Source organism: Phalacrocorax carbo, chromosome 14 (genome assembly GCF_963921805.1).
Source record: "Phalacrocorax carbo chromosome 14, bPhaCar2.1, whole genome shotgun sequence".
Taxonomy (NCBI): domain Eukaryota; kingdom Metazoa; phylum Chordata; class Aves; order Suliformes; family Phalacrocoracidae; genus Phalacrocorax; species Phalacrocorax carbo.
Window position 1 is genome coordinate 16,006,389 of NC_087526.1, and position 141,340 is coordinate 16,147,728.

The 141,340-nt window shown below is 46.7% G+C and overlaps 3 protein-coding genes across 5 annotated transcripts; all 3 read left to right on the forward strand.

Annotated features, from left to right (window-relative positions):
• The first annotated feature begins 4,516 nt into the window (after positions 1 to 4,516).
• Positions 4,517 to 66,888, forward strand: ITCH (itchy E3 ubiquitin protein ligase). 2 transcript variants are annotated; one of them, XM_064465019.1, is made up of 24 exons: positions 4,517 to 4,615; positions 29,953 to 30,043; positions 32,619 to 32,757; positions 35,882 to 36,006; positions 37,204 to 37,341; positions 39,522 to 39,564; positions 41,470 to 41,639; positions 42,806 to 43,040; positions 43,793 to 43,888; positions 45,199 to 45,373; positions 46,351 to 46,417; positions 48,010 to 48,094; positions 49,430 to 49,558; positions 50,245 to 50,317; positions 51,221 to 51,292; positions 53,368 to 53,456; positions 54,105 to 54,264; positions 54,547 to 54,680; positions 58,464 to 58,604; positions 60,378 to 60,498; positions 61,856 to 61,960; positions 62,188 to 62,284; positions 62,673 to 62,745; positions 63,415 to 66,888. In XM_064465019.1, exons 2-24 carry the CDS (start codon positions 29,974 to 29,976, stop codon positions 63,512 to 63,514), a joined length of 2,637 nt encoding a protein of 878 aa, XP_064321089.1. In that variant the 5' UTR covers positions 4,517 to 4,615; positions 29,953 to 29,973; the 3' UTR covers positions 63,515 to 66,888. The 2 variants fall into 2 exon arrangements, with proteins under 2 accessions (XP_064321089.1, XP_064321090.1); XM_064465020.1 differs by lacking the exons at positions 60,378 to 60,498; positions 61,856 to 61,960; positions 62,188 to 62,284; positions 62,673 to 62,745; positions 63,415 to 66,888 and adding an exon at positions 59,808 to 60,133.
• A 1,950-nt stretch (positions 66,889 to 68,838) lies between these two features.
• On the forward strand, positions 68,839 to 74,773 carry DYNLRB1 (dynein light chain roadblock-type 1). Its single transcript, XM_064465021.1, has 4 exons — positions 68,839 to 68,933; positions 71,531 to 71,606; positions 73,040 to 73,207; positions 74,277 to 74,773. The coding sequence occupies exons 1-4, from the start codon at positions 68,931 to 68,933 to the stop codon at positions 74,318 to 74,320; spliced, it is 291 nt and encodes a 96-aa protein (XP_064321091.1). The 5' UTR covers positions 68,839 to 68,930; the 3' UTR covers positions 74,321 to 74,773.
• Positions 74,774 to 80,778: 6,005 nt separating this feature from the next.
• Positions 80,779 to 98,597, forward strand: MAP1LC3A (microtubule associated protein 1 light chain 3 alpha). 2 transcript variants are annotated; one of them, XM_064465023.1, is made up of 4 exons: positions 80,779 to 80,924; positions 90,400 to 90,455; positions 96,723 to 96,829; positions 97,347 to 98,597. In XM_064465023.1, exons 1-4 carry the CDS (start codon positions 80,885 to 80,887, stop codon positions 97,507 to 97,509), a joined length of 366 nt encoding a protein of 121 aa, XP_064321093.1. In that variant the 5' UTR covers positions 80,779 to 80,884; the 3' UTR covers positions 97,510 to 98,597. The 2 variants fall into 2 exon arrangements, with proteins under 2 accessions (XP_064321093.1, XP_064321092.1); XM_064465022.1 differs by lacking the exon at positions 97,347 to 98,597 and adding an exon at positions 97,084 to 97,340.
• The last annotated feature ends 42,743 nt before the right edge of the window (positions 98,598 to 141,340 follow it).

The window sequence follows — 141,340 nt, forward strand, 5'->3', positions numbered from 1 at the left end:
TGAAATAATGAATTCAGGCTCTGATAACAAGGCAGCACAACAAAAGTTCTCCTTTTAGGGATGACAATTTCAAGATAAGAGGTCTGATTTTGAAGTATAAAGCACTTGCTGCAATAATTGCCTAGTTAACAAAAAGCTCCAAAAGACTTATTTCTAAGAAGACTTACTTTACTGTTTTTTATAAAGTGCTTTGAAATCCAGTAATGAAAAATTATATTAAAACAAAATAGTCCTGCATTTATAAATCACCAATTTTACAAAGCCTTAAGTCAGAACTGTTAAAGATTTAAAACAGCTTAGCAGCTAATGGATGCTGATGACATCTGATGACTATTCAACAGTCATTGTGTGATATTTGCTTGGGGCTGTGTCTAGCCCAAAGTGGGTAAGCATTCACACTATCGGAATTGCTTCCATGGAGAGATGGTCACTGTGGTCTCTTCAGTACCAGGGCCAGCTTTACGTTGTCGACCTATATAGCGTTAGCAGACTGAGATCCTAAATGAAGGTGGACAAAAACCTCAGGAATTTCAACAAAGATAAATGCGGGTGGACAAAGATAGTTCTGTGTCTGGGAGGGAGTAACCCCAATTCAGCAGGACATGGGGTCGACTGCCTAGAAAGCCATTTGGTAGAAGAGGTGCTGGGGTCCTGGTAAACAAGTCGAGCAGCAGTCCACGGAGTGCCCCTGTGACAAAGAAGGGCAACTGCATCCAGGGCTCTGTCATCAAAAGCGCAGCCAGCAGGGTGAGATAAGGGAACCTTGCCCTTCGCACTGCAGTGGTAAGGACCCATCTGCCAGTGCTGGGTCCAGTCTGAGCTTCCTGGTGTAAGACAGGCACTGATGTACCAGTGTCCAGGGGAGGCCACCAAAATAATCAGGGATGGAGCACAGGACACACGAGGAGGTGCTGAGAGAGCTGGTTCTCTTCAGCCTGGAGAAAAGAAGGCAAAGGGGGATCTTACTGATGTCTACAACTGCATGATAGGAGGGTGTAAAGGAGATGGAGACATACTCTCTGCAGAGGTGCACAGGGACAGGATGAGGGACAAGAAACAAAAGTTCCTACAAACGAAATTCCAATTAGATATAAGGAAAAAAAAAAACTCCCTGTGCAGGTCATCAAACACTTGACCAGGGCATGAAGAGGATGTGGGATTTCCATCCTTGAAGATATTTATCTCTCAACTGGACAAGGCCCTGTGCAACGTTTTCTAAGTTGGCCCTGGTTCAAACAGGGGGTGGGCCTCCCGAGGTTCCCTTCCTACCTAAATTATTTTGTATTTATGGGATTCTGTCTGTATTTTTGTGTGCTTCACTAAAATAAAAAAAAAGAAGAAAAGATCATTAAACACTCATCAAGGAGCTAAGAAACTCAGTTCTGCTTCCAACTCTGACAGCAACTTCCTATGCAACCTTCAGTAAATTATGTAATCTTGGAAAGCATAGATTTATCATATGCGAGGTCAATGGGGATCTGTTGGTTGAGAGTGGAAGAAGGGAGAGAAGGAAGGCAGGCTCTCTTTCAGGAGAGGGGATCCCATACTCTAGGGGTAGCAGAATAATAAGGGTGTTCAGTGCTTCTGTTATGCAGTCCAGTCCCAGCCCTGTAGCTGAGGGAGCCTGGGGCTTTGAGGCATCAAAAAGCAATCCCCATTTACAGACTCCTGCTCAAAAATCTAATAGAATCACAGTATTTGAATGATCCTGCAGAATTTTTTTATTACCACATGAAAGATTCAAACATGGAAGTGATTTACACAACTCTGCCACACAGACCCTTATCCTCAGTGGTTTGCCAGTCAACGCCCAGCACCAACAGCACTAACTTTGTATGCTAGTTCTGGCTGTTACAACACAGTTAAGACTGCATTAGTGATTTGAATATTGTTACTTACAATAGCCCAACTGAGAATAAATGTGATACATACTTTGCAACATGACCTTTGCAACAGTGACCTTGAAATCTGGATTGGACTGAGAATGGAAAAATATTATGAATGTTATTAAATATTATCTCTCAGAAACTAACTCCCAGAAGCACTGCTTGACCATATCAAACTTAGGAAATCTGAAGAGCTATAAGGCATACACAATTTTCCCAGAAAGCCTTTGTACAAGATCATCCTGCACAGCTGTAGCAAACTTTCCTGATCTGTTTGGCTTCTTACTAGTTGATAGAAAGCTATGAGAAGGAATACCAAGAGAAGTCTATCCTGCCTGAGTATCTTGCAGTTCTAGGAAGTATAGGGGAGAAGAAAATAATCAAGGAGTGTCCTGCTTTCCCCAAATAAGCAAACAAAAGACAGGTAAAATCTTGGATACGTAGCTCTTCTGCCACTCGGTTATATTCATCTGTGCTTGCCATGTTGTTCTGGTGTTAATTCAGAGCAGATAGTGCCAGTGGAACCTGAGGCATCAGAAGTGGAAAAATAAAGAGATTAAGGTTGCTGGGGTTGAACAACAATCACTTTCCCGAAATGCCAGTTACAAGAGGGAAAAAATGATAAGACAGAAGACACCTTATGTGGTGTCCTTGAAAAGAGACACTGAATGTTATTAATTGACATCTGCTTTAGCAACCTTTACCTTGGAAACCTAAAAACCGGTAAGACAAAAACAGAGAGTGCAAATGGCCACACTGCCCTAGGGATATATGCACGTCTGTTGAATCAATAGGAGTCACATGTATGTGTACTTGGGGTAGCATTCAGCTTCTTCCTACAAACACTAAACTTCTAGTAAAGTTAAAAGTAATTCAGACAGCTCAGGTAAAAGGTCATAGTACACCTAGCTGCAATGTTCCTACAGTTTTGGGAATCAAAGCACAGGCAGAAACAAGCCCAGTGTTCTGAACCAGCTGGGAGACACAGCAAATATGCTGTAAAGGAAACCCAGCTATGCAGATGTGGAACTCCAGCTGAAGTCAGCATGAGCTTTACTGTCCTGCCAGGACAGGAATCTGTACCGCAACAATGGATGAGAGGTGACTGCTTATGTAGGTAATGCATGACAGAGAAATTTCTGTTAATTAAGGCTTGCAGAACTCATTTTTATTTTTGTTAATTTGAATGGACCATTTAAATATGGAACTGTAAATATATGTATATGTCGTCAAATATTTGTAAAGGAATGTAAAGACTTGAAGGTGCATAGAAAAGCTTTAGAGGATAAAAAAACCCCCCAAACCTCCAGAACCTATTTCAGCTGTTCAGTTTGTTTTGTTCTTATACTGAGCTGTAACCTTGGCTTCAAACTTGCTTCTCAGGGATGGACACCTTTCTGACAAAGCTACACACTTCTGTCTTCTCAGTATTCACAGGCTCTGGCTGAGCAGTATATATTTTTCTGTGCTGGTATGAAAGTGATTCTGGTGCTTGAAGTTATGTGCTTGCAGTTACACCTTGGTCGATCATAACTGCAGATGGATAATTGGCATTGAAACATGTATGTTGTTCTGTTAGGGGAAAACAGTCTGAGTTGTTTTCTTGCTTAGGCTTCATCAACAGAAACGCTCACTTAATTGTAGCTGTGGGATCTTTCTTACTGGAATTTATGCGTGAAGTAGGAAAGGTGGATTTTCACATTCCTACCAGTTGTAAGAAAATGTTAAACTTTGCACTTGTAAAGTATGTAATTTTCCTGAAAAATTAGTGAGGATATTCTCCTACTCTGAAAAATAAGGAGTCTTTTCTCTGATTTCAGTGCATGGAAACTGAACTCCCTTATTCCTCACTGTCAGAGGAGGAGGTGTACTGCAATTTCTGTGCACTCACTTGTGCAATAGTGCTTTCCAGTTAAGAAAAAATACGCTTGAAAGAAGAAAGTTTTTATGTAAAGGTTAAATAGCATCTACAGCTTCAGTACCTGCAGTGGATACAGTAAAACTGCAAAACCTTAACTGTGTGTCACAGGGCCTGCACTGCTACCAGTGACGTCCCAGTTGCTTGACCGGTAGAAACTGGGATTGCCCAGTACGCCCCGTCGTGCTACGAGAGATTTCCAGTGTTACTGTGATAATCCGGTGCCGCGGACGGCCAGAGGTTCAAGGTATTGTTGTCACTTCAGCTGAGCATTAGCCTAGCCTGCAGGGTTGCTTCCATGATCAATCATTTTTACTGTAGTGTGTGTATAGGTACATATACATACATACATACACACTCTCTGCGTTAAGTGTGTATATATATATGCATAACTCTCTCCAGGGACCCGGCCCGACAGGTTGCTGTGGGAGATGAGGGGATGACCGGGCCCAGACGGCTTCCCTGCTGCTCCGGGCAGCGCCGCCAGCAAAGCCCGGCCGCGGCGGGGAACCGAGCGCTACCGCGGCGCGTCCAGGTGGGCCGAGCGCCGAGGGCCGGACCCACCAACCGCCGCACCGGACGCAAGGCGCGGCCGCAGCGGCCCGTCCCTCGCGGCGGGCCCCCCTCGGGCCGCCCCGCGCGCGCGCGGCGCCGGGCGCGGAGCACGCCGGGACTCGTAGTCCCCGGCCGCCCGTGGCCTCGGCGCGTGCGCAGATCCCGCCCGACTTTGTAAAGTCGCTGCCTCAGGTTGGGCCGGGGCCGGCTGCCATCTTGGCCGAGGGACGGAGGAGCTGCTACGCCGCCGTGCCTGGTGAGGGGAGCGGGGATCGGCGCTGCGGGCGGGGCGGCAGGGAGGAGGCGGAGGCGGCGGCGGTGGGGACGGGACGGGGCGTGAGGGGACCCTGCGGCGCGGCGGGGCACGGCGCGGCGGGGTGGCCCCGCCGCTCTCGGCTCCGGGCGGCCGTGGCGCGGCGGCGGAGGCACCGGGGCGCGGGGGACCCGGCGGGCGCAGGCCTGGCGTCTTGAGGGGCTCCTCGCCCCCGGGAGGGCCGCGCTGAGGGAGGCGCTCCCCGCCGCGCTACTTCCCCGCGCCTCGGCGGGGCAGCTCCCGGGCCGGCGCGGCAGCATCGCCCCTTCCCCGGGGCAGGGGGCGGCGGTCCTGGGAGCCCGGCGCTGCCCTGCGAGGGCTGCCGGGCCCCGCCGCCCTTTCCGCGGCGCTACCGAGCCCTTTCCCTGCTGGGGCCGGGGGGGGACACCCCTGCCCGGCCCGGCGGCTGCTTGCCCCTTTTCCCTGGCCCTCCCGCGCTTCCTCCAGCCGTCCCCAGCAGTTCTTCCCCTCCCCGGCCGGACCCTGCCATCCTTTCCAGGCTCTTCGTCTCTGAGATCAGCCTCTAAACCTTCGCCCTCTGAGGGCCTTGGGGATTCGCTCACGGCAGAGGCTTCGCTTTCCGGCAGTGGCCCCGCAGCACAGCCCTCTTTTCAGCCTTTGTGTTGAGCCCCTGTAAGGAGCGCCTCCCCTCCGCCCTGGGGTCTCCCTCCAGGTCAGACGGCTGCTGCTCGGCCAGAGTCCGCTGCCTTTGTCTTGTCAGGGTACAGCCGTGCCTTGGAGTAATGTTTCCCCGCGATAAAGCGTGACCGTAGCTGGAGGTTTATACTGAACTCTGCTCCCTCTTGTAAACACAGCAGAACGGCCACGCTGGTACCACCGCTTTATTTTGGAAACACGTACGAGTTCTAGCTGTTAACACTCGCGTTTCCAACTAGGCTGTCTTTGAGCTTGTGTGGCAGTAGTACCCAGGTAAAAGCAGAAGAGTGTGTTTGAGGATGTCTTTATCTAATTGGCTCCGATATCCAAGAATTCAGCTTGTTTTAACAGCTGCATTTTGTGATGTTAAATTGACAAAAGAACTTCAGATCTGTGTGATACAGAGAGAAAGGTGGGTGTAGTGTTTAGGGGATCTGTTGTCATTTGTGTGGCAGCCTTTACCCTTGAAGCTTCAGAACGTATCCCCAGCAAAACTTACCTTTATACCTCAGTTAGAATTGAAGAAATCAGGAACCAGGGTACTTTAAACTATCTTTTCCCAATATATTACTACTTATTTTAGTGAGTTTCTCATTGTTTTGTTTGGCCTCTGCTACCCTGCCACTCCTTTTCAAAAAGGAGAGAAATCCAGACTGATATTTATAAGATGACAATCCGCGTTCAGAGAATTACACTAGATCCAGCTACTGCTTGCTTGTGTTTACTTAGAAAAAAGGCATAGATGTTTGAATGAAACTGCAAGCTGTCTTTGGTTCCGATGATTTTAATGCTTAAAAAAATAATCTTCTTTGAAAACAACAAATCTAAATTATTTTCTCTCTTTTTACAGTGGAAGTCCAAAGCAGTTCTAATTTATTTGCAGTTACATTGCTCTTTGCTACAGCTTTTTAAATCTGAACTTGATCTAGTGTTCATTCTTAGTTGTGCTTTAGCTGAAAGTTTTATTCACTACACTGAATGCATTCACCTCCAAGTGATCATTGGAATAATATGTAGCTTTCTGATTCAAAGTGAGTTTTCTTGTGCTTAAGACAAAGAACTGATACAGTACATGTGGAAGATGATGTTGCAGTGGAAAATAACTGAGACTTCGGAGTGCTAACTTTGAAAGCTTCTTACAGATTAAACAGTTATTTTGGGGCTTAAGAGAGATTGAGAGAAGATAAATTCATATAAATAATTAGTTAAGCAGCATCACTTCATTTTCTTCCCTCAGTTTTCTCTCCCTTCTTAAAGTTCTGTTTAATACAGAAATACAAAGTTGTGTTTCTAAGAAACAAATGGTTTGGGGAAGTTAACTACAGAATAAGCTAATAGGAAGACAGGTAGTAAAGTAGCATGATGTTTCTCTTGTAGAGTTTAAATTAATAATTTTTTCTAAGAAAGCTTGCCTTAGGACTGCATGAAAAATAGATTTCATGAGAGATTTACAAAATAAATTATTTTTACAGCATATGCAATAGATAAGTCTCTTCTCAACAGTGTTATCAGTATCAGTCGATGATAGCATCTAAACAAACACTGTAAATTTAAGCTGTTTAAACAGTAGTAAATGTTTTTAACCATAGTGAAGTGCTTTTCATGTTGCAGAAAAAAACCCAATTTGATTTGTGCTTAAAAGCAACGAAAAGAGTCTGTAGGATTAGAGCAGAAGAAAACCCTCTTGCAGATGGTAATGGTGAAGCTTCTGGGAGTGCTGTCCCTGATGGTGTTTACTTTTAAGCTTTTCTGTTTGGCTAACTAGTTATGTTCATGTAATGTTCTAATTTTTGTATAGTCTGCTGTAATTGAAGGAACTACTTTGTGCCCTTACACCTAAGGAAAGCGAATACGTGTGCATAACCTAGAGGAGAGTATTTGCCTCAGTTGCTCACTGTAACTGTACTTTGCCCAACTATAGAAGCACTTTGAAGGTGTGCTCGCCTCAGAAGAGGAAGTAGACAGGCCATGATTATAGTCTAGCTTGGGAGTACTCTGGTTTTCTAGATATTTATTTTTTACTGTCTCATAAATTGAGTATTTTTAAAGGTTTTAGGCAATCCTTCATGGGCTTAGTTTGACTGTTAACCTGAGGTAACTCTGAGTCCATATTTTGGAGGGGGAAGGGTAGTTTTTCTCCCTTATCCTTCTCATCTGAAGAGTAAAGCAATAAGGACTTGAACATTTTCGTAAGTGACTGGCATTCAGGTTTTACTTATTGTAGTGCAGATATGCTGCAGTTGAAGGATCGATCTTTTTCTATATAAGAATTGCAAATTACACTTCATAGAAATGAAAGTATTGTAACAAAATGGGAAAGAGCATTTCAGAGAAACCAAAGCCCTGTTTCCTATGACCAGCTCATAAGTTATGCCTGGAATTTCTACTCTTACTATACTGGGGCATAGAACAAACCTCCTGGTAAAACACCAAGGGCAGATTTTTTTTCCCCTCCTCTGAGGAAACAAGATACCAGATCTTGTTACGCTGGTTATTCAAATAGGTTTTTTAAACTTGGCAGTATGTTCATATGCTGTTCTTTTTTTTTTTTCAAGAGTTTTATTACAGTCTTCCCATTTAGAAGCTGATAATGTCTGCCTTCCACCCACCTGCCTGAGTTATGCTAAACTGTGCTGGTAGGAGAGGCCTATTGCTTCAGTCATGAACAGAACTCTGTACATGTTTACATTTAGATCATTGATTGTGAAGTTCAGAGCTCAGGTTCAAATGGTATTGTTGTTGAGCAAGAAAAAGCCTATTTTCTTCAGGTAGATTGTTAAAGTTTTATTTTGTGGAACACAGTTTCTAATCAAGAAGCAGTGAGTTAGGTGACTTACCTTTTACCTGAAATGTGCAGATCTCGGCTTTTGGATTGGGTAGGTCATGATATGGAAGGCGGAGCTTTCAGGAAAAGAGTGTTAATATCTGCCTCTATAAAATCTTTATGCTCTGTTTTCATTGTAGGTCTAGCTTTTTGTCAAGGCTAGCCTTTAGACATACTTTTACTCTGTTAGTGTTAGCTAGATACCTGGTTATCTTTTTAAAGTATAATACTAAGGAAAAGAAAGATCAGTTAAGGTTTAAAGATCCTAGATAGTAAAAGACAGAGCAAAGACAGGTCTGTAATCTGGTTCTGATTTATTCATTAGTTCATCAAATGGATAGCCAGTTGCAGTGAATTATCCATCAAGAACATAAAATTTGTGACTGGGAGCATGTTTATTTACTTAAAACAGGATTGTGGTAGAACTTCTGCCTGTGCAAGTCATTCGTAAGTGGTTACTGCCCTTTTAAGCTTTGCTTCGTCCAGTACAGTGGAACAGCTAAGGAAGACTAGATGCTGAGCAAATTGAAGAGTATGTACTGAGACACAGAAGAATGGATTGTGTTAATTTTTAACACGCTTTTGGTCAGTATCCATCCCTAGTGCCAGCTCCTATCCCCAGTGCTAGCTGTCTTTTAATTATATATTATTAATCATTGCTATTCCTTGACAGTTAGAGTGGTCAGACATCCACATTTTTATTTCTTCACTGCTGGTTTCATAAACATTTGAATGGATTAAGACCTGTTGCTCTAAATACTGCATTTGTACTTTTCTGACATCTTAGTTTTTGCTCTGCCAGTGCCATGAGCTGCTCTTCTCTTGATTTATTTGCTGAGTAGCTAGATGGAGTGAGTTCATTCTTTATAAGGATTCCTCAACTTTAAAGATTTTTTGCTTTGGCTTGTCAGAGTCTGAATTAATTGACCTTTGGATCACTGATTAATTTCTCTTCATAGGGTTTTGCTTCTACAAGTGTGTGTGCACCTTGTACGTATATGTATGTGTGTATTTCCTCCTGCTGTAAATATATCATTTCACGGACTAGGTAAAAAGTATGGCAATTAATATGCAAAATAGTTCATAAGGTGATTATGTGTTTGGCCTAACCTTTAACCAGGCTTGCTAACTTCTGTGAAAGCGATGAGCTGCTTAATTTCACTAGATTTACTTGAAGCTGAACACCCTTTCATATCTATTCAAGTTAAGACCTCCTGGGGTGATCCTGCATATGAAGAGCACTTCATTCTATAAAGGAATGGAGGAAAAAAAGAAAATACAGGAGCTTAGAAGGTAAAATGTAAGTGTGACACTGGCATGTTTTTTGTATAAGGATAGCAAGGCTGCTTCTCTTCAAAATGTATGAGATTCACCCAGTGCATGCGTTGTCATCAATGATGCAGTCTTCAAAGCAGCTTCTTATTCCAGCTGTTTGAAGGGGAATAATGTGTATAATAACAGGAGAGAGAAGGGAAATGCTAAGGGTTTAGGAAAACACCCTGACCACCTCACTCTGCATTAAAAAAGTTACTATAGCTATCCAAACTAAATAGCTGTCACCTGTGGTTTCAGGGTTTTCTTTACATTGTGTTATTTAGTAAATACTGGCCATGTGTACCATTTCCAACTCCATTCCTTTAGGTTCATCACCTAAAGATACAGAGGAAGACTCACCATCAATGGGCAGTACTTCTGCAGATATTTGGCATGCTCCATTTTGTGCTTGTTAAATTGAGTTTACCAGTAAGACATTAGAATATCTTTTTGTCTTTTGCAAATGTGACATGTGCTGTATATTAGAATGACCAATCTCCAGAGCAATGCTACATTTGTTAAACACTTGCCTGAAAAAAAATCTAGTTCAGGTCAATGAATAAGCTATCACAAAGCAACAGTGTTCTCTTTGTTGTTCTTCTTGTGCACTCATCATATTTAATACCGGTTCTGAAATCTAATTTGGGTGAGTGGATTTGCACTGTGTGGAAACCTGTTGACATTGCTGGTGGTTTATTTGGGTACTCTCAATGGTTTAAAGGTTTTAAACATAGTCCTGTGAAGTGTGGTGCGTCATTACTTTTTTCCTTTCCCTTCCTTTCCACGCCTCATCAGGCCCTCAGATCTATAAGATTTTTATGGCACTAGTGACAATATGAGTTATTAAAGCAAAAGAACATTTAGGAAGAGTCTTGCTGTTGTCTGGGATGTGAATGTCAGAACAAAATAATACTGTCCTGATGGTGATATTAGAGGCAAAAATGCTCTCAGAATAATGTGTGTTCACTTTGAAGCTGTGAACTTCCCAGTGAACTGTATGTTGGAGTGTAGAAGATACCAACAAAATGAAATTCACAGTTAAGGGTGGACGATGTAGGGGTTGAGGGGAGGGACTCTGTAGGCACTAATGATAGGAATAGAATCTATTGTGAGAGAAAACCTGTGCCACAGCTGGGATCTCTTTGCTTTTTGGGATTTCACTTCCTGTTTTTAAAATAGTAAACTCTGTATTTTGTATTTCTTCCTTCATGACTTATAATGAAATGCAGTAAGGTTCTTATGCATTGCAAACCAAATAAACAAAGTGTCTGAACAAAATTTAGAACAACAACTGTCAGGACTCCTCACATGACTTAGTCTCAGGGTTTGTATCTGCAAGAATGCTTTGCTGATCTAGAAGGTCATTACAGAGCATTCTGACCCTACGGGCCAACACTTTTAGTCCAGTATGTGACTCAATTTTTGGTTTCTCAAGTAATGCATGGATAGGTAAGCCATGAAGGGGTGTATGTATGGTATAATAAGTGTGTTCACACTTAATTACACTCTTTGTATAGAATACTTTGCCAGGGCATGCAAAGTATGCCTATTTTATATTAAAAAAAAATCTTTTGCAGTTATCAGGGGCCCTAGCCTTTTTTTTCCTGAAGATTTACTGAATTTAAATAGGTCAGTGAGTGGCAATTTAGCACTAGAATGGGCACAAAGATAGGGAAGGACTGTGTGACTGGGAGGAGTGTGAAGGGGAAGGTGGGACCACTCCTGCAACATCAAGCTGCCAGAGTAGACCTCACCATCTGCACTCCTGATAGCCGCAGCCACAGTATTGCCGTCACTCTTATTATACAGTTGCCTCTGGCTCACTGTTAAATTTTAGTTCAGGAGACAGTTCTAAGTTTCTCCACAGAACTGTGGGCTTTAAGTTCAAAAATTTTATTTATTACTATAGTTGGAAGTCTTGGGTCATGCACGATTTCAGAAGAGAATTCTACTTTATCTTCTGATAAAGGGCAAAAGGGTTTTAGGGCAGTGCCACAAAAACCAAGTTAAATGAAAGTGCTGAGAGTACTGAAATAGTGGTACAGCTCTAAGCCATCTTTCAGCTGTAGCTTCTGTTTTACTTTTCAGAGAGCCATGAACTGGAACATAGCAAGCAGCTGTGTTTTGTAGGGTTGGGATGGTTGTGTTGTCCATTCCTGGCTATGCTTTCGTGTTGCCATCTGGTCACTCGCAAAAGGTTCCTAGGTAGCAGGTGATGGACTTCTGTTGCAATTAGAAAACATGAAGATGATTCCTCTAGAACTCAAGATTTTCATTGCAGCAGTTTGCAGTTTTAAAAAAGACAGTGGCCCATAGTAGACTTTCAGATACCTCAGTGTTTACTTAAATGTCTCTTTTTTTTTTTCTCCCCAGAAATTCTCGTTTCTATTATTACTTTTTGATTTGTGTGCTTATTACTTTAGTAATACATAACTTTGGTTGGAAAGATGCAACCTTTATTTTTGGCTGACAGTGAATTTAACACACAAACGTTACTTCATTTTGTTGCAAATACTAGATTTCCAGTTCTAGTTTCTTTGATTTTGGTAATGCTTAAGAGTATTCAGAGAAGCAGCTTATTTTTTCATATGGGGCAACGTATGCATATTCATACGTTGGTAACTAGTTAACTGTAAGGATTTCAGTGCATCGGCTACTGTAGTTCTTGTTCTTACAGCTCAAAGTTAATCAAGAGGAACTGTGTCTTATACCATCTGATTTGCTAAAGCAAGAACGCAATCAAGAGTTGAAATCAAGAGATTCCAAATAATCAGCAAATTTCAGATTTGTGGTTGTCACTGATAGTACGGAGTGACTCATCATTTCTTGGAGGAGCCTTGGTAGGTTGAATTGCAGATCTGTGGTCTGTTTTGATTTGGTTTATTGCTCAGGTACCTACAGTGACAATCTGTTTAGCAAGATAATTTTTGTCAGGTGATACAATTTGCCAGTATCTTTCTACTGATGCTTCCGTGGCCGTTTTTATCTGTGTTCTTGGGAACAAAGAAATGGAGGTGTATCTGGGGCTCTCTTCATTGTTATATCCCAGAGGGAGGTACCTTTGTACACGTGTGAACCGTCATCAGTGCTATTGAACGCTCCTAAACCAAGGTGCATTGTGTGCTGTACAGTTCTGTACAGAACATACATACCAGCTTTGTTTTGAAAAGTGTATCTGCTAGATTTGAGCCTTCCAGGTAACAGTATCTGGTTTTGGTTCTGGGTTTATAGACTGCTAGTGAACAACAGCCTTTCAGAAGGCTGCTTTTAAAAGCATTCTTTAAAACAACTCTGGTAGTGGATGAAGTTGTCATTCGTACTAGTGAATACAGGTAATAGTGTAATTTAATGGTCAAGCTTTCTGTTCCTTTTTACATTCCCCCCAGTGTTAGACTTTATGTACGTTTGTTTGAACAAGGATGTGTATGAACCATTGATAATGAAATGTTGTTCTGAGAACAGAATGGGCAAATATGCTGAAGCAAGCATTGAGCTGTAAACAAGAAGAAAACCTAATGTTGGAAATCCTCTGTAGATGCTGTCCTTTGTTAATAACTGAATATATAACTGCTGCTAAAGTGACTTGTTTTAAAGCTGTGAGGTGGATGGTGAAACAGAAGGCAGTGGCCTTGTATTTTGTTTTACTGTGAGAGCTTATAATATAGAGATTGTTTCTTATTGACACTTCAAAAGTAATGCCTTTGAAATACATTTTAAAGTAGCTAAAATACAAAAACATTAGTTTTATTCTGATGCCAAATCACAAAATAACCAGTCAAATGAATTAAACCTTAAGTGGTTCTCCAGCATATCTACCAGTATCAGTCTTCTATCTTTCTTCCCATGGGCATCAAATTAAATTCTGGAGTTTCTGAAATTCGCTCATGAAAATTAATGATTTCCACCTTTTTAATTGGAAAATAACATAAAACTGTAATCTGAACTGTGATGTTTTGTGGGTATTTCTGTAATAATAAGGGGAGCTAAATGTATGATGCACTGGGAACTGTGAAATGAGTGAAAGTTAGTGGATATATTAAAACCATATGGCTGAAGTGGTAGAATAGCACATTGATGTGAATTTTTCAGCTTGGTATGCAGCTATATTATGCTTCTATAATCAGGTTACCTGTATGTATCATTGGGATTTTTGGCAGCATCATTTTTTGTTTGATTTTAGTATCATAAGTGAAACTCCATTGCTGTTCTTTCCCACTGATGTTTGGATTAATTTATGTAGATACCTAGCAGAAACTTCTGGAAACTGTTAGAGGATCAACATCCTTTAAGTGACACTCCAGCCCAGATTTGTCACACATGGGATATTTTTAATGTAAAATAATTAGTTTGATTGAAAGTACTACAGAGATTGGGACAGACGCTTTATAGATGTGTGGTAGAGAGATGGAGCAGCATACGGGTAACTGTCCAGATTTGCTCTGGAAAGTTAGCACTCTATGAGTTAAAATGAAGGAAATTCTTAAAGGTATGAACAGTGCGATACCTGCCAAAAGCAAAGTAAAATGTCTTTTTGAATAAAAGGAGTATCAACTGTGATAGTCGTCGACTTCCCCGTCTCTGACATTATGTAAATAACGAAGGGATAGCACAGGTTCCAAGGCAATGATATGTGAATGTTCACATATGAATGAGGTTTCTCTTCAGGGCAAAAGAAAACTAAAGTAGAGAAAGCCATGTGCATGTGAGGTGTACAGTAGCATTCTTTCTGTTGGGACAGGCCTTGTTGGAACTTGGCCTTGATTTTTTTCATGTTTTTCAATTTCACGTTACCTGATTGTCATTAATTGAAGGTATATACACTTCAGTATACACAGTCTTGGATATTTTGTCGAAAATTGACTCAAGCTATATTCCTTTGTTCTTTATAATAAAGAACAGCAATAAGGTCAACAGAAGTAGTTTTTTAAAGTGAGAAAAAATAGCTAGTGTAGGCTTGTGCATTGAATTTTAATATAGGACTTGGGAAAAGCTGCAAAAATTAAAGTAGATGACACTCAAGATGAAGATTACTGAAGCTGAAGAAGGTGCATGCTAGCTTGTACAGTCTGTGCCTTTCCTTTCAAACTAGTAAAACTTAAGCTGTAATCAATAACTGGGCACTGAAAGGGAATCTCAGTTTGGGGAAAAAAAATATATAATCAACTTGATAGATGTCTCTTCAGAGGAGGAACCTGCTACAAGACAGGGACCTGAAGAGAACAAGCAGGAAGAACAGGACAGGTACAACAGGAATTATTGAGCTTTAGGAAAGTCGAATTCACAGAATAACTGAGGTTAGAAAGGACTTCTGGACATCATCTGGTCCAAACCCATCTGCTGAAAGCAAGGCCAGTTAGGGTGGTCAGTAGTGTGTTCTGTTGGGTTTGGAATATCTCTGGGGGTGGCAATTTGGTAAGCTTTGCCACTATTCAACCACCTCACAATAAAATAAATTAAATCCCCTGTTCTGAAGTGGAATTTCCTGTGTTTTAATTTGTGCCCACTGCCTATTGTCCCATCACTGAGCACTGCTGGGGAGAGTTGGCTTCATCTCTAACCCTATATACCCCCTTCAGGTATTTATACATACTGATAAGATCCTCACGAGCATGTCGTTTCCCAGGCTTAACAACTCTAGCTCTCTCAGCCTCTCCCCATATGTCATGTTTCAATCACTTTATCATCTCTACGGCCCTTCGCTGGTGTCACTCTGGTACGTCTGTGTAACTCCTGATTTGGGGAGCCCAGAACTAGACATGCTGGCGCACCAGATGTAGTCTCACCTGTGTTGAGTAGAGGGCAAAGACACCCTTTGTCATCCTGGTAGTGATTCTTTTCCTAATGCAGCCCAGGATCTTGGCGACCTTTTTTTTCCTGCAAGGAAGCATTGCTAGTTTGTGTTCAAAAGGACCAGTGTCTTCTGCAAAGTTGCATTCTGTCCAGCTGCCCCCCAGCCTTTACTGGTGCATGGGATTATTGCTGCCCAGGTGCAGAACTTCGCACTTCCCTTTGTGGAGCTTTTGTTTCATCAGTGTATTTGCTGAGAGTGATCTTGGTCCCATTGTCCAGGTCATAAATTAAGAAGCTAAACAGTATTGGTCAAGTACGTACCCTGGGGTACAGCACTAATGACTGGCCTCTGACCAGAATGTGTACCGCTGATCACAACACTTTCAGCCTTTCAGTTCAGCCAGGTTTTCAGTCTACTCCCCAGCCCTCTGTCTGGCCCATACTTCATCTTGTCTATGAGGACGTTACCAGGAGACAGTGTCAAAGATAATCCATGTCCACTGCTGTCTTCTCACCTACCAAGTCATCTTATCATAGAAAGCTGTCAGGGTGGTCAAACATGATTTCCCCTTCATAAATCCATACTGACTAATACAAATCACCTTCTTGTCCATAATATATTGGGAAATGGCTCTTACGAGGATTTGTTCCCTGACCTTCCCTGGGTTTGAGATGAGACTGACCAACCTGTAGTTTTTGGATCATCCTTCTTGCTCTTTTGAAGAAAGGAGTGACATTTGCTTTTTTCGGCACCTGGGAATGTGGAGTCTGGGCTGGGCTCCAGTGCTGGGTCTTCTCTAGTGCTTAGAATGAATGGGAAAAGAAACTTCAGTTTTTCACGATGTCTGTAGGTGCTTAATACTACTTGAAGTTTTTTTCTCCTTGTAAAAAGAAACATATTTACACAGATAGCAGTATTCAGTTACTGGTCTTCCTTCCACATGAAACAAGTAGTTCTGTGGTCTAGCTCATTGCTTAGGCCTCAGAGAAACACAATCTGTCACCCTGTTTGAAGGCACATTTGAAGACAGCATTAATCGTTCAAGTTAAATAGATACATGCTTTAAATGCAGTCTTAATCTATTTGACTAAAAAGATTCATATTATTTACTTAATTTTAACTGCTGTGGTCATGTCTTTCCAGTATTTTTGCAGAAACAATTTTCTAGCCTCGATTTTGTACAGAAGAAGGGGAAAAAAGCAGATCTATCCCAGTGATGGAGAGTGGGAAACTTTGGGGTTTCCTTTTTGTATTTTTATAAAGGAAAATGTTCTGTGAATCTCCTCTGAAACTGTCAAAACAGAGTGAAAGGTAGAAGTCTGAAACAAAGTGATAAGCATACTTATGCATGAAAATATCTAGAGCCACATTCAAAGAATTAAAGAGAACAGAAATAATACAAAAGAATGAGGTTGAGTCAGTGGACGTAATGTAGCCCTGTAGAGGTTTTCTGTATGTCCAGGATGCATACCAGAGAGGAATAGGTAAAGGGAAAACAGGGAATACAGAATATAGAGCTGTTCCAAAATAAAACTCTGGAAATGTATATGATGTTGGTATTTTGTCTACAGACCTGTCTTACTTCCTAGCTCCGCTCTGTCATATTGCACTGCTTGCTGATGTGGACCTAGTACAGCAAATCAGATTAAGCAAGGTACAGTGAGAGTTCAAAAACTGCCATGGCTGGAAAAAGGCTGCTGACATTCTAAAAGAAGCCATAACAAAAGAGAGGTCGACTACTTTATTTCTGAAAGGTGTGTGCAAGGAGTTTTTAGAAAGATTGGAGTACAGGAGGTGAAAAATGGGTTTATCACAAAACAGGAATCTGTTTTGGCGAGTATTTCCCTCATTGAAGCTTAGAAGCTGTAAGAGAACGCAATAAGCTAATGCAAACTGAAAGAGAACAGACCTGGTTTTAAATACAACTTTTAGAAAGGAATTATTTTAATTTTCCTTGAATGTGTACAATATGAACAAGTATAGAAAAGGAAGAAGCACTAGAAGTCTTCAAGAAGAAAAAAGAAACCAGAAAGAAACCTAGACTGAAAGAAAGGGAAGCATTTATCTGGATTTTTATTGAGAAAAGGTACAGAGAAGCACAAATCCTAAGGTGTTAAAGGAATAGCTATTACATTCACTAAACCCAGAATTATTTTTGGAAAACAGTGAAATGGAGAATGTTTCAGAAAGAGTTAACTTAGCTCTTCTCAGTCTTTCAACTGAGAGCCATATGAAATGAATATACAAACATACACTGGAAAATTATTACGCTTCTAAGAATTAAATTATGTAACAAAAGAAATCTTGTAGTATAAAATGTCCTTTCCAGCCTAAATTATTGTGTGGTTCTGTTAAAAAAAAAAATTGGGAGGAAATTAGGAAATAATTCATAGAAGTGTTCTCATTTTAAGATACCCTTGTTTCCTCAAATGTTCTTTCAGTAACACATTTTAGTTATTTTCAGTGATTTTTAGGTAATTTTTTTTAAATACACAGCATAGGGGAGAACAAAAATATACATGGGAAGGTTCTGAGAGATAAGGTACAAATGCTGCTTGACAGTTGTTTGCACTATGTTCAGAAACATCTGAGAGTAAACCAAGCAAACTTTTCTCATCCTGTGTGAAATTTTTCACCAGGCTTTGAAATCACTAACTGTTCTGGCTATTTTGTCTCCCTGTCCTTAATTTTCTAGGCACTTCATAACAGATGAATTTTTGGTTTTTTATAGTGTATTTTTTATCTTTAAAGTTTTGTTCATGTGTTTAATGTGAAATACCTTTTAATCCTTGAATATATATTTTTTAAAAATATGGAAATGTTAATTGGTATTTTTCCTGAGTGCTTCTACTAACTTTTTGCGTTTCAGGGTAACGTAAAACTGCAAAAAGATGAGTACAAGGGAGGCGATTTGAATTATCTCATGCAAGAAATCGTCAGTTTATATATTAGAAGTAAGAATGTACAATTTTGACTTAATAGTTTTGCTCTGGGTGATCACATTAAGATTATTTCATTGCCCTAATTAAAACTTAATTGAATAGCATGAATAAGTAGCTTATGGCTTGTGGATTTGTGTGACCATCTTCTCACTACTGTGTCACATAGCTAAAGCAGTGATAAGTGGAGGCCTCCAGATAAATTCTTTCCTTCCGCTTCTCATAGCAACAGGCAGAAGAGACTTTGGGTAAAGTTCTTCACAAGTTTTCTTTTTCATGCTTTCATGGTAACACCAACATTAATATTTGACTGAGATGCTCAAGACACGGACTTTTGCTTTGTAGGAACCTCTTGTCCTCGGACGCAGCTGAAGTACAAATGTAGCCATAGGGCTAAATGAGGTATTATAGGGCAGACAACAAAAAATATTGCTGCTTTTGGTAACTGTGTTTTGTAACTATCTTGGACTTCTCTTCAATGCTTCTTTGAGCTCAAAGTTGTCCTTTGTGATAAAATTTCAGTAGTGTTGAGAAATATAATCTCCAAATTACAAAACAAATGCATGTGTTTCTAAAGTTAGGGTACAGTCTTACTTAGGTAAACCATAGCCAAGGCTGCATGCTGTAGAATATTGTGTTTATGAAACAGCTGCAATTCAGAGAAAGCCCTAATGCTTTTGGGTGCTTGATCAGCTTGCTGTTAGTGCTCAGTTTAACAGTGACTGCTTGTGGCTACCTGGCCACACTGTCTGCTTTTCCCTTGAGAAAATTCTCATCCAAGGTTACATCTGGAAAATGTTGTTTATACTTTCTAGGTGCTTTCTTTTTAGAAACCTGGAAGTTTAACAGTGTTGTTTATTAAAAGTGAAATATCAAAAGTCTTTTTGCCTGTTAGGGCTCTGTCAATACATGTCTATTGGTTACACTGCATCAGTCTTTGTAACAGTCTTTCCTTCCTGTCTGAGGAAGGATGTCCCTGAAGTTACAGCACAAATTACTTTTTTTTTTAACATGGATTTCCACAAAGCTCCATGTAGGATATGGTTTACAGTGCAAGGAGGTGGAAGAATTAAGAGGGAAAGCTGTAATTAATTTCTACAAGATGTGAGAGTTCTAATTGCCAGAACTTGATGCCTTTTTGTAAGAGATCAATAATAAGTCTAACAATCCTAATAACAGTAATTGTGTAATGTCAGAGGAACTTTGGTATTTGGAAGTGCTAAAAGGATATTTCCCTATGAAAGAAAAATATTGCTCATTCTGAGAAGCTGATTCACTGTGTAGTCAACCACCCCCAGTTCTGGAACCTCTTCAGGGCAGCAACTCTCTGATCATAATACTGTCAGCTGGTAGGTTTCAGATCATGAGTTTAATTTGTATGTTGGAAGCTGAACTTCCTTTAAACCATCTTAAAAGAAATGTGATGTAACTGAAATGTGGTGGTCACAGTAGAGCAGTGTGGTGGGTTAACTGTGGCTGGCTGCCAGATGCCTACCAAGCCCTGCTCTCACTCTCCCTTCTCAGCAGGATGGGGGAGAAAAAATAAGATTGAAGAAGCTCATTAGTTGAGATAAGGATGTGGAGATCGCTCATCAGTTACCATCACATGCAAAACAGACTTGACTTGGGGAAGACTGATTTATTGCCAATTAGAAATAGAGTGGGATACTAAGAAATAAAAACAAAACTAAAAACACCTTCCCCCCAAATCCCCCCTTTTTTTCTGAGCTCAACTTTACTCTACCATTCCCAGCTCTACCTCTTCCCTGCCCCGAGTGGCACAGGGAAATAGGGAATGGAGATCGTGGTCAGTTCATAACACTTGGTATTTGCCAGTCCTTTGTCCTCACACTTTTTTCTGTGCTCCAGCATGGGGTACCTCCCGTGGGATACAGCCCTTCACAAACTTCTCCAACGTGGGCCCTTCCCATGGACTGCAGTTCTTCAACAATTGCTCCATCGTAGGTCTCTTTCCATGGGGTGCAGTCCTTCAGGAACAAGCTGCTCCAGCGTGGGTCCTCCTTGGGCCACAGGTTCTGCCAAGAAAACGTGCTCCCATGCGGGCTCCTCTCCACCGACTGCAGCCCCTGCCAGGAGCCTGCTCCAGTGTGGGCTCTCCATGGGCTGCAGCTCTGTTCAGGGCACATCCGTCTGCTGTGGTGTGGGGTCCTCCTGGGCTGCAGGTGGATATCTGCTCTAGCATGGTCCTCCATGGGCTGCAGGGGGACAGCCTGCCTCACCATGGTCTTCTCCAGGGGCAGCAGGGAAATCTCTGCTCTGGTGCCTGGAGCACCTCCCTCTCGTTCTATGCTGACCTTGGTGTTTGCATAGTTGCTTCACATTTTCTCACCCCTTTCTCACACAGCTGCTGTGCAGTGTTTTTTACCTTTCCTTAAATATGTTACCACAGAGAGGCTACTGGCATCACTGATGGTCTCAGCTTTGGCCAGTGGCAGGTCTGTGTTGGAGCTGGTTCTGTCCAACATGGGTACAGCCCCTGGTCTCTTCTCACAGTGGCCACACCTGCAGCCCCCCACTACCAAAACCTTGCTACATAAATCCCATACAACCACCTACTACAGAGACAAGTTTGGGGCTAAATTTGATTAGTTGTCTTTAACAAGTTAAGTAAAAACGTTCTGTGCTCATACCCTTAGGGATTGGTTACTCCGTCAAGAAAAAGAAACCAATAGTGGTTTAAAAATCTTGACCTATAGGGTAAGCTTCCAAAAGGAGGGGGCCTAGGAAAATAGTTTTGCCCATAGTGTAATGGATAAAAGAGCACAAACCCTTATAAACAAACTTCTGCTTTGCCAGTATATTGTCAGCCTGTGATAATACCTGGGTACTTTCAGCCCTAAAAGCAATAGGCTGGAATATCCGGTTTCTTGAATGAAAAGCAATTTGTCTTGCTTTGCAAGTAGCAAGGTAACTGCTTACCTTCCAGTCCACAGATTGTAGCATTGTTCTGGTTGTGTACTACCACTGAAAAATTTTCCTGAAGCCTCATCACAGAATTAAGACAAAACATAGTCCTGAGTCAATGCAGTATTGTGTTGAAACTATTATTACAAAAGATTTTTTAAAAAATAGTTTAAAAGGCCAAAATTAATTTCTGAAAGCAGTGGTTTCTGAAATGCAGGAGTTAATGTCCAGCAGTTTAAAAATCTGTTTAAGTTTCTGGTAGTTATGATGATGCCAGTTTCACTGTCTTCTCTGTCTTCCTAATACGAGTTTAATTCTCCCTGCTGTGGGTTAACATGCGTGTGAGGTTTAATATATCTTGTTTTCCAATGGTGGTATTTAAGAACCAGCCATTTTAAGTATTGCTCAATTTCTACGATTACAGCATTGAAACAGTTTTAGCTTAGTGGTTTGCATATATGGATTGTTGTCCTCTTTGACATGGATTGTACCATGAGAAGGAAATGGCTGAAATAAAAATAGACTATCTTTTTGTTTTCACAAATGGTTATAATTATCTTGTGCAGCTCTCTGCAGTGCTTTTTCTTGCCAGGCTTTTTGGAATCAAGCAAAAGGCATATGATGTTCATGTACACTTTTGCCTTCCCTCCCCCCAGCATTTCTTAAAAGTTAGCAAAAGCTAACATCCTTCTAGTTAGGAAGGAAGTTCATTGGCAAGTTATCTGAGTTGGTGGCAAAGCCTGTTTTGTCCCTTTTGTCCTGCCTGCCAGTTTTAGTCTAAGAACAGTCTGGTTGGGGAGTTACTGATGTGCTACTGAGAGGGGGAAAAACTGTCAGATTTTTTTTTCTCTGAATTTTGTACTTTGCAGTACTGTTTGTTTACATGTCTCTTTTTGTCAGTTCTTTTATTCAGTTTCAAGTACTACATGTTTGTAGAAAAATGTCATATGAAATATTTCTACTGAGGTGCAGGTTATACGAGCAGGCTTCTTGGTGCATAGAAATGCTAATGAATTAATTATCTAATTTTGATGTAAGTCTTTGGTTTTGGGGGCCTGAAGACATAGTTTAATTTGAATTGAAAGCAGTGTTGTCAGAAGCATTTTTCTCTGCAGGTTGAAGTTGATGGACCAGTTTTCCTAATCTGCGCAGTTACCGTAAGGAACACTGGTAATCACTGGTACTGAGGTAAAAGCTACAGGGTGAATATAATATCACTGTGTGTCTGGCCACAATGTTTTCAGGGTTATTCTGTCTTTCCTTGGGCAATCCCTTTGTTCTCATAGTCAAGCTAAATGTTTTTCAGCTTTTCTGATGTAGAAACTTTGGATTCGGAAGAGCTTCCCACGTTCAGTTCTCTTCTGAAGTGGTAGATATTTGGGGAAAACAAGGAATTGGCGCTGTTGATTAGTGTTGCATAAGTAATTGAGTGTTTTTAGGAAAGGTGTTTAAGGCTTAGTCTGTAGTTCCTTAGTCTTTGCTCCTGTAATTCTAAATCTGTTCATGACACAGAATACAGCCATCTTTTGATCCTATTGTAGGATATCAGTATGGTGTCAGACTGATTATCATTCATGTTCTGTATGAGGTCACAGGAAATTAGTACAACAAAACTGTGTGTAACTTTATAGGAAGGGAATGTAGTATTTACTTTTAAAGTCTCAAATTAATTTTACCCACTCACACTCATTCTCTCATACATTTCATTTACTCTTTCTCTCACACTTGTGTACTGAGAAGCAGCAGGACATTTTTTACACGTTGAGGTGGTATAGCCAGTGTCTCTTATGCGCATCATAGAGTATCTGACAGCTGCTTATCATGCTTTGGGTTCCTTTTGGTGACAACAAACTGCTTTATAGACGGATATTTTGTATCCTTTGGCAGTCAAGAATTGTTTTACGCTAGTCCTTTGCTTTAGAATCCGGCTTATTTCAGCCTCCATAAATCTTTAGTGAAGGCTAATGCTAGCTGTTTTTTCCTGTATTGGAATATCCATATCTCTATAGCTACAATATGTTTTCCTGTTGGGCTAACAGGAAAAGGAATGACGTATGCGATCTGCCGTAGTGCTGTCGGCACTCTCCTCTCTTAAACCACATGCTGGCCAGTCATCTGTGCTGCAGTCGTATCACAGTGAAGGCACCCTGGTCTTGACACACTCTTCCGTTTTATTGCTGCAAGAAGTGTCCTTTGTTATCAATAAAAGCCATTCATTCAACTTTCATTTTCCTGTTTGTTCTGATTTACGCATGCATGTTTCCATTCCGTCTTTGTTCATACCAATCTTAACATCTCCATTACAATTCTGTGTAAGGTAGGTTTACTTGCAGCACAAAAACATCCAATAGAAAGATTCTGGATGGTAGTTATCTAGAATAGATTCAGATACACTCACTCATAAAATATAATTAGACCTGTTGATTTAGAGGAGATACGACTTCTGGCTCTGATATGCTCCTGTACCACTGATAGTTTGTAAGCATATATAATGAGAAAGTGGTTCCTGTGTTGAGCCAAAAGTACAATGGATTGTATACATTGTGTATGTGAATTAGGGGAAAATGTAAACCACACATTTTTAAGACAGCTTAATGGATGAAGATTCTACTTCAGTGTCAAGGATTTCTCATTAGGAATTCCATAGTAGGGAAAAGACAGAAGTCGGGCAGCTCTTCTGTGTTTTGTGTATCTTGCTTTTCCCTCATTGCAGCCTCTGAAGGTCATGTCACTTGGGTTGCTTCCTAAACTGATTTAATTGTATTTCCCACAAATACATTTTTAGCTAGTACATTGAATTGGCTCAGGTGTTGTCTCAGAGCCTGCATCTCGCTCATTCTTATCAGAACAGCTGCCTGTTATGTTAGCTTTGTAAATAGTTAGACTGAGAGTGTACACAGCAGCAGGGAGGTGTGCCTATAGCGCTAACTGCGATATGGGTGCTGGCTCTAATCTAGTGAGAACAATTATTGATAGCAGTGGAGATACGACAGCCGCTAAGTAATTCAACCTAGAGTCTGGTTTTGGACCTGGTATGCACTGACTGTATTTCGCATTTGTTCAAAAAACAGTTCAGGCATCTAGATTTTAAATTTCAATAGATGTATTATGGCAGGGACTATTTTGATTTTACTGCATTTTCACTAAACAGATGTGGTGCTGCTCACATGCAGTAATGGCCAAGGGAGCTAAGCGGCATTCTGCTGTTAAAACCCTCTTTGTTTCCATTCCTTATATAAATATCCCTTGATGCAAACCTCATAATTGCTTCCCTTTTCAACATGTATTCAATGCTCTTACTATTTGTGTCTATTCTCTTCTTCCTGGCTGATTACTCAGCAGTTTCTTTCTGTATGTCATCTTACTTGTTTGGGCAAAAGTGACTGTGTCCTTAAAACTTACTTTAGGGGGAAAAAAAAAAGATAAAAATCTAAAACAAAAACAGCTTTTCAAACCACTTTTTACTGTAAAGATGAAACTTGAACAGCTAAAGTAACTGCAAATTTGCTAAACAAGTAAGTTGCCAAACTGTCTCTGCCTAGACTGACTGGGTAATTATATCGAACATTGAGGAGAGCTTTTCCACAATATGCATGCCTTCAGTTAAAAAGAGGATTCAGTGTTTTGGGGGAAGGAGAGGAAGCATTTGTATTTAATTTCTTGCATACAAAAAAGAGCTGTATTAATGTAAACAAGTGACTTTGAACTTTCTCTGAAATATTTAGTATAATCTCTTATCTGTAACTCACCTGTTGATAAAAAAGCCCTAACTGTTGTAAAGGGGACATGTTATATTTTACATGCAATTTTTTAAACAAAACTTTGTATATTTTACACTTTTCCAAATGTCTGTAATCCTGTGTTACACAGGTTTTCAAAACCATTTTCAAAATTACTAGGTATGTTAAATAAATTTTTTCATTATGTGGTTTTTTTTTCCTGGATTGTTGAAACAGCAACTACACTTTAAACTGGTACACCTGTAAAGAGCAGTTTAGCCTGTTCTTAAAATGAATTAATAAACATAAGGCTTACAGCAACCAACAATGTGCAATTATTTCAGTATTTTTTAAATTATGAGAGCATGTGCCAACATATTTTCAAAGCTATGCATGTGTAATATATAGCCACGGGATTTCATTCTGACCTAGTTATTTTCTGTTCTTTCAAAGAAATATGAAACAAAATTACCTTCTTTGATAAGTCAGTTCTTTAACAGATTAATCCCATTGCTGAATAAAGTCACCATAAATTAAATTGGTGTGACACTAAAGATCTCTCAAGCCTTTGATAGTATTTTTCTTCTATTTATATGCCTTGCTTTTGCAGGGTAAGAAGCTCCTTCCTGCCTCTACCCTCACTTTGCTTTAACCAGGAAGCACTCAAAGCTGCCTTTCTCCCCACTCCTTCTCATGATTTGTTAAAAGAAAAATAAGTGAGGATCCTCCCTTTCTGTCTTCCTTTTTCTGAAAGTGTTTCCTCTAGAATTTCTTCTTTCTTCCACACCACTCCCACAAAAAAACTGGTGATGAAGTTTGTTGTCTTGGGTTAAAATGCTACTGAAGATGATGCAGTTTGGCCTAACAGCATCGGGTCATGCCACAGGGGAGGCTTCTGAGAAAGCGCTGTAGTTAGAGGTGGAATTCAAAGAACTGAAACCCAACAGGATGCGTGGACCGAGTTTCCTACTGTGAGGCGGATTTATTTTGAGCAGTGTTTGCTCAGACCTGCCTGAGTACAAGCAATGGCATATACAATTATGAAGCTGAGCATAATTTATCTAATAATCTACACATTATGGTAGCATGTTATAAAAACAAACCGACCTACCCAGGAGTAGGTATGCAGCCACCGGAGAAATTCAGGCAAGCAATTGAACGGTTTATTTTTATGAGAACAAGATATTAATTCTGTATTATTCTGTATTATATCTTTTTGTGGGCCAAGTAATTTGTCTTGTTCATTTCTAAGAAAATTATACTTACGTGATCATGCTCTGAGCATCTCTTATGCTGCCCCGCTGTCTCTGTCACAGCTTTCAAACCTTTCATCTAATGTTCCTAAACTTCAAAATCTGGCAGGTTTCTTTCAAGTGGGTAGCAGATTCTGAGGGGAAAAATGGCAGTATGAGCTTACTATAATTTAAAACAGAACAAAACCAGACCACAAAAAAACGCCACCCCAAAAAAAAACCCAAAACAAAAACCAACCAAACCAAACAAAAAACACCCACCAAATACCTGAATATTTATGAAGATGTGGGTAATTTTCTACTGCAGAAAAAAACCTTTGTATGCATTCTCGGTCATTTGGAATGAGAGTTTCAGCTTGTGGAAGTACATGTTGCATTACAATGAATTTATACAGTGACATATCTAGTTTATAATGATTTCTCAAATTATATTTTTGTTGATAAAATGACTATTTATAACACAGTCTGAAAGCAATCATTACACTTCTTTCCACTGGCAAGGGGTTCAGAGGTCTAGTACAGTTAAAATGCTTGTTGCTGTTCACACACGATGGCTTGTTCATGTCCAGTTGCTGACAGAACTGCTTGTCTTAGACATTTGCTTGTCGCAGAATCCTAAATATTGTTTCATTGTAATATAACTAAATAGAAATATTTTAATAATGATCAAAGAGTGTATGTTGTCTTACTTTGTGATTAAGTTTACAGGTAGCCCTAGGCTGTTTTTGAGTTGAAATAATCTGCAGTGTTAGCATTAAAAATAGCTGTTAATATGTTAGTTTCTTACCAAACAGATTTAATTTGTATGTGTATCTGTTATATAAACAAAGAGGAGTTAGATGCTAAAAATTAAGTTTAAATGTAGAAATCAGCTGGATATATGTGACTTGTGGGGTTAGTGTGTTTTGCAGTCTCCAAAGTGTCATTCATTAATCATCATGGATTCTGATTTGACGAATTTGTGTATTTTAGCCTTGTTTCTTAGGAAAATGAGGTGTATACCATTCCACCTGCCAGTCCTGTTCTTCTCTTTTCTTCTTTTCCTGTGTGTTGCACAACAAACTTTAATTTCTGATCCATTCTAGCTAAAAACTGATGGAGGTGGAGGTAACCAAGTTGGTTAAATTTCTGAGTTATGAAAAATCTGGATAGGGAAGAGACTTAAATTAGTGCCCAGCTGAGAGAAAAGCTGCAGTGTGAGTTCAGTCATTATTCCTCGCTGGATGTCTGGCTGGGAATCAGCTCTTCTGCTTGCTGAGTCTTTTTCAGCTGGCAGTTAAGGGGAGCAGAAGAGGCTCTGGGGTTAAGGTATTTGAAAACATGAAAAGAGAAATAGGGCTACTGAAGTGCAGGGCCCAGGTAAATCGCTGCTTGCTGCTTCTTCCTCTGAACTCTCCTTTTTCCTGGTTAACTAATGGAGCTTGATTTAAGTGAAGAGCCTCTCTATTTTAGCAAGCGTGCAATAAAATAAGATTCTTCAGTTTTATTGTTCAAAAATAATTAGGAACTTTATGGCAGCTCAAAGAACTAAATGTGTAGCGTAGGTTCTTTTATTAGAAGTGTTGGGAGGCCATAGATTCTTGAAATTTTACTTAAGTGTTAGTGAAAACTATGTCTTGCTATGTACACACTTGCACAGATATATGTGCTAACTCAAATGTTTGTAAGACAGTCATTTTGGATGTGATTAAACTGCTAGAATCTTTTCTGCATATACTCAATGAAAAATAATAAAATATTAAAATAGTTTTAATGAGTGTATTTTGCAGGCTTAGAAATTAAAGTTAGCTTTAACCTGTGCTTCTGAATGAATGATGCTTATTGTATGACTTCGGTTGAAAATTATCACCTTCAGTAACTGCGTTTGTATTATGTGCAGTGTTATTTCTCCAGGAGGAAATAGCAGCTCTTCTGTAAATGTAAACTCCTTCAGGCTATCCAGTATGTCTGCATTGGTCTAGATGCTATTCAGCTGCTTCCTTAAAGCTTAAAGGATACCTAGTGAGTTTGGTAGAACTAATCACAGGATCAGAATTAGAAACTGTCCTCTAAATCTTTTAAATTTAGATTACTTTTGAAATACTTATTCAAAGCTTTTTTCACTCTAGCAAATTTAGATTTGTGTGATTCACATCTGGACTCTAGTAATTAACAGTACTGAACTCCACTAATAACAATATATACTATTTAAGCAAGGCAGTACTTTTTTTTGGTGGTGTCATGTTCTCTGGTAGTTAGCACTAGCATCAACAAGCTGCAGAAGGCAATAACTTCCTATTTTACCACTTTGAAAATACCTGTGGAATTACAAATTTCACAGTAATGGTCACAGAATACAAACCTTTTGCTTCAGATTGCAGCCTCTGAAAAGAAAGTTCTGACGTTCAGATTGGTCTCCTTTTACAAATTCTGTTTTGCATGCATGCAGAGGATAAGACATGCTCTTGTTTAGACTGCTTGTGCTGTTATCAGTTGGTAAGTTCATACATGCAGCCTTTTGTACTTCAAACTACCGATAGCAGCAGCTTAAGCTAACATGTTACTTTCCTTGTTGGAAATCATGTTGTGTGCAGAAAATGACCTGAGAGCTGGCACGTGATACTTGATCTGCTTTGGGATTCAGATTCTGTGTCTGACCAGAGATGCACAGCAGTGGGCTGGGAGATTTGCGTGTGCTGATTAGCTGACCCCTTGGCCAGAGTAGCTGAGCCTCATGACAGATGGGAGCCCAAAGAGAGCTAGGTCAGTTATATAGGTGGATGAATGGTTTTGCAGTAGGTTATGACCACAGAAGACAGTGAGGAAATGGCACAAAGGAGGGGACACGGCATGAGAGGGATGCAGTAAGTAGTCTGGAAGTTATATCCAGCAGGTAATTTGGAGTCTTCAATAACCCATTCATTTTCCAGTGGGTAATCTGCTGCAGAGGACTTACTGACATATTTCTAATTAGTTGGTAAGGGATGTTGTGCTGAATATGTGTTTTAAAAATGAATAGGAGACAAGGATATCTGGATATTTCCAAAGTGATGTCTGTTTTTAATGTAATAGCACACTATTTCATTTCTGTCTGTTAATAGCGAAACTATATGATATATCTTGTCCACTTGCTCCCCTGTCCCCCCAAACCAAATACTGAATTGAATCAAGCTGAAAGAATAGTAGGAATACCTGCTTGCTTTGGTGCTGGGAGGGTCAGACTAGCACAGGTGTAAGGGTTGGGATGTGGAGGAGGGAGGGTTGGGCTGTGAAGGTTGTCTTAACCTCTTCAGAAGCGATGTATTTCCTCTTCTAGTGAAATGCTTTGTACAATTACAACCCCGTCTGTAGACTTGATCTGACTGAGTGAAAACAAAAGACATACAGAAGCAAGTTTCTCTAAATTTGAAATCCACTTTTCATTTAATAATTCCTTTGCAGCCTTTTTCCTATGCTTATGGATTGTGGTTTTCTTTTTTTTTAAAAAAACCAACCAAAAACCAAAACACGTAATACGTGACATGGAAGATAAACTTCTTAGCCAGGACTTGCGACATCAAAGTAGGCAGATATTTTCAGACGTAAGAGGTACAGCAAACTTTGTGATTAGAACATCACACTCTCAGTTAGTTGGCAAATGGAAGGGACAAAATCAAAAGACCTCTTTTGCCTAGGACATGAATATTTACAGATCATGCAATAGTAGAGACTAAGCCCTTTGTAAACCCTTTTCCATACTTCGGGGAAATGGATAGGAAATAGAAAGAGAACAAGTGTTGTTGTTTTGTTTGCAGTATAATGTATCTACATGTCAAAAACCAGATGATTTAATTTTTGAGTTTCTAAGGATTCAAATGTTTACATTGTCTCTTCATCCAGATCCAAGATCCAGCCCGTATTATGGCTGGCAGTGGGTCCAGATCAGGACCATCCAGTGGCTTTTCCATGAAATCACAGCTTCAAATCACTGGTAAGCCTTTTGAAAGGTTATATCTTTTCTGGTTAGAAATGTAAAACTGTTTTTCCCACAATTAAATGGAAGTTATTAGTATGTTGCATTTCAGGAAGTTTTGAGTTGTACAAAGCCCGAGAGAAGCTGCACAATAAAATTGATGGTGTTATGCCGTCATTACTTGGCAGAAATGTAGATATTTTAGTCAGGATTTTATTGGAAATGCATTTTGAAATTATACTTTTTTGTGTAGAAAAAAAAGAGGAATAATTCTTTTTGAATGCTGTTAAGTGTATTGTACAGAACAGCCCTCTTTGAAATGTAATAATGTAATATGAAACTGCTCTTGGTTACTAACACTTTCTCCTAACAATCTTTTTACATCTCAAGTGAAGTGAATCTGAACTGCTGTTCATTAAATTTGACTTATTGCTTCTCCCTTGTACATGTTTTTATGGCCGCTATTGTAAAGGAGCTTTAATAAAAGTGTTGGTGAGAATATTACTGTAATTGAGCACCTGTAGATTGCATAGGAATAGATTTGTATGACCTCCTTTGCTTTTTGTAGTGCCCCACCAACAGAGCAGGTGCTGAAATTTAATTACCAAGTTTTCCTCACTTTTGCTCTCTGACAAATTTTACTGAAGCGTAAAAGTTGGAGCCTGGGAATGGGAGATCTGTGGATATATGCAGGTCTGTGTTTAGAAGCATCAAGGGTAAATTTTGCACTTTGAGTACAGGTATATGCAGAATTTTCACAAAGCTGATATTGTGGGGGTGCAAAGAATTGTCAAAAAATAAATGGGAAAGCTTTAGAGTAGAAAGGAGGTTGGAACTGAATAAGTTACGCTGACGCTAGCTGTCACACTGAAATCACAAGCTTGTTTTTTCTTAGTAGGTCGTGACACTTTAAGAGAAATCTTGTCCCTGCAGGTTGATATTGGAGAGAAAAGCTGAAGAGGTTTGGAAGGAGATATAACCTCCACATAGCTGTGGCGAGCAGAGCTAAGGACTGGAGTGGTGCTTGCTGCCTAAGGCTTGTTCAGTTAAAGGCCTGTGACTCACATAAAGAAAGTGAAGTTGAAAAAACATCTCAGTGTTTAGAATTGAGGCTGTTAAGATGTTTGAATGGTTCTTCATTTCTGTAGTTCAGCCACAGTCTGTGAGCAAACTAGTTCCTGTGCAAGCAGGTGTTACCTTTTTGTAGACATTTCTGTAAACAGCACCTCCCACCTGCCTCACCTCCCTGTTCGGCTGTCTTCATTACTTTAAAATGAACTTTCCAGTTGTCTGGGTAAGAACCTTGGAAGTGGGTACAAGACCACTGATTTGTGCTGTGTCAAAGTAGGTTTTGATGCCTTTGAAATAGCTGGTGATGTTGAGGCATAAGATGCTGTAGTATAGAAGTACTGGAGACATAAGGGGAAGGGGAGCTATTTCTGAAAATTAATGTTAGCTAGTTGAAGTTATTTTCTGTAAGGTGTCTGTAATATATAAAGAGTTTCCCTTGGGAGCACTTTATACTAAGCTACTTCTCTAAATCTCTAAAGAAGCATAGACTATAAAGGGAATCTAGGTAGATTAGCCATATGGACTTGAATTAGTCATTTTTTAAGGATGTAGTGCAGCTGAGGTGGGAGACCAAGTTGTTAGAACAGAGTGGAGTTCACTGGCCAATTGGAAGTAATAATATCTTTGTCTTGAGTATTGTTTTGTGAGTTTAGTGTTGCCAAGGCATCCAAGAACACTCCTAATCGAAGAGTCAAATGTCAGGGGTAGACTCGTGCATGCACATGCTTCTTTGGCTAAATGGAGGCAACATAGCCACAGGTTGAAGAGACAGGAGCATTGCAGTCAATGATACTGAATGTTTAACAACAACAACAAAAAGAAACCCAGGACAAACAAACAAACCCCCCCCAAACCAAACACCAAAAAACCCCCAAAAACAACCCCAAACCCAACCAACCAGAAAACCAAAATGCCCCTCCCCTCCCACCCGCACCTGCCAAATTAAAGCTCTACAGTTGCAAATCCTGTCCAGGTTTTGTTGTTTCTAGAGCAATAGGTAGTTACTGCAACTCAGAATTTGCCCTTAGGTAGCTTTTCTGTAAGTTTGCTTTGATACAGAAAACTTGACACAAAGTTCTTTTTTAAATGATGTTCTTTCCACCAGAGGGGGTGGCAGCTTTCCCTGATGCCTTAATGAGAGGGACAATATTTTGAGCTTTTTAACAAGCAAGTGTAATAAACTCCACGAATTCTCTTGGCTGGTGATAGACGGGAGGAGGTTGTAGAGGATATTTTCTGCTTTCAACACCTAAGCGCTTTTGTGGATCCTATACTGATTATTATGAATTATAACTTCTGCTGTTATAGAAGTACTCTTGCACATTTTGGGAATTTGTGTGAGCTGTAGCATTGCATAAAATATTCTGGAATGCAAGAGCATTTGTCCATCTAATCCTTTTCTTTCTCTTAAGCATTATTGTCAGGCATCAGTGACCTGAATCTTGATACTGAAGTACACAACTGAAAAATATTACTTGCAGTTGAAATCTGAGTAAATTTTTTTCCCTCTCTTTTTAAACAGTTATTTCAGCAAAACTGAAAGAAAAAAATAAATGGTTTGGACCTAGCCCCTATGTGGAAGTCTCAGTAGATGGGCAGTCAAAGAAGACAGAAAAATGCAACAATACAAATAGTCCGAAGTGGAAACAGCATCTTACAGTGTAGGTTTGATGGTTTTGTTTCCCAATTTATTTAAGCTAAATTAATGCAATTGACAGTGGACTTAAGGGTTGCATTTTTATTTTAAGCAAGGCATTCAGTGTTACACGATACGAAGATATTTGTGTCATTTTTTGAGGAAATATACTATGGTCTGGAACGTATATTGACAAACTATTGCATTATGTCCTTTATATATAGTGCTTATGAAGAAATGAATTCTGTATTAATGTATGTGATGTGTCAAAGGAGATTTAATCCTGTGAGTAGTAAGGAAAGTAAGGTAATTTGGTAATAAAAGTGACAATCCTGTGCATGTTTTTGTTGTCACATTAAAGATGAGTGTTTCAGAAATACCATGGTTGAAAAGTGTAGCTGTCCTTTGTGTACCACTTTTGTGTCCAATGCCATCGCACAGGCAGTTAGCACTGTGTTGCACACGTTTAAATTAAATCATAAGTACAAAATTCCTGATTAATTTCTGCCTTCAAAGTAAAAACTAACATGGCATTCAAGATGAACACAGCTGTTGATGTTTTCTTGGCCCAGTATTTCTGTTGTGAGATGACAGAAAGTGTAAAGCACAGAAAGTTCTGCAGCTTCTATAAAATTTAGTTTTCTCTTAAAAAATGTGTCACATCCAACACTGGGATAAAGGTCAGTCTTGTACTTGCATATTTGCTTAGTTTCTAGGCTATTGTTCTTGAGGCAGTGTGAACATTCCTGCCTAATGAAAACCTTTTTTGTGCTTGTTCTTTTCTTGTAATACAGATTATTACGAAGTTTCAGTTACTACTATTTACCTTACTTTCCACTGCAAAGCAGTATTTTAAGGAGAGGAAAACTGTGTGCTTTACATGCATATCAGTGTGCAAGAGCAGAATTTTCTTTTAGCTTTTAAAGCTTGCCTTTTTTCTTTTTTTTTTTAAATTGAAATGTTTGTAGCTTGCAGTGCGCAAGTCCACAGCCATACATAGGCAATTTTTGCTCTTGTTAGTAAGTGCCGAACAGAGACACCCAACACCTGTCAGCTTCACTGAAGATTACGGTAATGCTACATGAAACTTAGTGGAGTAAGATAATTGTGTTTTAGGAAATATTTTGACACAGCTGCTTACATTCAGATGCAGAATAAAAAGGAAAAGTGTAATGGCTTCTGCAAAGGGGTATGGACCATGGGCTTCTCTTCTAGGGGGCAGTCTGTTTGGTGGAGCTGCGTATTCTGAAGGGATTGTCTAACTGTGAAAGTCTGGACTTACCAAGCATATACAAGTGAAATTATCCACTGAGAAAACAGTAATTTGTAATACCTGTTTCTCACAATTAAAATAATTTAAAAGTACATAAATGTAAGTGTTCCTTATAGAAAAAGAATATTGGTATTGAAAATTAGTTTGAAGTTGCTGTTAAAGATCTTTATTTTTTAAAAAAACAGAAATGTGTTCATACAATGTCAGCAACTGATAGCGATGTAAATTTGATTCTCTGTTGTAAGGCTTCTCAAAACTTGAGAACATGAGGGGCAGGTGAATTTTTACCTCTAAGAGTAACTTTCTAGAGTATAAAAAGCATCCAGTCTTAGCTGTAATACCAGCTGGTTTGTGATGCTTGTTTTTCTGCTGTTCTCAGAACACTTTTAAGAATAAAAAGAGAAAAATCCAAGCGTTTAGATTTTTCATATCACTGGGAGAGTTCCTTTGTTCTCCAAGATTTGCCTGATCACACACGCTATCTCAGCTGTCGTCAGCTTGCTGCAAGAAATGTTTGGTGACTTTAGCAGTTTTGAAATGAGCATGGTTTGATTCAGCTTGTTTTGGAGGTAGAGGGAGGAAGACTAAGTAACTGCTGTAGCAGAAAATGTTTGTTTGCACAGGTTTCTGCAGCAAGGGCCTCTCTCAGTACATACCTGCTGGCATAGATCCGTGAGCGGGAGGGTCTTACAGCATAGGTAATCACTGATCAAGAGCTTTCAGGTTTAGGGAGTGACTCTGCTGCTGTTTTTTCCAGAAGCAGGTATGTACCTTCTCTGCCCCAGGTTGGCTGTCTGTGTTTGGCAGAGGCTACAGTATTGCGGTTTTAGGACCTTATCAGCCCACCGAAGTTTTCAGAGAGAACTTTAGCTCTTGTTTGGACTACGTAGAGGCTTATATTGCTACTGTTTGTACTGTGCCTGCTCTCTGGAAGGTATCTTTCCAGGTTGTGGCACCTTGCTTTGAATGAAGTTCAGATTTTTGTGTCACTTAAAACAAGTGAAGATATAAGAAAAGCCTCAGGGAAGTGAAAGGATAGAAATAAATGGTTGAGTTCTTCTTTGAATTACTTGATTTGGAATTAAGAGAAACTGTTGTGATAGTTGTGTCCATAAGGAACTTTTCTGGTAGTAAACCTGGAGCCAATTCTCCTAAGGACATGACCAAATTAGCACACTGTATAAGTAATACATCCTACTCCTGGAAATGGTGAGGGAAGTTTTTGAACTGTTAAGCCATGGAGGATGTTCTTCTGTTCTCAGTTAATGCATTGTGAAGCCAGAAGTATACTAGTAAAATGTTAAATAATTTTGTATATATTTCTGATTCTTTGTCATAATATGATATAAGTATGCGCCAGCTTATTAGGGGAACGGTCATCTTCCTAAAATACTTGAAATAATGTTTAGTTTTTTCCAAGTACGTCCCTTTTTATGGGATGTCCTAAAGTTTTCCGATAACCACTTCAGAATGCAAATTTGCTGTTTTCTCTCTCTATGGGAAGAATTTTCACATCAAGGTATGCAAATGCTGAACACTCATGAAATGTGAATGTGCAAGAATCAGTCTTTTTTTCTAATCTGGGTTATGCTCAGATGCTCATTGTGAGCTGGCAGTTTTTCTGTAGATATTTTCCTTAAAATAATAATGATTAAAAGGTCCTCAGTCTATGAACAGTTTTGTAACAGTCTTGATTTACATGACACATAGATATGACTGCTTACTAGAATGTGATAATTAGAAATGGTTTGATGTTACCACCATTATTTCTCTGTTTTTAAACAATTTTAAGTGACAGTTGAAAGTAGACTGCTCGGTTCATCCACTTCCTCTGCCAACAAATGCCCTTATGCAGTGTTCAACTACTTCTTTCCAGAATTGTCACTCCTGTAAGTAAATTAAACTTTCGAGTCTGGAGCCATCAAACGTTAAAATCTGATGTCCTTCTGGGAAGTGCTGCTCTGGATATTCATGAGACTTTGAAATCGAACAGTATGAAACGTAAGTATAAGATTAACAGTGCCTTGGAATGCTGCGGAATTTGTCAGGAATTGTCTGTTAATGAGTGCTGGGTGCAACTCTGTAGTTGACCTTTAAGAGTTCCTTTTGTTGCTACAGATTGCATTTGTGAGCTTCCTCCTACTTTTTCAGTGTGATCCTTTTTTTTTTTTAATACACAGTCTGCTATGGTGTTTTTGAAAACATGGTATTTTTCACTTTGGTAGTATGGGCAGGAGTGAAAACCTCATTCAAGAAAAGAGTCTTTCCTTTTACATAGCGTAAAAATAAAAACTCTGAAGTGTTCCTGGTGCTGGAGGAGGAAGTGTGTAAAGTTATTTTTGTTCTAAATGGTGTTACAGGGATATGTTGTATTATTTAATGCATCTTAGAACTAGTAAGCCTTTAGGCAGCATGTGCATCTTATGAAGCTTGAAATTGAAATATAGAATTCTACACACCTGTTACAGAATTTATGTTGCTACAGCACATAGCTTTGTGCTGCCATACTTACCTTCTCTAAAGCGTGTGCTTCCGGACATTGAGATGTAGCATATTCATAGTGTAATAAGCTGTTCTCCTGACAGACTGTTACTGGCCTGCTGAATCTGGGTGCAAATTACCATGGGTAACTTCATTGTTCTGTATGACACCAGACAGCCTGCTGGAAGTCACTGTGTTTTGTTTCAGACTGTTTCATCAAGAATGTTTATTTACAGTTCTGTTTCACTGAAAGAGCTATTTACTGTGAAAATATCTTTGGTCTTGGGGTATGATGCAAAATCTTCACATTCTAAATGTGAATTTTGATGTCATTAGATAAATGTGAAATATTTTAATTAGATAGAATTGATATCTGCTCTGTATGAAGAATAAGGTGAATTACATGTCCTACAGCTAGGTTTTTGAGGACACGTGTATTAATTGCTTTAGAAATGTGGGCAGAAACATGAGAATCAATCTCTGCTGTAATGATAATCCTTTCTTTAGGCAGTAACAAGCTTATGCTCCAGTTTCCCCCTTTTTGTAGAAATAACTTTTTATTGACATCTGGAAATAATTAGTTTTACCAGCAAAACAAAAAACTATGGAGAGACAGAGCTGTTGTTCTGGGTTTGCTATGATCGGCTTCTTGAATAAACTGCACTTTTTTTTGTCATGTAGTAAGATAAACTCCCATTCTTTTCTCTGCTTTTTCAGTTGAGCAGGTAGTGGTGACATTGCATCTTGTTGGTGACAGAGAACCAACAGAAGTGGTAGGAGACTTGTCTGTCTGTCTAGATGGGATGCAGGTAGATCCTGAACTCCTAACCAATGGTGATGCCTCAAGTACAAGAAGTAAGTAACTTTCCATTCAAATGTGCCCTCTACATATATCTGGTATGCAAAGCTTTTTTTCCTGGAGGCTTTAAAACAATGTTTTAATAATCATAACAGAGGTTTCTATAACTTCCTGTTTGTAGAGACCAGAATTCTTATGCATTTTTATTTGAGGTGGAGTCATAGTCCACAGTGAAGATTTTCAGCCTGTAACAAAAATAAGATCAACATCTTTGTTTTCTGGACTTTGCTACCTTATACCTAGCAGTCCCAAACTTTAATGAAAGCCTCTAGCTTCCCTGAATGTTTAACAACATGATAAACAGAGAAGAATACAACATAAGTTAGTCGGATCTCATAATAATAATTATGCTCACTAGGTGACATGGGTTTGTATTAATTTTTCTTAAAAACCTCATTTAAATTAATGTTTTCATAGATTTTGTTCACTGTGGAGTGCTGCGGAGTGAGATCCAGTATTCTGTTGAGTTGGTGTCTTCAGTTTCAGATATCTAGTATGATTTTTAACCAAAAATCTTGAATACACGTAAAATGTGTAATTACACTAAAATCAAAAGTCAGGGGTTTTAATTCCATTGGTGCTGGACAGGCAACGAAGCATTTGTGACGGTATTGTGCATTGCAAGGTAGGAATAGATAAGAGGTTACTTCTCCAGAAGGCAACATTGGAGAGACTGTCTGCTGTAGCAACTATCTAGGCAGTTAACTGGCAATTTTTAGGCTTCTGTTTCTATTTTTTAAGGACTAGAGGAAGTTGCTTTGAGATTCCATCTAAGTGTCATAGGAAAATTGAATTAATACACTAGCTTTGCAACCATAAGTTCTTAAGGCTTTTAGTCCATCTTTCTTTCCATCTTGTTACAAGGATCAATCACATGATCTGGTGATCTGGGATTTTTTTTTTTTTAAATAAGAGCCAAATGCTGGGGTTGTGTAGGGCTCCTAGAGCAGGGCTGAGGATGTTGATAGAAATACCTAGTGAAAGTAACAGATTTTCCTCTTATGCAATACTTAGTTCTCATCTGTGCTTGCTTCCATTTCCTGAAATTCACCTACTGAGAAAAAGGTGCTAGCAAGTAGAAAAAGGCATGTGGGTGGTAGAATTGAGAACTACATAGAGTTTTGGGCTTGACAGCAGAGACAGACATTGACATACCAAGCCTGAAGTTTGGCCAAGGTTTCCCAGATGATCAGGGGACTGGAGCCCATGAGGAAAGAGTTAAATCTTAGTCTAACACATTTTTATTGTACAGGCTAAAGGTACTTACAGGCAAATACACTGTTTACTGAGTAGGATTTCTGTTTCTGGGATTAAAAGCACTTTGGTGCGCAGCCCACTAGCAGGACATTATCATAAGCCTTAACATGACTACATCCTTGTCTTTGGCTTAGATCTGTACATAGTTCCAGTCAGAATTGATAACTGATTTCTTCGTTAATGACATTTGCTTAATTATATGGAAATAAAGTGTTTGTGCTGTCTACATGAATGAGCAGTTCTGTACTGCACATTCAAGTATTGCAAATGCTGGCACAAAAGGCAAGTATTTCTGAGCTGGCTGAATAAGCAGTTGCAAAACTTCTGCAAATCTAGGCTGAGCTGCTATAATCCTGTTTGGAGTGCAGCCATATTTTCTACCTGCTTGAACGCCTTTATGCTAAGTAATTTACAGAGAAAGGGAGGGGTCCAGGCTAGAGAGCCCCAGAAAACAAAGTCCCTTTGGCTTGCTAGCCAACCAGAGAGGAGATTTTAGCTAAGTTGTTGGCCTTCATGCTGTGCCTGTCATCATTGAAACAGTAGAGAACATGAAAAGCCAGCTCTGCTTGAAGAATGGAGAACACTGCTTGATACTGCTACGAAACCAGAAGACAACGTTACTCAGCTGTCTGTGTTTCGGAATACTCATACAGTCAAATGATACCCTGTTCTATCTTCCATAAGGTGAAAATATTACTCAGAGTGGCAGTGGTTTAAGAAAAATGTACACACACACACATATGAGAGACAGACATACAAGCAAAATGTATAGTTTTGAAATAAGGCAGTAGATAAGCAGCACATAGTGTATCACCTCCACATTTGAATGAAATGTGAATATTAAAGACTGCTTCTTTTTTTGGAAATGATTAGAAATATTGCTTATACTTCTGTTGTCTTTTTCTGTCTGATATTTAAGGTCCTACACAGAATGATAGCTCCAAAGTAAGGAATGATACGCGGTAAGACTTTTCTCCTCTTTTTCCTTTACACTGCCTTTTAGTGTTTCCAGTTTTGAAAGAGAAATTGTATGTTTTATAAAGAAGGCAATTGAAATGTTTCTGAATATGCCCTGCAGCAGTATCTGTTAAGATCTGGTCATGTCCTAAACAAAAATACCGTACCGTTGTACATTCACATATTAAATTGTTTTCCAAATGAGCCCCATCCTCTAGCTTCAGTTTGCCTCCGTACCTGATTGATCTTTTGTTTTTTTTTTTTCCCCTTTGTCTTCCTCATACTTCTCCCAGTGATTAACCAAAGTAAAATTTTTTAAAAAAAGAAAAAAATTCCCACTGGCAAGTAAATGGCATTGGTTATTTTTACACTGTTAGGCTTTATAGCATGGAGATACCAGAATTATATTTAGCTTTGTTAAGAAGATACCAAAAGCTGTCTAGCAGTCGTAGTGTTTTAAGGTCGGTATCAGATTATGTGCCCTGCTTGGTAGGATAAACGTATGACCATACTTGATGGTGGATTAACCTGCAGTGAGCATCTTGCTGCTTTAATTAGTTCCCAGTACTACAAGTATTTTAAGACGCACAACGCTTTTGAAAGTCATCTGGAATAGCCAAGTTAAATGTCACTATTTCTTAAATAGATCATAACTCGCTTAGCTGTGTTGTCTAAAGTATTCCCATGAAAGTTTATTTTTGTTCTGTTTCTTTTTCATGCTCAGAAGAATGTTTCCATGCTTGGGTATTCAGGATGCCTGAGTGTGTAGTAGTATAATAATAATAGTAATAATAGCCGATGTGGTTTTAGTACCGACCAGTGGGGTTTTTGGTGTTCATTAAAGGTCCATTTTGAGGATCATGTAAATGATCTAGAACATGTGTAGCAGTGGTTATTGTTATGTGTATAATAATGTTTTGATACGCATTGTTATACCTTAAGCCAACTAACGGTAAAAGGTTATACTTTTGACTTAAATGTTCAAACAGCAGCAGCATGCTTTCTGGGACTGAGGAAAACCTAAGGTATAGCTCTTGCAAACTTCAGATCCTCGATGACTTGTGATTTACTTAGGCTTACCTACTGTTTTCTATTTTGTGTGCATTTAAAGGAACGTAATTTTAGAGGTACTGGTCTGAAAAAATAACCTATGGTTTTATTACTGGTGGCCTATGTACTTGACCTGTCAATCCGCTAGAATTTGAGGCAACAGTCTTTTTATTTTGCTCAATATATTTTGAAAATAAAATGCTTTAGAAGTAAAGGTGTAGATACCTGTAACTCTGCTTAAGGAGTTACAAATATATCAGAATAATACCCTGGTAGGTAGAACAGAACAGTACAGAATGGGCGAGTGCTGCTGTTTAGTTCTTGTGAGGTTGAGAAGCTTATATTCATAGCTGTTGATCAAAACTTTAATGTTTAGTCCTAAATTCTCCAGCCCTTTCCACAATTGAATTAGGGGGAAAATTGGTGTATGCATAATCAAGTTTTAAAAAAATTTGAAGCATTCTGTGTGTTCTGAGCATATGCAAGCCCTGTGGAGCAAATGCATACAGGTTGCTCTCAGGTCTTAGTCAGCTTCCTATCTCATTAGAGACAAGTGGAATTCATGGGTGGAAATAGCTGAGCAGCAAAATTGAGAGCCTGGGCCTAAAGGCAGGTGTGTCGAGTTGGGAAATGGAAGAGGAGAATTCAGTGGCAGATGTTATATACATCTATTTCACAACCTTGTAATCAGTTGAGGTTTCATATACCTCAGGAGATAAATTCTTAGTATGTTTATACAGATAATAGGTTTTTGTAATTATGATGAATGTCATAACTATTACATTCAGGTGTCTTCATAAAGTTTAATATCATCTATGCACTATTAGAACAGTTCTCCTTTCTGTCTTTTCCTGAAAAAGTACTAACTCAAATGGCCTTGAAAGCTGTGAAGATGCTGCTCCCAGTGAAAACAAGACTGTTAATGGCAGTGATTCTCCATTACTCACAAATGGAAACTGCAAACCTTCCAGACCTCCCAGGCCTTCGAGACCACCTCCACCCACTCCCCGCAGACCCACTTCAGTGGCTGGTATGTGTTCTAGGGCCAGGCATTCATTTTGAAGTTGCACCCTCTTTAAATGAACATAGCCATTGCCGATGTTGAATTTTAACTACATTCTTCGTGGTAAATTCTTGGGCAGATAACTTCTGAAGGACTAGTTTTTAGCTTGCTTTCAGTACGTGTTGTTTAGTCATTGTTCCTGTTATAAATTTCTTGCTTCCGTGTCTGCTAAGTAATAATTGCAGTGGTACTGCTACATGTAGTGGAGCTGGGACCAAAAGAAGAGTGAATTCTACTACTGCACTAAGACATCCATTGGGTTTGAATCCTACTGAAGGACTCGCAGAACTCTCTCAAATTGATAATATTGGGCTTTGAAATACTAGTTATTTGTTTCTAGAGTTCTAGTTAAATACTGTGAAATAGCAGCATTTAAAACATTCATTACTCTTGTGCACTGAAATGGATGATTTTTTTAAAGTTTTATCTCATTATTTAAAAACTACAAAACTTTAAAACAAGTAGTCCTGAGAAGTTAGTTCATGTTTTTAGAGTATCTCCTTTACCCCTATACACTGCAGCCTGTTTCAGTAGTCTTGTCATTCATTACAATTGATAAATGATGAGCCTGGATGGGAAACTGCGAAACAGTAATTAATCCGGTGTAGTCCAGTAATAAGGCCTTACTTGTGTACAACTTCCTCGAAATGGCACTCAGAAAAAACTGAAACCATTTAGAGAATGTCTATCTGTATCCCCCTCTTATGCCAATCATTTCTTTCCATGCAATGTCAAATCTGTTCTTGGAAAATTTTAAGCTTATTATGTCTTAAATTATTATTCCAAATAATAAATGGAAAATAATTAACTCATCAATGCAACAAAGTAGGGTTTTTTGTTCGTAATCATTTAACGTGTACAGAATGCAGACAAGTTGCTTTGGCACATATGATTTCTTCTATCAGAAATATCAAAATTGAGCCGTTGGTGGCAGTTCTTGGATTAATGCAATTTTACAAAGTGAGACAAAATTGCTTTTCAGTTTGAGTAACGTGTAAAAGGTAGCTGTATGCATGCGCTTTGAACTACCAGTTCTTGCATGTTTACTTTTGTGATGTACAACTTCTGAAATAGATTGATGATAAATATCAGTTAAAGACACTTTTCTTCTGTCTTTATCTCTGACATCGTAGCAAGTATAAATGGTCCGTCATCCACGTCCACAGAAAATGACGGGGCCAGTGCAGGATCGCTGGCAGGTACAGCTGCAAACACATCTTCAGAACAGAGCCCTGAAGGGGCAACAGCTGCAACAACTACTCCTGCAACTGCTACACTCACCACACCTCCAGTATCAAGACAAGTCCAGCCAGTAAATCCTCCACCTCAGGCACTTACTACAGTCAGTCAAGGTCCTCTTCCACCTGGGTATGAGTTCAAAGATATTTTGTGTGTGTGCGCTGACATTTCTGGCTTCATTTTACTTACAGTGGGTGTAATGACATTCATAACATCTGCCTTCTGCTGCATGAAAAAATCCCATCCCCCGGCGATATTAATTTGGAAGTTTTGCCTGTTAGGCCTTCAAGCAATGTTTATTCAAGAAAAAAATTAATCTTTCAGTTATTTTTGATACTGGTCTTATGTTTTCATGTCAGTGAAACAGCTTGCTGTCTTCAAATTAGAATGAAGTCAGTATCCCAAATGCTGCATATGCAGAAAATGTGATGAGTGCCACTATGAATTCTGCATATATGTGACCTTTGCAAAATATACATATGTTGAGGATTTAAATTGAATTAATGTTACTCTAAAACGGGGTTATGCTCTACAGATGATTCTGTTCAACAGGTTATTGATACACTTGATATTGAATACAAAACTTTGCTTCGTTGCTCGCTAAAATTGTATGCGTAGGCATGAATTTTAGTTTCAGTTTCCCAGAAATTGAAGGTGGTCATGTAGAATGTTTTTGTATTCTAGTTGACATAGAATTACTGTTAATATGACCATCGTACCGCTGTACATTATACAGCATTTTGGTGCATCTCATGAACGAAATGTTAGTTTCAAGCATTTTGTTTAGAAATAAACATTGCATGAAAACAAATTTTTCTTATCTTTAGATGAATGTTTGGAGTAGTTTGATCTGGGGGAAGATAAAAATGTTTTATTTTCAGGTGGGAGCAAAGAGTAGACCAACATGGCCGAGTATACTATGTAGATCATGTTGAAAAAAGAACAACGTGGGATCGGCCAGAGCCTCTTCCTCCAAGGTGAGCCAGGATAAGTCATGAAATTATCTAGGATATGCCTGGATTTTTCAGAAATTGGCTGACAATTTACTAAAGCTAGAAAGCATGTTTGTAAATAGAAGTGTGAGGCCAGTGCAAACAGTTGCTCCAGGTTGTCTCTAAGGAGTTCTGCAAAAAGGCATAGTATATAGTTTGGAAGAGTTGAACGTCAAAAATAACAATCTGAATTTCCTGTCAAAGATTAAGTGAGTTCATCTTTACTGAGAAATGGATTGAAGTTAGACAGCAGACACCCCCAACTGTAAAAGAGAACCAAAACCAGAGAAAAGTATTTTGGGACTGAGGTGACGATCAGCTTGAGCAAGAATGCTGTTGGTTACCTCTTCATCCCAAGATGACTGTTTGCAGTCCTTTGATCTTGTCTCAGGGCTCCCATCTGCTAATTTGCTGTGCTCCTATAAACCAGCTTTGGTGATTAGGCTCTTTACAGCTGTTAGTGTCAGAACAGCCAGTGGCATTAGTCTCCACATGGAAGCGGTGCTCACATTTGTTCTGTTTCTTATTTTTTAAAACATGTAAGAAAAACATAAGAATTTTTCTGTTGCACTTCATTCGTACTCAAGTGGTTCACACGCTTTACAGAATTATAAAATAAAAACATGGGATAGTAAAGCGAACTTCATATTAAAGAACAGAAACCGGCAGACAGTCTCTTAAAGTGAACCCACCTGTCATACTCCATTTATTTTGAACTCATTGAGAGGGTTGGCTAGTGTATTACTTAAACTTATTCAAAATGGTAGTGTTTTCACTCAAGTTCTGTAAATAGTACTGATATCATATGCATGGAAAATAATTTAAAAAACACAGCCTGAAACAAAATAGAAAACCAAACCAAAACCCAATGCCCACGCCTTCCTTTTCTGCCAAATTAGTGTGTGAGGAAATCTTGCATCGTAGAGCCCAAAGTGTCAGGGTTTTTGCTCTCTGTTTAGGAGAAAGCAGCAGGCTGTTGCCTTATGGGTTGGGTGGGATAAATGCAGTAATGACAGTATAGTACTGACAGTCGTTTGTGTCGCTCTTAAACTATTTCAGAAATTCCTGAAAGTACAGTAAATGGAATGAGTCTGACTTGGTATAATATGCAACAAAGTAAAAGTGATTCTCCTCAAACAATTTGAGCTCTTATTTTAGTGGGGAGTAAAAGGAGAAAAAATGTCTGCTGCTGAGCCCGTGCATTATATCCACTTCCAACACACTGCCTGTTTGTCTGAAAGTGCTTCTTGAAATTGTCTGCTATTGAGAACTGTTGCTTGTCATTTTTTTAAAAGCTGGGAGCGACGAGTTGACAACATGGGGAGAATTTATTATGTTGACCACTTCACTAGAACAACGACGTGGCAGAGACCAACGTTAGAGTCTGTCCGAAATTACGAGCAGTGGCAGCTTCAGCGCAGTCAGCTTCAAGGAGCTATGCAGCAATTTAATCAGAGATTTATATATGGGGTAAGGAATGTAATGATGACTATAGAGGTTAAGAAAGAGAGGTATCTTTCTTCAACTTTTCAACCCATTAGTCTCTCTTCTGCATATTTAAAGTATAAATGTATTTGTATTTTGGGCATGCTTGTGTGTAACTCTTCCCCATAAAGATACCACACTTCGTTTATTCTTTATGATAATATAGTATCATTCTGTGTGTAGCATGGCAGGAAGTAATAATTGGTAATGTTACTTCATGTCCTTGCAATGACTGCAGGTAGCACATACCACGTAATGTTTTTTATTTGCCAGCTGAATATAGGTGGTGTTCTTTGACCACATTAATGTACAATATTGATAAAAGCCATGGGTTCAAAACAAATCACAGTTTGGTAGTAAGCTGGTCTGTTTGTATTGTGTCTTGTATTGGTTTGGCCGAAGACCTGGGAGGTAAGCAAGCTCACGTGACCTATATTTCTGCTTTGCGTAAAATGAAATATGCACAAGGAATATTATGAAAGCAGGGAAATTGAAAGTAATTCTTCCAGAATTTTAAATCTATTGTTTACCTCTGGTGAATAGGAGACTTCAGATAACTCCAACTCCTGCTACGAGTTTATCAAGATTGGTGTAGGTTCTAATTTTGCTGTATGTGCAGAGAATAAAAATGGACCTCATAAATGGTGGTAGGGACAACTGTACTGGATGCAGGAACGACGTGGTTTGCTTTCCGATTGTTTTGGGTGCTGCTGTACTAATTTCCCTTCTGCGTAGGCAGGGGCACTAAACAAAGAATAATTATTTTCTTGGCACTGTATTTAATTAAGCATGCCAAGGTCTGTAAAACAGACCTTCTCCGCAGAGAAAAATTTTTTTGCATCTTTGCTTATATGTAACATTAACAAAAATGCATTTATTTCAATAATTCATGATGGCTATGGTAGAACATCTGGAAAGAAATGACGAGTCGTTAATGCACCATTTGTTTGTGTGACTTGCAGAACCAGGACTTTTCATCCACACAGAACAAAGAGTTTGATCCTCTTGGCCCTCTGCCACATGGATGGGGTAAGACTGACTTGAGTGTTTTGTAATGCAATGTCATTAAACATTAAAGCATACTTCTGCCAAATCATTTTGTCAGCTGTTCTAGGCTAGTTTTTTAAAATTAAAATCTGGATTTAAAAAAATCTTTTAAAACTAAATCTAATCAAATGTTTTGTTAAAACAGAGTCCTGACAAGGATGTGCAATTTCAAAGTAGATTAGGAACTATAAAACATTCTGGTTTACTCCTCCTTACTTCTTTCACTCTGTCATCCTTTTTTTACCACTTTCATTAGGCAGGATTTCCACTCACCATCCTGTTCCTGCCAAATCACACTCCGTATCGCTTTGAAATCAGACTGCCAAATTCCCTCTCCAAGCCAATTCTTGGAGAGTTTTGTTGGTCTGAAAATGTTTTTTTAACGACAAATAGCCGCTTCTTGACTTGCCCCTCTCCCTGGAATAAATCTGGTTTTGTGCTTTACAGGATTAACAATTTACAGTTGATATAAGGGAGTGGGGGTGGGGGTGTAGGTTTAACCCCAGTGGCAAGTCAGCCCCGCACAGCTGCTTGCTCACTACCCCCTGGTGGGACTGGGGAGAGAATCGCAGGAGTAAAAGTGAGAAAAACTCATGGTTGAGACAAAGACAGTTTAATAGGGAAAGCAAAAGCCGCGTGCACAAGCACAGCAAAACAAGGAATTCATTCACTCCCTCCCACCAGCAGGCAGGTGTAAAGAGCTGCAGAATGCTACAGAAGACCAGGCCGGGGCACTTATCATAAGCTTTGTTCAGTCAGGGGCATACACTATGCTATCTGAGAGAAAATATAAATGTATTTTCTGGGAAACTGCATTGATAATTTTTTATTCCCTGTTAATAATTTGAATATGAAGCCCTTGTACTTTCTTGATACTTGTGTATACATCTGTTACCCGTTTCATGTTTACTGTCTATGTTGCTTATAAGGTACGAAACAATAATTGGAGCAGCTGGAATTTCCTGTGGAGAAAACAGCTTACATTTTTGTTTTCTTCCAATTAATTTTTTCCTACAATTGAAAAATAAATAGCATAGTAAAGGATCTTAAGATGGAAATTTTGGTTTCATCAATATTTTAATCCATATAAATTTTTAACTTGCAAAAATACTCAAAGAACTTTTTAAAAGTGCAGGCACCAGGCAAGTAGATCTAGTGAAGGTAAATCTCCTGTGATGAGCTGCTCCTCTCATGCCAATGTTTATATTGTTACAGTGCTTTGGGTCAGGATTGTTGGTATAAGCAGTGCAGGTAGACATAACTGAACTTTTCAGAGTAAGAATCGAGATACAAAGAACTTACCAATGAAGACTAAGTGCAGCTTGTCACTGAGGATAGGTGATGGTGCAGTTTTGTATGGCTGTTAGCTGTCAGTAGTATTAATACAGGCTCCTGTCTGTGAATGGCCTATTAAGGAATAACATCAATGAAAGTGAAAAGATGTTGAGTCGAGGAATGTGAAGACAGTAGAGGCTGTGGCAGGGTGTGTTCATTTCATTTACTTATTTAATTTGATGTAGTCTCAGCAATACTTCGAGCAGGTACTGAAATTTTTTCCTTTCACATCTTTTCAGAAAAGAGAACTGATAGCAATGGCAGAGTGTATTTTGTCAATCACAACACGCGAATCACTCAGTGGGAAGATCCCAGGAGTCAGGGGTAAGAAATCAGTTGTAGCTTCATGTAAGTCTGGAATGAAAATGTAACACAGTGGTGAGACTAAGAGCTAGGAAATGCTGGCCACAGCTGAAACCTGGACTCCTACACAAACTTCAGAGAGCCTGTTAAAATATTAAAAGGTACTAGTCAAAATGGAAACTGTCAAAATATTACTTAATCATAGTACAATAACCAGGAAAGTCTTGGTCAATGGCAATAAGTTCATTCCCCAGAACAGCTCCTACTCTTTATAAATCAGACACGCATGTCTAAACATTTGCATCATTGGAGGAGTGGGGATTTCTTTCGTGTGGTGATGGGATAGTGCAGAGGATCTTGAACAAGAATTTGACTATTTCCTAGACAGTCAATAGCTAAGAAACAGAAGACAAACTTGGAAAAACTGCAGCACCCCTCCTCAAACCTTTTTAGAGAAAAAGAAAAAAGAGACAGGCAGAAAGAACTGGAGAGAGATTACGAAAAGTAATTGAGTACTCCTTACTTTGGGCTCTGTTCACTCTGACTCTTTGAGGCAGGGAATGTAGGCAGGAAATTGAGGGTGAAGGGTGTTCAGTCCCAGCTCCTCCTTTTCCATTTGGTGAAGCAACCTTGTCTGTCCTCTGTAGAGGAGTAAGAGGGAGTGGAGTGGAATAGTAGTGTGTGTCGAGGGGTAACAGCTGTAGCCAGAGATGACAACTTTTCCATCCCAGTCGTGCCTGCAGCAGCTGACCGTCGAGAACATTATTACTCTTAATACAACCAAATGTGCTGGCTTCACAGTTAGAAATGTGGTCCTACAATGTAGTTCTGTGGAGGGAAGTCACTCTGGGAGCACTTTGGAGTGATACTTCTCAGGTCTTCCAAATATATTGAGTTGTAAGTTGTCAAAAAATTGTGCAAGATCAGTATTTGTATTTTCTTTGTCATTCTGAAATTCTTCGGGTTTTGCTTACTGTGATTATACTTGAGGTATCAAAAGCTACTTACTAAAATTATGTTAGTTTTCAAATAAAAACCTAATAGTTAGAAGATAAAATTCTCTTAAGTGGGGGAAACATTGATAAACCTTGCTTACATTTTTCCCTTAAGTTTCTATTTGCTCTTATTCCAGGTAGTGCAACCGAATGAGCCAATTTTTATTTAAACAGTCATTTTTGTCTAATTGAGAGCTGACATGAAAATTTAAAAAGAAAAAAAGGCAAAATAAATATTGAATGGAAAGTTCCTCATTCCGTAGTTTTTCTAGATCTGCCAAAATTTTGTTGTCTCAGGTATTGTTCAATTGACTTAATGTATGAAGTTGATCAGTTACCATATACTTTCTTGTATCTGTAGTCAACTGAATGAGAAACCCTTACCAGAGGGCTGGGAAATGCGGTTCACTGTGGATGGTATTCCATATTTTGTGGATCACAACAGAAGAACCACTACATATATAGATCCCCGCACGGGCAAGTCTGCTCTGTAAGTGTTTTTAACATTATACTAAGTTTTCAAAAGTGAAGTTTAGCACACATAATTTTTGAAAGTTTTTTTCCCCTTTGTACATTTTTTTAATGCAGAAGGCTTTACATGTTTTAATACTTCTTAATATTCTGGGTTTTTTTTAAGCCACTGATAACTGTCCCTGAAGAAGACGGTGTTTTGAACACTTGGCAATGCTTTTTGCCAAGTAGGATATAAAATTTGAGGGTAATGGAGGAGCTTCATCAGTACTGTTGATGACCAGATCCCTTCCTTCCAGTTACTAGTCTGTCTTTTTGGAAGTACACTCAACCTTTTCTTTATTTGATTTTTAGGAAGCAAAATCTGGTTTAACTCCATTCTATGTTTATTCTGGTTTAACTCCATTCTAACTCCCATCTTAAATTAACTGAATGTCATCTCATTCTTATTGTTAGAATCTTTTCTACAGTTAATAATGAGATACTGTTTAAAAAGTACAGTCTATGTACTTCACAATTTACAATGGAAGATCTTTTTAGTTTAAAAACATGAAAATTATACCCCAAAATCAAAAAATATGAATGAGTCTTCCAACTAGACAGCCAACTAAACCATACAACTATATAAATAATACATCTGCAGACTTTTACTGAAATTACAAAAACACTTTTGAAATTAATTTTTTTTACTCCTTTTGGTTCCAGAGACAATGGACCTCAGATAGCTTATGTACGTGATTTCAAGGCAAAGGTCCATTATTTCAGATTCTGGTGTCAGGTATGGATTCACTTCTTGGGATTATTTGTTTGCATTTTTGGTTTTTGAATACATGCTTTAAATGAACTTTTCACTGCCTTGCAAATAAAGGCAATCAAATTACTCATGTAAACTTTAAAGCTAGGGAAGCTATGGCTTTAAAACTTTCTAGAATGAAGGCAAACGTTAATTTAGCTACATTTTTTTAAGTGGTGGGTTTCAGAATAGTGTTTTTTCTGCTGTTAATAAGGGAATATATGGAGGCACAGTATTTTTATAGTTAATCAAATTCTAGTTTCTGCACAGATACTTCTGGAAGAAAATGCAGGGCTTTTGACACAGCACATGCATGTCTAAACATTGAAAAATATAGTATGTTGCACGTTAGCGTGCTCTAACACAGTATCAAATTCCAGTGGGTCAGTCTTGGTCCTCTATGTATATCAAAAGATTAAGTAACTTTGGTGTTTAGGAAAAAGTCTCAGGTTTAAATGTTCCAGTTTTCAAAAGTCAATGAATTATCCTTTGAAAAATAGCAGAGAGACTAGCCTAATTTTTCACTTGGAATTTTAAGCAGAATAACCTAAATTTTCTAATTTTTATTAAATTCTGGGTTAGAAAGCCTTGCTGACTTAAAATATGTTCTTGATCTTCATGTTTTTCAAAGTCATGTAACAGTACAGTATTTGAACCTGTTCTGAGCAGGATGTAAAGGCATATATCCATCACTGTAGATACCAATATTGGAAGCAATTTGTTGTTGGAGTAAATTACAATTCAAATATCTTGATTACTGTGTTTTATATGGATTAGTGAAATTCAACTATACCTCTTAAAACAGTATATACCACAAATAACAGTCCAAACTCAGTATTAGAAACTTTACGTGGTTGTACACTTCACCTCTAAAAAATTTCATTTCAGCAACTGGCAATGCCACAACACATAAAGATTACAGTGAGCAGGAAAACATTATTTGAGGACTCATTTCAACAGGTATTGTATCAAAACATGTTAGTAGTGGGCATGAAAAGTTGAATAAATTTATTGTCACATGTCATTCTTGATCCTTTGACATCTTGCTAATGTTAAGTGAGACTAACAAATACTAGTTTAATAGGATGCATTCATATATTAAAAGATCATGCTAAAATGAGGAGTTTTGGCTCTAAAGACTGATTCATCTGACAAAGAAGGTGATTTTTTAAATTACTTTTTCATCTTTTCTCAGTTCTTTAAAATCTGAGTTCATTTTGAAGGGGGTGCTGTGGCAGAGCAGTTCCCCATTCTCAAGAAGTTTTCATGTTGTGCTTGTGTTCGTTTGGCACATTTTCCCTAACTGTTATATAAGCATGGGCTATGTACCAAAATGCATTAAGTTGATCTTAGTCTCAGTGTCATGGATATTTAAATGAGTAATGAAATGGTTAAAAAAATTAATTCTATTTAGATTATTAGTAGAAAAATTCTTGTTAATGTCTATAGACCTAAACCATGGTTAAAATTTGTTCCTATACAATATTTTCAAGTGCTTTTTAATTTTACGTTTACTTTTTGAATGTTCACTGTGCCAATAAATCATTCCCATTCCTTGTTAAACTGAAGCCAAAAGCAGCTCTTTGCCAGTCCAGTAAGATACACAGAAACAGGCTTGGAAGTGCACGGAACAGTTCCTCTTGGCAGATACTCGTCCACTTCTGTATTTTTCTGACTTAAAAGTAACTTAAGAAAATGCACACCTTATTTAAGCCGGTGGGAACTTTTAGCTTCCTTCGTCTCTAGCTCAACTTTTTTCTTCCTAATAATTTTGTGTGGAAGAATCAAATCCTGTCATTTCTTGACACTTCACAGATGTGTCAAGCCAGAAAAGTTGAACAAACCAAATTAGTATGTTTTGAGACAAATATATTCTTAAATAAGGATTAAGTTTTCTTGTTCAAATTACTGTAAGCTGTCTTAGCGGAAACAACAAATAGTGCAGTTGGCTAGTCTTTTCTTTTGGAACAGCGATGTCTTCAAATAAAAGGGATTAAAAGGGGACAAACAAATGCTGTAACTGAAAGTTAGCTCCAACCTATTTTCTAAAATTGCACTTGGTCCTTGTACAGTAACTGTAGAGGTAATAAAATCACACTGTACTGGAAGGAATCACAAGATGGATTATGTAATTATGTAAACAGCAGCAAACCTAGTTTCCTTAGGAATACAGGGTGCCTTATCAATAATTTAGATGACATAATAGCAAAGACCTGGGTTAATTTTTTATACTGGTTAGTCATTAATCTTCTGCAGATCTCTCTGTTGCGGTTATACATTTTTGTGTGTGTGTGATTACTACAGATATCTAGAAGAGATTTTAAAATGCAAATCTTGACCCAAATTCAGTGCCTCTCATTGCAAACAAAAATGTGAGGTTCTGGACACACAGAAGTGTTATGTGAAATTTCTTTATGCAATCCTCCGACAACTGACCAAACCAGCGTAATCACAAATTTGGTTATTGTATTAAAACCAGCATTAGTAAAGTCCCTTAGCATCTATGATCTTCCTAACTTTAAAAAGAAAGCAAACCAGCTAGATTTTTATTATAGTCTTTAAGAGATGAAGCTGTAAAATGAAAAAATATCTTATGTATGTTTATTATTGTTTTGTTTCTAATTTATTTCTGTGAGTCCTTGATCATGTCACTTCATTACTTGTAACTGGGATACTGTTCAGTACAGTATTTAACAGATACTGAATTTACTCACTTTGGGCCCGTTATTTATTGGCTGGATTTCTGTCATATGCTTACAGACAGGCTGCTGGCCTAAGTATCCTGAGTCTTTAATTTCACAATTATTACTTCTTTCTCTTCTTTACTTTTCTTTTACTTTTTAATCTATAGAAATAGGTTTGCACTAATGCTTCAGATTCCATGAACATTCCATAAGCAGGTACTTTGTGTACTCATAGTCATTTTATGGTCTGAATATGATCTGAAATGCTATATTGCTTGATAGCAAATCATAGTGCGTCTAGCCAGTGCTTATAGCTGTTTTCTTAAAAAGAATTGTTTTTCTTTTACTAAGATAATGAGCTTCAGCCCTCAGGATCTACGGAGACGCTTATGGGTTATCTTCCCTGGTGAAGAAGGCTTAGATTATGGAGGTGTTGCAAGGTAAACTACACTGAAATGGCAAATAATATCTTTTTCTGCAAGTTGTTGGTGTGAAGTCTTCCCCAGAGTAGGTACTTAAACTGCAGTCTTTCAAAATGTTAGTGAAGTTTATACCTATCTTTCCTTGGCATATCTGAGGAAGACATTTCCTTAAGATATATGCATGTCTTAAAACTGTATAAAGTTTAGATTAGACATTACTTTAATAATCTTATTGATTGAAGATATGCAGTTTATTGAACTACAGTAAGCCTTTGGCACAGCTGTTAATATCAAAATAGAGGTTTACTGAAAGAGGAAATAGAAATCTACTTTCAAGTCAAAAGTACTGGAATGTAACCGAGAAGTGCATGTATTTATTAGCACTCCCTAAAGCCCTGAAGTTTAAACCAGTTGTAGACTTCTAATCTATGCATTTAGATAAGGGTGGTTTTTTTATCCAAACCACTGACAGTTGTATGTCACTAACTTTGCATATTAATTTGTAAGTTGTGTTCATTTAAATTTGGTTTCAGTTTGGTCTAGTTGGTAAAGTAGTCAGATTTACTGCCTATGTGCCAACAGGTTCCTAAGTCAACATGAATTAGCTAAGGTAATTTCTAATTTAACTTATTTTGAAATGTGTTTTTATTGTTTGTGTGATTTCAGGGAATGGTTCTTTCTATTGTCACATGAAGTTTTGAACCCAATGTATTGCCTGTTTGAATATGCAGGGAAAGATAACTACTGCTTACAGATAAACCCAGCCTCTTATATTAATCCAGACCACCTGAAATACTTCAGATTTATTGGAAGATTCATTGCCATGGTAAGTTCAAAAGTAGAAAGAGGTTCTCTCATGTAATTTTCCTATAAATTAATATTGTACCATCAGGGAGATAATTAAACAATTGATTTCTGAGTTGAAATTATTATCAGGTGTTTGGATTTAACTAATGTTGGTATAAGTTAATTCAGGTTATTAGCAGCCATGATAGTCTAGGTTGTTCTAATTCTTTGGCTGTCAGATTTCATTGGTATAGAGTACAGAATGTTATATTAAATATTCAGTCATCCTTTGCATTGTTTTGTCTGTTTTCATGTTCTTCAGGCTTTGTTCCATGGGAAATTCATTGACACTGGTTTCTCTCTGCCGTTCTATAAACGTATCCTAAACAAGCCAGTAGGACTCAAGGATTTAGAATCTGTTGACCCAGAGTTTTACAACTCTCTCATCTGGGTAAAGTGAGTTTGACTTGATTTTGTTCTTGAAATAACAATACAATGTTGTTTATTTTCACTAATGCCAGGAAGAAGGTGTAACTTTACTTCTAAAAATCCCACTGGACAGTATACTGTATCAATTGCCGAGCAGTACTGGTATTTTTACTGGAATTTTAGATACAGAAATAACAATTTGATAATGCAGAAGCCTTTCGGGTTCTTTGAATGTTCTGCACAGCGTCTTGCATTCCATTTTTGCTATTTTTTAGCTAGGCATTATACAGATGTGGGAGTCTTGAACACTGTTCCAAACAAAATGGCTTGAGTAAATTCCACTGAAACTTTTCAGATAACTGATTAAAAGAAATCAGCAGAAATCCACTCAATGTTTCTCTCTCTAGTACCTGGTTTAGTTAGAAAACATAAAAAGTTTAGTGCTACAATAAAATAAAGTTAACAAATGTAGTTTACTATTTACTACCACATAATTCTTCTGTTAGTCATACCTAAATTTGACTTAAAGGTTAATATTGAAGTTTTAATGTTTGAAATAAGTTAATTCTCATGTATTTTTCTGGCTGTCCTTGGGTTTTGGCTCCAAACTGAATGATTCAAGACCATTCCTACGTATAGCTTTCCATGTACGCATTGTCAGTCATCTGTCTGTTCTACATTCAGCCCCTTTTTGAGTCTTCCTCCTCCACTCTGTTGCAGATTCCTCTCCCAGGAGCAGCAAGAAAAACGGATCTGGAGTTAGTAGACAATAATTATTTTGGAATTATGCATTAAAAATATTTTAAGAAATAATTTTAAAACCTCCCTTAGATCTAAAGCATTTTAATACTGTACTTATTTTATAATAGCAGGACTCCAGGATGCTGTAGCCCATGGTTGATGTGTGCCATTTGTTTCAGTAACACAGGTGATTTTCTTTTCCCAACAGTTTAAAAAAATGAAACAAATAGAAAGGAAAGAAAAAAAGACCAATTCAGTTTTTTTTTTTGCTTCCGCTATAGTAAAACAATTTAGCAGAAAAATTAGTCTTTTTATGTGACTAGAGACAGAAAACATTTTACTTAAAACTATTCTGGTTTTGTATGATTTTTAAAAATGCTTTGAGAAATTCATAAAAGGTGTGGGTATGGATTGGTTTTTAAAATGCAGCAATAAATATAAAAGACAAGCCTGTCGTCTGCTGTAGTGGTGACTCTTGGAAGCATTATCTTGAATAACGAGGAGGGGGAAGGCAGCTTTACGAGATATTTACAAATTGAGATAGGACTTTTGACTTGGTTTTTGAAGAGTAGTATGTTCCGTACTCAATGTACGTGCTGCTAAAAGGTGTAGGGAGTTAAAATTCCGTTAGGAAAACTTAAAATAGTTACTATTTGAGTAAAGGTGCCATGAAACTGATCCCTGAAAGGGAAGAAAAGGTCTCAAAGCTGTAAGTCCTGACTTCTGTAATTAAGGAATCCTGTTATCTGTTTTGTAGTCAGAAAATGTAATTTTTTTAAAAAGGGCACTTTTTTGTCATCTTGTGACTGAATTTTAGAGGTGAAGCAAATATGATACTGAAAAATTCAACTTAGAGGGAAGAAATTTGCATTAAATCATGGGGGAAGCTATTACTGGTGAACGATCTGCTGACTAAATTGTAATCTGTTGCACATATAACAACATTTACCTTACGAACAGTATCAATCTGTTAATATTTTGTGGAAAGCCTGGACTAAAAGCGTGTTACTTTAAGCCATTCTCTGTAGACGTAGTTGGATATTTGTGTTTCTGTGTGTGAAGCACAAGCTGGCCGCTTTCCACATTTCCAAGCAACGGGTTTTCTTTATAACATCCAGTAATCGCAAGGTGTTCCAGTGCTGCTTGAGTGTGTTACATCTATTCTATATGCCGTTCTTTTGGTGCATATGTAATGGATAATGATCTAAAACAGAGCAGGGAGCCTTCTGGATGTCAGTATTAGGTTACTTGTCTATGGCAATAAATTGTGACCTTTCATAGTCGTGGCAGACTACTTCCCCCCGCATTCTAATTCAAAGTATACAGTGTTGCCAGATACCACCCAGTGGACTGTTGGTGTGAAACTCTCAAGACTGGGTACCAGCAGTCCCTGATGAAAGATTTTGTCAAAGACAGGAGAAGCCTGCATCTGTAGCAAGGAACTAGAAAACTCAGAAATTGCTGTCAAGAACAACTCTTACACCTCACTCTGTATATGAGGGTTTCAAATGGCTAAGCTGTGCTGGCTACATATGCTCTCATTAATCTGCACTCAGTGTTTGGGGGGCTTTTTCTTTTTTCTTTTTTTTTCTTTAACCACAGAAGACAGCAATAAGGAAGCTTAAGGCTGTAACAAGAATTTTTCTGAAGGCTGTCTCTAGAGCAAATATGACCCAAATATCAGTAGCAATTTCTGTAGTGATAAAGAAATATTCTAGGTTAGAGTCCGTGAAAGGTGTTGCCACCTGGAAAAAACACTTAAGGGTATGAAAATTCTGGAGAAGAACCTTCAGACCTCTAAGCACGGGTGCACAGAGACCCAAACTTCAAGTTTAGTATAGGTGAGCCTGCTTATCTGTAATGCTGATGAAGTTATTCTCTAAGGAAATGACTGCAAATTTGTAGGGGAAAAAAGTCATGGCTGCACATAGTCTTGTTCCCCACCAAAACAGCAATTTTCATCACTTTCCAGGAAGCTTCCAGTAGTTTTGAATTTCTTAGTGTTTCTCTTACCAGGCGGCCATTTTTGTCATTTTTGAAAATTTCACAGAATCATTGAGTTTGGAAGGGGACCTCTAGAGGTCATCTGGTGAAATGTCTCTGCTCAAACTGAGCTACAGCAAGTATCTTTCATTTTGAAAGGAAGGAGTGATTCTGTTTCACCATCCAGCCACCTGAAGCCTTCCGTTCTCATCTGAGATTTCATGCAATAGCACATATTGGAAAGATCAAGTTCAGAAGCACTGTTGCATCACGGTGCTAGATAAGCCACAGCAGTGTTTTCAAGACTGACATTTCTGTGTTACAGTTCAGGACAAATCTTGATTTTGACCTTTTTTGGGGGGGAAAATGGTCTGTGTTTGCAGGTGATTCTTCACTTTACAGAAGCACGTATCAACATATAAATTAGTGTTGTACCTGTTATTCCTCTGGCTATTAATGCCTATAAAGAGAATAGAGTTTGTCTGAGCAATGTTTGCTGGCTAGAGATTCTTTCCCATGTTAAAATTTCTGAGAGAATTCCTCTTTAGCAGGAGCATTTGTACTTTGTTAACTTAGGAGCTTGGGACATTTTAGTATATGCTTACAAGATAGTCCCACAAATATGCTGGAGTTGAAGATAATTCATTAAGCATGCAAAGAATTTTGTAGTTGCTTCTTACCTGCTGTTATCTGACAAAGTGATGACTACATTTTAACACAGTCCTTATGCTACCTGTTAAAAGAAGCAATCTTGCAGTGAAATATGCAAAAATGTCATTATTTGAGAAGTTTCCATATTCCATAAACATTCTGCAGATCATAGCCAGCAGGTAGTTTCTCAGCCTTGTGATTGGTAAATTTAAGGGTTCTACTGCTCAAAAATCTCTGATCAGGAGTACAATTTATGTATGTGCATTGGTAAAATTACTCAGTACTTGCAAAACCATAATTATTGTGTAGGGAGCATTTCCTTATCTTGATTACTTAGCTCCAAACCTTTTTTTCTTAAGGTTCTTCGTACCCATCTCCTCTACTGAGTACAAGGTCTTGACACCGTTATTTGAAATTATTTTTTTTTCTTTACAGAGAGAATGATATTGAAGAATGTGGCTTGGAAATGTTTTTCTCAGTTGATAAAGAAATTCTAGGTGAAATCAAAAGCCATGACTTAAAGCCAAATGGTAGCAACATTCTGGTCACAGAAGAAAACAAAGAAGAATACATTAGGTAAGAATAAATGAAGATTTTAAAATACTCTTACCTCCGTCATTTTCTTCTTTAGTTCTAGCAAGAATTGTCAACCTACGTAATCTGAAGCATTGTTGAAATTCTGTCTCTGAGTAATGCCGATGTTGGCAACGAGTGGTAACTGTTCGGATATCCTATCTGAAAGAAGAATATTTTGATGGAATTAAGTTTTTAAAATCCACTTTTCCCAAAGAGTACAGTTAGTAAAAGGTCTGCTTTTTTTTTCCTGGAGATACTTAATTTAGCAGAACATCATGACAGCAAATGTGAATGTCAGGTATTTCATGAAATAGTGGCATGTGTTTATTTTTGGAATTATATTGCTTCATAGCCTGCTGATATTCTACCCAGCCATTTATCTTTGGGCCTTTTTTAAACTTAAGAACACTTTTGGATGCTTTTGTGATGATTCTTATTTTTTAAAGATTCTTGGGATTGCTACTAGTTTTATCTGAACTGGTCTTATAGTATAATTAGGTCTTGGCAATTTTAACAGGACAGTGTTATGAATAATGTCATAGGTTGTATTGTCATAAATGAAGGGATTATGTTTGCAGTACCAGGATCTTTTAAAGCAGTAGGGGGAAGTAGCCTAAGAGTGATGAAAGAATAAAAAAAGTGAGCAGTAACCTGCTTCCTCTTCTTCCTCAACGTGCAGCAGTACAGCAGCTCTGCTTTAAGGTGTGAAATTCAACATATAAGCTTGGAGGATGTGCTTGCAAACAAAAAAGTCACACGTTGCAGGCAAAAAAATAAATTCAGTCACAGTAGAATTCCCCTCTTTTATGATGCATTCAGTGAAGGCTTCTTTCACGGGAGGGGGTGAGGGAGAAAAGAGTGGGTTTTGTTTTCATCGCATGAGTTGTCTGAAGACAGTGATTCACAGAAAAGATAGTATTTGCAGAAGAAACATACTGGCATTTTTCAGTTTTGCAAAGTATTAATATTGGGGTTGAAAATAGGGAGATTCTGCAGAAAACCATTCTCTTCTAGTTTCTAGGAACCCAGGGAGAGCTCAGATTCCAGTTTCACTCATATTCTTTGGCTTCCTCTGAGTCCTGCTCTAAGTCCCCAAAGTTTCTAGGTTTGAAGTCAGAAAATAGCCATCTCTCCTTTAGACTCCAGTTCTCCTGACAGGTTAGGCATGAATTCAGCATAATATCTGCTTCTCCCTGGGTTCAGGTTCTTCGGGTCTCCTGCCTGCTTTTCACCCTTTTATTAATGGAGAGTGGAGTTTCTGCCACAGAGCAAAGTTTCATGATTAACAGAAACAAATATGGAACTTTCCAAATGGACATAGTCGTTTCTTGGTAAGCTAGCAGTCCTACTTATCTTCACCAGTACAACTTGACCTAGTTTTTACCTTTTCATGGATAATGACTGAGATTTCTGGGGAGAATATTAGACAAATATAGCTCTGCGTTTTCTTCTTTCTTCAAATACCTAGGGACTGCTGTGCTCTCATTAATATAATCAGTGAATAGATGATGCCTCCTCTTTGAGTCTAAAATACTTTTTTGTAGCAGAATGGTTGGAAACGTAGGGTTTTAACTCAAAGTAAAAACAAAATCGTTTGCACAGAGTAAAGGTTACTGATAAAATTATACAATGCTCTATCCCCAGAACTTTCCAGACTTTCCATACTTTTTTTTTAAACTTAGCTTACAGTTCATCTCAAAATGGGCTAACAAAAGATGTGGACTTGGGTTAGCACAGGCCATTTAAATTATCTTTCTGTGTCGTCTTTTACAGGCTAGTAGCAGAATGGAGGCTTTCCCGAGGTGTTGAGGAGCAGACGCAGGCTTTCTTTGAAGGCTTCAATGAAATTCTGCCACAACAGTATTTGCAGTATTTTGATGCTAAGGAACTGGAGGTAAAGGATTGTTTAGGTATTGCTAGATCCAGGTTGTTACACATAAAATACTTAAACTCCAGGCATTACGTCTGGAGAGCAGAACTCACTAAGGCTGACAGCTCTGTTTCATACAGCATATGAGGGAAACTTTATGGAGTAGTATTTGATTAGTGTGTTCCCCTGCACTTTCCTCTTTGCAGCCAATTTACAGACTAGGATTCTGCCAGTAGAAATTTCTTGTCAAGTTGCTTTGGTAATCCTCAGCAATTTGATTTGCCTGTGTTCAGAGAATGAGTAACTTGAGAGGAAGGGAGATGAAACCAGAGATGTAATGGATGATCACATTTAGACCAGGTTCTAGATGGTTTTAATCTCTCAAAATTACACTTTCTGAAGCATCTGTTTAATTAAAAAAGATAAAATCGCAAAACCAAAGCATCCTGTTCATAGTGGAGAATGATTAACTGTTCCTGGCTTGAATGTCGAAATGCAAGCAATTATTCCATTTTTCATGACAAAGATGCTTTCTCACTTCATGAGCAGTCATCATTCTTCGTTGTAGAAGTCTTGGATAAAGTTTAAATATACTGTCATTGCAGATGCTTCTAAGCATGGGTGCAGCTGATGTTCTATTTGGTGATGTGGGAAGCTGTAGAATCATAGAATAGAATCATTAAGGTTGGAAAAGACCTCTAGGATCATCAAGTCCAACCGTCAACCCAACACCACCGTGGCTCCTAAACCATGTCCTGAAGTGCCATGCTTACACATTGTTTGAACACCTCCCGGGATGGTGACTGCCCCACCTCTGAGCAGCGTGTTTACTTCAGTTGGGTGCTTGGTGGCACCTCCTGAGCAAATGAATTTCAGAGATGACTACCACAGCACAAACTCCCTGCAGTGTCTAGTGCTTAGCAGAACTGCAAAAAATAAACCAGACAACAAAACCAGAAATTGTTTACTTGCTCAAACAGAACCCATGCCCTTGGAATCAAGGCATAAGCAGAGTAACAGAGAATTGTCTCATCCCTTATCTTACACTGAAACAATAAACCTAATTTACTAAGATTAACCTTCAGAACAAAACCATGCAGTTTAAACAAGATATGCAAACCACCTGGGAATATGCAAATTGATCCATTGTGGAATTTGACTAAAATCTGAAGGAGAAAAGCTATGAATCATTTGGCACTTAAGCTTTAATCCTCATGCTGCCTCCACATCATCACAAAGCTCGGCATTAATAATGGCCACCTGCCTCAGAGAGACTTCTGTGGAGAGAGTTTCCATAGCTAACACTAATATCTATGCAGCAAATAATTTTTATTTTATTTTTCTTATACTCACATGTTTATTTCCCTTTTTCTCCTTAAAGGTGCTTCTATGTGGAATGCAAGAAATTGATCTGAATGACTGGCAGAGGCATGCCATCTACCGGCACTATACCAGGACCAGCAGACAGATAGTATGGTTCTGGCAGGTTTGTAGACTCTTATTCTCAGACCAACAGAAGTTACAGAGCACAGCTACAGCTTAGTAAACGATAGTCAGAATTATTGAACAGAGCTGTAGTGTGTCAAGTTAAACTGTTACTGCTAATCCAGCTGTTTGACAGTCGTGTAATTTGTTCATCTATGGATGATGATGATGTGAAAATCTGAATATCAAGTCTATACCTAAATGTTTATTTCAATTATTATTTTTCAGTTTGTGAAAGAAATAGATAACGAGAAGAGAATGAGACTCTTGCAGTTTGTTACTGGAACATGCAGATTACCAGTGGGAGGATTTGCTGACCTCATGGGTATGCATTAATAATCCATCTAATGCATTAGATAATTTTTTTAAAAGAACCAAGTTATATGTTTATGGACATTTTAAATGAATTTTGTATTGAATGCTATTTTGTAATAGCATTTTGTAATAGCAATCCTGCATATACTTTCAGCTATGATGGAAGAAGAGATGGAGGTAATGTTTATACCTGTTGTATTGAGTTTCAAAATCACTTCAAATTTATGCATTTCACCACATGCATGCTTTGATCTAGGCAGAGTTGTATAGTGAAAGGAAGAAGGTTTTTTTCTGTGCGAGAAATGGTAATCTTGTCTTGTGTTTAAGCCTTTCAGTTGTATTACCTACTGATACAAAGGTAGCTAGACCTATGCCTTCTTTATTTGAATTTGTTACAGGGAGCAATGGACCCCAAAAATTTTGTATTGAAAAAGTTGGAAAGGAAAACTGGTTACCTAGAAGTCATACCTGGTGAGTATGTAACAAATCAGAATATCACTATTGTTCTGGTTTTGCTGACAACAGTCTACTCGGAGAGTTTAGACAATGGGTATTACACTTAAATGGTTGAGAGTGTGTGAAAGCAAACACCACCTTATACCAGTTAACTTTGCTGTTGAAAAATAGCTGAACTTCTGAAAAACTCTTGTGGCGTGGAGTAGATTCCATCATAAATTCCATGGATTTGTGTATTACTGAAATTTCAAAGTAATAAAAATACTGTCTAGAGTTTGGCGTTGATCTTTTGTACTCTGTCTTGACAGTGAAGTAGCCACATTCACACACCTCCTTCCCTAGAGAAAAGGTAGCTCCTGCTCAGTTCCTCAGGTGTGTGAGTGGTTAGTAAAAACACACAAATTTAAAATTTCACACGTGAATGATGACTCTAGTTAGCCAAATAGGAAGAGTTAGTGAAACTTCTTACCACGTACACTGCATTTCTAGAAAACTATCACTGTTCAAGTGCTTGAACTCTAACTTTTGCTCTCAAAAATAGATAAATTTATGTTGTTAGCTTTTCACAGGGTGTAAATCCCAGGTATCCATCTACACAGCAAAAAGTTTAGTTACCCATATTCATAATAGATTTTTTGATGGTTTAATTATTTTTCAGTACTTAAGTTTTTTCTTTATTTTCAGTTTTAATCGCTTAGATCTTCCACCCTATAAGAATTATGAGCAGCTGAAGGAAAAGCTGTTGTTTGCAATTGAAGAAACAGAAGGATTTGGGCAAGAATAGCTAAAATTTGCACCTTGAAGAATGTGAACTCAACACAATGTACGTTCTTCACTACTTCTGCTTGTTGCACACTTCATTGTAAAGTAGACTTGACTTGGATTTATTTAACAATACTAATGTGTAAGTAAATGGATGTTATCCTGAGGTTTTATCCATATTAATTCTGGATTTCTACTGAGCACTTTCAGAAATCAAATGAGCAAACAGATACAGCTGCAAACGAGTTATGACCGAAGTAGAGGTTTAATACAGCTTTGGGCTCTGCTTTGTTTTACCATTCATTAATTAGAATGTGTCCTTAATGATTGACAGATTTTTAACAATAGTTGTGTCTTTCCTTTTTAGTAGCATTTTTTTGCTACTGGTATACTGGGAAGTTCGTTGGTAGCTGCAGTGCTGCAGCAGCATCATAAGCCTCTTTACAGCAGCGTTACTGGGGCCAGCTTGTAACCATCCTCTGCGTACCGTGAGCAAACTCATTGCTTAACCTCTTTTTTCTAACTCAAGCGTGGCCAGACTGTTTTTTCCCCGCCTGGAGTCTGTTCACGTGCCAGCTGGACTCAAGCTGCTGTTAAGGGGATGTCAAACTGTGGCACAAATCCAGGGCATAGCTTTGCTTTGTTTTTTCCCAATCCTGCTAATTTCAGCAAAATAGACACCCACCCAAAGTTTTTTGAACATTTCTGTGTGCCCTCAGAATTCTGATCTTTTTCTGTGTAACACATGTAACTTTTAAAACAATATTAACACTGTGGTACTTAACTTGTTTTGCAAAAGACAAGACCACCTGGGATTGCACTGATTCCATTTAGATTCCTGTTTGCAGACTGATGTTTCTTGTCAAAAGTGTTAATGGACTTTATTCTCAGTGTTATTCTTACATGTTGCCATCAGTTTGCTCTGAAGACTTTATTGGGCTCTCAGGAAGAGGTACAAAACAACTGGATTCAGAAAATGATAATACTTAAAATTTTTGCTGATGAACTGATATGTGATACTGGCTAAAGCTGAGAGGATTAGAAAGTCAAGACACAAATTAGAGATTTTTTTTTTTTTTTTTAATCTGGAGCATCAGTAAATAGCTCTATAAAGACTGAAACTAAAGTTTTTGGGAGAGGTTCCTAAGCTAATTCGCCCTAGGCTGCTTATAGCTAGTGACTTTTGTAGTGAGTTCCTATTGGATTAATAACATCTTTTACTTCCTTTCCAAGGATCTGTTCATATTAAGTTGTCTTCTGGTTTACAATAACATTTTGCATTTTATTGCTCCTTTAGACTGAATGCACTTTTTGGGTATGGTCAGCTCCTTCCCTGCCTGAAGGGAGGAAAGCAAACTTCACTGAGATGAGCTGTTAGCCATAGTAAGAGACATGACACTTGAACTAGCATGTAGCATATATTAAAGCATAACCGCAGCTCAAAGCATTGGGACTGGAGCTGTTTTTATGAGGCTTCTAGATACCGGAGCTGAATCAGGCGGTGGGAAACTGTAAAACTGAACTTCCAGTCTTGAAAAGAACATTTCTTTCCTGTTCTCCCTCTGCCTAAACTGTAAGAGGGAAAAACTGATTCAGGCCTAAGAAACACCAAGATACTGTAGTTTTTGACTGACTTCGGGAGTTCTTCAGGCCGTACAAAGTGATACATGCTTATTGGAAGGCAGGATGATTAGACTTCAGAGTGAGCAGCTCTTTTGTCATGCATATTCTAAGAAAGGCATGGAAAAGAGTTGATGATGATATAGACATGACCCTCTTTTACAGTTTCATGAGAACTAACCTGACTTCATGGTTTTACTAGGAGAATCTGCCAACTTCACAACATTTGGTGGGATGGATATATTACAGTATACAGCTCATGAGGAGAAAAAAAGCCTTATAAATATTTTCTGTTTATATTAATTCTTACAATGAAATGTAGTTATCTAACATATTTACAAGAGAGATTAAATTAAGCAAGATAATGCGAAATTAAGCTATAAAAAATGGTCTGTGTTCTGCATAATGCTTTATGATTCATGTAGGGAACCTAGAAATATTGTTAATGTACAAATATCACCCAAAAGGCTTTCAGCCCTATATTTTTAAAATAAAGAATAGTTATAATTGAAATAGCCTTAGCCCTAGTTCTATAGGGTATGGCTGTTTAATATTTTTATGGTTGAAATGTTTAGTTCAGGAAAAACGTAAATGCTTGTATATATTTTTGCAGTCCAGGATTCCACTTATTCAGTTTTTCTTTCTTTAATTTAAATGGCATGTTTATATGTCTTTTCTGCTGTATTAGGATGGGGAAAGGGGGCTGGATATCCCAAGCACCAGATACAATTTAAAATGTTGCAAATAAAGAATTCATTCGGGTGGGGGAAAAGATGATTAATCTGTGAAACATTGGATTTGGCCAAAATATAAAAAAATTTAAAGCAACTTTCCTGTGTTAAATTGGCAATATTTCTGAAGTCAGAGGTTAAGATTACTTAGGCATTTTACTTTGTCAGCATTGTGAATGTTAAGAAGTCTGTTAATTTTTTACGGTGTGTTGTGTAGAAATAAAAAGGAATTAATATAAGCCACTGGTGCACTTTTCTGTTCTTTATGGGGACCTGGTGGAAACAGCATGTGGAGGAGCCCACAGCATCTGGTATCCCAGATAACAGGTTGTTAAGAATTGGGCTTACAGTAGGATTTTCAGCAGAGACTAATGAATTTGTCTCCCACTACTGCAAGTGATTTAGCAGCCTGAGCTGCATAAATTCTTAGTATGTTACAAATGTATATTCATATGCAAGTGTCAATTGATTCTAATTTGCAAGTATTAGAAAAGCTTTTATTTAGAATATTGCCTTATGAGAATGACTGGAGAAAACTAAATGCTGAGTCACCGATCTAAGAATTAACGAAGCCTTATTGTTCTGGGTAGCTCAGGAAATGTTAATATACTCATGAAATGCACAGTAAATGAGTCATTTCTTCATGTGATCTCGTATGGAAGTTGTTTGGTTTTTTGTTTAATGCAGTTGCTTGCATTTAAAAAAAAGCTTTATTATGCTGAGAAAGGTAAAAAAAAGCTTTTTTGTTGTTGTTGTTTGCATTTTTAATTACATGCTGCACTGGATTTGTAATCTCAGCTCTGTTATATTGGCATCTCCAGCCCCCTTTCTGTGGTGTCTTTTAATTTTCTTCAACAATCACTGTTTGTGTATATGTGCTCTAGTGGACTCATATATAAACTGGGATCAGCAGCACTGGATTGTGAAATACTGTACTGAAATTCATTGTTGAAATTTCCTTGCATTGTAATTTCAAATACTCAGGTAACTGTAACAGTATCTCAGTAAGTCAAATACTTTTATAAAACTACTTAAAGAGCTGGTAGCCTCGTCTTTTTCTTCTGTGTTACGAAGCATCCGTGTGCAAAATAAATCGTCTGTCTGCTCTTCTGGGAGTGAGGGGTTAGGCTGTCTGAAGTTACCCTTCTAGCAAAGTTACTCAGAAATGTTTCTTTCCTGAGACCTCTTCTGCCATTGGTGATTGCATTGGAAATTCACTGGGAGATTTCAGACGCAGCTGCCTTTGTGACTGATTAGAAATGGCAGGTAAAACAACTCCTCAGTTTTTAGTGCCTGTGGTCCTGGGAAGCTGCCCCAGATGGTGAGGCTGCTGGTCTGCAAGTCTGCAGGAGATGGGCTGGAGAAGGGTTCTGCAGGAGCCACAGCTTTAATGTTTTCTTGTACCGCTCTTGCAGTGATAACAAAAATTGAGGTATGACTGTGCAAATTTGTTTTCTTTTCTGCTTAGGAATGACAGGGTGACAGGAAGGGGGGGGGGGGGGGGGGAAGCTCAGATGGGACTGATCAGCCCTGATCCTCGTCTTTGAAGGGGGAAGTCGTATTTACATTCTTCCTGCCATCAGGAACCTCTCCCGATCACCATGACCTTTCAAAGATAATTGGGATTGGCTTTACAGTGCCATTGGCTGGCTCGCCCAGCGCTTGGGGGTACATCCCACTGAGTCTCACAAACTTCTTTGTCTGGTTTGTTCGCATGTTCCCTAAACTGATCCTCCTACACTGAGCGTAACGTTCCTTGCTGCAGACCTTCCCACGGGGTTTTCACGCTTTCCCAGGTGTTCACCCAGGCTCAGTCAATACAGTTTTGTTAGTAGCAGCAAATCCCAAGTACGCTTTACTGTGCCAAGTAAATATATGCAATAATAATTGCTTTTTTTTTTTTTGCAGCAGGGGAGGTTAGTTTTGAGTTGCTTCCTCTGTGCTTTGGATGAAATAACTTAAGTTGTGTAAACCCAAAATTTGACACTGCTTTGGGTAGTTTTAAATTAGTACAGCTATGAGGATATTTCACGTGGATCTGAAGTGTTTTGGTTTTGTTTTGTTTTTTTTTTTTTTAAAAAAGGCAAACTCCAAGCAGAATCACAACGTGAAGCATGATAAATGTATGGTATCCTGAACGTACAGCTCAGTTGTACCCTTGCATTAGTTCCTTGCTGTTTTCTTCTGTGGTACTGCTGCTGTCAGTGCCAGGCCTGGGCGGTGGGTGTGTGCGTGGCAAGAGGGCAGTGCCTGTTTGGTTTGAATGCACCCTTGTTTGGTTCGGGTCTCTGGTGGCAGCTGTGCACTGCTGACCAGATCTTATCGTCAGTGGTGGGACTAGATGGTGAATCAGTCTGTGGTAAAATGACTTTCTGTAGCTGAGCTTTAAAGTTTACTGGCAAGAGAGATTATTTTAAATTCTAATCAGGTTGCAGAGCTGTAAGTATCAACTAGGAGGGAAAATGGCTGTATCTGTTTTCTAGCTGATCCTAAAGATGGATTTGTTCCTGATAGCTGAAGATGCCTCATTCTATGTCCACGCTCAACCTGTCGCTCTACAGCAGCGCACAAATGATGGGGTTTGTTGGAGAACATTCCGTTTTCTCTGAGTGGAAAGCAGTTCTGGCCAGAGTTGAGGGGCCAATGAGCTGATCTGCTGGGCCAAGTCCTGGTTTTCCGAGTGTCTTGGCGGGGCGGGGCACTACTACTACTTCACGAGGTGATGTTTCCAGCCTGCCCAACCACGCCGCTTGCTGGAGCTCTGAGGAGCTGCGGGTCCCTTCTCTGCTCGTGGGGCCGCGATGCTGAACGAAGGAACATCCGGTTCGAGCAGAGAGCGGGGGCAGCACCGGGGGCGGGCGGTGGTAACGGCCGTCGCCTCCCCACGCCCTCATTCCGGCGGCAGCGGTTCGCGCCAACGGCCCCGCGCGGGGCGCCGGCAGCGGCGGGCGTCACCACGGCAGCCGCTGTGGAACAAATGGTTCCGGGGCAGGGCGTGCCCCGCCCCTCCGCTCCTCCCCGCGGATTGGCCGAGCGGGCGGCGCATGCGCGCGGTGCCGTGACGGGGCGGAGAGGCGGCGGCTCGAGATGGTGGGTGAGGCGGCGGCGGGGCCGGGGGCCGGGGGCGGGGGGGCTGCCGGCCTGGGAAGCCGGCCCCGCAGCCGGCGCAGAGTTGGGGGGGAGCGGCCCGTGTCCCGCACTGAGCAAAAGTGAGGCCTGGCTGCGGGGCAGCCGCCTGATCCCTCCGGCTCCCCGTAACCCCCCGCTCGGCTCCGCGCCTGGAAGGCGCGGGCGCGGCCCCGGTTTTGCGAGGCGGGTGTTTGTGCCGGGGGCCGGCGGTGCTGGGCGGGCGGTCCGGGGGGTCCTGCCCTCTTACGGGGGGCTTACCCTGGGGGCCCGCCCCGCCGGCCGGATCCGGCCCCCAAATCGCTGCGGTGGGAAGAGCTTCGTCCCCCAAAAACCTTCGGTCTGTCCTTCCAAGCGCCGAGATAGGGCGTGGGGCGGCGGGCGGGAGGCGCCCTCGGAGGGAAATCTTTGCCTTTCTTATGGCTGCAACGCCCAACGCTGAAAGCAATCGGGGAAAAAACTCACCGTTTTAATTCTGTGGGACCTGGAACGTGTTTATTTTGTTGTAATTGTCTTGGAGGTTGAATCCTGTTCAAACGCACTGTTGGCTGGCACGTATTCAGGAAACGGGATCCAAATATGTGGAAAAATTTCTAACGAAATAAATACTGATCCAAGTTGTAGATGGAAAATTGAAATGGTCTAATAAGGCATATTTTTTAGGCGAACCTAGGAGTTAAAACTTTCTAGATTAAAACAGGAGGATAAAGGCTACTGTTGTACATGCAGCGAAGGTTACGTAAGAGCAAATTGGTGGTGGGAGGAGTATTTATTCTCCTTTTTCACAGTGAATCTCTTCCTCCCCATATACAATCTCTTGGAGTTATTCAGCCCTTTATGAAAATAGTTTTTGGCTTTCACTTGAGTTAAATATATATTTTTTCCTCAGCAATATTTTTGCTGGTCTGGTGAATTAAACTGGCTTGCGAAGGTGTCAGACAAGCACTGGAGCGTGCGCGTGTAAGTGGTTTTTGTGTGTTGGAGTAACAACAGGAGGAGCAAGAACTTCCCATGTCGGCAGCAGTGAACTGTTAGAGCAGATCCCCTCACCTTGTAAGTTAGATTATCTGTTGGTTGGTAGAAGAAATTAAAAATGTGTGTCATTCTATATAGATGCTTCTTTGCATCCAAATAGGTGTGTTAAGGTCTAATGAAGGAAAGTATTTAACAACTTAAATACTGCTAGGAAAAAGTCAGGAAATTTTTTCAGACTTAAGTGTGCCACCATGTTTCTCTCAGCATTTGTACACCCTGGAGTTTGTTGTTTGCTTGACTTCCCTTGTCTTCCATTTGAAAATAGGCCAGCATTCAGAAATAATCAAGAGCTTTGTTGAAAAGAGTGATTTTTTTTCTATGCTGGATAAGACAGAAAAAATGTTTCATAGAGACAAACTCAGGTGGTACCATCTCTCACCAGTACTAGTTCGTGTTACTCCAAGCTATTTATACTAACAGCACTCTGCAGAAAGTTTGCTGGTAGGTCTGAGGTTGAGGCCATATTGTTTTGTTTTGGACAAGCCTGCTTCCCAGGGAACATGGCTTGTAACATAACTGCTTGTTTGCTGTGGGGTGGAAGTGGGGAGAGGGTTATTCCCAATGCCCAAGAAACGCAGTTGCCCTGGCCAGAGGCTGGAGAGGCCTCACCGCTCCCGAGTTCGGGGGATTCCTGTTTTCCCTTCCAAGCCATTTCTGTGGTACTCTGTCTTGCAGGATCTGGAAGATGCTGCATGTCTCTGTTTCCTTAATGGGAATAAAAAAATGCCAAATATTCACCCAGCTGTGGAAAACAGCTCTGGTGCTGAGATTTTATGACCCTGTTAGAGAGCCCATAGTTAAAATCCGATTAATGTCTTGTAGCACTGGAAGTTGTGCAGAAGGGTTTGAAAGCTCTTCTGAAGTTGATGGTGATTTTTACAGAGAAGGGGAAGGGACCACTGCCTTGGCCAGTTTTCATTTTTCCTTATTTTTAAGTTGATTTTGCAAAGTTGTAAATTATTGTTAGTGGTTATAATCTTGTAGCTATCGCAGCACAAATTGTCATTATAAACAAATAGCATTTATTAATTGTTTTTCCTCTCACTTTTCTTATTTGTAATGGCCTTTGGCATTCATTTGATACAAGAGAACACAGCCTTGCACGCAGAATGTATCTTTTACTACTTTTGCACAAATTCAATGTATATTTTCATATATTATTTTTGCTTGACACCTAAATTGTAGAAGTGTGACTATGGAGCCTTCCAGTTGCAAGCCTACAGTAAGGAGCTGATGCATGAGGTTGTGGGAGGGTTGGGGAGGAGGAGAGAGGGAAGGATTAGAGGCGAGTTCCAAGTTTCCACACAATCATAATAACAAATGAGTGAAGAGAGATGGAAAACAACTGAAAAGGTCATGCAAAAAAGGTGGTACCGAAGTACAGGCACTTTGCTGCATAGAACGGTGTGGGTAGTACCTGAATCATCTTTGTGCAGCTTTATTTTCACACACGTTATTACAAAGCTTTGGTGGAAGGCAAATAGCAGCTGTAATCTTCTGTTGGTTTGTGCTTCCTCTGTTTGCAGGCTGAGGTGGAAGAAACACTGAAGCGAATTCAGAGCCAAAAAGGAGTACAAGGAATCATTGTTGTTAATTCTGAAGGTACTGTGTCAGTCTGGGTTTTCTGAGATATAACTTATTCTAAACATGCGTGTTAAGGACTGCTGATTGTACTACTTGCATTTAGGTTACGGTCTGTCTTTAGCAAAGATTTTCCTGTAACCAAAGCAGATAGACAACAGTTAGGCTACAAGAGAAAATTGGATTCTTATTTCTCCTTTTCTGCAAACTTGCTTTATTATTTTAGGAAATAAGCTTTTGCAATCTATTTTAACGTAGAAATATTTGAGTTATGCCAGTATTTGAGACTTTGTTCTGTCAAAGCCTTTATCAGTAGCACTAAAAGCTCTCATGACATCTGAAATCTTGCTGCTGTGTGTGTCTGGAATGCTGCTGTCTTGGCAGACTTGAGTAGCTTAGCATCTATCTCGTGCTCATGGCCTCATGAGTCTCATATGCTAGTTGTCTCTTTTTGGAGTCATTGAAAGGACCAGCAGAGCAGACTTGTTCAGAGCACTCTAAATATACTGTGAGCAGCCCAGCTTCTTAAAACTATGTGATTATCAATTTAAATGGAATATTTCCTAAAAAAGATGACCGATAGTAGCTATATCTGAATATATTGAAGATCAGATCATTGGTACTTGTATGCAGCTTGTGTTCCTGTTCCCTGCTTTTTCATGATAGTGAATGGTGGATTGCGCTCTCCAGGCTGAAGCTGCGCTTATTTGAACGTACACCTGCAGCAGTTTTTCTGCTGTGCCAGTATTTAGTGGATGGTTACTGCATTGTTCTGGCACATGAGCTGGATTTTGGCTGGCTTTTTGTGGGAAAACATATCTAATGGGTGGCAGAAGCATAAGGGGGGGAAAGCTCTGGCCAAACAGTGTCAGTGCATCTGCCCTCTCGGTTGGTACACAGGAACTGAAGCACAGGGACCTTGCAGGACTGCATCAACTGTTCTGGCTAAACGTTGGAGCCTCCACTTTGGAACTGGGTGATGCAGCAGCTGATGTCCGCTATAATCAGCACCAATCCCAGCCTAGCTTACTTGAATATCATTTATCTGTGATGCGCAGGAGCCTTTCTGAAAGGAAAAGCTGTCCCCAGTCAGGAGAACAAAATTGAAACATAGGTATTTCCTCTCTCCCCCCCCCGGGTATTTATTTTTGTTATTATTTATTTCTATTTATAAACCTCATAAATAAACAAATAAATGAAAAAGCAAAAGTAAAGCACTCATGCTACTATAGGTAAACAGTTCTTCTCACCTGCACCTGTGGTTCCAGACCTTAGCCTTTCTACATCTTATTTTGGTTCATGTTCTTCTTTTAAGCCTTTAAAAAGAACACTCCTGATCCCTGGTGTAGCAACAACACCTGCTCAGGTTAAACAGACAACCCAGCTGGACCTGATGATGCCCAAGGTGGAGTTAGTTTGGGAGTCACTGACCCTCACTGTCCTGTTTCTTGCAGGGATTCCTATCAAAAGTACTATGGACAACACCACCACGATTCAGTATGCGGGCCTCATGCACAGCTTCATCATGAAGGCAAGGAGCACTGTGCGAGACATTGATCCCCAGAATGACCTCACGTTCCTGCGGATCCGCTCCAAGAAAAATGAAATCATGGTTGCACCAGGTAAAAGTGAGCGGGGTGAAAGCAGCCATTAGGGGATTCAGCAGAATTCTTTTCTTGTGAGAAAAGTTCTGCCTTTTACTCACATTGTATAATCTCTTCTTTTCCAAGAAGCTGTTTTGCTTTCTTCAGAGTTGAAAGCTTTTATCATTAGCCTAAGGTTGCTTTTTCATGTTTGAATGTGGGAAATCACTTTCCTTATTTCACATAGTCGAAGTAGAAAGTGTTAAACAGTGTTGCAGCCTCTCGTGCTTTCTGTTCAACCACAAGAGTTGGAGGAATATGTTTTGAGGGCAATTCCAGTTCAGCACAGTAGACTAAGTGATAAAGCACAACAATCTAACAGATTTTCCAGTTCAGAGAAAAGAAATAGAGCATATTAATAGCTGTAATCGTGAGTTGTAGAGTATAGCAGCAGCAGCAACCTTGTTTTCAGGAAACATCCTCAACATTTCACCAAATTATGATTCAGGAAGCAATGAGATGAGTACAGTTCACTAATGTGGCAGGAACTCAGCTTTGTTCCTTCATGCTGCATTGGCTCCGTGATGGGATTCTGCTGATGGAGAGGCAAAAGAGGGGGCTGCAGTTGCAGCAGACTGCTCTGCAGGGCCTGGTCAAGGCAGGGCTTAAGACAGACTCCGGGGTTTGTGCTGAGGCAGCCTCTGATTTCCATATGAAGAATGAAGAGAGAGGAATAAGCATTGTTCCAGAAAACCACACGTACAGCCACGCCAGCCCAGCAGCCTGTCTGTGAGATAAGGGAAATCACCGCCTTGCACCACCTGGCTTGATTCCATCATGGCATGTGCCAGTTACTGTTATTTCCTGGGCACATACTGAGTTAAATTTAGTTGGCCTGGGAGCATGCAGTTTCTAAAGCTGAGACTTTTTCTCGGTAAGACTGAAAAATGAGTGATCTGACATGCCAAGCCTGTTGTGTTCATTGAGAATGAATGTCAGGACTCTGTAGTTCCCACAGTGTTTTGGTGTGATGTGAAAAAATGTTGACATTTACTGTTGCCGTGAGCAAATATCAGTAATGAAAAAATGATTTAATTTTTTTTTCCAGATAAAGACTATTTCCTGATTGTCATCCAGAATCCAACTGAATGATTACACTGACTGGTCTGTGTTACCCAACTGTGTGGTTGTGTTTTTTTTTTAATTTAATGGTAAAGAATAGAGCATTTGTGTTAACTCTGCTGTGCCACTTCAGTAATGTCTGGAAAGACAAAAGCACGTGTTTTTGTTGTTTACAAACAGAACAAGTGGCGCTTTTTTTTTGTATCACAAGTCATTTTGAGGAGTTTGTGAATTAGAATCAGGCAGTAAAAGTGACAGATTCTTTTAATAGGAAGAAAATATAATAAAACTCTACTAAAAAGATTTTTCTTTGTATGTTTCCATGCTTCTGTCACTGCTATTTGCGATACACTTTTACACTATTACTTTTGAATGCCTGTAAATATGAAACTTGGCTATCCTCTAGTTCTGTCTTATTCTGTTGGTTTTACAAGTTACTTTGAAAAAGTCTGGCCATATCAAATTAAAAAGTGTCATCAGTGACTGTTTTTGTCTTTTGTGTTTTCCTTCTGAAGATTTTAATTATTCTCATGATTGATGGAGATTTTCTTCAAAAAACAGAACCTTCCTAAGACTATTTTTACTCATCATTTGCTTTCTCTAAAGAAGGATTTAGTCTAAGTTCATGTGCAATGTATTGAAAATCACCTTGTATGTTGGAGCATCTTCCTACCACTCCCTTTTTGTTTCAGGCAGAGAAGTGTTGCAGCGAAGGAAGGCAGTCAAGACTGCCTGCTGGAGCTCTCATACGATCACAATCCAGCAGCCAGTTTGATCTGGTATCCTCCTTTAGTAATTTTTTGCTGATGGCCTTTAAGGACAAATAGAGGTCATCTGGTTCCTCCAAACTAATAAAGGGGTTATTTTTGTAGCCTTGAAAAAGCCTTGTAATTGCTCGCGGAGCTCAAGAATTTGTGAAAAATTTTTGTGTTGAAGATGTTTGTCACATGTGTTGACACAACTCCGGCTTGTACTGCAGAGTCTTGGTGACGTGCAGAACATCATAGCCCAGACTCAGAAATGGTGCATGTTGTCTCACGCTGCATTTTCTTTGCATACTGGGGTAGCTCAGTGCAGCAGACTGCTACAGCAGGGAGCAGTGCTCAGAGAGCCCGGTTCATTCCCCAGCCTTGTTTGTCCCACAGAGAAGGAGTGGGGCTTGTGGGTAGTGTAGCTGCCTGCTTGTGCTTCAGCCTCCTCACATGTCTGGCCTCCGACTGATTGTGATAGAAGTGTTTTACCAGCCTGAAAAGGAAGAGGAATTTCTCCCGAAGTGCACCTGAGCAAAGAGGCCCAGCCTACAGGCATGAAACATATTGTACAATTAAACAAAGAATCTTGATTGAGTAACTGCGGTTTTATTAGGGGATGCTTGTTGTTCTGCCGGTGAGGGATCACTCCTGACGTGTGTATCTGTTAGCAGAAGCGTATAACCCATGTTTAGCCCCACTCTTTCAAAATTAAAAGAAGTAGTAGTAAAGTGTGATACTGTCCAGTTCTACATCGAGGAACAGACTAAGAATTTATGGATGATCTCGGGAGGTTAGGGGCTACAGGCAGGTGGCTGCAGTGCAGTTTTGGAGTCTTTAGTAAAAATATCAGTGTTGACTTGGACAGTTTACTGGATTTCAGAGAACAAAGTGATGGGGTAGGTACATGGTGACTCAAACAGCTAAGATAACATGTTATGTTCTGCATTTGTTTTCTGTGCTTTTTTAGACTTGGGCATTAATTTATAGACTGTGTCTGATTTTTTTTTTACTTAGTGTTTTGTGACCACAGAGGTCAGAAGTGCTTTTTGAGATCTGTAAAGTGGTCAGTCCTGCAGCATCTGGGTGGGGGTGCTTTACAGTATTTTGGGTATCTCAGCTGTCATCATGACTCAGTGTCGGCTGTTACTCAGTTTACGAACTGTTTCTCCCACCGGCATATGGCTGACCACACTAAATTGGTGTAGCTCTGGGATCCCATTTTGTGCCAAGAAGTGACTGACATAAACACCCATCTCCTAGTCATAGAAAACGGACAGATGACTTGCGTAGCATGTGTACCCTGGCCCTTTTATTACTGAATCTTTGTTTTAAGCCATGCCATCAAACCAATGAATAGGGTCTGAAATCGTGCTCTGCTTTTGGAGTAGTTCCTGATACACAGCAGCTTATCTAATGCTTGTGATCTGGCATAATTTAATTGAATGCTGTCTCCAGAAAAATTATCTCCAGCAAGCTGAAGTCTGGATAATAACTGAATAGTCAGGCAAGGCAGAAGGAAAATGTGAATTTAGTCCTCTATCTTTTGTTGGTCATAGCCAGAGAAATGTTTCCTCGGAGGTGGTGACCTGCTTACGCGTCCGGCTTTCCCTAGTAGGTGGCAGTGTTACTCTCTTGAATGCTGAAAAATGTCAAAAACGTCTTTAGCGTCCTGCATTCTTTTGGTCACTTCCGTAAGGATAGCTGTCCTACCAGTGGTTTTGTGTCATATCTGACTTTGGGACAGAGAGTGTTGAGGAGGGTTTTTTTAAACAAGCTATAATAAATAACCCTATTGCAAAACAAAGATCATGCCCATTTTCTGCATTGTGTTGAGACCGTAAACTTGCTGTGAAATTACTGAGTTCCTGCTGCATGCTGATTGTTTGGGGTTTGAAGGGGGCTTGGGGGGGTTTGGGTTTGTTTTGGGTTTTTTTGGAGGTTTTTGTTGTTGGGTTTTTTTTCTTTTTTCAAGGATTGTTAGCAGTCTGACTTGAAATATACTCAGGAGTTTGAATAAAGGTGTCTTTAAGAAGCTGGTTTTGGAGTCTAGAGGAGCTTGTCAAATCCATCTGGGCAGGGCCTTGCTTAATGCTGTGCTAGTGCTACCCTTACACTAGCATTCAAAGTTAATTAAATTGTTTTTTTAAGAAAGGGAAAGGGCTGGATGAAGCTGAAGAGCAACCACTTCCATTTATATGCTTATTATGGAGAGAAAGTGTCTTACTTGGATCAGGAGCATCAGAGAGTCACAGAGATCTGGCTGGAAGCAATTCCTCTGTATGCAAGTTAGGGGAGGATTTCACTTTTCCCGAGTTATCCTAAAGAGGGTAAAGAAAGAGATGGGATAAAGTTCTGCTTCTTGGCCTGTGTCTGCTGAGTCTGGGCTTAGTCATTTTTGTGGTAAAATTATTGTCAAATTGGGGAAGAATAGGAAAATAAGCATTACAGTTCTAGTCCTTTTTCTAGCCAGAAAGGTGGTGGGAAAGAGGGCTTGAATAACCTTTGTGATCTGTGACTTAGGCTTGCTTTGTTGTGGCTGGGGACTGGCCTAATTTGCTGTCTTGGAGAAGTCAGTTTTGATGGATCTTTCTCTGAAGGCAGAGGAAGTATCTGCTGCTGAGATGTAGAAAACAAACCTTAATGCATTAACAAACTAATGAAAGGAAGCCTGAGGTACAGCTCTGAGCTGTGAACAGCAGCACTTGAGGCCCAGGGATGTGCTCTACTCGGAGATAAGGCTCTGGCAGAGGAATGGAGGGGATAACATATTGATACTGCAAAAGCTAGGCTTGTAGACACTTATATGGATCTTAGAGCAGCTCTTTTAAGCTGCTCCAGCTTGTGTTTGTTCCAGCACCCTCCCAAGCCACCTCAGGCAGATGAAGGGTTGTTGAGCTATGATTTGCAGTGCTCCTCTTTGCATATGGGACTTTTATGTTTGGTCTTATCTTTATATACCCAAAGTAGTCAGCTACATCTGTAGGGGAGGGAAGTCTGGCATAGACAGTTACAGCAATATAGCCTGGCCTTACGTTAGTAGAGCTAGAGCAGCTCCTTGACCCAGTATCATCTGTAGGAAAAGCTGTGGCAGCTGGGGTGTGCAGGGACAGAGAGCTCTGACAAGCACTGCCATGTCAGCAGAAGCCTGAGCATCAACACAATTTCTATAGACAAAAATGCACTTCCTTTACCAGCATGACAGGATTCCTTTGGGGAGGTTTTCCTCCAGTAGCACAGTTTCACAAGCATCCAGGGGTGCTTATTATCAGCCATGTTTACCATTCAGGAATGCTGGCATGCGTAAAGCTTGTTGTTGATCCTAGGTCAAGTTAGGACAGCTTGCTGGTGCTGGGTTGATGCAGCTGGTTTCTTCCAGCTTTAAATCTTTGGCTGATCCAGAGTTTTTTGGATCTGAATTGCACCTCCTTAAATAAGGAGTTTGTTAATGTCATCAGTATGAACAGTCAAGAGAGGTATTAGTGTGTGCAAGATTTTTCAGGAAAGCCGAGGGCTAAAACAAGAAGCGTATAAATCATACTCTGCTCTATTAGAAGTAAAACTTACTTGATCTGTGTCTCAGTTTTGTAAGGACATTAGCATGCTGAGAAGAGCTTCCATGAACCAGTGTCTTTTCTCCCATTACTGGCGTATGAATAATCTTCTACAGCCCCAGTCCTGCATGGATAAAATCAGGGATCAAATCACTAAATTAGAAAGAGTTCCTCATGCCTGTCATCAAAAAGAGGTTAACACTTTATAACAACAGTAATAAAAAAACCCTTTCCCTGAGGATGCAGTCCATAAAGTTGATCAGCTTGTCATGGCAACATTACAGCTTTCCCTTATGTATTTTCTGATTAAAAGGACCTATGTCGGAAATGAACGTCTCTACCTGTGTCTTAATTAAACACATACCAGTAAGGAGGCATAAGCTCTTCAGATTCACTGTTATAATTATCTACTGCTGCTGCTTGGTCGAGGAATATCTGTGATGTTGACCATGAAAGTAATTGTTTCTGTTCTTGGGTAAACCCTACAAGAGAAAGGACTTTGTCCAATTGTAGTTAAATATATATTTCTTTTAATTGGTCACACTTTTAATAATTGGAGCAGTTTTGTAATAGATGCATCTTTCGTGCCTTTTTTTTACCAAGGTTGGACTTTGTATTCACTCATGTTTCATGCTGATTCACTGTAAACAATGAAACATTGCTTTGGCAGAATACAGCTTTGGTTGTGGTATACACTGACGGGGAATATTAAACATGGTTCTTCGTGAAACATTGGCATTCTGTTTGCAGTTGGTTTTTGATTCACTTACAGTAGCTCCAGAAATAGCCTGCCCTATTTGTAGTTGTGCTGTAATCTTTAAAATATTCAGCGTAGATGTGGCTCTGAATGCAGTAGGGCAAACAACAGACTCATTAGTTGAGAAATGATAGAGGGACCTGTGGGGATTGCAAATATATGATTATTTTGGTGAGATGAGTATATGTCCAGGTTTGTTGACTGTAGAAGCTCACATATACGCCTGAGGTCTGGACTGTCTCAGCAGTATCCGCCACGGAGGCTTGCCCTCCACCAGCCTCGCAGCATCAGTGTTTGCCAATGGGAGCCAGCGGCAACACTCAGAAGATGTTTGAGCTGACATATCCAGAGGATCTGCTGTGTGCTGGAAATGCTGACACTTCTGTCCTCCAACCGCCTCTGAAAACACCAGCCCAAGGGCTGTCAAACCGGGCCCTCCATGTGCTCCCCTCCAGCTGAAGCAAGAGAATCGCTCATGGTTGGGGTTGTCCTCAATAAACCATTCCGTCTCACGGGTCATGCCCTATCACTGCATTCATTATTGATTGCAAACGACCTTTCCAATGATGTCAACGTCTCTCTCTTGTATTTGTAGCACTGGACAGGTCACTGTACCAGCTCTGTGCTGATTAAGAGGAAAAACACCTGTCTGAAGAGAGACTGCCTCAGACCTCTATTGTGCTCTACTTCCTGCTCTGCTCTGCACGGGTGCGGCCTCACCTCAAGTACTGTGGGCAGTTTGGGGCACCACAGTATATTAAAGATACAAAGTTACTAGAATGTGTCCTGATCCCGAGGAGGCCATGAAGTTGGTGAAGGGTTTAAAGGGGAAACCATACAAGGAGCAGCTAAAGTCCCTTGGTGTGTTCAGCTTGGAGCAGGGGAGGCCGAGGGCAGCCCTCATCATGGTCTGCAGCCCCCTCCCGAGGGCAGGAGGAGGGGCAGGGCTGGTCTCTGCTCTCTGGTGCCCAACGCCAGGCCCCGAGGGAACGGCAGGGAGATGTGCCGGGGGGGGGTTAGGCTGGGCATTAGGGAAAGGCTCTTCCCCCAGAGGGTGGTGGAGCCCTGGCACAGGCTCCCCAGGGAGGCATCACGGCACCAGCCTGGCGATATTCCAGAAGCCCTTGGCCAAGGCCCTCAGAGACACGGTGTGAATTTGGGGTGTCCTGTGCAGGGACAGGGGCTGGGCTCGATGGTCCTTGTGGTCCCTTCCAACTCAGGACATCCTGTGATTCCGTGACCTGTGTGAGGACGTGTCGGTGCTGACAGCGGCGGGCAAGGGGAGGCCGTTCCTCATGGCCGAGAGGGTGCGAGGGGACCCCCGCGAACAGCCCCCACTCTTTCCCCGCAGTCGTGTGTCCCCCCCCTCGTCCCTGCCGGGCGTCCCCTCTTCGTCCGTAAGTCTCCCCATGCTCCGCGGGGCCAAGCCCCGCCCCCGCCGGGCGTGCCGCGCTGACGTCACCGCCGGGCTCCGCCGCAGCCCCAGCGCAGGCCGCGCCGCCAGACGGAGGTGCCCGCCGCTCTCCCGGCCGCCATGCCCTCCGACCGGCCCTTCAAGCAGCGCCGCACCTTCGGTGAGTCGGGCGGGAGATCCCGCGTCCTCCCCGCCGTGCTGACCCTCGGGGTGACAGCCCCCCCCCCCAAGCCCCCGCTGCGGGGCCGCCGTCGGGCTCGGCCCTGCGGGCCCGGGCCGCGGGGGGCTGTGTGAGGTGTGTGTGGAGGGGGGGGTGGGGGGGAAGTGTGTGTGTGGGGGGGAGGGGTGTGGACGGGCGGTGAAGTCATCCCGCCGAGCCCCGCAGCGGGGGCCGGGGATCTCCGGCAGCCGTGGGGGGGCAGGTGGCGGGTCGTTGGGCGCTGGGAGCGTGGCTGCACCCGCCCGGGGGTCTGCGCCCGGGGACCGGCCGCCCCCCCGCAACGCCTCAGCCCCGAGGCGCGAGTAGCGGTAATCCCAGCCGCAGCGTCGTAGGTGTGCTTTATATCAATTTCGGTCGTTACCCCCGTTGCACCCTGCCAGGTGTTGGTTCAGTGACCCTCCGCTTTCTTAGAGCGTGGATGAGAGGTTAGCCCAGCGCGAGCGCGGTCGGGAGGGCAGTTGCCGCAGTTGAGCTCGAGGAAGCCGCGCGCGGCGTTCGCTGAGCCGTTGCCCTCCTGTCAGGGCTTGTGGATCCAACGCCTCCTTCGGGCTGACTGGGGTGGGGTGGCCACTGCAAGGGGCTCTGAAATCTGCAGGGCACGCGTAGCCATGAGGTAAATATCCTTGTTTTGCTCTTGCCCTGCGTCCAGTCTTTACATGTTTGATTGTCAGAGGACAATGATCTCTGAAAATAACTATCTATGCGCCTCATCATGTTGGCAGTGATGTAGTTGTTGCAAGAATTTGAATCGCCCCCTCTGATTGTTCCTGAGACCCAGAAGAGTTAATGCTCACATCAGACTCATCCCTTTGTTAAATTTATGTGGTGGGAAGACGCCAATGACAAGGAGGTTACCAGAGAAGGTACTAGATTTGATTGTCAGCCTTGATAGTGAAATCAGGTGAAACATCAACTGCTGTTTGTCTTGACGTTTGCCAGCTGGTATTGGGAAAGGTGCATGTTTTGGGAGGTTATGTTCTGAGGGGTGGTATCGGTTGAGCTTTACTGCCTGAATAATGCTGAAATCGGTGTATTCATGCCAAACAAGGCCTTGTTTTGTGTCAGATACTGACCAAACACAGGTGAGGGTGTGTTTCTTATGTGAGTTTTAAAATTGGAGCTTTTCCTACTGAACTGCTATTCTAACCCCTCACTGCTCTCTCGGAAACTGTAAATATTTGGTAATTTATTGGCACAGCCTTGAGTGCTTACTCAGGCTTCTCCTGCCACAGCGACCAAGCCAAGAGAACACGCACAAACAAGAACAAAATGAAGTCTGAGTGCCCTGGTCTCCTAAGCTATGTATGAAGAGCATTAAAGTCCTAAATCAAACCCTTAGTAACTCCTACTGTTCAGCTGGTGAGAATCAGCTTATTATAGTCAGGAGGAGTCTCGCTCGCCATTGCAGATTGCTCAGACTTTGTATGAGCCAGAAGGAAAACAAGATCCAAGGCTCAGAGTAGTAGAAAGAAAGCAGGATTAAAATAGCCCAGAAGGGAAAGAGGGGGGTGAGGGAGTTTGGTGCTGGCAACTGCAAGTGCTCCTTGTTTCTGTGTACTTTCCTCTGGCATTTTGCTCTCTCAGCTGACTGCTCTGCAGAGCTCAGCCAGGAGGAGGGGAGGGAGGAGGAGGCCTGGCAGCCCACGCAGTTGCTTTGGGTCAGGGCTGGAATCGTTGGGTTGGAGAAAGTAGATACAGCTTGTTTTTGTCTTTGAATCATTACACAGCAGGAACAGGAAGCAATTGTTTACAATGCAGTATTGATGGAAAACATCACCAGTGACACTGTACCCTCAGAATGGCTTAATTTTTAAGGCTTCAAAACTTTACAGAAGTGGAAGAGTTTAAAAAAAAAAACCATCAGAGAAAATGCAGAGTCAGGAATATGACTGCACCCAGGCTCCAGTTTCATGACAAGTGGCTTCCTTAGGTCTTGGTCTGCTGCCCCTTGCTGAAGATTCTGTTTTCCTCAATTCTTGTACTTTTGGGATTTGTTTTTCCATTAATTTCTTCTGCTTGTTCATCTGCTTTGTCTTGTGTCTATCCTGAATAAAATTTCTGGATTTCTATTCATCATTGTTGAGGACTTGAAAAAGGGACTTGTTGGGAAATGCCAGGGGTTTAAGCCAAGGTACACTGAGGGCACCGAGCACTGATTTCTCCCATGATCTAATGCACCATCAGTGGTGAGAGGGTGATGCTTGGTGACCTGCCTGGTCCTTGGCATGTCTGCGGCAGAGCATCTTTGGTCTGGGTGCATGGGGGTAAAATCAGATAGTAACCCTCTGCTTTCATGTGCTGAACCCGACTGTAGGCACTGAGGCAGCTGTCTTCTGTGTAGTCAGATCCATTGTAGGAGTCCAAAACAATTCCCAGAACAAAGCTGTGGTCTGTGTGAAAGGAACAGGGTGGCCTGGCTGTAGCGAGAGTGTGCGGCAGCCTGATGACACTGTTGCACTTCCCATAAAGAGCGAAAGTTCTTCGGTGCAGTGGGTAGTGCTCACACCTCCCGCTGTTCCTGAAGTGGTTGTTTTGAATTGGCTGCTCTGTTGCTGCAAGGCTGCCAACAGGCTTCAGGCTTTGTTTTCAATGCAGTGCATGACCAGTGCAGTTACAGACATGGACCTTAAACCTAGACCAGTTGCCTAATTGAAAGTAAGTTGGCCTCATACCCCAGCATCCTGCTGAAATGGAGGTACTTCACAGGAAAACACATATGTGTGTGTCCTGTTGGTCAGCTGGAGCCCCTGACTAGGTGACAGACATAGAGGTTTGGCCTCAGCCTCTCTGGACTAAGTATTCCCATCCCAGTTCAGTCCCCTGGGCAATCTGCCTTTAGTTCTGGGAAGCCATTTCCCTTCAGAGTAAAGGCAGCAGCAGATAAAGTCAGTGTGTCAAGCTGAATTCCCTCTCCTCTTGGCTCTGGGGAAAGGTGAAGCGCAGCCTTCTCTGGGGACTTGTCTAGCGTAAGCCAGCCTCACTCATACCAGTTGAAAGACCAAGAGTGGATGAATTGTCTGTCTTGCGCACCAGCCCGTGCTTGTCACGTAGTTGTTTGTTCCCTTTTGTCTTCAGAAGGCAGTTTGGAAATAGGCTGTGAGAGAAAATGAAAGAATAAATTCAAGGCGCTTGTGTCCAGCACGTCTCCCCAAATAGGCCCTTCAATTCTGCGCGCGTCCAGGCATGTTTGTGCACAAATAGCAATGACCCAGGCTGTGCAAATTCTCTTTGTGCATGCACGTGTGTGGTGTTCCGCATTAAAATACAGTTCTGTCAAGAGTGCTAGTTCTTTGAGCAATTTGAAGTGTTCTGCGAAATTTCAGTGCATTTGTGCTGTCTTGGAGGCTTATAATTGTGATGGTTGTCAAGCTGGAAGAAAAGGTCAAACAAAAGCTAGAGGGGAAGCTCTTGCAGAGGGCAGCGTCCTGACAGCTCGTATGGAGGGAACTTGCCATTCTTTTTCCAAGTCTAGTGAAACTGTCATTAAATGTTGAGCAAAAAACCCCAGTTCCTTATCTGGAACTCTGATGCAAGTACTCTGTATGCCATCCAGACATGGCACAGAGAGTATTGCCCATTTTACCCCTATGTTCAGGAGGTGTAGTGAGTTGGAAGCCCTGTTTTAAGCTGTTTGAATGATGGAGGTCTGCTGCTCATCCTGCATGGCCCGCGGCAGGGGTGACATGTGCAACCAGAGAACCCATGTCTTGACATGAATTTAGTCTTTACAGTTGTTGTGTGGCTCTGCGTGGTCACGAGCTGAGCCCTTATCGTGGATTTGCCAGATACAAGTACTCATCCCTGGAGCCAGGTTCAAAATCATACTCAGTTAAATTTTGAAACTGCTAAAAAAAAAAGAAGGTGGTTCCTGTTTGTCTTTTAAAATCCATTTTCAAGCTCTACTCTGGAGCCAGGAAGATAGGGAACTTGTGCAAATGAACCAGACTGCTGAGATCCTTCTGCAGTCACAGGGCTCCAGGAGTCAGGCACTCAAAAATCCTTCCAGACATTACACATCATGTAATGAAGCTGTAACAACAACATGGATAGTCAAGCAGACAGGTCATCAGTTGCTCCACATTCATGTTGGTACTATCTTCCTGTGACAGTAGAGCATCAGGCTCTACCAACACCATGTTGCAGAGACACACTTTCTATCAGACAATAAATTCAAAACAGTGTAGTTTTGGTCCTGGGTCATTTGTTCTGTCCGAAGCCCCCCAGCTTTGCAGACAGAAGTAAAATACAGCTAACAAGCAGAATCGCTGTCAAGTTTCTGCAATGCTGCTGTCCTGTGTAGCCTCGGACAAAACCCCTTTTTATTAGTGAGGACAGCTTTTCCAGGGTGTGGCTGGCCTCCTTTCATGGATGTGGAGTCTCCTCTTGCTCCTCCTGCACTGCTGCTGGCCTGAGAATGAGCTCTCCAGCATTCAGCAAGGACAGGTCAGGTCAGCTGTGTGAGCCATGACACATATGTGGGAGGGGTGTATTTCCTGGTTGTTAGAGGTGTCTGGCCTTAGGGTAGTGTGATATTACAAAAATAGCTACTGATGTTCGTCTGGAATGACCTGCATAACTTGCCCGTATCTTCAGCAGTTGTCAGCTCATCCCAGACATACCCTGATTTCAAACCATCCAATTCCTCCTCTTCTTGCAGAAAATCTCTTGGAGAGAGGGCCACATTCTAGCAGCCCTCTGCCCTGGGACTGACACAGCAGCTTCTTGAAGAAACATGTTCATTTTTGCGTCTGCTTCAGATCTGAGGCAGCTCCACCCTCGTGCTGGCTGGCAGAGCGTCTTGTGGATGGCAGTGAGAAAGCCGCAGGGATGTCTGTACACTCCCCCCATGCTGTGGGCAGCTGCATCTAGAGCCCTGGGACGTGGGACCACAGGGAGAAGCGGTAGCTCATGGCTGAATTTCTACTCTCTGCTTTGTTTTCCACACACAGGCCTTGTTCAGCTCAGGAGCTGTTGACCTGGTAGCACATTGATGACATTCCCAGGTCGGTGTTTTTTCCTAGTGCTGTTTTCTTAACAGCATTCCTGTTGGTGACAGGCAGCAGGGCTGGTCACAGAGTCCATCCGCTGCCCTGAGGTAGCACCAGTGCCTGACCAGTGTTTGTCTAGTGTCTCCTGAAGAATGCTGTGTGTTATACAACTGCCCTGTTGGAGAACTTACCATGTTTCCCTCCTGTTCCACCATCTGTATCTTTTGTCTGATTAAGCTTTTCTGCATCCAGGACTGTCCTTTCATCCTGTGTCTGCACAGCACCCAGCACAGCAGAGACCTGTCTCCCATAGCCAGGGTTTCTGGACACTGCTGATAAAAAAGGTTAATGTTTGGAGAGTCTGTCTTAGAATTTTGTACTGCTCAGCTGTCATAACGATCTCATCCTGCATTGCTCTGGGATACTTTGTGTGCCCACATCTTTGGGAGAGCAGCTTGGGAAGGATCTCAGTGAAGAAAACAGCTGAGATTCTGGTGTTTTGGGCAATTTGCAAGCTTTGCTGTTGGTACTTAACAGTTGAAACAGCAGTTGGAGGAGATATAGGCAATTTTCCTGGCACATGCAATGCTACAAAAACACTCCTGTCTTTCAATAGGCCCTAGCAGTGAAACTTTGCTAGGAATAACCAATAAAAAGTGTGTGCTTTTTATCTTGCTACCATCTTGAGCTCTCACATCCTGGCACTGGGGAGAAGCCCAGCTTCCCTCATGGCAGATGTGCAGTGCCCATGCCTGGGAGCAGAGATGGTGCTCTTCCGTCTGGGTGCAGTTCATTAATCTTTGCTCAGCTCCTTCAAAACAACAGCTGGCTGTAGCCCCTTCATCACTTCTTGCTTGGAGTCCCTGAGCTGCTGAAATCAGGTGTGCTGTTTTGCTTCTCCTTGCAATGAGGAGGAGCCAGAGGGGAAAAAAGTAGATATGGACTGGTTGTGTAAATAGTTCTGGTTTGCTTTGCATACAGGCTAGGATTAACTATAGTCAGGTGCTACAGAAAAGGGGAAAGCCTTAACCCCAATTAGCATAGCTATAATTTGGGAGAGCTGCAGGAGAAGAACAAGACTTGTAAAATCAGACCTGTCCTGTGTGAAATGTGAGTGCAGACACCGCTGGTGAAGGGTGGAGGGAGCGCACCTGTCTGCAGTGCCATACGTGGTGTGACCTTGGGCGCCAGGCTGGCATCTCCATTGGTGTCTCTCTGAGGTGCCCTTTAATGGTTTTCTCTTTAATCCTGTTACTTAAATTAGACTACATATGCATTAAATTAAAGGTGGTATTTATAGTAATTCCTTGCTGTGTGATGTTGAAGATGCTTTCACGAGACGCAGGATCAACCTCTAGCTCCCAATCTAGGCTGAGGAGGCTGTGGGTGACCATACCCTATTTCTTGCAGGAGATCTCTAGCACCTGAACTATTGTGCGCACATAAATTACCCTTGTGCAGGGTTTGATGCAGGATAGCTTCTGATTCCCAAACCTACTTTGTTCGATCTTCAAGGCTAGGATGGGACTGAGTATGCTCCTTAGCATAGCTTCAGATATCCTGGAAACTTCTGCCTGAATCTTCAGGCACCTGAACACAGCTTAGGTAGCTTTGCTCCCAACTGCCTTCCTGAATGAAGTTTCTGAAATGGGCATCTCCTGGGCAGAGGAAGAAGTGCAGTGCTTTAGGTGCTTGTAGTTGCAATCACACGTACCTGCTGAAGGGATCCACCAGCTCCTGGAGCAAAGCAGCACCTGCTGTTATATTGCAGTAACCTGCAGATCAGCCACCTCCCACAGGGTCCTCTGAGATTAGAAAGGCTGCAAAAGCCCTGGGCCCATCTGGCCTGAGGGACCAGGTTCTGGGCGCAAGGCAGGTCTTAAAGAGTGGCACAGGGGAGCTGCCACTATGGTGCACCAGACTTGAGGCTAGTTGAGAGCTTTATCACTGGTGGCTTGTGCCCTTAATTCCTGCTGACTGTAGGAGTCAGCAAGACCTGGAAGAAATGAGCTGCAGCAGCAGCCTGGCCTGCCTCTGTCTGAGGCACCTGCAGTTTGTACCCCTTGGGGACAAAGTGCTGCGGTTTCAGGGGTGGGAACCTGAGACACTGATGTGGATAGATGATGTACTGTCCTGTTCTCTGAGGGGCATCTTTTTCAGTGTAAAAAGATGAGTCCTTTGTGGAAGATGTGTCCTCTGTGTCCTTTGTGGAAGTGAAGGTGGTGATGCTTCCAGAGGGCAAAAAGTTTGTATGGCTGCCCTTTGGCACATGCAGCCCAGACTAGTCAGATCCTCTGAGACTATCTACATTACTAGCCAGGGTAACATGCAAAGAGTGCAATTTTGCCTTCAGTGAATTGCTTTGCAGACCCTTCTCATAATTACCTGCATTGTTGGGGCTTCCTGTGCAAACAGTTCTGTGACCCTACAGGGAAATGCATAATGTCTAGGAAGTTCATCCGTGTGGCCATCTACTACTATGGAGAGAGATGCAGGGTAGGGGGATACTGAAGCTAGAAAAACTAGCTAGCCATGAGGGCGCATAGCTTTTTTCAGGCTCTGTTAATACCCAGCAAGTCTGAGTTGACTGCAGTAAAGCTGCCTGAAGTACTTATGCTGGTAAGTGTTGTCCACCCATGCTCTGCATCTCCAGCCTTTCAGATGTTCTGTCCTGCTGAAGCTTGTACACAGTGAACACGTGGGAGCAGAGCTTTGCAGAAGGGGGAGCACTCGCTTCTGGCTAGCTGCTCAAATTGGGTGCTATGCGTCAGGTGCTTGTGTGCTGGGTGCTTCTTGTCACTGTGTCCTTCAGCAGTCCTGAAGAGGCATTGCTGTACCAGCATCATGTAAAATGCTGATTTTTGTGTAACTCCTTGCAGATTGGGACCTCGGGGAAAACTTGCCTATATCACAAGGATGACTGTGGATGCCCTGGAGCATTAGAAAGGGTGAAAATGAAACATGAGGAACTACACAGTCAGTCATGAAACCCAGAACAAATATGCCCAAATTTTTCATTAAATCCAAATAATCTTGCTCTGTCTTGCTAGCCCGTGGAGTCCTGCAGAAGAAAGATCTAGCAATTTTTAGCAGAGGGATACTTCCCTATCAGAGAAATGGTGCTCAAAAGCTTCTGTCATCTGGTGATTTTGCAGTCTTGTGGCCTCTAAAGAAACTTCAGTCTCTTCCCAAAGTAGCATCTAGCCAAATTCACTTTATAAATAATAAGGTTTTACTGAGTGATTAGAGGAGAAATGCCCAACGCTTGTGGGAAGAGAAAACACTTGAACACAGTTTCTTATCCTGCCCTGCATGATCCTGGTGGGTCATGACAAACTGGGGCTGCATGAAGCAGGTCAGGGGAGTCGGGCTTGAAGCAGGTGCTACACCAGCGATTGTGTGTGTGACAGGATGATCCCGTGGCAGATCCTGTGATCGCAGATCTTGCATTTCTAAGCAGTCGTTAGTTGTTGGCCTTCACCCCCTGGCTTACCTACTGTGATCCATGAAACTGCTTCCCCGGAGCACCTCAGATGGGCCATTGCAGGACATGAAGCACTTCCCAGAGTAATCGTAATGCCAGGAGGAGTGTAGGTCTGTAGCATCCCAGGAAGAGCTCCTTTCCGCTGCTTTGAATTGTGGAAAGTGGAGGGCCCTCTGGTAAAGCAGTGAGGGGGATTGAAATTCTCCTGTAAGCTCAAAGAGCATACAAGCTTTTATGTGCAGCCTGTTGTGTCAGTGGGTCATCTCCTTGCTTACATTTTTCTTCCTGTTTCCACGACAGGTCTAGAAATACCTTCTGTTGGGCCAACAGCTGTTGTAGCTACTATGTAGATCTGTGACAGTGAAGGAGTCCTCCTTGGCAAGGGTGTATCTCTTTTGGACTGAGGCACTGTGCCAGATAGTGCTTAGAAGTGCACAACAGGCAGAAGGAAATGGCTAAAACCCAGCCCCAGCTGGAGAATCATCCCCTCTGGGGAAGCAGACAGGATGCACAAAGAGCCTGAACTTCCAGAGCTGAGACCCTAAATCTGTGCTGGTGCCCGGCACTGATGGTCGTGAGCTGCATTTGCTTAAGGTAGATTTAGGAATACAGTTCTGTAATCCTTCTGGTCTCATTTAAGTAATTTGGTTTCCATGTGTGTTGCCCAGTTTTACTGGGCAGGATAGTCTGTCCCTGCATTGGGGGATGACTGGGGTGGTAGGAAGCCATGAAGGGTCAGTCACTGAAGCTGACATCTGGCTGACTACCTCACTGCTGCAAGATATTCAGAAAAGGCCTGATGAACAGAATTTTTCTTTTGCAATGTCCCTCTTTGTCATTTTGTGGCTTGCACACAAACCTCATTACCTGGTTACCTCGTTTTTGCCTGAGCTAGCACAGCCAGACATTTCTAACTTCATTTCTTTACTCCTTTTTTTTCCAGCCGATCGTTGTAAAGAAGTACAGCAGATCCGAGAGCAACATCCAAACAAAATCCCGGTAAGTTATCATTGTCGCTCTTCTGCATTAGACTTTGTTCTCATGACCCCTCCATGCTGCTGGATAGCCTCCACCAGCCAGCCACGGAGGTTACAAAACTTTGCCCCCCAGAATCAACACAGGATGGTCTCTCTAAGCCTCCAGTGCCTTGTGCATGCCAGCTGCTCAATAGTAGACCACATTCTCAGCAGTGCAAAATTACAGTCTTTCTCTTAAGCTTCATGCCTAATTAGAAGCAAAGAACTGATTTGATCTCAGATCTACTTCCAAGCTAATGCAGCAGGAAAAAACTTGGAAATGGCCTGTTGTTGTTGTTGTTGTTGCAGTAGCTACCTGACTTTTCCTCAATAACCTGGTAAGGATTTCTGTGCATCTGCCCAGAGAAAGATGTGTGAGATGATCTTCGCTGTGCTGAAAGCAAAGAGACTCTGTTAGGGTGATTCATACCACAGCCAGTCACACCTGTTCTGTGCTTTCCCAGCACCTGTTGCTGACATATCTAGGTGAGACTTCATGGATTGCCTCTAGTACTTCCTGCCTGTGTCAGACCTAATATGCTGTCTTGTCTTTGGCTCTGAGGGTGCTTTTGATATCCTAGCTGAGTATTTGCTTCTTGTCCTGAGAAGATGGAGAATGCAGAGAAATAATGTACTCAGATCTTGCTTGTATTAATATTTGCAATACCATAGCACGTAAGACCAAGAAATGGGACGTGTTGCCTAGTTCAGCTCTCTCTGTGTTGGGTGAACATCAGCCTTCTCTTAAAATTGCATACAGTCTCTCAGTATTTAGCCTTTGATGGTTAATGTCTCAAACTGCTCTTGGTACATATTAGCCCACTCCTGCTTCTCTCTTCTGTGGATTTTAGCACAGCATCTTCTAGCAAAAAGAATTTCTTCTCTTCCTTCTCTTCCATTGCCACTGTGGTGCCCACATGCTGTCAGCTCAGCAGAGCAGGACTTGCCCCTTGCAGGACACTGAATTACCAGTATTCTATATCATCTGTACATTTATTGACCGCTGCTTTTAATGTGGTTTTCCTGGCATTAGGCAGGCTCTGCATTTCTCCAGAGGTGTGGCAGAGCTAATTACAGTGCTTTAAGGCTCTAGCAATAAGGACAGGCTAGAAATGAGTTGTAAGAAAAAATATACACACATGGCTATATCAACTGCCTGTACACAAATATGTGTTGCCTGGGAAATGAACAGAAGGAGCCAGAACTCTGCATCCTTGTACAGAATTTTACCGGCATTACTGAAACATGGTGGGAGAGCTTGCATGACTGGAGTGCTCTTTGTGTTTGGGCCAAACACCACGTGCCCCAGGAGAAGGCCTCTGTGTCATCAGGACCTGGCCATTGGTGTGGTTGTCTGGGGAACTGTGTGTGTGCGGGGAGGTTTAGCCATGGCAGAGACCTGATCCCTCCCACACCTGCTCCAGTGACATCTTTGTTCACTGCTTTATTGTTGTTGATAGTGTCCTGAGTGCCAGCACTGTGAGAGGATGAGGAACTCGGCTAAACGCTCAGCTGCTTTGCTTTCGTGTGCTGACTGACACAACAGGGGAGGATACGTTTAGTTGCAAGTTTTGCTGGAGCAGTAAAAAGAATCAGGAGGAGAGAAGGGTGTTGAGGGCTTTGGGCAGTCCAGCTGTGTTTGTGTCACTGGTATCTCTGAAGGCCTGGTCCCAATTAGACCCTGAAACCAAGTTTGATACTTTCTCTTCTTTTTTACATAGCAAAGTTCCTGCAAGTCACTGTATGTAGCTTTCATGCTAGGGCTGTGAGCATTTGCACTGCAAAACAGAGCATTGTATGGGGCAGAGCTGTGGGTCTGAGCAGTGCAGTGCAGGCAAATTGGCTGTAGAAGGTCTTGGTCTTCTGTGAAAGACAGGAGCTGTGTTTGCTGAGTGACTGGCTTCCCTGGAGAGGCACTTGGAATTAGCAAAGGGGTTTGAGCCCACAGCCTGGGGCACTTAGGGAGAAGATGGCCCACATCACACCATTATTGCTGGCAGAAATCACAGCAAGCTGTGCTACAGCTGCTGCCCTCTTCTTTCATCTCCAGTTTTCATTCAGAGACCTTGGGTGAGTCCCCTTTTGCTTTGACAGAGGGCCAGGAGGATTTGTAGAGTGCATGGCCTGGCTTCGTGCCCAGGGAAAGGCATTTCTCTCCTGTTTCCCTGAGGGTACTTCCAGCGGAGGCTGAGGAAGGGGCTGTGCACATGCACCTGTGGGGAACTGAGTGGGGAGAGAGCTGGTGTTGTCTCTGTTGGGGTCAGAGAGAGACAAAGCAATAGATAACCTGGACTTTGCCTGAGGTGGAGTTCTCTGCTTGTGTTTGAAAGGAAATCACGTGTCACTGGCACATGTAATAAAGAGATAGGCAGGAGCTAGGGGCTCCCCATTATTTCCCTATCCACTTCATGCCAGGGGCTCCTTTGCTGACTCTGCACTCCCCAAAGCTGGCTGTACTCCCATAGTAAAAAGTGCTGACCACAGGAATACACAGCTCTTACTGAGAAGGGCATGGTTGTGTTGGCAGTGAGTTGCTGCTCATGCTTTGCCCTGCTGAGAAGGAGCCTCCAGCTACCCCTTGCAGGCACCTGTGGGGTGGCTCCTCCTCAGGCAGTCAGACTAAGCAGAGAGCTTCCTGCCTTCTCACTGGGACCTCCATCCAGAGCCTCAGCAGATGCTTTAGAAATCTGCTGAGAATTCTGCCCTGCTAGAGGATAGACCGAGCTTATGCCTGCCCATCACCCTCACTTGCTGTCGGCCCCAGCGCTCTCTTTCCAGAGCCCATTGAACTGGGGCCTGTTGAGGAGCAGCTGCAAGCTTTAAGCCAGCTCCAGTGAGCCGTGGAGAGTAAAAAATCACTGGGGAACAGTGTTGCTGGGCAGTGATGGGAGAAAACCATTTCCCAAAGCACTGTAATGCTAAATTCAGTGAGGCCTAGTGAGTCACAGGCTGTACTGCTGCAGATGGTGGGTTAGGGGAGAGCCACCTCTCGTGCTGATAGGAAGGTTGTGAGGGTGTGTTAGGGCCATGCAGAGAGATCTCTGTTATGTTATGTGATAAAAAGTTCATCTGCATACCCACAGTGGAGCATGGAGAAGCAGTGGCAGGTGAGCAAGCCCAAATAATGCCCTACCCTGGCACAGTGGTGGATGGAAACCCAAATTACAGACTTGGAGGAAGGGAGAACCTTCTCTGGGCTTCTGTGAGGGCTGTTCCAGGGAGCTGCAGACCCAGTGTCCAGGGCTGACACAGCTCAAGATGGATCAACATCAGAGCACCTTTTGGACTGAGACTGAGGAGGTTTACTCTGTATATTCCCACTAAAGGACCTCCAGCCTGCTCAGCCAGAGGGGGACAGGATGAGGCTGTTGATGCTGTCTGTGTTCGTGTGAGAGCTCTGCATGTCGTGTTGATCTCTGTGGCTGGCCATGAATGTTCCCTATATGCATTTGTGTCTGCGTGCCTGCTGGGAATACCTTCTTAGCCTTGCTGCTGGTTGGACCTGGGGACATGGAGTGGTGGCAGCCTTGCCTCTGTCAGGCTGCCAGATCTGGCCCCATTCCCTACCAAAATCCCTTTCCACCTCTTCAGGCTGGCCCCAGAATAAGTGTTGAGTTTATAAATGCTGCCCAAGCCCCTTCTGTGGTGGGACCAGGACCCCAGGCTCTGCCCTAAGCGTTTCCACCTGTGCCCAGCTCATACTCTTTCTGCAGTGAGATCTGTGGTGGGTTCCCGCTGCAAGAGTGGGTGTCCCACACTGAGGAACCCACTGGCCTGAAGCCACAGCTTGGAAGAGGATATGGGAAGGGAGGTGGCTTTGTGTACAAGCCCTGTGGCCACAGAGATGTAACATTAGCATTTGATCATGCATTTCCCTCCAAAGCTAGGCAAGAATGTTTTGTCCATTGGCCACCTGTTGCCATAGCTGGGTTACCTAAATAGCAGCTCGTGTTCTGGAAACAAATTCTTGAACCTGTTCTACATGACAGGCCCTCTGTCTGCTCAGGACACAAGGCAGCTGCTGCTTTAACAGCTAGGACATCCTTCTTGGCCCATTCTTGGACTAACTTGAGAAGCTTTTCTTTGTGGGATGGAACTGGCCGATAGAGATGTCTGCCTCTGTTCTTGCTAGATGTAACTGAGAAATGAGGCATAGTCCAGGTGTACAGGGCCCTCTCTGTGTGTAAAGGTATATGCACAAACAGTTGCTGTGTACCTGCCCCTTTGTGCAAACTACTATTAAAAACTCGAGGTCCCACTGTTGCCTCTGTGTTTCCCAGTGGCCAGAGCAGCATCCCTGTATGTTGCTGTTGTGAGTGTCCAGCCCCTTGAGACTATTCATCTCCCTAAAGCCAAAATACACATCTGTCCAAGTAAGACTCAGATTAAACACAGTAGGATGGTTCTGCTTGTCTTTGTCCTTCCTCTGTCCTCCTGGAGGGAGGAAGATACATTAGGAGGTTGCTAAGGGGCATCCTGATGCGTGATTTAGTCTGTTGCAGAAAATTGTTCTTTCATCAGGTCCCCATCTTGCAAAAGGGGCCAAATGAGCAGTACGGGGCTTTCCCTGGTCTTTTTCCCCTGGCACTCTTGCTCAGTATCAGGAGGAGACGTGGCCAGCGTGAGAATACATGGGTGGTCTCCTGGGGGCCTTCATATGCTGCTTGTCTGGCCCTCGGGCTCCCGGGTTCCCCTTGTGTGAGCTTTGTCCAGGATGGGCTCTTCAGAGGGCAATTAGGTGCAGAGCTCTCACCAAGGCACCTCACACCCCTCCCTCATCAGGAACTGCCTGCAACATAGCTTGGCCCATCCCGGTGGGCCTCAAGAGAAGCCCTGAAGTCTGGGAAACTCGTCAGACATTCCCAGCTCACTGGTGATGCCACAGCATCCCAACCAGAGCGTCTGATTTGGCTTTGTGTAGACAGGCAGCAGGAGTTACATTGCTGCTGCTGATGGAGGCTGCTGTGTCAACAAATGATTGAGGAAAAGGCAAATCAGTGTTCCCAGAGGTTCGCCTGATCCTTTTGGCTCCACAGAGCCATCTTCTGGGGATCATGATCTCTGCATTTTGCTCTGTCCCTCCACTGTCCAAAGGCATTTTCAGTCTCCTGTATATTTTTTGAAAAGACGTAAGAAAATGATTTATGGGAACTCCTTGCCTTATAGTGAAAAAGCGCGTTTGGTCTCAACTCAGCAAGGACGATGAACTTATTAGTATACAAGTGTTTTTCTGTGGAGAAAACAGCTAGGTACTGGAGAGATGTGAGAGTCAGAGTGTGTAATGGGAGCGTATTGAGCTTTGTAAGTACTATCATTGCTTACTTTAACTATGTACCACCTTGTTTCTTAGAATACAAATAGTACATTTCCCAGCTGGTTTAGAATAGCAATTACAGGTGTCAGCAGACACCCTTTAACAGAAGAAATTAATTAATTATAATAGCAGGAAAACTGAACAGAAATTAGTGTTTAGCCATTTCAGAATGTAGGTGTGGTAAGAGCTTTCCCAAGAAGAACCTCTTGCAGGGGAGGACAGGTTGGGCTGTCCCCACGGTGGCACTGTGCTAAAGAGCCTGGGCAGCTCACTGCACAGTTGTGGTGGCACACGGGAGAAGTGGCCATGGGTTTCTGATCCTTTTTGGAGTCAGTGTCAGTCCAAACTCCCCCTTTCTGAAGGAATGCCTTGGGTGGCTTTGCAGTGATTTCTATAAACTGCTTTTTGGGGAATAGCTGCAGGTCTCCCAGAGCAAGCAAGGGTGATGCTGAACAGCAGCAGCCCAGAGTTGTGGCACAACAGGGAAGGAAAATGTCTCTTTCTACACACCATGAGTTTAGTCCTTAGCTCAAGCCAGCAAAACCTGTGGTTTTGGTCAGTCTGAAAGTGACGTTAAAATACACTTTACTACTCTTCCAGATCTCCTGCATGCTGGGGGAGGTAGCTAAATCAATCCACTAATGCCTACTGTTTCTCAGCCAGCAGAGCAATTGATGCTTTAGTTCACTTATCTTGGATACTCTCCACTGCCTGGCCCAGGCTGATTGCCTGGACTATCTGCTGAAGAGCTGTCTGCAGCCAACCTGATGGTTACTCCTCATGTCCATTATTTTTTTTTTGTTCTCCTGTGAGGGTGAAGCAAAGTGGGGCCTTACCTCAACTTCTCCACTTGTGCTAGTTTTATTTGTGTTGGACCTTGGGGCTAGTGCTTGGGCACTGTAAACTGTGGCTAACCCTACCATTGACTTTCCCCAGGTCATCATTGAACGCTATAAAGGGGAGAAACAGCTGCCAGTGCTGGACAAGACCAAGTTCCTTGTCCCAGACCATGTCAACATGAGTGAATTGGTCAAAATAATCCGGTGAGTGGGGTGGCCCCAAATGGCATGCTGTGAACCTGTCCTGTGGGGTGGGGGTGAGGTGGAGGCAGCTGCTGAGGGTGGGGATGGGGACATGACAACCACAGCAACAGAGTCCTTGTGTTGTGGTACAGACTGTTTGCAGGTGCTGAGGCGGGTAGGTTCTTAGCATCTGGTGAAGGACCCTCACCTCTCCCTCATAGGGACACTCCATGAGCTGATGAGGGGGACTCCAATCCCCTCCTTTCATCCTTCAGCTCAGATGGAAGAGGTGGCTCTGCTTTGCCCTTGCCAGCAGCACTTGGAGCAAGCAGCTTTGCAGAGTCCCAACTCAGGAGGCCTTGGAACCCCAAGCAGCTCAGCTGGGCTCATGGACATCATGTCCTGAGCGTGTGGGAGGAAGTCCTGGCTGTGCAGACCTGGCCCCATGTGAACAGCATTGCTGGAGAGAGGTAGAACTTGCTGTCACAGTGCCTACCCCAGAGGGGTTGACGCAGGCCCTCCTGCCCTTGCTCCACAGGCGTCGCTTGCAGCTGAATCCCACCCAGGCTTTCTTCCTGCTGGTGAACCAGCACAGCATGGTGAGTGTGTCTACCCCCATCTCGGAGATCTACGAGCAGGAGAAAGATGAGGATGGCTTCCTCTACATGGTCTATGCTTCCCAGGAGACCTTTGGATACTGAGACTTCCTGAGAGGTGGCATCTGGAGACAGATGAACTGTGGCGCACAGCCTCCTGGCCTTGGAAGACAACACAACCAGGGGCTCACAAGAGGGGAACTGTGCTGACCCTTTCTCTCCCTCCCCTTCCCATCACCCTGTCACCAAAGAGGCTTATGGCGTGTCGGACTTGCAGAACCCTTCACCTCTGTGTAGATTAGTCCCACTCCCTCCACACACATACCCACGTGCGCGCATAGGTACAGACACCCACGCACACACGTTGGGCCTCGGCTGCCCATCCAGTCCCCTTCGTGTAACCTTCAGCTGCTCTCACTGTGCTCTGTGTGTGTGTGTGCAGCCGACAAGATGCTGTCGCCTTCACTTTCAGCACAGGGAGAGCCGTCGCTCCTCCAAGACACTAATAAAGGACAGGAGGTCTGCAAAAGCAGCAAACAAATGTTACCATTGCTCCTGAGTTTTCACTGATTTTAATTATACCCATACCAGATTCTTGGTGCTACTGAGTAGATTTAGGCGTCTCTGTAGGACTGTGGATAATGTATATCCTTTAGATTTATTTTATTGTTTTTTTTGTTTGGTGGTTTTGGGGTTTTTTTTGTTGTGGTTTTGTTTTTGTGCGTGTTTTTTTGTTGGGGTTTGTTGGTTTTTTGGTTTTTTTTTGGGGGGGGGACTGATTGGAACAGGGAAAGTGGGCAGTCTTTCCTGTATTCCGTAGGTAAATAAGTCAGACTTCTTTGCACTTCAAAGCATAGTAGATGTCAGAGTGGAATTTACTTTTAATTTATACAGGTTTGCCATATATAGTGCTGCTCATCTGTTGACAGCTGTACCTAGATTGTATTTTTTTAAAATAAAATCAATTTTCTTCTCTTTGTCACCCCATTGCATGCAATTTTTCAGTCTCAGTGTGGCTAAGAGGTTGCTTAAGGAATGTACTGATTTATATTTGCTATGTTCCTGTTCCTGTTTCTCATGTATTATACCAAAAAAAGTATATGATAAAATCCCACCCAGTTTAATCTATACAAAGGTGTGTGTGTATATATATCTATATATAAAATAAACATAAATTTAAGTCGTGTCTTGTAGGAATGTTCTGTTCCCATCTCATTTGTCTGTGTTAATGTCCCTAGTATCAAGTAAGAGTGACACATATTCCCCATGTTCACGGGTGCATTGTATGCCTGCCAGGATTTGGAGCTGGTTAGTCCAAGCTATGGCAGAAGCAGCTGGTCAGGGCTGAGGCAAAGTTGGAAGCTCAGTTTAGAGGGCAGAGAACTGGGTGGTGATGTGGGAAACATGGTTATCCTTCCCCTACCTGTGACATAGTGTTAGCTAAGTCTCTTGTCCTGTGACCAAGTTTCCTCATCTGGGAAGAAAAAAAATTGGAGTGGAAGGCATTTGCAAAGTCTCTGCTTTTAAAGGAAACATTGAGCAGTGCAGGAAGTCTCCCTGAGCACTCAGTCAAAACTGTTTTCCAACCAAAGGGGGGGGCTGATGGCCATTTAGCATTTCAGTGTGTTTCTCTGCCCCTCAGCTTGCTCTACTTCCTTCTCACTCCCCAGCAGAGAAGGGTTTAGATACTGTTTGCCTGACTTGCAGCTGACTCTCTTGTCCTGCACCTGCAGGGAATCTTTTGTACAGGAAAGGAGCTGGTGTAAGGGACAGAGCCAGCAGAGTGCACACAGGTGGGTCAGCACTGAAGAAGAAGGGTGAGAAGCCAGCTGGAAGCACAGCACCCAGCAGAGTATAGGTGAGAACAGGTGCCCCACTGGTTCTGGCAGCTGGAGCAGCAATGGGGGTTACCCCTTGTTAAGCACCAGCCTCACAGTATTTACACTCTAGTCCCTGAGCTAAGGTCCGCTCCCATCTGCTTCCCTGTGGGATGAGCTCCTGCAGGTGATGGGGCTGTGCCTTGGTTTAGTGGCCCCACATCAGTGTCAGACCTGCTGAGGCTTCTCCCTGTGGGAGTTGGTAAACGTAGCAGATGTGCCTGGACAGAGTGGGCTGGAGCCCTTGATGGGGTATAGTAGTGGAGCTGAGGTGTCCCACTCTTCACATGAATGCAGTCACCTGGAGACATGAGGATTGCTTTCACCACTATGGCTCCCTGCTACATGTGACCTCAGCCAGTGAACTTATGCTTTCAAAAGGCAGAGATATAGGAAAGGCAAAACAGCACTACCTGTGTTGGCATATCTTCATAGAATCATAGAATAGTTTTGGTTGGAAGAGCCCTTTAAAGGTCATCTAGTCCAACTCCCCTGAAATGAGCAGGGACACCTTCAACATTTTAGAGCACAAGTCATGAGGAACGGCAGAGGGAACTGGGGTTGTTTAGTCTGAAAAAGAGGAGACCTCATCACGCTCTACAACTACCTGAAATGAGGTTGTAGCAAGATGGGTGTTGGTCTCTTCTCCCAAGTTACTAGTGATAGGACAAGAGGAAATGGCCTCGAGTTGTACCAGGGAGGTTTAGATTGGATATTAGGAAAAATTTCTTCACCAAAAGGCTTGTCAAGCACTGGAGGATGCTGGCCAGGGAAGTGGTTGAATTACCATCCCAGGAGTTATTTAAAAGATGCGTAGATGTAGTTCTTGGAGACATGGTGGACTTGGCAGTGTTAGGTTAATGGTTGGACTTGATGATCCTAAAGGTTTTTTCCAGCCTAGATGCTTCTATTCTATTCTGACTAGATCAGGTTGCTCAGAGCCCTGTTCAATTTGCTGTTGAACATTTCCAGAGACGGAGCATCAACCACCTCTCTGGGCAACCTGTTCCCAGTGTCTCACCACCCTCATTGTAAAAATCTTCCTTTTATCTAGCCTGAATCTACATTCTGTTAGTTTAAAAACATTACCAATTGTCATATTGCTACAGAAGCAGCTAAAAACATCTATCTCCATATTTCTAAGAAGTTCCTTACTGAAAGGCCGCAATTAGATCACTCCCAAGCCTTCTCTTCTCCAGGCTGAAAAACCCCAACTCTATCAGCCTTTCCTCCTAGGAGTGGTGTCCCTCCTCTGCACCCACTCCAACAGATCAATGTCTTTCCTGTGCTAAGGACTCCACAGCTGGATGCAGCACTCCAGGTGAAGACTCAACACACAGAGTAGATGGGGAGAGTCACCTCCCTCAACATCCGGGCCATGACACTTATGGTACAGCCCAGAATACAGTTGTCGTTTTGGGCTATGAGTACACATTGCCAGCTCATGTTGAGATTTCCATACACGATCCTTACCCTTCTTCCATGCCCTGCCTTCTAAAAGATGTCTGGAATGGCTGCAGGTCTCTAGTGGAGAGTCTTCCCCTGCAAAGTTCCAGGATATCACAGTACTGGACCTAGACTCTCTTTCTCACCATCTTGCCAGGGAACAGGAGGGACCTCTGGTTTGGCCAGCCAGGAGAGAAGGACGCCTTTAGCCTGGGGGAGAGAGGGGCTGGCTGTGGAGGTGTGGGGACAAGTGCTGGTGATCCTGAAGGGCTGGCATTGTCCCGGGAAAGAGGCCGGGGTGGAGAGAGAGACTGAGGGAGCTCACGCCTTACCTCGAGCCACTGCTCACAGCCTCCGATACATAGCAGTTCCTGTGGGAAGGCTCGAGAGGTTCTGTGGGTAGGCCGGGCTCTGTTTCCTGCTACTGGGGCATTTTTACGGCACCCCTCGAGGCAAACTAAACCCACGTTTGTGCTTGAATACGAAAAACACCCAAGCTAAACAAAAAACCCAAACAATGCATTGGGCAGAGCGGCTCTACCTGGAGTCGGCAATGATGCGTCACAAGCAGGTTCCTTCCCTCCCCTTGCACCAGCGCCCACCCCGTGAGCAGTTTGAGCGGTTTGCCTGGGGCACCTCAGCTGGGCCGTGGGCCCATCTCCCAGAGCAGCTCTGCTGGCCAGTCAGAGGTGGCCCCTGAGAGCTTCCGTTCCAGGATGGCTACAAGACAGTGCCGAGGCTGTTTCTAATCACCCAGGGAAACTGCACTCCCTTGCAGGGAGTCCTGCTGTCTCTGGCACCCCTGCTTCCAGCCAGGTTAACCCCTTCTCGCAGTGGGGCCTCCTTGCCCTCCGTGCCGGATCGTTCCTCGGTCACAAATTTCCACCGCCGAGCAGTTAGCGTTTGAATGTCAACTGTCAACCCTCGGCCTTGTCTCCTTGTGGGACCGAAGGCCTCCCTTCCCCAGGGGATGCTCCATGGGAGACCGTCCAAGGCCAAGCCCGTGTGCGGCACAGCAGGGTAGTGAGCTCCCGTTCGAGAGGGGGTTGCTCCCGCCGCTCCCCTCTGGCTGAGCCCTGGCACGGGCTGCTCACGGGAACCTGCTCCCGTGCACCATTCTGGGCCTCCACAACATACCTGCCTCCCCGCTCAGGACAGACCAGACCCAAACGACATGCGGCAGAGCGGGCCCCGCGTGGAGAGGCCACCGCCCATCCCAGGCGCAGCGACAGCACCTATTTGTGCAGAGCTTCTGGGGGAGCTCGGCCTGAGGAGAAAGGGCCCTGGAAAAAGGATCTCAAGGAGAAAGGCCAACATTGTCCCTCACAGAAGGTGAAAGCCAGGCCTCCTAGAACGGGACCCGTCCCCTCCGCTAGCCTGGCAGCAAAGCTTGCTAAACAAGGCAAAAATGCTGGCTACTTCTCGCCTCCGTGGTTAAGATTCCTGCTAAAATCGGGTCTTAGCGTGACGGAGGCCGCAGGAGGGAAAAAGACGAGGGAGATTGCCGCAGGGAAAATGCCCAGACACAGCCTGGGCTGGCTTGAACGGAGGTAGGCACAAGCAAGCACTTGGGAGTGAACTGTTTATTGCGAGCACAAGGGCGTAAGGTCTGTGTGTGCTGCCTGGTGGAGCTGCCCAGGGGCTCTACACCTCTCCTGCCACACACCTCCTCAGGACAGTGTCCACAAGCCTGCCAGCTAGCACCCTCGTTTCTGCATGGGCCGCTGGGGCTCGCCTTGCACGAGCTTTACGCGCACTGGTCTGCGCTGTGCTCCTGCCCGGGCAGGGGGCTTTGAACCCGCCGGAGGGATGGGCTTCCTGGAGCAGTGTGGGCACACAGCGTATGCAGCATCTGCAGCGCGGTTGGGCTGCTTGCCGGAGTCAGCACTGCTACTGACCCTCCTGGGCAGCTCGGCACCTTCCTGTCCCAGCTCAGGTTGGGAGCAGGTTTGGCCTTCGTCCAAAGCTGCTTTCAGCCTCCTGCAGTGCCCCGATTTCAGGGAGATCTTTCTGCTCGCGGGTGGAGGTGGGCAAGATGGTCTTTGAGGCTGCCGCAGCTGCTCCAGCAGGCACGAAGCGTCGATTGTCCCCAGCGGTTTGTGGGCATCCTTTAAGGTGGCCAGGCGTTGCCGAAGCCTTTCCTGCAAGGTGACACCGGGTTGTGGCTCGCCGTTGCCCGGACAAGCGCTCCCGCCCCTGCGTGCTGAGGCTTCGCGCGGGCCCAGGCCAGAGCTCTGCTTCAGCCACGCGGCGAGGGCAGAAGAGAAGGGTTCCCTCAGGACAACGTGGGCTCGCACATGACCTTCCTGCCTGTGCCCACCCCAGCACCCTGTGCTGGCTCAGCTCCAAGCCGGCTAGCCCTTTCCCCGGCACCACGCCCGGCCCACAAGCACAGCCCTCGTCTCTCCTGCACTGAGCGCCCCCCCGAGATGCCGCGAGCCAAGCCCCAGCCCCCGGCACCGTGCCGCTGACAGGTGTCCGCCAACACTGCGCTTTGCCTACCTCCTCTCGCCTGAACACGTACTCTGCCTCCAGCTTGAGTCCGGTCAGATACTGCCTGTACTCGTTGAACTCCTTCAGAGTGCAAACCACCTACGGAGAGACGAGGGCAGAAATCGCCCGAGCGCTGTCAAGCCAGCTACTGGCAGCAGGCTGCCTTCCCCGAAACAGCCCAAACCCAGCGGGAGGGGGGCTGCTCCTCTGCACGCGCTCCCTCTGCGCTCGGGGAACCCCGCTCGGAGGGAACCGTTTTTATCGGCCCGACGACGTCCAAACCTACCTTGCCATCGCTGGTGACGAAACCCCCTCTCTTCAGCCTCCGCAGGTTGTCTTTGCGTTTGTGGTAGGCCCGGAGATGGGGGTCGTGCAGGCTGTTGTACTCTGTGGGCAGTCGGCGACCGTAGGGATCTCCCAGGTCAAAATAGCATGAGGGCCGCTGAAGCTGTAAGGGAGATGTTCCAGAGGATGAACTCCAGGTCAGGAGAGAGCAGCGGAGACGAACGCGCTTCCGAGCTCCTCACACACACAGGCCGGCATTTCCAAAGCTCCGAGGTACAGGCTAATCCCTGGCTTGCTTCCCACCCAGAGGAGAGCTCTCGCTACATCAGAATCTCTCCAGCGGAGAAGGCGGCCTCTGCCTACACACCCCTGTCCGGTGGCTATCTCTACCGGTGCTGGAGGCAGACAAGGAGCTGTTTACTGCGGGGGTGAGAGGGTTGCACCCCGTGCTGCACCTGTAAGGAGCTGAGCTGCAATGTTGCCTACAGCCATGCCTTTTCCTCAGGCAATTCACCCTTGTTGCAAAACAGGATTGCGCTGCTCCCCAGAGGTGCCAAGCTGTGCTTGTGCAAAGTTAAAGGTAGCTGGAAGACTCCTCTCCATCCAGCTCTGGCCAGCCTGGAGCACTGCTATGGGGCAAGTCCTCCTTCCCCTTGGCTCCACGGAGCCACGCGCTCCCCCGCCTCCCCAGCCCTGTGCGACTGAAGGGCTGCAGCTCCCGCTGTAGAGCAGGTGGCCACAAGGCCGCCCCTTCTCTGAATGACGGGGACCCCGTAAAAGAGGAGAGCTTTTCTACCCCTTTCCGCTTCGTTTACCTTTTCCCCCAGCTTTGCCCTGCAGAAGACAGGCTTGGAGCCGGGCAACACAGGGATTTTGACCCCGAGGGGGAGGTCCAGCAGCCTGGGGTCCATCAGCCCAGTAGCTCCTTCTCCCAGGTGCTGTCTCCTATGCCCGAGCTAGGAAGACAGAGACACTCAGGTGCCAGCTCAAGAAGCCTCCTGCATGGCACTTGCAAGAAAGGGCACGTGCCAAGGCCCCAGAGCAGCCCTGCCACACCCGGGGCTCCCCGGCTGAGCCCTCTCCGTCGGCCCTGCTCCTCACCTCTCTCCTCTCTCCCAGTGTACTTGGCAGTGCGTCTGCCTTTCGGACGCCAGCAGTGAGACGGCGCTCCGCGGCTCCTTCCAAGAGCTCTCGTGGAGCTGCGACCCCGCGCTGACTCCGCTCGCTCCAGAGGCTCCCAGCGAGCGGCTATATAGAGCCACGGGGCATTGTCGCATCACAGCGTTGTCACGTTGCAGCATTGTCACATCGCTGCGTTGCCGTGCTGCCACCCGGTTGCCGCCCACCGGACCATGGGACAGGCCTGTGGGCCACCCGCTCTTGCTGAGCGCGCTTTGAGAGGTCATCTCCACAGGCCCCTTCCCACCTCAACTCCTCTGCGATTCTGTGAAGCAAAGCAGGCGTCCTCAACAAGCGGGAAGAGATGCAAGGAACGGCCACAGCAGAGAGGCTCCTTCTTAGCTCAGCTTTCCCCCTTTTCCTTTTTAGACCTCTTCCCTGTCACGGGCAAAGCAGCCTCAAGTCGGGCGACTGCACTGAATTGGATTGTTGGCCCACAGCAGTCAACATCCAATTCCCGATTTGCGTCTTGAGAAACAACGCAGAAGGCAAACAGAGGCCGAGGGAAACCCCTCCCCTCCCCTTTCCTCAGGCTCCCCTTCAGCCCAGGCACCTCTCTGCCCCCTTCCCAGTCAGTCTCCCCCGCCCTCGTCTCTGCTGCTCGCTTCGGCTCTCACTTCCTACCGCTTTGGGGCTGGATGCGGTGAGGCCTCCGATGGCCCCTTCCTCCAGCCCGTCTAGATCCTGCTGAACGGCGGCCCGACCATCGAGCCTAACGACTGCATGCCCCCGTTTGGGATCGGTGGTGCGTCGCCTGTCCTCCTCCGGACGTCGTGGCAGCTTTGAAACGGGAGAGGTCCTGCCAGGCTCTCTTGTTAAACAAAGGCAAGAAACAGGGAGAGTAATAAATTGTACGTGCCGATGATTACCGTGGGTCTCGCGGGAAACAGCAAAGTGCACGGCCCAGGAACCACGTTCCTCTGCTTCCAAAGCAGCCTCTTGCACATGCTCCAGCTGCCGCTCTTCTCCTGCTTTGCAAGCGCAGGAGCGGCATCGGCTGTGCCCCGACTCCCCTCTCCCTGCGGCGTTGGCTCCTCAGCCACAACAGCGACGCCCCTTGCGCCGTGTTCACAGACATTTGCACCCTCAGGAAGGGCTGCCGGAGCTGTATGTGGTCCCGGTAGGGGACGTGCGAGGCCCTGTGTGCAGTTCCTCTGCAGCTGGAAAGCACAGGGACGCCCGAGAGCCGCAGCAGACGCCAGACCGTGCATCCGCCGGGCTCTGCCTGTAAGAAGCCAGGCAAGGCAGAGCAGAATGCCCTGTGCAGTGCAAGTCCCCTAGGGAGTCACAAAAGTGACAGGAACCAGCTAAACTAAGACCCCCTTGGAAGTTGTGTCAGACCTCTGGGGTTCCATCGCTTTAAAAACAGAGACCGCTCCTTACCTGCGTGTCGTGGTTTAGCCGGCAGCTCAGCCCCGCACAGCCGCTCGCTCACTCCCCCACCGGTAGATCGGGGAGAGAATCAGAAGGGTAACGCTCGTGGGTTCAGATAAGAACAGTTCAATGATTAAAATTTGGAAGAAAACCCCAGACAACAACAACGCAATGGAAATGAGAACAACGAGAGGCGCAAAACCCGGGAGGGGCGGGGGAGGGGAATGAAGGGCGGAAATACGCCACGCGACGCAGGCGCCCGCCCGCCCCACGGCCCGCCTCTTCCGAGCCGAAAACTGCCCCCCCCTTAATATACTGGCCATGGTGTCACATGCTACGGAGTGACCATGCCATTGGGCAGCGGCGGGCAGCCGCCCCCGCCGTGGCCCTGCCCCTCTGCCCCTGCCAGCCTCCCGCCGACGTGGCAGAGCGCGGGAAGCTGGAAAGGTAGCCGGCGCCCCACGCTGAGGAGAATTAACGCCTTGTCAGCCAAAACCAGCACACTGTGGTGTGTTGGGGTATCGGTAAAGCTCACGGAGAGGATCCCATGGCCACACATCAGCTGGGACAGCCTGCGATGTTACGAGCGTGGTGACGTCCCTGCTAAGAGACCCACTGAAGTTCACGGCACTTCTGAGCCCAGGAGCTCAGAAGCGAGGGCAGGAGGAAGGCGGTCTCTGCCGAAAGCCTCGGCAGGGGCCGGGGTGCAGAGGCGACAGAGGCACGCGGCGCTGCCTGTCTCCGTCCTGCCAGCCAGTTTGCTTACAAAGATATTCTCACCCCCATGTCACGGGGTTTTGCCATTCCAGTCGAGGAGAGGGCACCAACAGAAAGAAGGCAATTCAGAACAGAATCCAGAGTGACCGGGCAGGGCTGGAGTAGCAGAGGGAAGATGGTTTGGCTGCTGGTGTTTTCTGGTGCTGACATGAGTGAGAAGAGGGCCCGAGGGGCTGGCTGCTCCAGGGGCAGCCAAGGTGCTCGGGAGCATACCTAGCTGCCTGCAGCGAGCATTTCCCTCTCTGCGTCTGCGTGCTGACCAGACTCTTGCCAGGGAACAGGAGGGACCTCTGGTTTGGCCAGCCAGGAGAGAAGGACGCCTTTAGCCTGGGGGAGAGAGGGGCTGGCTGTGGAGGTGTGGGGACGAGTGCTGGTGATCCTGAAGGGCTGGCATTGTCCCGGGAAAGAGGCCGGGGGGGAGAGAGAGACTGAGGGAGCTCACGCCTTACCTCGAGCCACTGCTCACAGCCTCCGATACATAGCAGTTCCTGTGGGAAGGCCTTCCAGAAGTTAGAGCTAAAGAACTCCTGCACAACATGTCCCTTGTTGCCTGTGTCGCAGGGCTGTGAGGGCCCCTGCAGGTGCCCGCTGTAGGCTCCCTGCAGCTGGGGTTACTTTCTCTCTGCAGATGGGCAGAGTGGTAAACCAAAGACTCGAGAGGTTCTATGGGTAGGCCGGGCTCTGTTTCCTGCTACTGGGGAATTTTTACGGCACCCCTCGAGGCAAACCAAACCCACGTTTGTGCTTGAATACGAAAAACACCCAAGCTAAACCAAAAACCCGAACAATGCATTGGGCAGAGCGGCTCTACCTGGAGTCGGCAATGATGCGTCACAAGCAGGTTCCTTCCCTCCCCTTGCACCAGCGCCCACCCCGTGAGCAGTTTGAGCGGTTTGCCTGGGGCACCTCAGCTGGGCCGTGGGCCCATCTCCCAGAGCAGCTCTGCTGGCCAGTCAGAGGTGGCCCCTGAGAGCTTCCGTTCCAGGATGGCTACAAGACAGTGCCGAGGCTGTTTCTAATCACCCAGGGAAACTGCACTCCCTTGCAGGGAGTCCTGCTGTCTCTGGCACCCCTGCTTCCAGCCAGGTTAACCCCTTCTCGCAGTGGGGCCTCCTTGCCCTCCGTGCCGGATCGTTCCTCGGTCACAAATTTCCACCGCCGAGCAGTTAGCGTTTGAATGTCAACTGTCAACCCTCGGCCTTGTCTCCTTGTGGGACCGAAGGCCTCCCTTCCCCAGGGGATGCTCCATGGGAGACCGTCCAAGGCCAAGCCCGTGTGCGGCACAGCAGGGTAGTGAGCTCCCGTTCGAGAGGGGGTTGCTCCCGCCGCTCCCCTCTGGCTGAGCCCTGGCACGGGCTGCTCACGGGAACCTGCTCCCGTGCACCATTCTGGGCCTCCACAACATACCTGCCTCCCCGCTCAGGACAGACCAGACCCAAACGACATGCGGCAGAGCGGGCCCCGCGTGGAGAGGCCACCGCCCATCCCAGGCGCAGCGACAGCACCTATTTGTGCAGAGCTTCTGGGGGAGCTCGGCCTGAGGAGAAAGGGCCCTGGAAAAAGGATCTCAAGGAGAAAGGCCAACATTGTCCCTCACAGAAGGTGAAAGCCAGGCCTCCTAGAACGGGACCCGTCCCCTCCGCTAGCCTGGCAGCAAAGCTTGCTAAACAAGGCAAAAATGCTGGCTACTTCTCGCCTCCGTGGTTAAGATTCCTGCTAAAATCGGGTCTTAGCGTGACGGAGGCCGCAGGAGGGAAAAAGACGAGGGAGATTGCCGCAGGGAAAATGCCCAGACACAGCCTGGGCTGGCTTGAACGGAGGTAGGCACAAGCAAGCACTTGGGAGTGAACTGTTTATTGCGAGCACAAGGGCGTAAGGTCTGTGTGTGCTGCCTGGTGGAGCTGCCCAGGGGCTCTACACCTCTCCTGCCACACACCTCCTCAGGACAGTGTCCACAAGCCTGCCAGCTAGCACCCTCGTTTCTGCATGGGCCGCTGGGGCTCGCCTTGCACGAGCTTTACGCGCACTGGTCTGCGCTGTGCTCCTGCCCGGGCAGGGGGCTTTGAACCCGCCGGAGGGATGGGCTTCCTGGAGCAGTGTGGGCACACAGCGTATGCAGCATCTGCAGCGCGGTTGGGCTGCTTGCCGGAGTCAGCACCGCTGCTGACCCTCCTGGGCAGCTCGGCACCTTCCTGTCCCAGCTCAGGTTGGGAGCAGGTTTGGCCTTCGTCCAAAGCTGCTTTCAGCCTCCTGCAGCGCCCCGATTTCAGGGAGATCTTTCTGCTCGCGGGTGGAGGTGGGCAAGATGGTCTTTGAGGCTGCCGCAGCTGCTCCAGCAGGCACGAAGCGTCGATTGTCCCCAGCGGTTTGTGGGCATCCTTTAAGGTGGCCAGGCGTTGCCGAAGCCTTTCCTGCAAGGTGACACCGGGTTGTGGCTCGTTGCCCGGACAAGCGCTCCCGCCCCTGCGTGCTGAGGCTTCGCGCGGGCCCAGGCCAGCGCTCTGCTTCAGCCACGCGGCGAGGGCAGAAGAGAAGGCCTTCCCCCAGGACAACGCGGGCTCGCACATGACCTTCCTGCCCGTGCCCACCCCAGCACCCTGCGCTGGCTCAGCTCCGAGCCGGCTAGCCCTTTCCCCGGCACCACGTCTGGCCCACGAGCACAGCCCTCGTCTCTCCTGCACTGAGCGCCCCCCCGAGATGCCGCGAGCCAAGCCCCAGCCCCCGGCACCGTGCCGCTGACAGGTGTCTGCCAACACTGCGCTTTGCCTACCTCCTCTCGCCTGAACACGTACTCTGCCTCCAGCTTGAGTCCGGTCAGATACTGCCTGTACTCGTTGAACTCCTTCAGAGTGCAAACCACCTACGGAGAGACGAGGGCAGAAATCGCCCGAGCGCTGTCAAGCCAGCTACTGGCAGCAGGCTGCCTTCCCCGAAACAGCCCAAACCCAGCGGGAGGGGGGCTGCTCCTCTGCACGCGCTCCCTCTGCGCTCGGGGAACCCCGCTCGGAGGGAACCGTTTTTATCGGCCCGACGACGTCCAAACCTACCTTGCCATCGCTGGTGACGAAACCCCCTCTCTTCAGCCTCTGCAGGTTGTCTTTGCGTTTGTGGTAGGCCCGGAGATGGGGGTCGTGCAGGCTGTTGTACTCTGTGGGCAGTCGGCGACCGTAGGGATCTCCCAGGTCAAAATAGCATGAGGGCCGCTGAAGCTGTAAGGGAGATGTTCCAGAGAATGAACTCCAGGTCAGGAGAGAGCAGCGGAGACGAACGCGCTTCCGAGCTCCTCACACACACAGGCCGGCATTTCCAAAGCTCCGAGGTACAGGCTAATCCCTGGCTTGCTTCCCACCCAGAGGAGAGCTCTCACTACATCAGAATCTCTCCAGCGGAGAAGGCGGCCTCTGCCTACACACCCCTGTCCGGTGGCTATCTCTACCGGTGCTGGAGGCAGACAAGGAGCTGTTTACTGCGGGGGTGAGAGGGTTGCACCCCGTGCTGCACCTGTAAGGAGCTGAGCTGCAATGTTGCCTACAGCCATGCCTTTTCCTCAGGCAATTCACCCTTGTTGCAAAACAGGATTGCGCTGCTCCCCAGAGGTGACAAGCTGTGCTTGTGCAAAGTTAAAGGTAGCTGGAAGACTCCTCTCCATCCAGCTCTGGCCAGCCTGGAGCACTGCTATGGGGCAAGTCCTCCTTCCCCTTGGCTCCACGGAGCCACGCGCTCCCCCTGCCTCCCCAGCCCTGTGCGACTGAAGGGCTGCAGCTCCCGCTGTAGAGCAGGTGGCCACAAGGCCGCCCCTTCTCTGAATGACGGGGACCCCGTAAAAGAGGAGAGCTTTTCTACCCCTTTCCGCTTCGTTTACCTTTTCCCCCAGCTTTGCCCTGCAGAAGACAGGCTTGGAGCCGGGCAACACAGGGATTTTGACCCCGAGGGGGAGGTCCAGCAGCCTGGGGTCCATCAGCCCAGTAGCTCCTTCTCCCAGGTGCCGTCTCCTATGCCCGAGCTAGGAAGACAGAGACACTCAGGTGCCAGCTCAAGAAGCCTCCTGCATGGCACTTGCAAGAAAGGGCACGTGCCAAGGCCCCAGAGCAGCCCTGCCACACCCGGGGCTCCCCGGCTGAGCTCTCTCCGTCGGCCCCGCTGCTCACCTCTCTCCTCTCTCCCAGTGCACTTGGCAGTGCGTCTGCCTTTCGGATGCCAGCAGTGAGACGGTGCTCCACGGCTCCTTCCAAGAGCTCTCGTGGAGCTGCGACCCCGCGCTGACTCCGCTCGCTCCAGAGGCTCCCAGCGAGCGGCTATATAGAGCCACGGGGCATTGTCGCATCACAGCGTTGTCACGTTGCAGCATTGTCACATCGCTGCGTTGCCGTGCTGCCGCCCGGTTGCCGCCCACCGGACCATGGGACAGGCCTGTGGGCCACCTGCTCTTGCTGAGCGCGCTTTGAGAGGTCATCTCCACAGGCCCCTTCCCACCTCAACTCCTCTGTGACGGAAAACCAGCGGGAGACAGGCACCATCCGATGATGATCATCAAGTCTCGTTTATTGGCAATTAGCAAATATCTTTTATACCGTTCGTAAATTAGCTCATACCTATTTGCAAAAGCATAGCTCATCCTTGGCTGGGAGGTAGATGCCAACTCCTCCCATGCTTATCTCTTGTGTTCAGCCTTGCAATTAGCAGTTACTTGTTTCTCACACTCCTTTACCGGTCAACAACAGCTGGGCCCAAGGTCGCTCCGACCCTGAGCCTGTCCTTCTACTTCAATGCCCGCTTTCTGCTAGCCGTTCCCGGGCTAGAGTCTCCCACATTTCCCCCTTTTTCTTTTGTTCCTTGAGAAAGGAACACGGCACTCATACTTCTTTCCATCATTTGTTGCATACATTGCGATATACAAGGGACACACATTAATATAATAATAAACAGTATAAATATTATTAATCCCATCTGCAAAATACTCTTAATCCCATTGCCAATGCCCCATCCATTAAACAAGCTGTTAAACCAATGCCATGGATCATCCTGTCTTACAGAGTCTACATCTAGTAATAAGTCAGATAATGCCTTTGATGTGGCATTTGTTTGCTTAGCTAGCCAACACCCTAGCTTGTTTAATGTCGTGAGGCTTTGAGCAACACCAACTCCAGGAGCCAAGAAGGAAACAGCTATGATCTTTGTAGGATTCCAAAATTCAGCTGTAGAGTCACAGTTATCCTCAAACTTATGAGTGCTCCTTTCGCTTCTCATCTTTCTATGATGTTGATAAATCATTGAAGTGTTAGGGGTAAGAAACGTTAGGCGACCTATAGAGCAAGGCCCTCCCTTTATATGTGACGGGATGCCAGGCCAAGCCCGATCTCCACAAATTAAAAACAAACCTGCAGGTAGCGCAATAGGCATATTGTTAGAGCGTGATATATTTACAGAGGTATAGTTACACCAAGCAGTAGCATTAAGAGAGCCCACAAGGGCAAGCTCCTGTGGTTCTGGGCCTACGGGGAGTACATCATCCCAGATATCATACTCAACAAACACCGAAGGGGCGTCACGCCACTTAAAGGGAAGCTTCCGAGTTATATTATGCTGCTGTTGCAGCTCCGCTACGGACTGAGTAAAAGTCATAAAGGTTGCATTACTTAAAGGCACTCCAATAAGACATGTGATAAATGGGGAGTCGGGCGTTGCTAGGCTGGCACAAAAGCTAGTTGTATTCAATGATCTAGCTAGCGTGACCCAGATATTTTCTCGTGGGTCAAAAACGTTAGGCACAAAGGCAGTGCTACATACACTTAAAAGGGCTAATACCCATAATTTCTGTTCAGCAGAGTTCATTATCAGTCCGCCTTGTATTCTCAGTCGAAACCAGACCAAACCTCGGGCGCTATGCACCCTCTGGGACCTTTGTTCCTCCTGGACCATGGTTATTCACTGGTGAGTGCTGCACAGCGCTCCTCTGGGTTCCTTCCGCTGATCCCAACCGTTCAGGTGCCGCTTCGGCTGGTGCCGCGGTGGGCAACTGTTCTGCGTCGCGCTGTGTGGGGGAGGTGGCGGGTCTGGCACATCTAGCTGGAATCCATTGCGGCCCTGTAGGGGTAGAAACACAGAGATACCCCCTCCCCCAGTATAAAACCTCCACAGGCCCTAACCATACACCCGTACGCGGGTTTTTGTATTTGACCCAAACTCGGGGTAGCTCCCGTTCGTCTTTATTCTGTCTATAGTGAACGATGACAGCAGGCACTCCCTCAGAGCCAAATACACACAAATAGTTTAACACAAACAGTGCTTTTACCAGCCGCTCTTGCGGGTCTTTTATATCTGCATACTTTTGAACATAGGTTTTCAGCAACCCATTAGCTCGTTCCACTATTGCTTGACCCGTTGGGTTGTGAGGGATACCTGCAATGTGTTGTACTGACGCACCCACGCAGGAGGGTTATCGTGTTCTGCAAATATGCGTAAGTGATTTAATACAAACAAAATTTCTGCACAAACAAAACTTTTGCCATTCCAACACCCTTATCTTCTCCCCCTTTTTCTTTTTGCACTGAGTAAGTGCACCCAAAATGTGAGTAGAACCATGGAGTATGGGGAGATCGATGGGGAGATCGGGGTCCAGGCGGTCTACTGCTCTCTGGACGATCTCGGAGCTAAGACGTTGTATCATAGTGTGTTGTTCAGCAGTCGGTCGGACCGGCGCGGCAGGGTCAGTGCCCTTTAACATTGGGCGAAGAATAGAGAGTCACTGATGTCCCACCTGAGGTATTTCCATACCGGTGAACGTTGAACCTTCTCTGCTGCTATTACTAGGTCGTGTAGCTGGAGCTGTTGCTGTAAATATAATTCTTGCTGAGCTGAGAAAGGTTGTACTTGCGCAAACAAGATGTCATCCATGTAATGGTAAATTATAGTGTCTGGCCATTGCTGCCTCACTTCTTTCAATGCAGCATCTACGAAGAGTTGACACAGAGTAGGGCTATTCTGCATGCCTTGTGGCAATACTGTCCACTCGAAGCGTAAGTCAGGACCCTCTCTGTTGATTGCCGGTAATGTAAATGCAAATCACTGGGTATCCTGAGGATGCAGCTTTGTAGTAAAAAAGCAGTCCTTTAAGTCAATAATTAGTAAATGCCAGTCAGTTGGTAGCATGGCTGGATTTGGAAGGCTAGGCTGTAAAGCCCCCATCACTTGCATTTGCTGATTTACTGCCCGTAGATCATGTAACAGCTTGAGATGTCCTTGATCTAATTGTTCTTTTATTAACATATGGGCTTGTTGTAGACTTTCCCGTTTGAGCGGTCACTGCCCGACCCATACTGGCTCTGCTGTGAGCCATGTCAGTGGGATTGGGAAAGTCCATGTGGCAGTGACCCTCTTTGGTTACTGTGAGAGTTTTTGGCTGGACCCAATGGGGCGAGAGCGGCACAAACTTGTTGCTGAACGCGTACCATTCCCTGCCCAACTTCCCTCAATGCTTCAACTAACATAGCTCGGGGGCCGGGAGGTACCCGACTCATGCGTTCAAGCATCACCTCAATGCCTGTGTCTAGGGGAAGTGTAATTAAAATGCTTTTAGTAGCATGGTTGGAGTTTTCCATAACACATTGACGCAGCAATGGGCCCTTCATAAAAATTTTCCAATCAAGAGGATTATGGTGTGCTAATAAATTTTGATTGTTAGCAGGGTCCGGTTGATAGATGACAGGGAAAGCCTGAGCTAACAAATCGGCGGTCTCTAGGTCCCCGTTCTGTAATGCCTCTAACCCGATTTTTCGCCAGTTAACCTGGCTGCGCACAGCAGGCACAAAACAGTGACTAGACAGCGTGCTCAGCTTATTTTCCTTCACTGGAGAGACTACATCACATAAATTTTCAATATCTTCACCTCCCTTTCCCAAGCTTATTCCTCCTCCGCTAGTTTCTACAGATGTAGATTTATCAGGGGCGGGAGGAGGGGGAATAAGGGGTTTTCGAGGTACGACAACTGGGATCCCCGAGAAGGGAGGTGAGAGATTGTCTAAGCCAATTCCAATCTTCCCAGCATTGGGGTCACAGTTGTCTAGCCGATCAGAGGCGGCTGTTGCTAATCTTTTTTCAGTTTTATGTTTTTTCATACAGTTAATCACTTCCCGCCAAGGTTTCATTAACTTTTTCGCTGTCTTATCGTCATCTATCACCAAATCCCACAAACAATCACCATAGGCTCTCCACTCCTCTACTTCAAAAATCGACTCCGGTTCTTTAAAAAACCCTTTCGCTTTACCCACTCCAACTAATCCTGACAAGTCTTTTAACTGACTTACTCCCCGCTTTTCTAAAAAGCGCTTTAATAATTCGAAAGCTACCTCGACCTCCATCGCCCGATGTGAGGAAAATCAGCGTCTTTGTACGGCTCTCGCTCCCGGGTTAGCTTTAACTGCGGAAAGCGGATCCCCTCTTGAATCCCGAGGTTGGATCCAGGCCGGAGGGTCGGGACGTATCAGAAATGATGCATAAATCGACTCCTCTTTGCCCCCTGGCCACCGTCTGCCAGTGCATCTCCGTCTCTCGCTGATGTATCCGAAATAATCCTTTTCAGGTGTGGGTTACTAAAGTGTCCCTTCTCGCATCCCCAGCTTATGAGCAATGGTAGTTCTTTGCGTAGATCTATACCCTTAATGCTACGCCTTTCTAAGAGGGATGTAAAGAAATCATATGCTGCTTGCCTCTGCGTTGTGCTCGTCGGCGCCGTTGCAGCTCCCAAGGTCTCGGCAGCACGTATCGGCTGAGCCCACCTATGTGGTCGCCCAGGGCACGCAGACCAGCTGCGCTGTCTGTTTTGCCGTCCCTCTGCTTGCAGGACCCGAACCCTACGCTGGACCGTCCGTGGTATCACGTCGGGGTCACCATTTGACGGAAAACCAGCGGGAGACAGGCACCATCCGATGATGATCATCAAGTCTCGTTTATTGGCAATTAGCAAATATCTTTTATACCGTTCGTAAATTAGCTCATACCTATTTGCAAAAGCATAGCTCATCCTTGGCTGGGAGGTAGATGCCAACTCCTCCCATGCTTATCTCTTGTGTTCAGCCTTGCAATTAGCAGTTACTTGTTTCTCACACTCCTTTACCGGTCAACAACAGCTGGGCCCAAGGTCGCTCCGACCCTGAGCCTGTCCTTCTACTTCAATGCCCGCTTTCTGCTAGCCGTTCCCGGGCTAGAGTCTCCCACACCTATGCGATTCTGTGAAGCAAAGCAGGCGTCCTCAACAAGCGGGAAGAGATGCAAGGAACGGCCACAGCAGAGAGGCTCCTTCTTAGCTCAGCTTTCCCCCTTTTCCTTTTTAGACCTCTTCCCTGTCACGGGCAAAGCAGCCTCAAGTCGGGCGACTGCACTGAATTGGATTGTTGGCCCACAGCAGTCAACATCCAATTCCCGATTTGCGTCTTGAGAAACAACGCAGAAGGCAAACAGAGGCCGAGGGAAACCCCTCCCCTCCCCTTTCCTCAGGCTCCCCTTCAGCCCAGGCACCTCTCTGCCCCCTTCCCAGTCAGTCTCCCCCGCCCTCGTCTCTGCTGCTCGCTTCGGCTCTCACTTCCTACCGCTTTGGGGCTGGATGCGGTGAGGCCTCCGATGGCCCCTTCCTCCAGCCCGTCTAGGTCCTGCTGAACGGCGGCCCGACCATCGAGCCTAACGACTGCATGCCCCCGTTTGGGATCGGTGGTGCGTCGCCTGTCCTCCTCCGGACGTCGTGGCAGCTTTGAAACGGGAGAGGTCCTGCCAGGCTCTCTTGTTAAACAAAGGCAAGAAACAGGGAGAGTAATAAATTGTACGTGCCGATGATTACCGTGGGTCTCGCGGGAAACAGCAAAGTGCACGGCCCAGGAACCACGTTCCTCTGCTTCCAAAGCAGCCTCTTGCACATGCTCCAGCTGCCGCTCTTCTCCCGCTTTGCAAGCGCAGGAGCGGCATCGGCTGTGCCCCGACTCCCCTCTCCCTGCGGCGTTGGCTCCTCAGCCACAACAGCGACGCCCCTTGCGCCGTGTTCACAGACATTTGCACCCTCAGGAAGGGCTGCCGGAGCTGTATGTGGTCCCGGTAGGGGACGTGCGAGGCCCTGTGTGCAGTTCCTCTGCAGCTGGAAAGCACAGGGACGCCCGAGAGCCGCAGCAGACGCCAGACCGTGCATCCGCCGGGCTCTGCCTGTAAGAAGCCAGGCAAGGCAGAGCAGAATGCCCTGTGCAGTGCAAGTCCCCTAGGGAGTCACAAAAGTGACAGGAACCAGCTAAACTAAGACCCCCTTGGAAGTTGTGTCAGACCTCTGGGGTTCCATCGCTTTAAAAACAGAGACCGCTCCTTACCTGCGTGTCGTGGTTTAGCCGGCAGCTCAGCCCCGCACAGCCGCTCGCTCACTCCCCCACCGGTAGATCGGGGAGAGAATCAGAAGGGTAACGCTCGTGGGTTCAGATAAGAACAGTTCAATGATTAAAATTTGGAAGAAAACCCCAGACAACAACAACGCAATGGAAATGAGAACAACGAGAGGCGCAAAACCCGGGAGGGGCGGGGGAGGGGAATGAAGGGCGGAAATACGCCACGCGACGCAGGCGCCCGCCCGCCCCACGGCCCGCCTCTTCCGAGCCGAAAACTGCCCCCCCCTTAATATACTGGCCATGGTGTCACATGCTACGGAGTGACCATGCCATTGGGCAGCGGCGGGCAGCCGCCCCCGCCGTGGCCCTGCCCCTCTGCCCCTGCCAGCCTCCCGCCGACGTGGCAGAGCGCGGGAAGCTGGAAAGGTAGCCGGCGCCCCACGCTGAGGAGAATTAACGCCTTGTCAGCCAAAACCAGCACACTGTGGTGTGTTGGGGTATCGGTAAAGCTCACGGAGAGGATCCCATGGCCACACATCAGCTGGGACAGCCTGCGATGTTACGAGCGTGGTGACGTCCCTGCTAAGAGACCCACTGAAGTTCACGGCACTTCTGAGCCCAGGAGCTCAGAAGCGAGGGCAGGAGGAAGGCGGTCTCTGCCGAAAGCCTCGGCAGGGGCCGGGGTGCAGAGGCGACAGAGGCACGCGGCGCTGCCTGTCTCCGTCCTGCCAGCCAGTTTGCTTACAAAGATATTCTCACCCCCATGTCACGGGGTTTTGCCATTCCAGTCGAGGAGAGGGCACCAACAGAAAGAAGGCAATTCAGAACAGAATCCAGAGTGACCGGGCAGGGCTGGAGTAGCAGAGGGAAGATGGTTTGGCTGCTGGTGTTTTCTGGTGCTGACATGAGTGAGAAGAGGGCCCGAGGGGCTGGCTGCTCCAGGGGCAGCCAAGGTGCTCGGGAGCATACCTAGCTGCCTGCAGCGAGCATTTCCCTCTCTGCGTCTGCGTGCTGACCAGACTCTTGCCAGGGAACAGGAGGGACCTCTGGTTTGGCCAGCCAGGAGAGAAGGACGCCTTTAGCCTGGGGGAGAGAGGGGCTGGCTGTGGAGGTGTGGGGACGAGTGCTGGTGATCCTGAAGGGCTGGCATTGTCCCGGGAAAGAGGCCGGGGGGGAGAGAGAGACTGAGGGAGCTCACGCCTTACCTCGAGCCACTGCTCACAGCCTCCGATACATAGCAGTTCCTGTGGGAAGGCCTTCCAGAAGTTAGAGCTAAAGAACTCCTGCACAACATGTCCCTTGTTGCCTGTGTCGCAGGGCTGTGAGGGCCCCTGCAGGTGCCCGCTGTAGGCTCCCTGCAGCTGGGGTTACTTTCTCTCTGCAGATGGGCAGAGTGGTAAACCAAAGACTCGAGAGGTTCTATGGGTAGGCCGGGCTCTGTTTCCTGCTACTGGGGAATTTTTACGGCACCCCTCGAGGCAAACCAAACCCACGTTTGTGCTTGAATACGAAAAACACCCAAGCTAAACCAAAAACCCGAACAATGCATTGGGCAGAGCGGCTCTACCTGGAGTCGGCAATGATGCGTCACAAGCAGGTTCCTTCCCTCCCCTTGCACCAGCGCCCACCCCGTGAGCAGTTTGAGCGGTTTGCCTGGGGCACCTCAGCTGGGCCGTGGGCCCATCTCCCAGAGCAGCTCTGCTGGCCAGTCAGAGGTGGCCCCTGAGAGCTTCCGTTCCAGGATGGCTACAAGACAGTGCCGAGGCTGTTTCTAATCACCCAGGGAAACTGCACTCCCTTGCAGGGAGTCCTGCTGTCTCTGGCACCCCTGCTTCCAGCCAGGTTAACCCCTTCTCACAGTGGGGCCTCCTTGCCCTCCGTGCCGGATCGTTCCTCGGTCACAAATTTCCACCGCCGAGCAGTTAGCGTTTGAATGTCAACTGTCAACCCTCGGCCTTGTCTCCTTGTGGGACCGAAGGCCTCCCTTCCCCAGGGGATGCTCCATGGGAGACCGTCCAAGGCCAAGCCCGTGTGCGGCACAGCAGGGTAGTGAGCTCCCGTTCGAGAGGGGGTTGCTCCCGCCGCTCCCCTCTGGCTGAGCCCTGGCACGGGCTGCTCACGGGAACCTGCTCCCGTGCACCATTCTGGGCCTCCACAACATACGTGCCTCCCCGCTCAGGACAGACCAGACCCAAACGACACGTGGCAGAGCGGGCCCCGCGTGGAGAGGCCACCGCCCATCCCAGGCGCAGCGACAGCACCTATTTGTGCAGAGCTTCTGGGGGAGCTCGGCCTGAGGAGAAAGGGCCCTGGAAAAAGGATCTCAAGGAGAAAGGCCAACATTGACCCTCACAGAAGGTGAAAGCCAGGCCTCCTAGAACGGGACCCGTCCCCTCCGCTAGCCTGGCAGCAAAGCTTGCTAAACAAGGCAAAAATGCTGGCTACTTCTCGCCTCCGTGGTTAAGATTCCCTCTAAAATTGGGTCTTAGCGTGACGGAGGCCGCAGGAGGGAAAAAGACGAGGGAGATTGCCGCAGGGAAAATGCCCAGACACAGCCTGGGCTGGCTTGAACGGAGGTAGGCACAAGCAAGCACTTGGGAGTGAACTGTTTATTGCGAGCACAAGGGCGTAAGGTCTGTGTGTGCTGCCTGGTGGAGCTGCCCAGGGGCTCTACACCTCTCCTGCCACACACCTCCTCAGGACAGTGTCCACAAGCCTGCCAGCTAGCACCCTCCTTTCTGACACGGGCTGCTGGGGCTCGCCTTGCACGAGTTTCACGCGCGCTGGTCTGCGCTGTGCTCCTGCCCGGGCAGGGGGCTTCGCACCCGCCGGAGGACGGGCTGTCCGGAGAAGTGTGGGCACACGGAGGGGAGGACGTCCTCAGCGGGATAGCTCTCCTTTCCATCTGATGGTGCAGGCAGCTTTGCGACGCGCCTTCCAAAATTCAGGGTGGGACTCAGGGCAGGCCCAGGTTGACAGCTCCGCTCTAAAACAGAGTCGATGATGCGCCTTGCCATGGTCCTTATAGCCAAAGTGTTGGCTAAGGCTGCCGGCTTCGGCGTCAGTTCTCGCTCGAACTTCTGCGCCGTTGCAGGAACCTCGGGGACAACAGTTGTGGCATACCCAGCCCGTTCGGCGTGGTGCTGCTGAACTCCGGAGGAGGCATTTTGGATGCTCTCCCCGGCAGTCGTGCCACTGAGTCGCGAGGCGTCAGCAGCGGCTCTGTTTGGCAGCGGCTGCAAGGCAAGCGACTTTGGTCCCTTGCTTGCTTCCAGGCTCTGCTGTTGAGATGCTCTGGGGAGTCCCTGTGCTTGTTCCACAGCCTGCCTTGAGAAAGGCGCCTGGGATGGCTGCGCCTGTCTCTTGGAGAGATTTCTCCCGGGAAGCTCCAGGCTGTTGGAATATTTGCAGCTAGGGTCTCGTTCAACCTGAGAAGTTGCAAAGGATTCCAAGGTGCAGCAAACGCCGTCAACAACTTCTCTGATGAGTTTGTCCAGGGAAGCCTCTGCAGACGCTCCATCGGAAGCTGCTGTTTCAGCTTGCCCCGATTTCTCTTCCTCGGCTTGGGTGGCTCCTCCGGCAACAGGTCGCTCCTCCCGCCTGCCTGCCGGCCCTGGCTCACATGCTGCGGCCGTGCTGGATGTCAAAGCCTTTGCCAAGCTCTCCAGCACAGTGGCTACGAGCTCTTTGGCCACCCGTCCGATTTCCTGCTGGCAAAGCGAAGGAGAAGTCTCCGAAGGCTCTGCTTCTCCGGCGCTGCCACACAAGCTTCCTCTGATCCCCTGGGCAGCCCTCCTTAAAACGCAGGCAGCCTGAGCCCGAGGAGCCTTCACCCTCTGCAACACTTCCCACACCACAGCCTCAGCCACCTCTTCAAGCTTCTGGGCTTCTGTTGTGGCTTGTTGTTGAGATGCAGCTCTGGACACGCTGTCTGCAGCGCGGTCTGGCTGCTTGCCGGAGTCAGCACTGCTACTGACCCTCCTGGGCAGCTCGGCACCTTCCTGTCCCAGCTCAGGTTGGGAGCAGGTTTGGCCTTCGTCCAAAGCTGCTTTCAGCCTCCTGCAGTGCCCCGATTTCAGGGAGATCTTTCTGCTCGCGGGTGGAGGTGGGCAAGATGGTCTTTGAGGCTGCCGCAGCTGCTCCAGCAGGCATGAGGCGTCGATTGTCCCCAGCGGTTTGTGGGCATCCTTTAAGGTGGCCAGGCGTTGCCGAAGCCTTTCCTGCAAGGTGACACCGGGTTGTGGCTCGCCGTTGCCCGGACAAGCGCTCCCGCCCCTGCGTGCTGAGGCTTCACGCGGGCCCAGGCCAGCGCTCTGCTTCAGCCACGCGGCGAGGGCAGAAGAGAAGGCCTTCCCCCAGGACAACGCGGGCTCGCACATGACCTTCCTGCCCGTGCCCGCCCCAGCACCCTGCGCTGGCTCAGCTCCGAGCCGGCTAGCCCTTTCCCCGGCACCACGCCCGGCCCACGAGCACAGCCCTCGTCTCTCCTGCACTGAGCGCCCCCCCGAGATGCCGCGAGCCAAGCCCCAGCCCCCGGCACCGTGCCGCTGACAGGTGTCCGCCAACACTGCGCTTTGCCTACCTCCTCTCGCCTGAACACGTACTCTGCCTCCAGCTTGAGTCCGGTCAGATACTGCCTGTACTCGTTGAACTCCTTCAGAGTGCAAACCACCTACAGAGAGACGAGGGCAGAAATCGCCCGAGCGCTGTCAAGCCAGCTACTGGCAGCAGGCTGCCTTCCCCGAAACAGCCCAAACCCAGCGGGAGGGGGGCTGCTCCTCTGCACGCGCTCCCTCTGCGCTCGGGGAACCCCGCTCGGAGGGAACCGTTTTTATCGGCCCGACGACGTCCAAACCTACCTTGCCATCGCTGGTGACAAAACCCCCTCTCTTCAGCCTCTGCAGGTTGTCTTGGCGTTTGTGGTAGGCCCGGAGATGGGGGTCGTGCAGGCTGTTGTACTCTGTGGGCAGTCGGCGACCGTAGGGATCTCCCAGGTCAAAATAGCATGAGGGCCGCTGAAGCTGTAAGGGAGATGTTCCAGAGGATGAACTCCAGGTCAGGAGAGAGCAGCGGAGACGAACGCGCTTCCGAGCTCCTCACACACACAGGCTGGCATTTCCAAAGCTCCGAGGTGCAGGCTAATCCCTGGCTTGCTTCCCACCCAGAGGAGAGCTCTCGCTACATCAGAAACTCTCCAGCGGAGAAGGCGGCCTCTGCCTACACCCCCCCGTCCGGTGGCTATCTCTACCGGTGCTGGAGGCAGACAAGGAGCTGTTTACTGCGGGGGTGAGAGGGTTGCACCCCGTGCTGCACCTGTAAGGAGCTGAGCTGCAATGTTGCCTACAGCCATGCCTTTTCCTCAGGCAATTCACCCTTGTTGCAAAACAGGATTGCGCTGCTCCCCAGAGGTGCCAAGCTGTGCTTGTGCAAAGCTAAAGGTAGCTGGAAGACTCCTCTCCATCCAGCTCTGGCCAGCCTGGAGCACTGCTATGGGGCAAGTCCTCCTTCCTCTTGGCACCACGGAGCCATGTGCTCCCCCGCCTCCCCAGCCCTGTGCGACTGAAGGGCTGCAGCTCCCGCTGTAGAGCAGGTGGCCACAAGGCCGCCCCTTCTCTGAATGACGGGGACCCCGTAAAAGAAGAGAGCTTTTCTACCCCTTTCCGCTTCGTTTACCTTTTCCCCCAGCTTTGCCCTGCAGAAGACAGGCTTGGAGCCGGGCAACACAGGGATTTTGACCCCGAGGGGGAGGTCCAGCAGCCTCGGGTCCATCAGCCCAGTAGCTCCTTCTCCCAGGTGCCGCCTCCTATGCCCGAGCTAGGAAGACAGAGACACTCAGGTGCCAGCTCAAGAAGCCTCCTGCATGGCACTTGCAACAAAGGGCACGTGCCAAGGCCCCAGAGCAGCCCTGCCACACCCGGGGCTCCCCGGCTGAGCCCTCTCCGTCGGCCCCGCTGCTCACCTCTCTCCTCTCTCCCAGTGTACTTGGCAGTGCGTCTGCCTTTCGGGTGCCAGCAGCGAGACGGCGCTCCGCGGCTCCTTCCAAGAGCTCTCGTGGAGCTGCGACCCCGCGCTGACTCCGCTCGCTCCAGAGGCTCCCAGCGAGCGGCTATATAGAGCCACGGGGCATTGTCGCATCACAGCGTTGTCACGTTGCAGCATTGTCACATCGCTGCGTTGCCGTGCTGCCGCCCGGTTGCCGCCCACCGGACCATGGGACAGGCCTGTGGGCCACCCGCTCTTGCTGAGCGCACTTTGAGAGGTCATCTCCACAGGCCCCTTCCCACCTCAACTCCTCTGCGATTCTGTGAAGCAAAGCAGGCGTCCTCAACAAGCGGGAAGAGATGCAAGGAACGGCCACAGCAGAGAGGCTCCTTCTTAGCTCAGCTTTCCCCCTTTTCCTTTTTAGACCTCTTCCCTGTCACGGGCAAAGCAGCCTCAAGTCGGGCGACTGCACTGAATTGGATTGTTGGCCCACAGCAGTCAACATCCAATTCCCGATTTGCGTCTTGAGAAACAACGCAGAAGGCAAACAGAGGCCGAGGGAAACCCCTCCCCTCCCCTTTCCTCAGGCTCCCCTTCAGCCCAGGCACCTCTCTGCCCCCTTCCCAGTCAGTCTCCCCCGCCCTCGTCTCTGCTGCTCGCTTCGGCTCTCACTTCCTACCGCTTTGGGGCTGGATGCGGTGAGGCCTCCGATGGCCCCTTCCTCCAGCCCGTCTAGATCCTGCTGAACGGCGGCCCGACCATCGAGCCTAACGACTGCATGCCCCCGTTTGGGATCGGTGGTGCGTCGGCCTGTCCTCCTCCGGACGTCGTGGCAGCTTTGAAACGGGAGAGGTCCTGCCAGGCTCTCTTGTTAAACAAAGGCAAGAAACAGGGAGAGTAATAAATTGTACGTGCCGATGATTACCGTGGGTCTCGCGGGAAACAGCAAAGTGCACGGCCCAGGAACCACGTTCCTCTGCTTCCAAAGCAGCCTCTTGCACATGCTCCAGCTGCCGCTCTTCTCCTGCTTTGCAAGCGCAGGAGCGGCATCGGCTGTGCCCCGACTCCCCTCTCCCTGCGGCGTTGGCTCCTCAGCCACAACAGCGACGCCCCTTGCGCCGTGTTCACAGACATTTGCACCCTCAGGAAGGGCTGCCGGAGCTGTATGTGGTCCCGGTAGGGGACGTGCGAGGCCCTGTGTGCAGTTCCTCTGCAGCTGGAAAGCACAGGGACGCCCGAGAGCCGCAGCAGACGCCAGACCGTGCATCCGCCGGGCTCTGCCTGTAAGAAGCCAGGCAAGGCAGAGCAGAATGCCCTGTGCAGTGCAAGTCCCCTAGGGAGTCACAAAAGTGACAGGAACCAGCTAAACTAAGACCCCCTTGGAAGTTGTGTCAGACCTCTGGGGTTCCATCGCTTTAAAAACAGAGACCGCTCCTTACCTGCGTGTCGTGGTTTAGCCGGCAGCTCAGCCCCGCACAGCCGCTCGCTCACTCCCCCACCGGTAGATCGGGGAGAGAATCAGAAGGGTAACGCTCGTGGGTTCAGATAAGAACAGTTCAATGATTAAAATTTGGAAGAAAACCCCAGACAACAACAACGCAATGGAAATGAGAACAACGAGAGGCGCAAAACCCGGGAGGGGCGGGGGAGGGGAATGAAGGGCGGAAATACGCCACGCGACGCAGGCGCCCGCCCGCCCCACGGCCCGCCTCTTCCGAGCCGAAAACTGCCCCCCCCTTAATATACTGGCCATGGTGTCACATGCTACGGAGTGACCATGCCATTGGGCAGCGGCGGGCAGCCGCCCCCGCCGTGGCCCTGCCCCTCTGCCCCTGCCAGCCTCCCGCCGACGTGGCAGAGCGCGGGAAGCTGGAAAGGTAGCCGGCGCCCCACGCTGAGGAGAATTAACGCCTTGTCAGCCAAAACCAGCACACTGTGGTGTGTTGGGGTATCGGTAAAGCTCACGGAGAGGATCCCATGGCCACACATCAGCTGGGACAGCCTGCGATGTTACGAGCGTGGTGACGTCCCTGCTAAGAGACCCACTGAAGTTCACGGCACTTCTGAGCCCAGGAGCTCAGAAGCGAGGGCAGGAGGAAGGCGGTCTCTGCCGAAAGCCTCGGCAGGGGCCGGGGTGCAGAGGCGACAGAGGCACGCGGCGCTGCCTGTCTCCGTCCTGCCAGCCAGTTTGCTTACAAAGATATTCTCACCCCCATGTCACGGGGTTTTGCCATTCCAGTCGAGGAGAGGGCACCAACAGAAAGAAGGCAATTCAGAACAGAATCCAGAGTGACCGGGCAGGGCTGGAGTAGCAGAGGGAAGATGGTTTGGCTGCTGGTGTTTTCTGGTGCTGACATGAGTGAGAAGAGGGCCCGAGGGGCTGGCTGCTCCAGGGGCAGCCAAGGTGCTCGGGAGCATACCTAGCTGCCTGCAGCGAGCATTTCCCTCTCTGCGTCTGCGTGCTGACCAGACTCTTGCCAGGGAACAGGAGGGACCTCTGGTTTGGCCAGCCAGGAGAGAAGGACGCCTTTAGCCTGGGGGAGAGAGGGGCTGGCTGTGGAGGTGTGGGGACGAGCGCTGGTGATCCTGAAGGGCTGGCATTGTCCCGGGAAAGAGGCCGGGGGGGGAGAGAGAGACTGAGGGAGCTCACGCCTTACCTCGAGCCACTGCTCACAGCCTCCGATACATAGCAGTTCCTGTGGGAAGGCCTTCCAGAAGTTAGAGCTAAAGAACTCCTGCACAATATGTCCCTTGTTGCCTGTGTCGCAGGGCTGTGAGGGCCCCTGCAGGTGCCCGCTGTAGGCTCCCTGCAGCTGGGGTTACTTTCTCTCTGCAGATGGGCAGAGTGGTAAACCAAAGACTCGAGAGGTTCTATGGGTAGGCCGGGCTCTGTTTCCTGCTACTGGGGAATTTTTACGGCACCCCTCGAGGCAAACTAAACCCACGTTTGTGCTTGAATACGAAAAACACCCAAGCTAAACCAAAAACCCGAACAATGCATTGGGCAGAGCGGCTCTACCTGGAGTCGGCAATGATGCGTCACAAGCAGGTTCCTTCCCTCCCCTTGCACCAGCGCCCACCCCGTGAGCAGTTTGAGCGGTTTGCCTGGGGCACCTCAGCTGGGCCGTGGGCCCATCTCCCAGAGCAGCTCTGCTGGCCAGTCAGAGGTGGCCCCTGAGAGCGTCCGTTCCAGGATGGCTACAAGACAGTGCCGAGGCTGTTTCTAATCACCCAGGGAAACTGCACTTCCTTGCAGGGAGTCCTGCTGTCTCTGGCACCCCTGCTTCCAGCCAGGTTAACCCCTTCTCGCAGTGGGGCCTCCTTGCCCTCCGTGCCGGATCGTTCCTCGGTCACAAATTTCCACCGCCGAGCAGTTAGCGTTTGAATGTCAACTGTCAACCCTCGGCCTTGTCTCCTTGTGGGACCGAAGGCCTCCCTTCCCCAGGGGATGCTCCATGGGAGACCGTCCAAGGCCAAGCCCGTGTGCGGCACAGCAGGGTAGTGAGCTCCCGTTCGAGAGGGGGTTGCTCCCGCCGCTCCCCTCTGGCTGAGCCCTGGCACGGGCTGCTCACGGGAACCTGCTCCCGTGCACCATTCTGGGCCTCCACAACATACCTGCCTCCCCGCTCAGGACAGACCAGACCCAAACGACATGCGGCAGAGCGGGCCCCGCATGGAGAGGCCACCGCCCATCCCAGGCGCAGCGACAGCACCTATTTGTGCAGAGCTTCTGGGGGAGCTCGGCCTGAGGAGAAAGGGCCCTGGAAAAAGGATCTCAAGGAGAAAGGCCAACATTGTCCCTCACAGAAGGTGAAAGCCAGGCCTCCTAGAACGGGACCCGTCCCCTCCGCTAGCCTGGCAGCAAAGCTTGCTAAACAAGGCAAAAATGCTGGCTACTTCTCGCCTCCGTGGTTAAGATTCCTGCTAAAATCGGGTCTTAGCGTGACGGAGGCCGCAGGAGGGAAAAAGACAAGGGAGATTGCCACAGGGAAAATGCCCAGACACAGCCTGGGCTGGCTTGAACGGAGGTAGGCACAAGCAAGCACTTGGGAGTGAACTGTTTATTGCGAGCACAAGGGCGTAAGGTCTGTGTGTGCTGCCTGGTGGAGCTGCCCAGGGGCTCTACACCTCTCCTGCCACACACCTCCTCAGGACAGTGTCCACAAGCCTGCCAGCTAGCACCCTCCTTTCTGCGCGGGCTGCTGGGGCTCGCCTTGCACAAGCTTTACGCGCACTGCTCTGCGCTGTGCTCCTGCCCGGGCAGGGGGCTTCGCACCCGCCGGAGGACGGGCTGTCCGGAGAAGTGTGGGCACACGGAGGGGAGGACGTCCTCAGCGGGATAGCTCTCCTTTCCATCTGATGGTGCAGGCAGCTTTGCGACGCGCCTTCCAAAATTCAGGGTGGGACTCAGGGCAGGCCCAGGTTGACAGCTCCGCTCTAAAACAGAGTCGATGATGCGCCTTGCCATGGTCCTTATAGCCAAAGTGTTGGCTAAGGCTGCCGGCTTCGGCGTCAGTTCTCGCTCGAACTTCTGCGCCGTTGCAGGAACCTCGGGGACAACAGTTGTGGCATACCCAGCCCGTTCGGCGTGGTGCTGCTGAACTCCGGAGGAGGCATTTTGGATGCTCTCCCCGGCAGTCGTGCCACTGAGTCGCGAGGCGTCAGCAGCGGCTCTGTTTGGCAGCGGCTGCAAGGCAAGCGACTTTGGTCCCTTGCTTGCTTCCAGGCTCTGCTGTTGAGATGCTCTGGGGAGTCCCTGTGCTTGTTCCACAGCCTGCCTTGAGAAAGGCGCCTGGGATGGCTGCGCCTGTCTCTTGGAGAGATTTCTCCCGGGAAGCTCCAGGCTGTTGGAATATTTGCAGCTAGGGTCTCGTTCAACCTGAGAAGTTGCAAAGGATTCCAAGGTGCAGCAAACGCCGTCAACAACTTCTCTGATGAGTTTGTCCAGGGAAGCCTCTGCAGACGCTCCATCGGAAGCTGCTGTTTCAGCTTGCCCCGATTTCTCTTCCTCGGCTCGGGTGGCTCCTCCGGCAACAGGTCGCTCCTCCCGCCTGCCTGCCGGCCCTGGCTCACATGCTGCGGCCGTGCTGGATGTCAAAGCCTTTGCCAAGCTCTCCAGCACAGTGGCTACGAGCTCTTTGGCCACCCGTCCGATTTCCTGCTGGCAAAGCGAAGGAGAAGTCTCCGAAGGCTCTGCTTCTCCGGCGCTGCCACACAAGCTTCCTCTGATCCCCTGGGCAGCCCTCCTTAAAACGCAGGCAGCCTGAGCCCGAGGAGCCTTCACCCTCTGCAACACTTCCCACACCACAGCCTCAGCCACCTCTTCAAGCTTCTGGGCTTCTGTTGTGGCTTGTTGTTGAGATGCAGCTCTGGACACGCTGTCTGCAGCGCGGTCTGGCTGCTTGCCGGAGTCAGCACTGCTACTGACCCTCCTGGGCAGCTCGGCACCTTCCTGTCCCAGCTCAGGTTGGGAGCAGGTTTGGCCTTCGTCCAAAGCTGCTTTCAGCCTCCTGCAGTGCCCCGATTTCAGGGAGATCTTTCTGCTCGCGGGTGGAGGTGGGCAAGATGGTCTTTGAGGCTGCCGCAGCTGCTCCAGCAGGCATGAGGCGTCGATTGTCCCCAGCGGTTTGTGGGCATCCTTTAAGGTGGCCAGGCGTTGCCGAAGCCTTTCCTGCAAGGTGACACCGGGTTGTGGCTCGCCGTTGCCCGGACAAGCGCTCCCGCCCCTGCGTGCTGAGGCTTCGCGCGGGCCCAGGCCAGCGCTCTGCTTCAGCCACGCGGCGAGGGCAGAAGAGAAGGCCTTCCCCCAGGACAACGCGGGCTCGCACATGACCTTCCTGCCCGTGCCCACCCCAGCACCCTGCGCTGGCTCAGCTCCAAGCCGGCTAGCCCTTTCCCCGGCACCACGCCTGGCCCACGAGCACAGCCCTCGTCTCTCCTGCACTGAGCGCCCCCCCGAGATGCCGCGAGCCAAGCCCCAGCCCCCGGCACCGTGCCGCTGACAGGTGTCCGCCAACACTGCGCTTTGCCTACCTCCTCTCGCCTGAACACGTACTCTGCCTCCAGCTTGAGTCCGGTCAGATACTGCCTGTACTCGTTGAACTCCTTCAGAGTGCAAACCACCTACAGAGAGACGAGGGCAGAAATCGCCCGAGCGCTGTCAAGCCAGCTACTGGCAGCAGGCTGCCTTCCCCGAAACAGCCCAAACCCAGCGGGAGGGGGGCTGCTCCTCTGCACGCGCTCCCTCTGCGCTCGGGGAACCCCGCTCGGAGGGAACCGTTTTTATCGGCCCGACGACGTCCAAACCTACCTTGCCATCGCTGGTGACAAAACCCCCTCTCTTCAGCCTCTGCAGGTTGTCTTGGCGTTTGTGGTAGGCCCGGAGATGGGGGTCGTGCAGGCTGTTGTACTCTGTGGGCAGTCGGCGACCGTAGGGATCTCCCAGGTCAAAATAGCATGAGGGCCGCTGAAGCTGTAAGGGAGATGTTCCAGAGGATGAACTCCAGGTCAGGAGAGAGCAGCGGAGACGAACGTGCTTCCGAGCTCCTCACACACACAGGCTGGCATTTCCAAAGCTCCGAGGTGCAGGCTAATCCCTGGCTTGCTTCCCACCCAGAGGAGAGCTCTCGCTACATCAGAAACTCTCCAGCGGAGAAGGCGGCCTCTGCCTACACCCCCCCGTCCGGTGGCTATCTCTACCGGTGCTGGAGGCAGACAAGGAGCTGTTTACTGCGGGGGTGAGAGGGTTGCACCCTGTGCTGCACCTGTAAGGAGCTGAGCTGCAATGTTGCCTACAGCCATGCCTTTTCCTCAGGCAATTCACCCTTGTTGCAAAACAGGATTGCGCTGCTCCCCAGAGGTGCCAAGCTGTGCTTGTGCAAAGCTAAAGGTAGCTGGAAGACTCCTCTCCATCCAGCTCTGGCCAGCCTGGAGCACTGCTATGGGGCAAGTCCTCCTTCCTCTTGGCACCACGGAGCCATGTGCTCCCCCGCCTCCCCAGCCCTGTGCGACTGAAGGGCTGCAGCTCCCGCTGTAGAGCAGGTGGCCACAAGGCCGCCCCTTCTCTGAATGACGGGGACCCCGTAAAAGAAGAGAGCTTTTCTACCCCTTTCCGCTTCGTTTACCTTTTCCCCCAGCTTTGCCCTGCAGAAGACAGGCTTGGAGCCGGGCAACACAGGGATTTTGACCCCGAGGGGGAGGTCCAGCAGCCTCGGGTCCATCAGCCCAGTAGCTCCTTCTCCCAGGTGCCGTCTCCTATGCCCGAGCTAGGAAGACAGAGACACTCAGGTGCCAGCTCAAGAAGCCTCCTGCATGGCACTTGCAACAAAGGGCACGTGCCAAGGCCCCAGAGCAGCCCTGCCACACCCGGGGCTCCCCGGCTGAGCCCTCTCCGTCGGCCCCGCTGCTCACCTCTCTCCTCTCTCCCAGTGTACTTGGCAGTGCGTCTGCCTTTCGGGTGCCAGCAGCGAGACGGCGCTCCGCGGCTCCTTCCAAGAGCTCTCGTGGAGCTGCGACCCCGCGCTGACTCCGCTCGCTCCAGAGGCTCCCAGCGAGCGGCTATATAGAGCCACGGGGCATTGTCGCATCACAGCGTTGTCACGTTGCAGCATTGTCACATCGCTGCGTTGCCGTGCTGCCGCCCGGTTGCCGCCCACCGGACCATGGGACAGGCCTGTGGGCCACCCGCTCTTGCTGAGCGCGCTTTGAGAGGTCATCTCCACAGGCCCCTTCCCACCTCAACTCCTCTGCGATTCTGTGAAGCAAAGCAGGCGTCCTCAACAAGCGGGAAGAGATGCAAGGAACGGCCACAGCAGAGAGGCTCCTTCTTAGCTCAGCTTTCCCCCTTTTCCTTTTTAGACCTCTTCCCTGTCACGGGCAAAGCAGCCTCAAGTCGGGCGACTGCACTGAATTGGATTGTTGGCCCACAGCAGTCAACATCCAATTCCCGATTTGCGTCTTGAGAAACAACGCAGAAGGCAAACAGAGGCCGAGGGAAACCCCTCCCCTCCCCTTTCCTCAGGCTCCCCTTCAGCCCAGGCACCTCTCTGCCCCCTTCCCAGTCAGTCTCCCCCGCCCTCGTCTCTGCTGCTCGCTTCGGCTCTCACTTCCTACCGCTTTGGGGCTGGATGCGGTGAGGCCTCCGATGGCCCCTTCCTCCAGCCCGTCTAGGTCCTGCTGAACGGCGGCCCGACCATCGAGCCTAACGACTGCATGCCCCCGTTTGGGATCGGTGGTGCGTCAGCCTGTCCTCCTCCGGACGTCGTGGCAGCTTTGAAACGGGAGAGGTCCTGCCAGGCTCTCTTGTTAAACAAAGGCAAGAAACAGGGAGAGTAATAAATTGTACGTGCCGATGATTACCGTGGGTCTCGCGGGAAACAGCAAAGTGCACGGCCCAGGAACCACGTTCCTCTGCTTCCAAAGCAGCCTCTTGCACATGCTCCAGCTGCCGCTCTTCTCCTGCTTTGCAAGCGCAGGAGCGGCATCGGCTGTGCCCCGACTCCCCTCTCCCTGCGGCGTTGGCTCCTCAGCCACAACAGCGACGCCCCTTGCGCCGTGTTCACAGACATTTGCACCCTCAGGAAGGGCTGCCGGAGCTGTATGTGGTCCCGGTAGGGGACGTGCGAGGCCCTGTGTGCAGTTCCTCTGCAGCTGGAAAGCACAGGGACGCCCGAGAGCCGCAGCAGACGCCAGACCGTGCATCCGCCGGGCTCTGCCTGTAAGAAGCCAGGCAAGGCAGAGCAGAATGCCCTGTGCAGTGCAAGTCCCCTAGGGAGTCACAAAAGTGACAGGAACCAGCTAAACTAAGACCCCCTTGGAAGTTGTGTCAGACCTCTGGGGTTCCATCGCTTTAAAAACAGAGACCGCTCCTTACCTGCGTGTCGTGGTTTAGCCGGCAGCTCAGCCCCGCACAGCCGCTCGCTCACTCCCCCACCGGTAGATCGGGGAGAGAATCAGAAGGGTAACGCTCGTGGGTTCAGATAAGAACAGTTCAATGATTAAAATTTGGAAGAAAACCCCAGACAACAACAACGCAATGGAAATGAGAACAACGAGAGGCGCAAAACCCGGGAGGGGCGGGGGAGGGGAATGAAGGGCGGAAATACGCCACGCGACGCAGGCGCCCGCCCGCCCCACGGCCCGCCTCTTCCGAGCCGAAAACTGCCCCCCCCTTAATATACTGGCCATGGTGTCACATGCTACGGAGTGACCATGCCATTGGGCAGCGGCGGGCAGCCGCCCCCGCCGTGGCCCTGCCCCTCTGCCCCTGCCAGCCTCCCGCCGACGTGGCAGAGCGCGGGAAGCTGGAAAGGTAGCCGGCGCCCCACGCTGAGGAGAATTAACGCCTTGTCAGCCAAAACCAGCACACTGTGGTGTGTTGGGGTATCGGTAAAGCTCACGGAGAGGATCCCATGGCCACACATCAGCTGGGACAGCCTGCGATGTTACGAGCGTGGTGACGTCCCTGCTAAGAGACCCACTGAAGTTCACGGCACTTCTGAGCCCAGGAGCTCAGAAGCGAGGGCAGGAGGAAGGCGGTCTCTGCCGAAAGCCTCGGCAGGGGCCGGGGTGCAGAGGCGACAGAGGCACGCGGCGCTGCCTGTCTCCGTCCTGCCAGCCAGTTTGCTTACAAAGATATTCTCACCCCCATGTCACGGGGTTTTGCCATTCCAGTCGAGGAGAGGGCACCAACAGAAAGAAGGCAATTCAGAACAGAATCCAGAGTGACCGGGCAGGGCTGGAGTAGCAGAGGGAAGATGGTTTGGCTGCTGGTGTTTTCTGGTGCTGACATGAGTGAGAAGAGGGCCCGAGGGGCTGGCTGCTCCAGGGGCAGCCAAGGTGCTCGGGAGCATACCTAGCTGCCTGCAGCGAGCATTTCCCTCTCTGCGTCTGCGTGCTGACCAGACTCTTGCCAGGGAACAGGAGGGACCTCTGGTTTGGCCAGCCAGGAGAGAAGGACGCCTTTAGCCTGGGGGAGAGAGGGGCTGGCTGTGGAGGTGTGGGGACGAGCGCTGGTGATCCTGAAGGGCTGGCATTGTCCCGGGAAAGAGGCCGGGGGGGGAGAGAGAGACTGAGGGAGCTCACGCCTTACCTCGAGCCACTGCTCACAGCCTCCGATACATAGCAGTTCCTGTGGGAAGGCCTTCCAGAAGTTAGAGCTAAAGAACTCCTGCACAACATGTCCCTTGTTGCCTGTGTCGCAGGGCTGTGAGGGCCCCTGCAGGTGCCCGCTGTAGGCTCCCTGCAGCTGGGGTTACTTTCTCTCTGCAGATGGGCAGAGTGGTAAACCAAAGACTCGAGAGGTTCTATGGGTAGGCCGGGCTCTGTTTCCTGCTACTGGGGAATTTTTACGGCACCCCTCGAGGCAAACTAAACCCACGTTTGTGCTTGAATACGAAAAACACCCAAGCTAAACCAAAAACCCGAACAATGCATTGGGCAGAGCGGCTCTACCTGGAGTCGGCAATGATGCGTCACAAGCAGGTTCCTTCCCTCCCCTTGCACCAGCGCCCACCCCGTGAGCAGTTTGAGCGGTTTGCCTGGGGCACCTCAGCTGGGCCGTGGGCCCATCTCCCAGAGCAGCTCTGCTGGCCAGTCAGAGGTGGCCCCTGAGAGCTTCCGTTCCAGGATGGCTACAAGACAGTGCCGAGGCTGTTTCTAATCACCCAGGGAAACTGCACTCCCTTGCAGGGAGTCCTGCTGTCTCTGGCACCCCTGCTTCCAGCCAGGTTAACCCCTTCTCGCAGTGGGGCCTCCTTGCCCTCCGTGCCGGATCGTTCCTCGGTCACAAATTTCCACCGCCGAGCAGTTAGCGTTTGAATGTCAACTGTCAACCCTCGGCCTTGTCTCCTTGTGGGACCGAAGGCCTCCCTTCCCCAGGGGATGCTCCATGGGAGACCGTCCAAGGCCAAGCCCGTGTGCGGCACAGCAGGGTAGTGAGCTCCCGTTCGAGAGGGGGTTGCTCCCGCCGCTCCCCTCTGGCTGAGCCCTGGCACGGGCTGCTCACGGGAACCTGCTCCCGTGCACCATTCTGGGCCTCCACAACATACCTGCCTCCCCGCTCAGGACAGACCAGACCCAAACGACATGCGGCAGAGCGGGCCCCGCGTGGAGAGGCCACCGCCCATCCCAGGCGCAGCGACAGCACCTATTTGTGCAGAGCTTCTGGGGGAGCTCGGCCTGAGGAGAAAGGGCCCTGGAAAAAGGATCTCAAGGAGAAAGGCCAACATTGTCCCTCACAGAAGGCGAAAGCCAGGCCTCCTAGAACGGGACCCATCCCCTCCGCTAGCCTGGCAGCAAAGCTTGCTAAACAAGGCAAAAATGCTGGCTACTTCTCGCCTCCGTGGTTAAGATTCCCTCTAAAATCGGGTCTTAGCGTGACGGAGGCCGCAGGAGGGAAAAAGACGAGGGAGATTGCCGCAGGGAAAATGCCCAGACACAGCCTGGGCTGGCTTGAACGGAGGTAGGCACAAGCAAGCACTTGGGAGTGAACTGTTTATTGCGAGCACAAGGGCGTAAGGTCTGTGTGTGCTGCCTGGTGGAGCTGCCCAGGGGCTCTACACCTCTCCTGCCACACACCTCCTCAGGACAGTGTCCACAAGCCTGCCAGCTAGCACCCTCCTTTCTGACACGGGCTGCTGGGGCTCGCCTTGCACAAGCTTTACGCGCACTGCTCTGCGCTGTGCTCCTGCCCGGGCAGGGGGCTTCGCACCCGCCGGAGGACGGGCTGTCCGGAGAAGTGTGGGCACACGGAGGGGAGGACGTCCTCAGCGGGATAGCTCTCCTTTCCATCTGATGGTGCAGGCAGCTTTGCGACGCGCCTTCCAAAATTCAGGGTGGGACTCAGGGCAGGCCCAGGTTGACAGCTCCGCTCTAAAACAGAGTCGATGATGCGCCTTGCCATGGTCCTTATAGCCAAAGTGTTGGCTAAGGCTGCCGGCTTCGGCGTCAGTTCTCGCTCGAACTTCTGCGCCGTTGCAGGAACCTCGGGGACAACAGTTGTGGCATACCCAGCCCGTTCGGCGTGGTGCTGCTGAACTCCGGAGGAGGCATTTTGGATGCTCTCCCCGGCAGTCGTGCCACTGAGTCGCGAGGCGTCAGCAGCGGCTCTGTTTGGCAGCGGCTGCAAGGCAAGCGACTTTGGTCCCTTGCTTGCTTCCAGGCTCTGCTGTTGAGATGCTCTGGGGAGTCCCTGTGCTTGTTCCACAGCCTGCCTTGAGAAAGGCGCCTGGGATGGCTGCGCCTGTCTCGTGGAGAGATTTCTCCCGGGAAGCTCCAGGCTGTTGGAATATTTGCAGCTAGGGTCTCGTTCAACCTGAGAAGTTGCAAAGGATTCCAAGGTGCAGCAAACGCCGTCAACAACTTTCTCTGATGAGTTTGTCCAGGGAAGCCTCTGCAGACGCTCCATCGGAAGCTGCTGTTTCAGCTTGCCCCGATTTCTCTTCCTCGGCTTGGGTGGCTCCTCCGGCAACAGGTCGCTCCTCCCGCCTGCCTGCCGGCCCTGGCTCACATGCTGCGGCCGTGCTGGATGTCAAAGCCTTTGCCAAGCTCTCCAGCACAGTGGCTACGAGCTCTTTGGCCACCCGTCCGATTTCCTGCTGGCAAAGCGAAGGAGAAGTCTCCGAAGGCTCTGCTTCTCCGGCGCTGCCACACAAGCTTCCTCTGATCCCCTGGGCAGCCCTCCTTAAAACGCAGGCAGCCTGAGCCCGAGGAGCCTTCACCCTCTGCAACACTTCCCACACCACAGCCTCAGCCACCTCTTCAAGCTTCTGGGCTTCTGTTGCGGCTTGTTGTTGAGATGCAGCTCTGGACACGCTGTCTGCAGCGCGGTCTGGCTGCTTGCCGGAGTCAGCACTGCTACTGACCCTCCTGGGCAGCTCGGCACCTTCCTGTCCCAGCTCAGGTTGGGAGCAGGTTTGGCCTTTGTCCAAAGCTGCTTTCAGCCTCCTGCAGTGCCCCGATTTCAGGGAGATCTTTCTGCTCGCGGGTGGAGGTGGGCAAGATGGTCTTTGAGGCTGCCGCAGCTGCTCCAGCAGGCATGAGGCGTCGATTGTCCCCAGCGGTTTGTGGGCATCCTTTAAGGTGGCCAGGCGTTGCCGAAGCCTTTCCTGCAAGGTGACACCGGGTTGTGGCTCGCCGTTGCCCGGACAAGCGCTCCCGCCCCTGCGTGCTGAGGCTTCGCGCGGGCCCAGGCCAGCGCTCTGCTTCAGCCACGCGGCGAGGGCAGAAGAGAAGGCCTTCCCCCAGGACAACGCGGGCTCGCACATGACCTTCCTGCCCGTGCCCACCCCAGCACCCTGCGCTGGCTCAGCTCCGAGCCGGCTAGCCCTTTCCCCGGCACCACGCCTGGCCCACGAGCACAGCCCTCGTCTCTCCTGCACTGAGCGCCCCCCCCGAGATGCCGCGAGCCAAGCCCCAGCCCCCGGCACCGTGCCGCTGACAGGTGTCCGCCAACACTGCGCTTTGCCTACCTCCTCTCGCCTGAACACGTACTCTGCCTCCAGCTTGAGTCCGGTCAGATACTGCCTGTACTCGTTGAACTCCTTCAGAGTGCAAACCACCTACAGAGAGACGAGGGCAGAAATCGCCCGAGCGCTGTCAAGCCAGCTACTGGCAGCAGGCTGCCTTCCCCGAAACAGCCCAAACCCAGCGGGAGGGGGGCTGCTCCTCTGCACGCGCTCCCTCTGCGCTCGGGGAACCCCGCTCGGAGGGAACCGTTTTTATCGGCCCGACGACGTCCAAACCTACCTTGCCATCGCTGGTGACAAAACCCCCTCTCTTCAGCCTCTGCAGGTTGTCTTGGCGTTTGTGGTAGGCCCGGAGATGGGGGTCGTGCAGGCTGTTGTACTCTGTGGGCAGTCGGCGACCGTAGGGATCTCCCAGGTCAAAATAGCATGAGGGCCGCTGAAGCTGTAAGGGAGATGTTCCAGAGGATGAACTCCAGGTCAGGAGAGAGCAGCGGAGACGAACGCGCTTCCGAGCTCCTCACACACACAGGCTGGCATTTCCAAAGCTCCGAGGTGCAGGCTAATCCCTGGCTTGCTTCCCACCCAGAGGAGAGCTCTCGCTACATCAGAAACTCTCCAGCGGAGAAGGCGGCCTCTGCCTACACCCCCCCGTCCGGTGGCTATCTCTACCGGTGCTGGAGGCAGACAAGGAGCTGTTTACTGCGGGGGTGAGAGGGTTGCACCCCGTGCTGCACCTGTAAGGAGCTGAGCTGCAATGTTGCCTACAGCCATGCCTTTTCCTCAGGCAATTCACCCTTGTTGCAAAACAGGATTGCGCTGCTCCCCAGAGGTGCCAAGCTGTGCTTGTGCAAAGCTAAAGGTAGCTGGAAGACTCCTCTCCATCCAGCTCTGGCCAGCCTGGAGCACTGCTATGGGGCAAGTCCTCCTTCCTCTTGGCACCACGGAGCCATGTGCTCCCCCGCCTCCCCAGCCCTGTGCGACTGAAGGGCTGCAGCTCCCGCTGTAGAGCAGGTGGCCACAAGGCCGCCCCTTCTCTGAATGACGGGGACCCCGTAAAAGAAGAGAGCTTTTCTACCCCTTTCCGCTTCGTTTACCTTTTCCCCCAGCTTTGCCCTGCAGAAGACAGGCTTGGAGCCGGGCAACACAGGGATTTTGACCCCGAGGGGGAGGTCCAGCAGCCTCGGGTCCATCAGCCCAGTAGCTCCTTCTCCCAGGTGCCGTCTCCTATGCCCGAGCTAGGAAGACAGAGACACTCAGGTGCCAGCTCAAGAAGCCTCCTGCATGGCACTTGCAACAAAGGGCACGTGCCAAGGCCCCAGAGCAGCCCTGCCACACCCGGGGCTCCCCGGCTGAGCCCTCTCCGTCGGCCCCGCTGCTCACCTCTCTCCTCTCTCCCAGTGTACTTGGCAGTGCGTCTGCCTTTCGGGTGCCAGCAGCGAGACGGCGCTCCGCGGCTCCTTCCAAGAGCTCTCGTGGAGCTGCGACCCCGCGCTGACTCCGCTCGCTCCAGAGGCTCCCAGCGAGCGGCTATATAGAGCCACGGGGCATTGTCGCATCACAGCGTTGTCACGTTGCAGCATTGTCACATCGCTGCGTTGCCGTGCTGCCGCCCGGTTGCCGCCCACCGGACCATGGGACAGGCCTGTGGGCCACCCGCTCTTGCTGAGCGCGCTTTGAGAGGTCATCTCCACAGGCCCCTTCCCACCTCAACTCCTCTGCGATTCTGTGAAGCAAAGCAGGCGTCCTCAACAAGCGGGAAGAGATGCAAGGAACGGCCACAGCAGAGAGGCTCCTTCTTAGCTCAGCTTTCCCCCTTTTCCTTTTTAGACCTCTTCCCTGACACGGGCAAAGCAGCCTCAAGCCGGGCGACTGCACTGAATTGGATTGTTGGCCCACAGCAGTCAACATCCAATTCCCGATTTGCGTCTTGAGAAACAACGCAGAAGGCAAACAGAGGCCGAGGGAAACCCCTCCCCTCCCCTTTCCTCAGGCTCCCCTTCAGCCCAGGCACCTCTCTGCCCCCTTCCCAGTCAGTCTCCCCCGCCCTCGTCTCTGCTGCTCGCTTCGGCTCTCACTTCCTACCGCTTTGGGGCTGGATGCGGTGAGGCCTCCGATGGCCCCTTCCTCCAGCCCGTCTAGATCCTGCTGAACGGCGGCCCGACCATCGAGCCTAACGACTGCATGCCCCCGTTTGGGATCGGTGGTGCGTCGCCTGTCCTCCTCCGGACGTCGTGGCAGCTTTGAAACGGGAGAGGTCCTGCCAGGCTCTCTTGTTAAACAAAGGCAAGAAACAGGGAGAGTAATAAATTGTACGTGCCGATGATTACCGTGGGTCTCGCGGGAAACAGCAAAGTGCACGGCCCAGGAACCACGTTCCTCTGCTTCCAAAGCAGCCTCTTGCACATGCTCCAGCTGCCGCTCTTCTCCTGCTTTGCAAGCGCAGGAGCGGCATCGGCTGTGCCCCGACTCCCCTCTCCCTGCGGCGTTGGCTCCTCAGCCACAACAGCGACGCCCCTTGCGCCGTGTTCACAGACATTTGCACGCTCAGGAAGGGCTGCCGGAGCTGTATGTGGTCCCGGTAGGGGACGTGCGAGGCCCTGTGTGCAGTTCCTCTGCAGCTGGAAAGCACAGGGACGCCCGAGAGCCGCAGCAGACGCCAGACCGTGCATCCGCCGGGCTCTGCCTGTAAGAAGCCAGGCAAGGCAGAGCAGAATGCCCTGTGCAGTGCAAGTCCCCTAGGGAGTCACAAAAGTGACAGGAACCAGCTAAACTAAGACCCCCTTGGAAGTTGTGTCAGACCTCTGGGGTTCCATCGCTTTAAAAACAGAGACCGCTCCTTACCTGCGTGTCGTGGTTTAGCCGGCAGCTCAGCCCCGCACAGCCGCTCGCTCACTCCCCCACCGGTAGATCGGGGAGAGAATCAGAAGGGTAACGCTCGTGGGTTCAGATAAGAACAGTTCAATGATTAAAATTTGGAAGAAAACCCCAGACAACAACAACGCAATGGAAATGAGAACAACGAGAGGCGCAAAACCCGGGAGGGGCGGGGGAGGGGAATGAAGGGCGGAAATACGCCACGCGACGCAGGCGCCCGCCCGCCCCACGGCCCGCCTCTTCCGAGCCGAAAACTGCCCCCCCCTTAATATACTGGCCATGGTGTCACATGCTACGGAGTGACCATGCCATTGGGCAGCGGCGGGCAGCCGCCCCCGCCGTGGCCCTGCCCCTCTGCCCCTGCCAGCCTCCCGCCGACGTGGCAGAGCGCGGGAAGCTGGAAAGGTAGCCGGCGCCCCACGCTGAGGAGAATTAACGCCTTGTCAGCCAAAACCAGCACACTGTGGTGTGTTGGGGTATCGGTAAAGCTCACGGAGAGGATCCCATGGCCACACATCAGCTGGGACAGCCTGCGATGTTACGAGCGTGGTGACGTCCCTGCTAAGAGACCCACTGAAGTTCACGGCACTTCTGAGCCCAGGAGCTCAGAAGCGAGGGCAGGAGGAAGGCGGTCTCTGCCGAAAGCCTCGGCAGGGGCCGGGGTGCAGAGGCGACAGAGGCACGCGGCGCTGCCTGTCTCCGTCCTGCCAGCCAGTTTGCTTACAAAGATATTCTCACCCCCATGTCACGGGGTTTTGCCATTCCAGTCGAGGAGAGGGCACCAACAGAAAGAAGGCAATTCAGAACAGAATCCAGAGTGACCGGGCAGGGCTGGAGTAGCAGAGGGAAGATGGTTTGGCTGCTGGTGTTTTCTGGTGCTGACATGAGTGAGAAGAGGGCCCGAGGGGCTGGCTGCTCCAGGGGCAGCCAAGGTGCTCGGGAGCATACCTAGCTGCCTGCAGCGAGCATTTCCCTCTCTGCGTCTGCGTGCTGACCAGACTCTTGCCAGGGAACAGGAGGGACCTCTGGTTTGGCCAGCCAGGAGAGAAGGACGCCTTTAGCCTGGGGGAGAGAGGGGCTGGCTGTGGAGGTGTGGGGACGAGCGCTGGTGATCCTGAAGGGCTGGCATTGTCCTGGGAAAGAGGCCGGGGGGGGAGAGAGAGACTGAGGGAGCTCACGCCTTACCTCGAGCCACTGCTCACAGCCTCCGATACATAGCAGTTCCTGTGGGAAGGCCTTCCAGAAGTTAGAGCTAAAGAACTCCTGCACAACATGTCCCTTGTTGCCTGTGTCGCAGGGCTGTGAGGGCCCCTGCAGGTGCCCGCTGTAGGCTCCCTGCAGCTGGGGTTACTTTCTCTCTGCAGATGGGCAGAGTGGTAAACCAAAGACTCGAGAGGTTCTATGGGTAGGCCGGGCTCTGTTTCCTGCTACTGGGGAATTTTTACGGCACCCCTCGAGGCAAACTAAACCCACGTTTGTGCTTGAATACGAAAAACACCCAAGCTAAACCAAAAACCCGAACAATGCATTGGGCAGAGCGGCTCTACCTGGAGTCGGCAATGATGCGTCACAAGCAGGTTCCTTCCCTCCCCTTGCACCAGCGCCCACCCCGTGAGCAGTTTGAGCGGTTTGCCTGGGGCACCTCAGCTGGGCCGTGGGCCCATCTCCCAGAGCAGCTCTGCTGGCCAGTCAGAGGTGGCCCCTGAGAGCTTCCGTTCCAGGATGGCTACAAGACAGTGCCGAGGCTGTTTCTAATCACCCAGGGAAACTGCACTCCCTTGCAGGGAGTCCTGCTGTCTCTGGCACCCCTGCTTCCAGCCAGGTTAAC

What these genes read in the sequence shown, in the direction of transcription:
- MAP1LC3A (XM_064465022.1), top strand. Translation starts at nt 80,885, where the DNA reads ATGCCCTCCGACCGGCCCTTCAAGCAGCGCCGCACCTTCG. An exon ending in CAAGCAGCGCCGCACCTTCG is followed by an intron (nt 80,925 to 90,399) that starts GTGAGTCGGGCG and finishes TTTTTTTTCCAG; the next exon opens with CCGATCGTTGTAAAGAAGTA. An exon ending in GAATTGGTCAAAATAATCCG is followed by an intron (nt 96,830 to 97,083) that starts GTGAGTGGGGTG and finishes TTCATCCTTCAG; the next exon opens with CTCAGATGGAAGAGGTGGCT.
- DYNLRB1 (XM_064465021.1), top strand. An exon ending in CATTGTTGTTAATTCTGAAG is followed by an intron (nt 71,607 to 73,039) that starts GTACTGTGTCAG and finishes TGTTTCTTGCAG; the next exon opens with GGATTCCTATCAAAAGTACT. An exon ending in TGAAATCATGGTTGCACCAG is followed by an intron (nt 73,208 to 74,276) that starts GTAAAAGTGAGC and finishes TTTTTTTTCCAG; the next exon opens with ATAAAGACTATTTCCTGATT.
- ITCH (XM_064465019.1), top strand. Translation starts at nt 29,974, where the DNA reads ATGGCTGGCAGTGGGTCCAGATCAGGACCATCCAGTGGCTTTTCCATG. An exon ending in GAAATCGAACAGTATGAAAC is followed by an intron (nt 36,007 to 37,203) that starts GTAAGTATAAGA and finishes CTGCTTTTTCAG; the next exon opens with TTGAGCAGGTAGTGGTGACA. An exon ending in TTGAGGACTCATTTCAACAG is followed by an intron (nt 51,293 to 53,367) that starts GTATTGTATCAA and finishes TCTTTTACTAAG; the next exon opens with ATAATGAGCTTCAGCCCTCA.